Here is a 144,179-nt window from a genome sequence, read left to right on the forward strand (position 1 = left end):
TGACTATTTAAAATAAATAAATAAATAAAAAGAACAAAGTACAAGCACACAACACTTTTTTTTCCTGTCCTTGCTTTTGCCTTTCGACTAATGGTGTGGATCCACACGCACACACTCACACATAAATATATATGATATGAAATATATAATTCCTCGTCTCACCCCTCGGGTGGTGTCCGTCCTCCATTCAGCTCGGGTCCTCTACCAGAGGCCAGAAAGCTTGAGGGTTCTGCGCAGTATCCTTGCTGTTCCCAGCACTGCGCTTTTCCGGACTGAGATGTCTGATGTTGTTCCCGGGATCTGTTGCAACCACTCATCAAGTTTCGGGGTCACTGCCCCGAGTGCTCCGACCACCACAGGCACGACTGTCACCTTTACCTTCCAGGCTCTCTCCAGTTCTTCTCTGAGCCCTTGGTATTTCTCTAGTTTCTTGTGTTCCTTCTTTCTGATGTTTCCATCACTTGGGATCGCTACATCCACTACAACGGCTTTCGTCTGCCCTTTATCTACATCACGATATCTGGTTGGTTCCCCATTACCATCTTGTCAGTCTGTATGTGGAAGTCCCACAGGATCTTCGCTCGGTCATTTCCCACCACCTTTGGAGGTGTTTCCCATTTTGACCTTGGGGTTTCTAATCCATACTACAGATGTTTCGGGAGACTATATAAGCTTTCCCTGCCAGCATCTTACACCCTGCAGTTATGTGTTGGATCGTCTCAGGTGCCTCTTTGCACAACCTACACCTTGGGTCTTGTCTGGTGTGGTATATCTGGGCCTCGACAGCGCTGGTGCTCAGGGCCTGCTCCTGAGAAGCCAGGATGAGTGCCTCTGTGCTGTCCTTCAGGCCAGCTCTCTCTAGCCACTGAGAGGACTTCTTGAGATCAACCACTTCAGTTATGGTCCGGTGGTACATCCCGTGTCGAGGCTTGTCCTCCCATGATGGTCCCTCTTCCAGCCCCTCATCCTCTGACACATTCTCTGAGAAGCAAGCGAGGATATAACAAAATTAATTCTATTCCCGCCCCCTACAGAATTTATATTGTGATTTCATCATTTGTGAATACACAACAAAGGAATAAATAACTATGACTGACGTCTTGTTGTGTTATTTTGACTTCAAGATGGCGCCGCAAGAGTGGCTGCCTTTCCAGCAGCTCCTATTTATTTTGTTCTTCAACTTCTTCCTCTCATAACTTTGCTGCTGTGAAGTGGGAATTTCTCCATTGTGAGACGATTAAAGGTTTTCTTATTTTATCTTCTCTGATTGGACTCTTGGAGCTACGATAAAGGAAATGCCAATGGGTTTTTCGGAGGCGGTCATGAACGTTGAAAGTTGACCGGAAGAAAAGAAGGGAAGGAGACGGACAAAGACACACCTGAATTTGTTGAAAAAATAAGAGCTGTGGTTGTGGTTTTATTATTTTTTTAAACGCAGACTTTATTCATGGCTTTCACAGTCTCAGCAAGTCCAGGTACTGTACGTCTTTGTCCGTCTCCGTGCTTTCTTTCGTTCCACTCGAGAGGTGTTCAAGGCCGCCTATGAAAACGTAAATTAATTCTTACTTCAATGAAACCACGAAGAAAATCAAGCGAGGAAATCACAAAATAAATTCTGTCAGTGGGGATGTAGAATTTATTTTGTGATTTCCTCGCTTGATTTTCTGTTTTGATGCATTATTTTCAATTTTCGTAGTTTCATTTAAGTACAGTAATAGTTAATTTACATGTTTCAGAGGCGGTCGGTCATGAACGCCTCTCAAGTTGAACGGACGCCTCTTGAGTTGAATGGAGGGAGCGTAACACCATCTAGTGGACGCATTGTAGATTGCGCCTTTTAGTCCGAGGCGTCTAATATATGAAAAAAATGTACAAAATTGCCATTCATTGAAGGTGCGCCTCATAATCCAGTGCGTCTTTTCGTGCGGAAAATACGGTAAGTCTTAGTTCACTATTCACATATTTTATTGCAGGTGAAACGTGTACTACAACTCAATCTATGACAAGAAAGGCGCTGTGGTGAATTGTGGCCAAATTTGGCCAAATTCTGGAACTCAAAGACTTTGAAAGGTAGTGCATTAAGGGTGTTTTGAGAGGATCGGGCACTATTTTTCGTCCATTAAATCAGGGGTCCGTTAAATCAAAGTTGCACTGTACTAACTCGTTGGCCACCATGCTGCCTAATTCAATTTAGGAAAATAAAAAGAAACAAGTTCCACATTGACATGCTTTTCATCGGTTTAGTCACAGTTCTCATGTGACTGGGGGCTAATGTCTCCTTTTTTGGTATTTGTCGGTACATGCATTTCATATTACCTGCCATTGTTCTGATATGAAACGGGCTTTGGAATTCTCTGTTTTTGTTGACTTCCTGTTGCAACGTTACAGCACAGTTTCAGGGCTGGTATATACACTACATAATTTGTGTTTTTTGTGGCTTTCTTGAATTGATTCAGTGTGCATGGTAAGATCTTTAGAACCAAAAAAGTACTGTACACAGACTCGATTTCTGTGTGGACATGGCCTCAGAAAGCAGTTAAAAACCAACCAACCCTCTCAACTGTAAACCACTCGGTCATTGTGCTGCCAGCAGATGAATAATTCCTGAAAATTTGAAACCTAGTGAAAATGTGTACAGTTTCCATGTACAGATTTGACCTCACCTATATCACCACAATGTGTTCATCATCAATCATGTTCCTGCTTCAAGTCAGGGGATACGTTAAAAACGGTGAGCATCATTTTGACATTTAACCTCCAGGACCTCAGTCCTCTTCTGTCGAAAAGGATTCAAAATCAATACCGTTCTTGCTTTACATATAATTCAATAATTCCAAGTAGGTAGAGAATGATGAGAAAATAACAGATGTTGGTGGGGTGAGAGCACACCTGAACACATTCGTCTAGGACCGCCACTACCTCAGCCATCTAGTTTTGGATGTCAAACGCAGCAGTGTACGTGAGGGCTGGTTGATCCTCTGCGCAGCACAGGACTGTCTTTGTAGGATTCTGTACATGCAGTACATCATTTCGTATCCATGTAGCGCAGGCGTTCCGTTCAATCATCACACAATATAATTGAAGCCTTGTTTCAATTAGCTAGCAAGTGCCCTGTGATGTGCTAATGACTAATCAATGGCTCTGGAGTGCTGTGTGCAAAGGATCAAATTCCATCCTCACAGGACAAAGGACTAAAATCCTTTAGATTACTTTCCACATGAGCATTGTTTAAAGATCAATGCACTCTTGTAAACATACATAAACGCTCCACTCAAGGCTCAATACCTCATTAAAATCCCTCTTTTTAACTTTTTTTTTTTTGTCAGTGCTGAAGGTACTCCACATTTAGTCAAACCTATTTCAAGTCAAGAACGCTTTTCATTTTGGATCCATTTAGACTCATAGTTAAATAGGTGCATATGGCAAGCTTGCAAGGTTAAGCGTCCTTTGTGAGAGCAAGAATACACCTTGTTTTGTCGTAGACAGCTGAGAGTAGCTTGCGCTGATTTCAAATCCAGAACACTTCATTTGGGAAACAACAGGAACTGACCGTCGTGCATTCAATGTCAAAGTTATTTAAAAGAGACATGTAGTTTTGTGCACTTTTTTTGTCAACAATTTCAGAGGTCCCAGGTGTCTTTAAAAGGTTTTATCATGTTTGGTCAAAATACACAAAGCATAACAACTTCCAGCTCAATAACGGCAAATCTCCTCGGTGCTTGAGTGACAAATGTTTGGAGCAATGAAACAGTTGCTCATATATATCATTTTTATGAAAGTGTCAAATAAAGATGATGCGATGTCACTGACGTGTCGCAAATCAATCGTCTTCGTGACTGAATTATTATCAAAAGCACATGTTCACTTTGTCCTCTAGATTTCAAGTGGGATTAAACAGAAATATGATCAACACTGTTACTCTTTACAATTCTACATTTGCAGAGGTGATCGAAATGAATTGTGGTTCCCTATCCAAGACCAAGTCCAAGGAGATGCCATGGATATTTTTCAAAGTGGATGAATAGTTTGTGGGCCCTGTGGATTTATCATTGGCTTCATTTGATGCCTGAGTCAAAGGGTGCGAGTCAACCCGTTATTAAAATATTGAGGGGGAAAAAAAAATTAACTTTACTACCGTGTGGCTTTTCACTCGATGGAAATGTATATGCATAAAAGCAAAAAATGCATAAGGGGAGTTTGTTTACCTGTCAATTAAGTAAAAGCACCTATGGTTAAAGGTCTTTCTGTTGAATATACATGAGGTTTATAAATTGAGATTTCATTCATGGGGTGACACAACTGGTATGGGAGCACAGGTGTTGAATGAGGCATTGGAATACCTCTACGTGCCTCCATTATTCTCGAAGTACAGTAATTTAATGAATCTGAGTGACAGATGATGGATATGGCAAAGCTGAGAACTCCCACGCAGAATCCATTTGAAAATATCCACAAAACATTTATGTTGTGCGGAGAGCCGACATGACGAGTGCAGCTGAAGACTTGGTGGTTCAGTCAGGGTCAAGCTCATCCTCTGCCTATTTTCCTGTAGGTGCAAAATGCAGCTCGCACATCTCTGGCATTTTGCACAATCCATCTAATTACATGGACTTTTAATTCTGAACAGACGGAGACATCGCTTCTGCCTTGGAGCGCTTTTTTTTTTCCTGGAACATCAACCTTTTAGCACTCAGGCAACAAGCTGAAGAACAGACTCCATCCTATCACGATGCTTCCAGAACATTTTCATGAATATCATACCTGAATATGAATATGATGTAGCTCTTTTGTTGTTTTCAAAATGATTGCTTACCACTGCTAATACCTTGTGTTTCTGAAGCTTGTGTTTCTGATGTATGGTGGGAGTGAACTCAACTCATGTCATAGTCAGCAGCACATTGGCAAATAATAAAATTCTTCAGAAAAAGTGGCTTCAAGTTGCTTCAAGCCATTCCCAAGTGAAGTTTACTGTCACACTAAAAATACAAATGAGAGAATAAGGTGGCGTATGATGTATTTAAAAGAACATATCTGAGCATTCTGGAGCCTTTCCCAGCTGTCTTCAGCAGATGGTGGGTTGCAACCAAAACTAGGGACAATTTAGAGTATTCAGTTAACCTGCCATGGAATGTGGGAGGAAATTGGAGTACCACGAGAAAACCCATGCAAGCACAAAGAGAACAATGCAAACTCCAGATGCGAACCCGCAACTTCTGCACTGTGCGGTGGACGTGTTAACTAGTGGGACACAGTGACACCCTGATTTATATTATAATAGAAATAATATGAAGATGTCCAAATCTCCATGAGCTGTTACTGGATTAGGTGCATTAGCAAAGCATGAGATAACTGGCTTTATTTTTCTTGAAGTGCCAGAATATCCTGATTTTCGTGCAGGCACAAGCCTATTCGCGCCTGGATGGGAAGACGCAAGCTGGGAGTTCTGGAAAACCGAGTTTGTGTCCTCTGACATGTGCCTGACACAGCTGACACTTTGGTGCTATGCTTTGCTTACAACCATTAGACTGACAAACATTTGTCGACTGAGGAGGGTGCTAATGAACACAGGTGGGCATTCTCTCAGTACTACAGCAAGGTCCGTTAGTCCATCACTGACGGGCGAACGTTTTGCGAACGAATGACGGACAAGACACTGACAGAAGAGGGTTTTTGTTCGTCACTATAATCGTCCATATACGGAAACTCATTACGCTTTCAGTGCAGTAGGTGGCAGAATGCACCAAAGAGTTGTAATCCGCCAATTAACTAGAATATGAGGGACCAAATGGACCGTCTGCTGGACCCGACCTAAATCCAGTTTAGAAGATAGACCGCTGTTGAAATGCGATTTTTGTGAATTTGATCAAGGCACAAGCAGATTCTAAGCTCCGTGGATGTGTGGTAGATGTCATCTCATCATATTTCATTCATAAATTTGACAACAGTGGACATTACACTCTCTGAAATATTGTAGAAATCAATTCATTGAACTCATTATTATTATCATTATTCCAGTTTTAAAATTGTGTGCCTGCTAGCCAGCATGCGACCATTGGGACACATGAACGATCAGTGGTAGGGTTAGATACATGAGGTCCACAAATTGCCACATTGTCAAATGCAGTGACTGTGGATGATGTATCACTGTGTTCTTTTCCACACAGAGATGTTTCCATGTGAGACTGTCATTGCGCAGCATTTAAAGGGACTGAGAGGATTCACTTTGATTTGATTGGTAGTTGTGTTCACACCCACATCGGCACAAACTACTCATTTTTTAATAAGCAGGCTTGCGTGCGTCTGAGAAATTACAAACACCCAATCCTCACTGCGTCACGCCAAGTACTGGAGTGATGCACAGTACTACTGCATAGTTTGATATTTAGTGATGGGTCCATGAGGCCTCATGAGGCGTGTCGACACAATGACACACTGTGTTGATACTGTACTGATACTGTGTCGCTGACCACTGCCACCTGCTGGACCTTCAAAATCCCTGCAGCCAACCCAATTGACAGACTGAACAAACTGATTTGATGATGACATGTATACAATGCACGACCTCACTCTACCCACAATAGCCACAAGCGCTGTTGTTTATGCTGTTTATATTGTTTATATTGTCTATACTGTTCAGATTACATGTCTTTTTTATACAGTATAGCTGCTATCCTTTCTTAGCTGTGTGTGTTTAATGCACAGCATGTTTGCATGCATATATGCACTGAGGATTGAGAGGAAGAAATTTCATCTATGCTGCATGTCATACATAAAGCATTGTTGACAATAAAGATGACATTGAACCTTGACAATATCATTCGCATCCATGCATTCATATTGTATCATTCAATGTGTTTCAATAATGTGAAAATCATGTGAATGAGGATGCTTGTGGGCTTTGTCTTCACAAATTTTGAATTAGAAAAATAAGATGCTCCAGTGTTTTAAATTTCAGTCTGTTGCGTTTAATGCATGCTATTTCCCCTGTTGTGGAGAACACACACACACACACAATGGAATAAGACATGTCAAAAATCCGAGAGGCACTTGGAGAGACAAGGAAATTTTAATAAATACCTTATTCTCCAAAAGGAGATCAAAATGGCTCTACATGGCGGACAATTTGTATTTGTCCGGAAGCTGCTCCATAATATGCACGTACTGTAGCAACGTCACTCGAGTGAAGCGTGTCTCAGCAGTCGATAGTCTGCTGCTCTCTGCTGTGAGCGCGAGCACGTACTCGCGGCGCCGACCCAACCCATGCCACATACAGTAAATATTCTCTAATACGGACTCGTGTTTGCGCTGTCCAATCTGTCCTGATAACAGAAATTCCTCATTTGGGAAATGAGCATTGTACATGTCCTTTATGAACCTGCAAGTATGTTGACAAAATGCACGTGTAACAACACAATCAATAAAATACAAAAATATACTGTCCAAAAACTGTTTATATAACAAAAACTGCAATCCAGGTGTATCCAAAAAAAATCACAACAGTAAAATACATACAGTATTTTAATGTTTATTTTTTTCTGTCTTGAGAAAAAAAATGTGTATTTTGGATTGTTTTGTTGGATGCATTCTTTGGTTTATGACAATGTTTGCCTGCGTGTCATACAGTTTTCTTGCTAGTTGCAAGTAACTGTCCCGTTGATCACCGATGTCTGGTAATTCTTGTGCATACTGAAGGATTTTTGTTGCCATTTGCATTGCTTCCTTGCTGGATGGTGGCTTGTCATCGGGAGTTGAATCGATGCCTTGTTTTTTAAAGTTTCGTAGATTTGCGTCTTTCCGACTCCAAGTGTCTGCTGGATCTTTTTAACTTTGTGTCCAGCCTCGCTCAAACGGATGCATTTCACTCGCTCCGCTCCAGTCATTACAGTTCTTCTACGTTTCGATGCGATGATCTACACGACGTAAGTGAATAAAGTTAAAATCTTTCGCAATTACAGGAAAACGCACGCCAATAAAAACTCGCTTACACGTCTTCGTTTCGAATCTGATGAATGAAAACGGCGAAGCGAACACGTTTCTTCGGTCATGTCGAGTGGGTGCTGCTTTTAAGCTAGTGCCGCATTCTCCAGGACGTAAGTGAATAAAGTTAAAATCATTCACAATTACAGTAAAACGCACGGCAATAAAAACTCACTTACACGTCGTCGTTTAGAATCTGATGATCGAAAAACGCGAAGTGAAAACTTGTTTCAGCGTTATGTATTTTCCGTCGCATCGGGTGGGCATTACGTCTATTTAAGCTCCCGCGGCATTACACCTCCATCTGGGTTACGGGTAGTGGAATTTCCGCTTACGCAAGTTCCAGTAACACGTAATATCGTAGTCAAAATGTTAATGCATAGGTTTTTATTCCGGGTGAAGGATATTCCTTTCCATAGAATTCCGGGGATGGGAATATTTACTGTATTAAGCTTTGAACTACGACAACAGCTAAACTAGCCTAGCCAATGTAATGATGGTCAGCAGACAAGGTTTACGTTTTATGTGACTTTTAATAGCAACGGGGCAGAGTCATCAAACATGCGGTGTGCTCACTCGCAGTCACTTTCTGGAATTCCCCCTTATAGGCGGGACCTCTCAATCAACTGGAGTATGACGTACAGTACAAACGTTCATAAAGCACTTCTCATATAATAATAGCCTATTATATGACAGCCGACATGACGCTCGAAGTCAGACGGACACATTTTTTCTGATAATCAGTGTGTTTTCCGTATTGCCCAAACATATATTTTTATTCGAGCGAGGGTGAGGTCTGGCTTGTTTCGGCAATCGACATCGTGTCGCCAGACGCACTTCCTTAGGATACACTGTGCGGGCTTTTGCTGCGTCAACGCCCCCTGCACTGAGTCGACTACCCCTGGACTAAGTGGCGCAGCTTGGACTGTGCCAAGCAGCCGATGCAGTCTAAACTGCACCGGTGCAGTTCACGTGTCAATTAGCAGCCTGGACTGTGTCAACGCAGCCGATGTGTCAATTAGCAGCCTGGACTGTGTCAACGCAGCCGATGCAGTCTAAACTGCGCCAGTGCAGTTCACGTGTCAATCACGTGACGTAATGAAGCAGCACATGCACCGACACGTGGTTTGCTCTGTGAGCCCGGCGCATGCGTCAACGCATCGGTGTCGCTGGACCCATCACTAATATATATATATATATATATACACACACACACACACACACAAAATACTGAATACAGGCCCACTATCCCCAAAACTGATACTTTATAATAATTAAGCTTGAAGCATCAATGAATTGCTAAATTGAAATACATTTTCATGACCTATAAGTCTTTTTTGTCACATTGCGCGGTGTTGGTGGACCCCAAAAAGCAGGCAGGAGAGAGGAGCACGGTGTATTTGAAGAAGTGTATTGATAAAACTCAGAAAACTAAATCCAAAACAAAGTCCAAAGTAGCAAACAAAAATCACAACTGAAGCTAAGACAAAACCGTGACCAAAACATGACCGAAACAAACCTGACAGCAGCAGACAAACGGCAACAAACAAACATGACAGTAGCCAAGAGCAAACAACAATGACCCGACAATGAGTGTTCGGGCGGGAGTCCTTTTATAGAACTGATTATCTAACGACCAACAGGTGTGCAGCTGCAGGGGAAGCCCTACAGTGCCACCTGTTGGTCCCAAGCCAAATCATAACATTTTTCTGATGTTTCCTTTTTATTATTTCACAGTTTCAAGTCAGGGCGTGATTATGGGGAAAAAAAAGAAGAAAAATAAAATTTTCCCACATACAATGCTGTCTAGATTAAAACAAATCTTGGATAAAGTGCACAAGGTGATAACCGGGGGGTGGGGGGGGGATGTGTGTGTGTGCGTGTGTGCGTGTGTGATGTGTGTTTGATGTGTCACACAAGTAGGCTCAATTGGTGGCGGAAAGCGAAGTGCCCATTAACATCGTCTTGCAGTTTGCTTTAAATGTATTTTCTGCACGGCAATCTGCTGGAGTCTGCTGCTTTCCCTCACACTTCGGCACACAATTGCGCAAATGCCCTCTTCTACCTGCGCTAGTCCAACAAAATGTCAAAAGAAAGAAAACTCCACCCATACGCGCTGTTAAACTGCGCTTTGAACTACACTTCCACCGGGCACGAAAATAGGGCCCCGCATTTTGATCAGAGATGGGTACCTCCATTTTCTCCATTAAATTTACTTGTGTGACGTTTTGGATAATTTGTACATGCCAGAGTATTTTTTTATGCAAACGCCATCTTTTGCCTACATATGCCCACTTTTTTACACACAGTCCGGCCGTTTTATAAATTGATGAACATTTTCGGCTTTGCTTTTCACAGGACTAATTAGCATGTGTTTAATATGACTGGCGTTATGTGTGACATTTTGCTGTTGTTTTCTGTAATGAGAGGCAGAATGCACTGTGCCTGGTGTGTGTGACGAAGAAAGTGGTGGGGGAGAATCCAAAAGAGAAGGCAGCAGCAGTTAAGGTAAGTGTGTGGAGCAGGTATGTTGAATCACAAGCGTGAGTGCCATCGAAACCCCTTTGCCGCTGAAATGGGATGAAATGTACCCCCAGTAAAAATAAGCAAAAATTACTTCATCGACTTCATCCGACTGTGTTTCACCGCTGTGGGTGTAGTCGCTGGACCAAGAGCTACGTTACGATTACGGGTAATAGCTGAGGACAGTGACCATTCACGTAAAAGGTAACAGTGTACAAAGCTCGCGCGTCAATATTTCAATGTCTAATAAAAAAGTGCCGATCGGATATCTCATAGCTCATACGTACATTGAAAAACCAAACACACACACACACAGACAAAGTGTATGATTAGAGTATCCTCAAAGTTGACTGGGTCCCTTAATTGTAAAACAGGGTGGAGAGGAAAACAATCATGAGGAAACAAATTAAAGATTGAAGTGACGATTTTTTTTCTGTTTGTTAAATTAATATCCTTAAGAAACTAGTTTTATTACTTACATAATAATATTGAAAAGAGAGAATATGCTGTTCAAGATGGATTTTCTACAGAAGAGGTATTATTTTGAACATTGTCAGATTTATATAAGACTTCAAATTAAATATACTGTTGTTTTTTTGTTATATTTTCTATCCATACAGAGGAGTCAAAATTTAAATCAAGGCTGCACAGGGGGTTACTTTTAATTTGGCTTGAGTCATATTATTCTAATGTAAGAGAGCATTTACGTGAGCACAATTTTTGGCTACTCTGCTCATCTCTGGTCTAGACAGTCGCTCAGTATCCTGTAGGAGGAAAAAGGAAGAGTCAGTGCGACACACAGGTTTGAGTTCCTTGGGAACGTTTTTGAGGTCCATCTAGTTTAACCAATAACAAATATTGGTGACTACAAGATTTGTTCATTTAGGGCATATTTGTCCAGCACTGTGCATCGCACGTTCCAGCTTCGTATTGCAAATGAAGTACAGTTCCTCCATGTTACGAGTGCTCATGCTTTTCAATGACAGCTGTTTTCAGAGCTTATGCTTGTAATGTGTTGTGCCTGTGCTATTTTTACCTCAACATTATTCCCAGTTCAATGTCTGATTGAGAATTTTTTTTCGGTTGATTGTGTGCACCTGTTTAATGAAGTGCACCAGTGAATGAAGAGCGGGGAGGTGATGGCTGCCGTTTGGCTTCAACCTCAGCGGCAATCGCAACGTGATGTTGATTTAGCCGAGCCCTCCGAGAGTCACGACTCATCTCATTAATTCCACGCGGCCTTTAAAGAGCGTCCTCTGGAGTCACTTGGCCGAGGCCAGGCGCCCCACAGTGGGGCCGTATCAGCGTGCACAGCTGGAGCCTATCTTTCGATAATATTTGGCCCATCCTTCCTGCTTCACTCTCAATTTCTGATTTGTCTAACTCCTCTTCCAGGGGACAAGACAAACATAGACTATTTGATAGTTTTTAACAGATGAGTGGCTTAATATTAGTTTCAATAGAGAACCTCAGACCTTTTGACTATTTAGCACCACACTACTTCTTATTCATATCCAGCAATGTGTAAGTGAGATAAACAAAGTTTGTGATCGCACCAAAAAAAAAACAACGGCAAAATGCAACATTGTCAACATGATAAGTACGGGTTGGCCAAGCAGAATGCTGTTTACGCGGTCATTAAGAGAGAAACTCAATGGAAGGAGTTCAGCGAGGCCATGATAAGGTCTGTTCAGGAGTGCTGCAGAAGAGTGTCTGTCGGCAAGCTGAATCACAGATTTCAAGAGGAACAGTGTGTTTTTTTGTCCCGGCCATTGAACAGTGGACAAGCTCTTCATGCTCGCTTGGGTACATGGCAGTTCATCCAACCAGTCGACACATGTTTTGTGGACTTGGAGAAGGTATTAAACCGTGTACCCCAGGGGATCTTGTGGGGACTGCTCCTGGAGTATGGGTTATCAGACCCCCTAATATGAGCTTTTCAATGCTTTGACGGTGTCAGAGTTTGGTCCTGATTGCCAGCAGTAAGTCGGATTCCTTTGCTAGTGTGATCTGTGATCAGCTTGGACTCCAATGTGCCAGTGTGTGTGGCGATGCTCCTGCTGCTTTGGATTTATTTTCTATTCACAGTGCTTGGTGCTATTCGAACTGAATCTCTCCTGGTTTATGCCACTGGATTTTCAACAATACGACAGCGGTCTGGTTTGAGCATGGTGGTGATGAGAAGACATTTTCTCCATTTCTGGCTGACTGACCTCTTACCCATTCACGCGCTCCCTTCAGGGAAGCCCCGTCTCAGAGGCGGCAGTAAACACAGAGGTCATCTGGTGAAGCTAAAATTGGAACTGATACACGCTTTGACCTCTGTTCATTCCCGAATGCACGGAATTACTCCGTTGTGGCACGCCCTGGACCCTGTCGACTCGTGCCTGGTACGAGTTGTAGGCTCTACCGTAGCGCCACAGCCTTACTGCCCTCCGCGCCTCTTTGGATGAGGGGTCCATCTTCAGTTTGTGAGGGAATTTCCCCAAGCTCAGCGATCTGAAGAGGCATGCGCTCCCAATGTTGAATGAATTTCAATGAAAAGAAGACAGAAGTGATGGTGTTTGGTTCTCGCGACTCTAGTACAGCCCGTCCTGGGGACTTGGGTTTCTGGCTCTTTATTTTAGGCCAGGGGTCGGCAACCCAAAATCTTGAAAGAGCCATATAGGACAAAATAAATAAATAAATAAATGTATGGAGCCGCAAAAAATAATTAAATAAATAAAAGCCTTCGACAAAACTTACAATGAAGGAAACACATGCTGTATGTATGTAGGAGACTGGACTGTCTCAGAATTGTTTATGTTATTCATTCCTTTGTTGTATGTTTACAAACGCCCCATATAATTTATTTAGTAATTTCCTTGCCTGATTTTTTTGTTTTGGTGCATTATTTTCGCTTTTCTTAGTTTCAGTGAAGTGATCATTAATTACCGTTTTGCTGAGGCTGTCTTTGAACGCCTCTCGAGTCGAACGAGAAGAGAGAAGGCACGGAGTCGGACACAGATGTGTCTGTTTGTTGCGACTGTTAAAAGCATAAATAAAGTGTACGTTTTAAAAAACCAACACCACAACTCCATTTTTCTATTTGAGCTATATTAGCCTACTATCAAAATCTTTTTCCATTTTCAAACATTTTTTATAAAGCTCCAGGGAGCCACTAGATGTCACTAAAGAGCCACATGCGGCTCTGGAGCCGCGTGTTGCCGACCACCGTTTTAGGCCAACAGTCTCGAATCTGAACAGTGATTTGAAATTGGACCGGCAAATCGGTGCTGTTGATAAATCCAGCTTCTTTTATCTTAGGCAGCTGACTAAAGTAAAGATTCTCCTTTCCCAAGAACACTTTGAAACAGTAATTCATGCCTTCGTTACATCTCGGCTGTATTACTGAAATGCACTTTACTTTGGAGCAATCTAATCCTCCAGTAAACGTCTCCAGTTCGTCCAGAATGCTGCTGCTCGCGTCCTGACTGGTACTCATAAGAAGGAGCACATAACTCCTACTTTGGCATCCCTTCACTTGTTTCCTATACATTTTTGAGTTCTTTTTAAGACTCTACTATTTGTTTTCAAATATTGAAATGGCCTCGTCCCACCTTACCTGTCTGAGCTCCTTCGCCACTTCCTCCAAAGGAGGAATACAGAAGGACAGTGGCTGACTTTGCTAAGAGTATGGAAATGGCTCTTGTGGATACGTTCTTTCAGAAGAGACAGGAACACAGGGTGAAGAAAATGTTTGAGTTATTTCGTCTTTAAATAAATAAATAATATAAATACAATCTTAATAGAGTATCTCATTTCAGATTTGTTGCTGTTCCAGCCATCCTTCCATTTTCCGCCGCTTATCAGGGGTCGGGTCGCGGGTGCAGCAGCTTTAGTAGGGAAGCCCAGACTTCCCTCTCCCTAGACACTTCTTCGAGCTCTTCCTGGCGGATCCCGAGGCGTTCCCAGGCCAGCTGGGTGACATAGTCTCTCCAGCGTGTCCTGGGTCGTCCTCGGGGTCTCCTGCCAGTGGGACATGCCCGGAACACCTCACCAGGGAGGCGTCCAGGAGGCATCCTAATCAGATGCCTGAGCCACCTCTTCTGGATCCTCTCGATGTGGAGGAGAAGCGGCTCTACTCTGAGCCCCTCCCGGGTGACCGAGCTTCTCACCTTATCTCCAAGGGAGAGCCCGGACACCCTGCGGAGAAAGCTCCTTACAACCCATAGCTCGTGACCATAGATGAGGGTTGGAACGTAGATCGACCGGTAAATTGAGAGATTCGCCCTTTGGCTCAGCTCCTTCTTTACCACGACAGACCGATACAAAGTCCGCAGCACAGCAGACGCTGCACCGATCCGCCTGTCTCTCTTGCTCCCTCCAGCCCTCACTTGTGAATAAGACCCAAAGATACTTAAACTCCTCCACTTTGGGCAAGATCTTCCCCGACCCGGAGAGAGCACTCCACCCTTTTCCGACTGAGGACCATTGTTTCATATTTAGAGGTGCTTATATCTTCATCCCAACCGCTTCACACTTGGCTGCGAAACGCTCCAGTGAGAGTTGGAGAGCCCTGCTTTAAGGAGCCAACAGGACCACATTATCTGCAAAAAGCAGAGATGCAATACTGAGGCCACCAAAACTGACCCCTCAACGCTTCGGCTGCGCATAGAAATTCTGTCCATAAAGGTGATTGTCACGTTACGCACAAAGCGGGAAAGGAACCGCTTCATACGTAACAGAAAAAACGAGAATAAGTGGATCCCCGAAATAGCAGACAATGACAACGATTCCGTCTCAAAATAATATTTATTATAAACAAAAAACTCAGTGTAATAGAAAACAGAAAATGCTGGTAAATAACGAGAACCAGGAAATGATATAAACGCAACAACGAAAAGCGCTTGCAAAAAATGGCAAGGAAAATGAGTAGGCAAATACTAGAATACGCACACACTTAGAATATTCACAAGGAGACGTCGAAAATGTAACAATGAGCAATAGTATACGAATAGCGTTTTCAATACATGGGCAACAGCAGTGGCACAGCATGGAATACTCCGGCAAGGAGAAGACAGCCGGAGCGCCTAGATATAGCAGGTGCAATCACAGACAAATAGGCAGCAGGTGTGCAGGCAGCAGAATGAACACCTGCCACCTGCTGCCAAATATGGAACATGACAGTGATGAACAGAATCGGGGACAAAAGGCAGCCAACCCTCACTGGAAACGAGTCCGACTTACTGGCGGCAATGAGAACCAAACTTTGACATCGGTAGTATAGGGACCAAACAGCCCGTATCAGGGGGTTCGGTACTCCATACTATCGAAGCACCTCCCACACAACTCCCCAAACGACATGGTCAAACGCCTTCTCCAAGTCCACCAAGCACATGTAGACTGGTTGGGCGAGTTCCCACGTACCCTGGAGGATCCTGCTAAGGGTGTAGAGCTGGTCCACAGTTCCACAGCCGGGATGAAAACCACACTGCTCCTCCTCAATCTGAGGCTCGACTTCCTGGCGGACCTTCCTCTCCAGCACCCCTGAATAGACCTTACCAGGGAGCCTGAGGAGTGTGATCCCTCTATAGTCGGAACACACCCTCCGGTGCTCCCTTTTTAAAAAGTGGGACCACCACCCCGGTCTGCCAATCCAAAGGTACTCTCCCCGAATACCAGGCGATGCTGCAGAGGCGTGTCAATCAGGTCAGCCCCACAGCATCCAGAGCCTTGAGGAACTCCGGGCGGATCTCATCCACCCCTGGGGCCTTACCACCGAGGAGGAGCTTTTTAACAACATTGGTGACTTCAACCACAGAGATAGGAGAGCCCAAGTCAGAGTCCTCAGACTCTGCTTCCTCCAAGGAAGGCGTGCTGGTGGAGTTGAAGTGCTCTGCCCACCGGCTCACAACGTGCTGAGTCGAAGTCAGCAGCGCCCCATCCCCACTGTACACATTGTTAGTGGTGCAGTGCTTCCCCCTCCTGAGACGTCGGATGGTGGACCAGAATTTCCTCGAAGCCGCCCGGGAGTCGGCTTCCATGGCCTCTCCGAACTCTTCCCACACTCGGGTTTTTGCCTCGGCGACCACCGAAGCTGCATTCCGCTTGGCCAGTCGATACCCATCAGCTGCCTCTGGGGTCCCACAGGCCATAAAGGCCCGATAGGACTCCTTCTTCAGCTTGACGGCATCCCTTACTGCTGGTGTCCACCAGCGAGTACGGGGGTTGCCGCCACGACAGGCACCAACCACCTTACAGCCACAACTCAGATTGGCCACCTCAACAATAGAGGCGCGGAACATGGTCCATTCGGACTCAATGTCCCCCTCATCCCCTGGTTCATGGGAAAAGCTCTGCCGGAGGTGGGAATTGAAACTCTTTCTGACAGGGCATTCCGCCAGACGCTCCCAACAAACCTTCACAATACGTTTGGGTCTGCCAGGTCAGACCGGCATCTTCCCCCACCATCCGAGCCTTCTCACCACGAGGTGGTGATCACTTGACAGCTCCGCCCTTCTCTTCACCCGAGTATCCAAAACATGCGGCCGCAAATCCGATGATACAACCACAAAGTCAATCATCGAACTGTGGCCAAGGGTGTCCTGGTGCCAAGTGCACATATGGACACCCTTGACACTTATGTTTGAACAAGGTGTTCGTTATGGACAATCCATGACGAGGACAGAAGTCCAATAACAAAACACCACTCGAGTTCTGTTCGGGTGGGCTGTTCCTCCCGATCACGCCCTTCCAGGTCTCACTGTAATTGCCCACGTGAGCATTGAAGTCCTCCAGCAGAACAAGGGAGTCCCCAGCAGGAGTACTCTCCAGCACACCCTCCAAGGACTCCAAAAAGGGTGGGTACTCTGAGTTGCTGTTGGGTGCATCTGCACAAACAAGAGTCAGGACCCGTCCTCCCACCCGAAGGCAGAGGGAGGCAACCCTCTCGTCTTTCGGTGTGAACCCCAATGTGCAGGCACTGAGCCGGGGGGCAATGAGTATGCCCACACCTGCTCTGTGCCTCTCACCGTGGGCAACTCCAGAGTGGAAGAGAGTCCAAACCCTCTCGAGAGAACTGGTACCAGAACCCAGGCTGTGTGTGGAGGCAAATCCGACTATATCCAGTCAGAACTTCTCCACCTCGCACACCAGCTCGGGCTCCTTCCCTGCTTGAAAGGTGACATTCCACGTCCCTAGAGCTCGCTTCTACAGCCAAGGATCAGACCGCCAGGGTCCCCGCCTTTGGCTGCTGCCCAGCTCACATTGCACCTTTGGCCCCTCCCATGGGTGGTGAGCCCATGAGAAGGGGGACCCATGTTGCCTCTTCGGGCTGAGCCCGGCCGGGCCACCAGGCACTCGCCAACGGGCCCCACCTCCAGGCCTGGCTCCAGAGGGGGGCCCCGGTGACTCACGTCCGGGCAAGGGAAACTGAGTACCATTTATTTTATTCATCATCAGGGGTTCTTGAGCCGTGCTTTGTCTGGTCCGTCACCTAGGACCTGTTTGCCATGGGTGACGCTGCCAGGGGCATAAAGCCCCAGACAATTTAGCTCATCGGATCATTGGGACACACAAACCCCTGCACCACGGTAAGGTGACGGCTCGCAGTGTCATGTTTCGGTTTATGACCAACAGGTGGCACTGTAGGGCTCTCCCTGCAGCTGCACACCTGTTGGTCGTTCTGTCATTAGCTCTTTAAAAGGACTCCCACCTGACCACTCATTGTCGGGTCATTGTTTGTGTTTGATACTGTCATGTTTGTTTGTTGCTGTTTGTGTGTGCGACTGTAATGTTTGTTCTCAGTCATGTTTCGGTCATGGTTAGTTTTTGTTTTAGTCATGGTTTTGTTTGCTACTTTGGATTCTTTTTGTTTTCAGGACTTTGTTTAGGTTTTAGTTTTCTGTGTTTTATCAATACACTTCTTCAAGCACAACCTGCTCCTCCCTCCTGCCTGCTTTTTGGGGTCCACCACCATCTTGCAACGTGACACACAGAGGGGTTGTTGGTGTTGTTGTTGTTAAATATCAACATGCCATCTGTTACGAAACAATGCCCAACTGCGAGTCCCAGTTTATAGTGTGAAAAATGCACACTGTGACCCGCTGGAGTTGACTTAAGACAGACAGTCAAGTCAGTCATTTAACCTTGTCATCAGGATCAATAAGTATTCCCAAATGGATGCCTTTTATTCATCTGCTTAAATTGGCTAGCTGTTCTGGGTATTTGCAACTAAAACAACAGCAGAAGGATTGTGAACAAGCTAGATGATGCTTTTGGGCAGTCTTTGCAATGGAGGGGAAACATCATGGTGCTGGGCTGTCAATTTGGATTTTGGGTGACAACCAAACTGCCACACACAACAAATACTGTATGCTAACTGCCCTGATGTTATGCTGAGACATGCGGTAAAGGAGGGGTAACGATGAGTGGGGTAAGTGACAGTAGAGGGCTCGAATTGGCACAGCATAGCTGACAGTGACAAAGAGCTGTGACTGAAGGTTCCCGCGGTCACTGCCATCAAAGGCCGCCATTCATCATGCCTCAAAATTAATCTCACCACAAAAAAGAAAAAGCAACAACACAATGACTGTTTTGATTTCCACATTTGCACGTCATTCTCATGAGGAATCCTCAGAGCAGTCAATTAAGATTCTGTAAGAGACTGCGAAAACTATTTTTCCCACTTGCATTGGGATCAATTTGATATTACCGCCAAACTAACTGGTGCATGCAGTGGATGTTTTTTTTTTTTTTTCCAGCCCACAAAAGCAGTACGATCCCTCAGGTTTCAATGCAAAGGACTTTTGTTATGTCCTTGCAAAGTGGGTAAAGATGTGTACACTCTCCGCTCAAATGGCATGAGAACATTCGAGGCGGTTGCAGATTTGAAAGAAGTATAATTTGTGGTTGAACTGAAAATCTTTTGGAAACATATTGCCTGAAAGTCAAAGAAAACTTGGGAGCTGTGGTACTCAAAAACAAATCTTAAAAGGGTCGTGTCCTTGAAGATTTTTTTAAAGAGGGAAAAGTCAATCCATTGAAGTTTGACACACTTTGTGCAATATTACTGTGACAATCAAAATGCTCACTAAAATATATTTTTCATTTTGACATAAATTCATTGAATAAAACAAAATATGGCCCCTGTTGTGAATCCAAAACAAAGGGGTTATCAGCTATATACTGTGTATGTGTGTGTGTGTGTGTGTGTGTGTGTGTGTGTGTGAGTGTGTGTGTGTGCGCGGATGCATGTGTGTCTGTACTGCTGTATGTATACACAGAAACAAGTGCGCAATCAATAATTTATCAATGATTGGCTGAGGTATTGACCTGCAGCAGCTCCTGACTGAACTGTGGGTACAAATGTTGCCAAGTACATGTATCCTCTACATTGTACACAGATTTAATATGCTCTAACTTCCTGAAAAGTGAATTTGTTCTGTTCGCGTTTCTCTTGTATGTGGTAAATGTCATGTCAACATGGAAAAAAAAACAATAACCACATAAAAAAACTAAACTAAACAAAAACAAACAAAAATGGTAGAAAAATGCAATCTCCGGGCCAAATAAAAGGGCAAAATACATTATAGTTGTTATAGCTGCTATTATTCATGGCGCGACTTCAGCTCCCCATTCTGTGTCATTATTTACACTGAACAAAGAATTGAAAAACAAAAAATTTGAAAAAGCACAAGACTATACTGTGTATACTCCTTTTAAAAAGCAATTGAGCAGTCGGGCCAACTTGTGTTTGGTTATGCCTTTGAATCCTACATTTACACATGTTAGAGGTGTAAGCAGCATAAAAACCAAAGAGATGTTTATGGGGGAAAAAAACCCAAGCAATTATGAAGATGTGAGAAGAATTAATCAGAGTAATTGAACAAACATCGGTCAAAACCAGTACATCCTTTTGGAATGTCCTGAAGAACTATAGCACTGGTGTACAAAGTCGAATAGGTTGACGAAGGCCAGCCATTAATGACAGAAAGTTTGAGATACAACCGCCAAAGGGCAGAGTAAAGGTCACGAACAAGAGCAAAAGCCAAATAAATGCTAAAGTTGAAGGATGTCTGTAGCAGCACTTTATGAAATAATAGTGCCTTGCCCAAGAATGCAATAACAATTGTTTTTTGTCATAACCGGCCATATTTACTGATGAGTTGCTGCATTTTGCATCAGTTACCACAAAATGTGTGTGCTGCACCTTATGATCATGAAAATGTAATTTGCTTGATGCAAATCGTATTCATCTATGAAGGCTTTGATAATCAGGATAAAAATGATGCATTTTTTCTACACATATGACTGAGGTCTTTGAAAGCATATTTTAAAATCAAATTTCCAAAATCTTTTTGTTGCACTGTACGTTATTTTAGTAATTTTAACACGGGACCTTTTATTTATGTACTTTGTTTTGAAATGTCTTGTTCTTTTGTTTGTAAATATACTTTTAATTCAATGAAGCACATTGTGTTACCTTGCATGTGAAATGTGCGACAAAAACGAAACAGCCTTGCCTGGCCTTACCATCATCTTAATATGAAAAACATTACACCTAGCGACATTGTTTTTAACCTACCGTTATGAATCAAAATCAGATACAACAGTGGTGATTAAAATGTGTTTAAAAGCTCTGATAGCCAAAACTACATTGTCACAAACATTACCAGTGTGTTCAAATGTTGTTTTCTGATGCAAGTAATCCAGATTTTGTTCTGAAAATATACGCGAACGACAGAAACTGTGTCAAATATATAGTGCGAGTGACCTGATGGGACAAGTCAAAAGTCAAAACCACAACAATATACTTGTAGATAGTAGATGAAATGAAAAACAAATATGGAACAGGAAAAACAAACTCAAATTCAAGCTGTTTTTTTTAATGTAACATGTCCTTTTTATTAATGGATACAAATAAATACCCATGACCTGTTAACCAACTAAAACCAACACAAATTATATTTCACGCGTCACATATATACTGTGGTACCTCTACTTACGAACTACTCTTCATACGAAATGGTCAAGTTACGAAACCTCTCAACAGGAAACTATTGCCTCTGGTTACAAAAGGCAAAAATACAGTATCGGCTGCTTATCGCAACTCCGAGTTTCCGAAACGCAACATACATATAGCTGATCTGCCATTGGCTATTACCGAGCACCATCCTGGCATCCCATGTGTCTGTGTGTCGATAGATAAATAGATGTGTGTCTTCGTCATTCGCCCCTCGGGCCATGAGGTGTTCCAATACTTTTACGTAAATGTGAATCACCCAGAAAAAGTGTTCACCAGTCGGGCGATTGCTTACTATGCTCATGTTTGTCTTGGACATTTTTGAAGGATTGTTAAAAGCCGAAAAAAGCAAACGCCCTTGGATTAGTTATTTACAAAACACCAGGCAAAAACCACTTCTGAGAGAGACCATGAATTAAAGAGGGCAAAAAAAACGATGAGGACACAGTCAAAATTCAAATGACCATCATTTGTATTCTTTACTCTATTGTTTTTTATATTTTGCATAACTCTCATTGATTGTGCAATAATCTAATTGTAACATGTATTTGTTGTTACATACTCTGAGGCATTTTTATGCTTTAGGAAACATTTATTGGAGGGTGGCTTGGAACAGATTAAGGCATTGACATGGAAAACACGAGGTACCACTGTCCATGGAATTAAAAAGGAAGGCGAAAGAAAGTTGTTGTAAAGTGTATGATAATTTGCAGCATAGTTTACAAAAACAATACTTGATGAAGCGCAAAAACCTCTCTATTAGAAACAGTAGAAATAACATCCCTGTAAAACAGGTATCATATGAAAATGTGAACCGTGTTAACATTATTGAACTAATGAATGACACTTTGGTACTTAATTACAGTGATTCTCAATGTGGAAAAAAAACATGAGTGGTACCTGGGCTCCCTCGAGTGGTCTGTAAATGAATCACTAAATAATTTAAAAACCATTCAAAACATTAAATGCAATCAAACATGTTTGAATGAAGGTCATAACTATGAATTCAGCTAGTTAAAAACTATTTTAAACCAGGACAGTATTTTTACACCCATGGCGCTTAGGCGGACTCAGCCCAAGTAGACAATGTGGGTCCCCCTTCCCGTGGGCTCGCCACTTATGGGAGGTGCAAAGTGAGCTTGGCAGTGGCCAAAGGTGGGGACCCTGGCGGTCCGATCCCCGGATCTAGGTACATGGAATGTCAGCTTTCCTGCAGGGAAGGAGCCCAAGCTGGTGTGCGAGGCAGATAACTTCTGACTGGACATAGTAGGACTTGCCTCCACACACAGCCTGGGCTCTGGTACCAGTTATCTTGAGAGGGGTTGGACTCACTTCCACTCTGGGGTTCCCCACGGTGAGAGGCGCAGAAGAGATGTGGGTTGATTCATTACTCTCCAGCTCAATCCTGTACATTGGGGTTCACACCAGTGGACAAGAGGGCAGCCTACCTCCGTCTTCCTGACAGTTGTTTGTGCCTATGCACCAAACAGCAGCTCAGAGTACCCAACCTTTATGGAGTCCTTGGAGGGTGTGCTGGAGAGTGCTCCTTCTGGGGACTAGCTCATTCCGCTGGGGGACTTCAATGCTCCCGTGTGCAAAGACAGTGAGACCTCTAAGGGTGTGATTGAGAGGAACGGCCCCCTCGATCAGAACTCAAGTGGTGTTTTGTTATTGGACTTCTGTGCTCGTCACGGATCGTCCATAACGAACACCATGCTCAAACTTAAGAGTGTCCATTTGTGGACTTGGCACCAGGACACCCTTGGCCATAGTTCGATGATTTACTCTGAATCATTAGATTTATGGTCACATGTTTTGGACACTTGAGTGAAGAGAGGGGCAGAGGTGTCAACTGATCACCACATGGTGGTGATTTGGCTCCGATGGTGGAGGAAGAAACCAGTCCGAGCTGGCAGACCCAAACGTTTTATGAGGTACTGTTGGGTGTGTCCCGCAGAATCCACTGTCAGAAGGAGTTTCAACTCCCACCTCCGCCAGAGCTTTTCCCACATCCCGGGGTATGCGGGGGACATGTGTCTGAGTGGATCATGTCCCACATCTTAGTTGTTTAGAGGGGCAATCAAAGTTGTGGTCGTAAGGTGCTCGGTGTCTGTCCTGGCGGTAACTCCCGAACTGGCTGGCGGACACCGGCAGTAAAGGATGCTGTCAATTTGAAGGAGTCCTATCAGGCCTCGATGGCCTGTGGGACTCCAAGGGTTGCTGATGGGTCCTGGCTGTCCAAGCGGAACACAGCTTCAGTGGTAACTGAGGCAAAAACTCAAGCATGGGAGGAGTTCTGTGAGATGATGGAAGACGACTTGTGGATGACTTCTAGGAAATTCTGGTCCACCATCCGACATCTCAGGAGGGGTAAAGCAGCGCACCGTTAACACTGTGTGCAGTTGGGATGGTGTGCTGCTGACTGTAATGGAATTTTTAATGGGAATTTGACATCTAACAGTGCTAAAATGCAATTGTTCGTACCATTGAATGCTGACCAGTGACTCGGGACATTGTGAGTCAGTGGACAGAATACCTCCTCAACTTCACCAACACACCTTCCTTAGAGGACGCAGAGTCTAAGGACTCTGTGGTGGGCTCTCTTATCTCTAAGTTTGAAGTCAACGAGTTAAAAAGCTCCTTGGAGGCAAAGCCCTGCGGGTGGATGATACCCGCCTGAGTTCCTCAAGGTTGACTGGTTGACACACCTCTACAACAAACGTGGTCATCGGGGAGAGTGCCTCTCTTTTGGCAGACCTGGGTGGTGTGTCTTCCTTTTAAGAAGTGAGACCGGAGGGTGTGGTCCAACTACAGAGGGATAACACTCTTCAGCCTCCCTGAAAGGTCTATTCAGGGGTGCTGGAGAGGAGAGCCTGTCGGGAAGTCGAGTCTCAGATTCAGGAGGAGCTGTGTGGTTTTCATATCGGCCATGGAACAGTGGACTAGCTCTACACACTTGCCAGGATCCACGGCATGGGAGTTCGCCCAACCAGTCGACATGTGCTTTGTGGACTTGGAGAGTTCTTTGCGGGCGCAGCTTTGGAAGGATGGGGTACCCTGATACAGGCTGTTCGGTCCCTACACCACCTATGTAAGATTTTGGTTCGCATTGCCGGCAGTAAGTCGGATTTGTTTCCATTGAGGTTTGGGCTCCGCCAAGGTTACTCTTTGTCACAGATTCTGTTCATAATCTTATGGACAGAATTCCTATGTGCACCGAAAGCTTTAGGGCAGGGGTGCCCAAACTTTTTGGACCTAAGATCGACTTTTCGTTCAACCAACCTCCCGGGATCGCCCCTTACCACGCACGCACACACACACACACACTGATTGTTATTGTTTAATGTTGTCATGACGGTGGTACAGGGAAAGCGAATCATTATTTGAGGTGGTACTTGGTGTAAATATTTAAGAACCACTGTGTTTATTTCCTTCCAGCCTTACCTTCATTCATTGTCACGAAAGTGGCATAAACAGTTTAGGCGATGCTTACGCCACCCACAAGCATTCTAGAATAATTGAAACATGTTATGATTATCTTGCCTTAGCTGCACAGAAGAAAAAGAAAAATTTTTGATGTGGTCACAAATATTACTTTGTGATCAGGCGTCATCAGGCGCCGACAGGTATGGCAGCCTCGGTTACATGCTCCCTAATATTATCCCCGTTTTTGTCATTTTCGTCCAGCGACCCTGAGCGGCTTACTTACACGAGGGAAAAGTTGCTTAGCATTGGGGAGTCTACGCTCGGACTTTTTTCACCAGCACACGAAAATCCACAAGGTTTTTCGGAGCTAATCGCAAGCGGAGCGGCTGCGCTGAACGGAACATGGAAACGCAGCCGGAGGAGGGGGAAGCGAGCCGGCGTGCAAGTCAAGCTCCGGCAGCGTGGATTTCGAACCCCGCTCCCATCGATCCATTTTGCTAATCTACGATCTCTGCCAAACAAGATGGATAAACTTCTCCACACAAAGACCAACAAAACCTTTGCACGTTCTGCTGCGCTCTGCTTCACTGAAACCTGGCTCAGTGACCACCACCCGGATTCCGCGCTACATCTACCCGGCTTCTGCCTTCTCCTTAGCCGACACGGAGCTATCAGGGAAAAGGTGGTGGGATTTGCTTCTATATCAACGAAGAATGGTGCACTGATGTCACGAAGCTCGATGCACACTGCAACCCGCACCTGGAGTCGCTGTGTTTAAACTGCAAGCCATTCTACTCACCACGTGAGTTCACCTCCTTTTTACTAGTTGTCACGTTTGTGAGGTGGTGGTGGACCCCAAAAAGCAGGCAGGAGGGAGGAACAGGTGGTACTAGACAAATTATATTTAATAAACCAGAGAAAACTGAATCCAAAACAAGTGCTAACAACCAAAACTAATCCAAAGTAGCAAAACAAAACCAAGACTGTGGCAAAAAACGAACAGGAACAGAACCATGACAGAAACAAACATGACAGTTGCAAGCAAACAAACAAAAAAGAACAAACAAACATGACAGTAGCCAAGAGCAACAGCAAACAAACGAACATGACAGAAGCAAGAGCAAACAATGACCCGACAATGAGTGGTCGGGCTGGGAGTCCTTTTAAAGCACTAATTACCTAATGACCAACAGGTGTGCAGCTGCAGGGGGAGCCCTACAGTGCCACCTGTTGGTCCCAAACCGAATCATGACACTAGTCGGTGTTTACATTGTGCCACAAGCTAACGCGGCGATACAAACGCTAGCTGAACAAGTAAACAAACTCAAACTAAAATACCCAGAGTCACCCCTGACCATTTTGGCCGATTTTAATAGAGCACATCTTAACCGTGAACTTCCCAGATATAAGCAGCACATCGACTGTTTCACCAGAAAAGGCAACATTCTAGACCACTGCTATACAATAATCAAAAATTCATATTGATTGCCCGCGCAGCATTGGGTCTTTCTGACCACAATTTAATACACTTAATACCTACATACAGACAGAAACTCAAATGTGTTAAACCGGTTGTTAAAACTGTGAAAAAATGGACAGATGAAACAAAGCTAGCTCGACAAGAATGCTTAGACTGCACTGATTGGGGCGTCTTTGAAACTTCAACGGGCACACTGGATGAATACACAGACACTGTAACATCATATATCAGTTTCTGTGAGGAGATGTGTGTACCAACAAAGTCCTTCCGCTCCTTCAACAATAACAAGCCATGGTTCACTCCGAAACTCAGGCAACTCAGGAAAGAGAAAGAGGCCGCATTTAGAAGTGGAGATCGATCTCTGTACAAACACGCCCGGAACCAACTGACAAAAGAAAATAACATCGCTAAGAGAAGCTATGCAGAGAGGCTGAAAAACCAGTTCTCTGCTAACGACTCTGCATCGGTGTGGAATGGCCTGAAAGCAACCACAAACTATAGAATGCCATCCCCCCAAACAGTGAACAATAAGGGTCTTGCTGATGAACTAAACACGTTTTTCTGCCGATTTGAAAAGGACACCCCCATTTCCCACACACACCCACCTCTACCAGAAACTACTCTATCTACCCCCCCCCCCACCCTCATTTTCTCCCCTACAGATCCACGAACAGGACGTGAGACGGCTCTTCAAGCAGCAGAAGATCAAGAAAGCTGCGGGGCCCAACAAAGTGTCCCCCTCCTGCCTGAAAGTCCGCGCCGACCAGCTGGCTCCGGTCTTCACACAAATCTTCAACAGATCCCTGGAGCTGTGTGAGGTCCCATCCTGCTTCAAACAGTCGACCATCATCCCAGTTCCCAAGAAATCGGCAACATCGGAACTGAACGACTATAGGCCTGTCACTCTGGCGTCTGTGGTCATGAAGTCCTTTGAACGCCTTGTGCTGAACGACCTAAAGAATGTCACTGGACCCCTGCTGGACCCTCTTCAGTTTGCCTACCGGTCAAACAGGTCTGTGGAGGACGCAGTCAACATAGGTCTGCACTACATCCTCGAGCACCTCGACAGCACAGGGACCTACGCAAGGATCCTGTTTGTGTATTTCAGCTCTGCATTCAACACCATCATCCCAGAACTCCTCACCCCCAAACTTCTCCAGCTCGGTGTGTCCCCTATGATCTGCCAGTGGATCCTCAGCTTCCTGACGGGACGGACACAACAGGTGAGACTGTGAAGAACAACATCAACAACACGCAGCACGAGCACTGGAGCCCACAGGGATGCGTTCTCTCTCCACTGCTCTTCTCCCTCTACACAAACGATTGCACCTCAACAAGTCCAGCTGTCAAACTCATAAAGTTCGCAGACGACACCACGGTCATCGGTCTCATCAAAGACGACGACGAGTCTGCGTACCGACAACAAGTGAAGCAGCTGGAGCTCTGGTGCAACCGACACAACCTCGGGCTGAACACACTCAAGACTGTAGAGATGATCGTGGACTTCAGGAAACATCCTTCACCACAGTTGCCCCTTACACGATCCAACTGCCCTGTGTCAACCCTCAGGCAGGCGCTACAGATCCAGAAACAGCTTCTTCCCTCTAGCCATTAACTCCCTAAACAGTCACTGACGTATACTCCACCGCACCAGACACTTTAAAGCGCTCAAGGACATCTGCACAATTGCACTCTTCTTGTACAACAAATACTGCTACTGGTCACTTTAAAATGGTTCAATGATTTTCTGCACCAACTGTACAACTGTCATAGTATTTATTGTATTCTACCACTGATCACTTTAGCTTTGCTTGATACTTTGCACATTATCTCACAGTTGTCACTGGGTCACCACCGCACTACTGTTCACTTACATTACGAAATGTCCTTCCATACTTATTTGTCATGTCCTTGTTTATGATGATACTAATGCAGCGTGTTGTACCGGAGACAAATTCCTTGTGTGTTCTACATACTTGGCCAATAAAGATGATTCTGATTCTGATGATTCTTATTCTGATTCTGATTTTGTTCCGAATCAGCTTCTTATTACTGGTTATGACGTGACTCTCTTCTCATTCATTCCTGCAGCTTCACTGTGCTTTAAAACTGTGTGGACGCTGAGCATCAACAGCACGGACGCTGGGTGTCGAGAGAGTTCAACGTAGGTTGTCCCAATGCATTGAAACGAGACGAGTCATTAGATAAATGTTGGTTTTGTCCCGCCCATCGGACGCTCTGCGTCTCTGGGTGTCTATGGAGAGTGGGCGTTTCTGGGCTGCCCCGGACACTGAGCTTTTCTGCATGATGATTGGATGATCTGTCTGAGGCGGAATCTATTTTTGATTGACAGCAAAATTAGCCAATCACCGATCTTTTGGTGTCGGCATCCATGGGAGCATTTTTCACTTCTCATTCTATTCTAAGTTGAACTGGAGGCTTCTTCAATCATTTTAGCGACACTCTCTTTGTTGAAAACGACTAGCGACACATTAATCTTTTATTTCTGGTGGGTTTTATTGTACACAGATCATTTTCTTGAAAAGGAACGGAGAGTAGAATTCACGTATAAATAAAAGGACACATTTTATGATGTAGGCCGAAATTGAGCTTCCCCTCCTTGATAGACCAGCATCCGCCACTGCTCTCAACACACACACACACACACACATATATATATATATATTTTTTTATAGTTTATTGGCAGCTCTCAGCATTTCCAGCAGTGATAGATGAGCCAGGTGGTGTGCTATTGTCCCGTGGAGGGAGGGGGGTAGCAGAATTGCTGTTCCATCATTTCTGGTGACCTTACATGCCTGATTATGCTGCCGCACTCCCTCGTGCCTTCTTTCTCCCACCTTCATTTGCATGAAAGGGCCTAATGATCACATTCTCTCAAGGTATGATTATTCTCTCAAGGTATGATTGCAAAGTGCAGATTTGGCCATATATGAGATTTTGAAGCGCTTTGTCCACAAATTCCCCAAACAGCATCTGTGTCATTTCAGAATTGGAAAACATTTTCTGTCTCCCCTTTATTTTAAAGGCCAAGTGTGAAGTAAAATTGGCCAACCATGTTTTTGAGTAATATCAATGGCTGAACAATTCTAAGCATATTTCCGTTGTTTTTTTTTTCACGCAACCCTTCCAGATTCTTTGTGTAACCCTTAGCAACACCCTTGACAACGCAAATGCTTTTCTTCGTCAATCTTCGGAAATTACGTCACATGGAGAATTGCGAGGGAAGTCCGCCGTTGATCAGCATTGTTGCATTGCTTGTTGGTAAGATCCCACGGCGGTGTGTGGCTCTGTATTGTTCGCAATCGACAGAAAAGTTGCACCAGTGGCCGAAGGTAAGCAGGGCACTGAAATAGACATCTTTTATTCGCACGAAGCGAATGAATTTCACGCCATCATCGACGAGCAGAGAACACTCGTCTCCACTTCAAAGATGACTGCTTTCTCAACCGGTCTGCTTATGGTCAAGGATTTGCAAAAAAGTAAGTGTGATTTTTGGATAGATGATGATGATTTTGTCAAAGCATAGCTGCCAACTCTTGTGAAATGAACAGTAGCATAGCTGCTAACTCTTGTGGAATGAACAGTCGAAGGTCATGACGTTAGCCGAAAGCTAACTCGAGAAGCTAGCAACGTTGAACAGAAGCTAGCGATGTTAGTTTTCGGCTCGAGGCAGACCCCGATCGATGCTATTCATATCAGCGATGAGTAATAATGGCAGTCAGACAAATTGTTCTGGAAGTACATTTCAAGGCAGTGCTGCTTTGTCGACGAATGAACATGACACGTCCTCTTGGAAAACTGTGTGATTAGCCCATAGGCAGTGAACTGTTTTGTAGATTATGTGCAAGGATGAGATTTTTCCGCTTTTTGACGGAATTCCGATCTTTTTTTTCCCAGTCAAAATGGACCTATTTTATATTGTTCCAAATCCGTAAAAAATTCTGGGGGGGGGGGGTGTCCGGACTGTCTTCGGCAGATTCGGGGCTCGTAATGTTTGCAAGTAACGTTTGCAAGCATCCATTTTGAATCCCGTTTTTTATCGCGAAACGTTAGTTTGTCGGTACTTCCTATATGGGCTAAAACCAATGTCATACTTGTGGTGATTGGTCGCTATCTCGGCAAATGCAAATCACAACCAATCCGTGTTCGCACTCCTAAACCCCTTTCTCGCGAATGCTGAATGTTATCGAGACTCGCGATGAAGCTAAAGTGCGTCAGATAGATGCGGATCTGAAAAACACGTTTCGATGGGACTGGTTGAACAGAAAGCTGACGGTGTCCCCAGTAGGAAACGGTAAAGAGGAACCATTGTGCTTGTTTTGGATTTCGTGAAAAAGCTCGATGTTGCCGGTAAAGCTCTGTGTACAGTGTGTGACGATGTCATTCTATACGGATCGAGAGGATGGAAAGCTTTACAGAGTCACGCAACCTCGGTGAAACACCGAAAACAGACATTTCTACTGAAAAGTAGCTACTCGATCTCAAGCGCTTTTCAACAGCCTGGAGCATGTGTAAAAACAAGAGGAGTTGGCTAAAAAGACAGTGGAAAAAGACGGAGAGGACCAATAAGCTTTTAGCGCTTGCTAAAAAGCTTAAAATGAACAGAAAATAAAGTATTCTACCTCATGAAACTGTATATTGTATGCACTGTAAATATACATCCACTTTATATAATAAAATACATTCATAACCCATATATAGTAAACAGTGTGGGACTTCACTATCACTGTATGAGATAAGAATAAACAGCTTTTTCTCACATTTACACAACACTTTATGAATACAAGTCATGAACAAATCTTAAATATGGCAGGGAATGTGTTTCCTTTTTTAGTTTTGATTTTGAGCAGCGCATTTAAAGTTACATGTTGGTGCTCACCAGGAATGCATAAGCAAAATTGCACAAATTTTCACTTGAAAGAATAGTGAACGATCTTGGGATTTTTTTTCTGTTAAAGTTTCAAATAGTGTGTAAATTGAATACACTTTATCTTCATTTGGTGCCACTTTTGTAATTGGCCCCGCCCTCGTACCGGCCACGCCCCCTTCTGCTCTTTTCATCACTAGCCACTCTCATCTCTGTATGTGGCATAATTACATGCCTATTATTTTAGTCTTATGACGCGTCAGGTGCTGGGGAACCAGAGCACCTTGATGAAAAATGGGCTACTGGAACAAAGCGGAGATGGGCGAGATGCGAGATCATGAATCTGTTGGAATGCTACAGCTCAAGCAACCCTAGTCAGAGGGGTTACATGCAGAGAATGTGGGCTAAATGGCTACTCCACTTCCTGGACGAGCTGGTAATCCACCGAGAGCCCGGTGGTCTCGCTATGTCAACCGGGATGTTCAATTTGTGATGAAAACCACCGGAAACGGACAGATTGCACCTCAGACCGAGGTCAATAAGTTTCTGGCGACTATAGGTAAGAGCAGTTGCTCAAAACTCAAAAAACTAACCACGAAATAAATAGATAAAATAAGCACCGGACTGGAGAGCAAAGAGCCACTGCACCCGTGTGCGCCGCCATATCAATACCGATTGATCTAGAACTTGCACATCTGTGAAGGCATCATTAATGCTGAAAGATACATATCGGTTTTGGAACAACATATGCTGCTACCGACACAACTTCTATTTCAGGGACATCTCTACTTATTTCAGCCACACAGAGCCAAGACACATTCTGCATGTGTCACAATAGTGTGGCTTCATTGTCAAAGAGTGCTTGTACTTTTCTGCTTGGCTCTCGACAAAGGAGGACACTTTTTGCACAGCTCCTGCCCTCACCCCCACCCTCTCCTTGCTCGCCACTTAGTCTTTGTGCTGTCTTTGTCTAACTTTTCCTAGCCTCCTACCGTATTTTCATCCGAAGAACTAACCATGGAATTAGTTGGCTGGTCTCTCGATGCAATCGACAAAAATTTTTCGACGAAAAGAGCAGGCAGTGGGGAGCCTGCTTGCCCCCGGGGACATTTGCTGCCGGATACGCCCTTGATCCATGGAGAAAGTGGAGAATGGCGTGCCCGTCAATACTGTCCGTTGAGGATGTGGAAGACATCTACATTATCGGCCTTTTGATAACAGGTATGCTGCCGTTTGGTGTTGGCAGCTTTCTGTTCTATCGCAAAATTCAACCGACGGGAGCGGCTTTATTGGAAGGGAAGAAGCTGCCGGTCATTCTGGATGGTTTGGCGCGAGTGTCCAACACTCAGACTCAAGCGGTGACTGAGCTCAACCGCAATTTGATGCGGTTTTGGAGCGACTCCGTACGATCGACAACAACATGGAGAAGTTGGTATCCGCGCTGCGGAAAGAGATTGCGGATTTGGCTGATCGGCGCCATTGAAGAGATACAGGCCACGGACTCAAGGCTGTCTGAAATTGTTGGCGGCCGTCCCTCCAAAACAAACAACGCTATCTGGCCCTTTCCCCTGGATGGAAGTATGCATGGAATCTAGGGCCCCCACCATCACCCCCCTCCTTCTCGGCCATGGACTGATAAGCCGGGACTGTCTTCATGAGCAGACCTCGACGAAGCAGCTATGACCTGTACACGCATACACATACACAACTGGACAACCACACGCGCATACACATCCTTATTATCACCGTCTTCATCGCTCTGATTCTTTTTCCCCCGTGTCGTGGTTCGATCTGCAGAGCGCTCGTGTTGTCCGTGCAGCTGGTCAGGACGGCCGCGTCGCGGTCACCCCCCTCCCCATCCCCCCCTTCCCATTCATCCTCCCCCTTATTACATGTTATAATAATAGATTTTATTTATAAGCGCCTTTCAAGACACCCAAGGACACTTTACAATAACAAAAAACACAAAACAATACGTTATGTCTTGTGACTTGCTGTAACTGTCATATGCTTATTTATGTGCTAGGGTCTTTTTTATCCTGGACTTAAATTATCCTCAGAAGAGCGTGTTTTTTTTTTTTCCCCTCTCCCTACCCAGCGTTTTCCTTTCTGAATTCTGACTGTAATTTCCCCATTGCGGGACAAATAAAGGGATATCTTATCTTATCTTATCTTAATTTACTGGCCTGCCAGCATTCCAGACTTGCCTTTGTGTATGTAGTTCGCTTGTTCTCCCCGTGTCTGCATGGATTTTCTCTGGGTCCTCTGGTTTCCTCCCACATAGTAAAAACATGCATGGTCGGTTAATTGGACACTCCATATCAGGGGTTCCCAACCGTTATTGACCGAAGATCTACTTTCCAATCTAACCAACCTTCACGATTGACCGTTAGGACGCATGCATGCACATGTCCGAATGTCATGATGATCAGCAGCCATAATGTGCCCTAAAATGAACGAAACAGAATGAAGTACATGTAAGAGTTTGTGAAAAGAAAATCACTGCCTACCTTTGTGGGAGACCTGACGCGGAGGCATGGGACACACTTTTGCAGCATGCCAAGTGCTCAAACATGACTATCATAGCTCAGCTGTACCCATTTGAAATGCTACTCCTGGCGCTCCATGTTCCCTTTATTTGCCAGTGCCATCGGTGAATTACAGATGAAACAAACTGAATGAAAACGATAATTTAAAAAAATATCTACACACATTTTATATACATATATATATATATATATATATATATATATATATATATATATATATATATATATAGCAGCTGGATAGCTCAGTTGGTAAGGCATCGGTTTGGCGTACTATCCCGCTTGGGGCAAAAAAATTAGCACATAACACCATCCAGTGTGGGTCCTTGGGCAAGATCCTTCACGCTAATGCCTACCCCATACAATGATGAGAGACAATAAAACGAATGACATGCCGGCTCAGACGTCACCCAAGGTCTGCGTCAGGTGCTGGGGAACCAGAGCACCTTGATGAAAAATGGGCTACTGGAACAAAGCGGAGATGGGCGAGATGCGATAACATGGCTCTGTTGGAATGCTACGGCTCAAGCAACCCGAGTCAGAGGGGTTGCATGCAGAGAATGTGGGCTAAATGGCTACTTCGAAACCCACAGTCACGGTTGACCACGAAACAACTAGTAGCTCAGTGTTCCAACATCCACAAACGGCAACTGCTGTCACAACTTGAGATTGATGAGGTACAACGCAGGTTCCATGGTGAAGGGCCCCAGGCTGCCAGATCAGAGGAGGAGGTCATACCAGAGATTGGGAGGCAAGCCCCAATGAATGCAGATGATGAGATTGGGAGGCCAGCCCCAATTAATGAAATGCTGAGCGAGGCAGCAACTGACCTGAAAGCTAAGATCATGGCGAGAATGAAAGCTGGGCAACCTAGAAACCGATTACAACGGCTATGTGAAGTACCACCTGAAAGTCTCATGGAAAGTGTGAATGCAGCACTGAGGGCGATCCCGACCGTAACGATCACGGAAACCAATGAGCTGATATACGCTTCAGCATCAGTGATCCTTGAGATGCTTGGCTATAAGAGCAACCATGGAAGCCATGAGATACGTTAGCCACCATGGAAAAGACGGTTGGTGGCTAAGATCAAGGCGGCTCGGAAAGATGTGAGTCAATTGACAGAGGCCCAGAGAGGTGTGATGAAAAGGCCGATACCCGAGAGGTACATCCAGATGATCATCCCTGAAGCACTCGAAACTGCCAAACAAAGGCTCCAAGCCTTGTCCAGCCGCCTAAAGCCGTACACGAAAGAGAATGAGGCCAGACGAATAAACAGGCTGTTCGCAACACAGCCTGCGAAAGTGTACGCTCAGTGGCAGGGTCCTAACAACAGAGCTGACCCACCAATACTGGAAACTGAAAGGTACTGGAAAGGCATTTGGGAGAAGGAGGTTGCACATAACAGCAGTGCACAATGGCTGGTGACCCTGAGAGAGGAGCACAGCAACCTCCCTGAACAGAACCCAGTTACCAAAACAGTGGCAGACATACAGGAAAGAGTCTCAGATATGAAGAACTGGACAGCACCAGGCCCGGACATGGTCCACACCTACTGGCTAAAGAAACTCGCACTCCATGAGTGCCTAGCAGCACAAATGAACCACATACATGGATCACTGAATGCTTGGAGTTGTATAAGGTGAACAGGACCCTAAGAGCCTTCGTTGCAAACTCGATGAGGATGTGGCAAACCACACTTGAAGCCAATGGCAAGCCACTTACCCAATTGTCCGTCAAATGTGGCATATACCAAGGTGATGCACTCTCCCCACTGCTGTTCTGCATAGGACTGAACCCCCAAAGCCAAGTAATCACCAAGACAGGCTATCGATACCGCCTCAGAAATGGAGCTACGATCAGTCACCTCCTCTACATGGATGACATAAAGCTGTATGCTAAGAGCGAAAGGGACATAGACTCCCTGATCCACACAACCAGGATCTACAGCAGCGACATCGGGATGTCATTCGTGCTTGAGAAATGTAGTCGGATGGTGACTAAGAGAGAAAAGGTAGTCCGCACTGAAGGGGTCTCACTCCCTGAAGGAACAATAGCAGACATTGAGGACAGCTACAAGTACCTCGGTATACCACAAGCCAATGGCAACCTTGAGGTGGCAACAAGGAAAGCGGCTACGGCCAAATACCTCCAGCGAGTGAGGCAAGTCCTAAGAAGCCAGCTCAATGGCAAGAATAAGACCCGGGCAATAAACAGCTATGCCCTGCCAGTGATCAGATACCCTGCAGGAATAATGAGGTGGCCAAAGGAAGAGATTCAGACCACGGACGTTAAGACCCGAAAGCTCCTAACCCTAACCATGCATGGAGGGTTCCATCCCAAATCCAGCACCCTGAGACTGTACGCAAGCCGAAAGGAAGGAGGCCGGGGACTAGTGAGTGTAAGAGCCACTGTCCAGGATGAAATATCCAAGCTCCATGAATACATCAATGAGAAGGCTCCAACGTATGACGTACTCAGAGAATGTCTCAGACAATGGGGAAACAGAGGATGAGGCGCTGGAAGAGGGACCATCATGGGAGGACAAGCCACTACACGGGATGTACCACCGGACCATAACTGAAGTGGCTGATCTCAAGAAGTCCTATCAGTGGCTAGAGAGGGCTGGCCTGAAGGACAGCACAGAGGCACTCATCCTGGCTGCTCAGGAGCAGGCCCTGAGCACCAGAGCCATTGAGGCCCAGATATACCACACCAGACAAGACCCAAGGTGTAGGTTGTGCAAAGAGGCACCTGAGACGATCCAACACATAATTGCAGGGTGTAAGATGCTGGCAGGGAAAGCCTGCATGGAACGTCATAACCAGGTGCCTGGCATAGTCTACCGAAACATCTGTGCGGAGTATGGCCTGGAAACCCCAAGGTCAAAATGGGAAACACCTCCGAAGGTGGTGGAGAATGACAGAGCGAAGATCCTGTGGGACTTCCAGATCCAGACTGACAAGATGGTAATGGCGAACCAAACAGATATCGTGATAAAGGGCAAAGGAAAGCCGTTGTAGTGGATGTCGCGGTCCCAAGTGATGGAAACATCAGAAAGAAGGAACATGAGAAACTCGAGAAATACCAAGGGCTCAGAGAGGAGCTGGAGAGAGCCTGTAAGGTAAAGGTGACAGTCGTGCCTGTGGTGGTCGGAGCACTCGGGGCAGTGACCCCCAAACTCGATGAGTGGTTGCAACAGATCCCGGGAACAACATCGGACATCTCAGTCCAGAAATGTGCAGTGCTGGGAACAGCAAGGATACTGCGCAGAACCCTCAAGCTTCCTGGCCTCTGGTAGAGGACCCGAGCTGAATGCGGGATGGACACCACCCGAGGGGTGAGATGAGGATTTTTTTTTTTAAATATATATACGTACTCAACAGGCTACCTGCTCTTTATTCACCAGAGGCTCATCAACCTAGTCTCTTATTTCTCTCCCGAAACAGTGTCTTCTCCGCTACGTATAATTTCTGTACATAGCTTGTCATGGAGGGGTGAGATGAGGATTTATTATATATATATATATATAGTGTTGACTATCATATTTTTCGCACACTGAAAAGTCTTCTATTTTCTTAAAAGCTCACAGCGCGCCTTAAAATCCAGTGCGCCTTGTTTATGGTCTTTACGGTAATATGTCGACCTAAGATGGCTCCTTGATAGAGACATGCTTACAATGTTATAAGTTGCTGTTGGTTCAGTGAACTGTGTCGCTGCTTTTTTAAATAAGTGTTTGTTGCAGCTCTGAAAAAATGAGAGCTGTGGTTGTTGTTGTTGTTGTTTTTTTAAACACACTTTATTCATGGTTTTCACAGTCTCAACACATACAAGTACGTCTTTGTCCGTCTCAGTGCCTTCTCTTCTTCCGTTCGACTCGAGAGGCGTTCATGACCGTCTCCGAAAAACAAAAATTAACGATTCCTTCAATGAAACTACGAAAATTGAAAATAATGCATAAAAACAGAAAATCAAGCGAGGAAATCACAAAATAAATTCGCTAGACCCCCTACAGAATTTATTTTGTGATATCCTCATTTGTGAATACACAACAAAGGCATAAATAACAAACACTTCTGAGACAGTCCAGTCTCCTACATTTTAATGACATCTGATCGTTCTGTTGTATGTATAGAATTTGGTGCCCCCCCCACCCCAGAGGAAGGGGGTCCCCCACCAAATTGCGAGGAAATCACAAAATAAATTCTATAGCCAAAGGGGGCTATAGAATTTATTTAGTGATTTCCTCGCTTGATTTTCTGTTTTAAGATTAAGATATCCTTTATTTGTCCCGCAATGGGGAAATTACAGTCAGAATTCAGAAATGAAAACACTGGGTAGGGAGAGGGAAAAAAAACACGCTCGAACTATCCTCTTCTGAGGAAAATTTAAGTCCAGGATAAAAAAAGACCCTAGCACATAAATAAGCATATGACAGTCACAACAAGTCACAAGACAAAACATGTAATAAGGGGGAGGATGAATGGGAAGGGGGGGATGGGGAGGGGGGGTGACCGCGACGCGGCAGCTCTGGCCAGCTGCACGGACCACCTTGCGCTCCGCAGATCGTACCACGTCACGGGGGAAAAGAATCGGAGCGATGAAGACGGTTATAATAAGGATGTGTATGCGTGTGTGATTGTCTAGTTGTGTATGTGTATGCGTGTACAGGTCATTGCTGCTGCGTCGAGGTCTGCTCATGAAGACAGTCCTGGCTTATCAGTCCATGGCCGAGAAGGAGGGGGGTGATGGTGGGGGGCACTAGCTTCCATGCATACTTCCATCCAGGGGAAAGGGTCCAGATAGCGTTGTTTGTTTTGGAGGGATGGCCGCCAACAATTTCAGACAGCCTTGAGTCCGTGGCCTGTATCTCTTCACTGGCGCCGATCAGCCAAATCCGCAATCTCTTTCCGCAGCACGGATTCCAACTTCTCCATGTTGTTGTCGATCGTACGGAGTCGCTCCAAAACCGCATCTATATTGCGGTTGAGCTCAGTCACCGCTTGAGTCTGAGTGTTGGACATTCACGCCAAACCATCCAGAATGACCGGCAACTTCTTCACTTCCAATAAAGCCGCTCCCGTCGGTTGAATTTTGCGATCGAACAGGAATCTGCTAAACCAAACAGCAGCATACCTGCTATCAGAAGGACGATAATGTAGATGTCTTCCACATCCTCAACGGACAGTATTGACAGGCACACCATTCTCTACTTTCTCCATGGATCAAGGGCGTATCCGGCAGCAAATGTCCCCGAGGGGCAAGCAGGCTCCCCACTGCCTGCTCTTTTCGTCGAAAACATTTTGTCGATTGCATCAAGAGACCAGCCAACTAATTCCATGGTTAGTTCTTCGGATTAAAATACGGTAGGAGGCTCGGAAAAGTTAGACAAAGACAGCACAAAAGACTAAGTGGCGAGCAAGGAGAGGGTGGGGGTGGAGGGCAGGAGCTGAGCAAAAAGCGTCCGCCTTCGTCGAGAGCCAAGCAGGAAAATTTTGATGATTTATTTTCAATTTTTATAGTTTCATTGGAGTAATCATTAATTTACTTTTATCGGTGGCAGTCATGAACAGCTCTCGAGTCGAACGGAAGGAGCATAGCTAGGTTTTGTCTTATAATCCAGTGTGTCCAATATATGAAAAAAAAATAGCCCATTCATTGAAAGTGCGCCTCATAATGCAGTGCGCCTTTTACTGCGGAAAATATGGTAATTAGCACGTCGACCTCACAGTGTAGAGGTCATGGGTTGGATCCTCCTTCCTGTTTGGAGTTTGCATGTTCACCCAGCCTTGTTCTAAAGGCCTGTCCTCAGGTGTGATTTTGCGTGAATGTTTTTTTGTCTATGTGTGGCATGTGTTTGGCGGGCAACCAATTCGGGGTGTACCCCGCCTGCTGCCAAAAAATAGGCTCCAGCATTCCTGCAACCCTTGTGAGGAACAAACGGTTCAGACAATGGATGGATGGATATATAGCTAATAACTGCAATAATGACTGTAATTTACTAAATAAGTGCATGCTCCTGTAGTTTGTGCATGGCTTACCTAAAGGCCAAGTGTGAAGTAATTTCATGAAATGCCAAACAGGGTCACAATCAAGTCAACTCAAGTCAAGTCAACTGTATTTATAGAGCACTTTCAAACAGCCATCTCTGCATACGAAGTGCTGTACATGGAGCAATTTAACATGCACAATAAACAGTAAAACAAATCGGTAATAAAGGCGGTAGAAAGCACCAAACAGTAAAACCAAGAACAAATCTAAGTCATGCTGACTCGAATGCCAAAGAATACAAGTGAGTTTTGAGGAGGGTTTTGAAGATGGGCAGCGAGGAGGCTTGCCGAATGTTCAGTGGGAGGTCATTCCAGAGAGAGGGACCAGCAAGAGAAAAGGCTCGATCCCCTCTGAGCTGCGTTTAGTTCTTGGTACTTCTAATAATGTCTGGTCCACAGACCTGAGGCGCCGGGCAGGTGTGTAGGGGCGGATGAGCTCAGAGAGGTAAGGTGGCGCGAGATTATTCAGAGATTTGAAAACAAAGAAGAGGATCTTGAAAATAACTCTAAAATGTATGGGGAGCCAGTGAAGGGATGTCAGAGTAGGAGTTATGTGCTCCCTCTTACGAGTACCAGTCAAGAGGCGAGCAGCGGCATTCTGGACCAGCTGAAGGCGCTTAATGGAGGACTGGCGGACTCCAAAGTAAAGGGCATTGCAGTAATCGAGCCGGGATGTGACAAAGGCATGAATTACTGTCTCAAAGTGTTCATGTGAGAGGAGAGGTTTTATTTTGGCCAGCTGTCTAAGGTGAAAGAAGCTGGATTTGACAACGGCACCAATTTGCCGATTAAGTTTGAAATCACTGTCCAGTTTAAGGCCCAGGTTTGAGACTGTTGACTTAAGATAAGGAGACAGGGGGCCCAAGTCTACAGGATGGGATGTACAAGGGCCACTGGGACCAAACAATAACACCTCTGTCTTCTTTTCATTGAATTTCAAGAAATTTTGTGCCATCCAGGTTTTGATTTCTTCCAGACAGGATAGGAGTGGCCTTAATGAGAAGGCGTCTTTCTTGCTCAGTGGGACATAGATCTGGCAGTCATCTGCATAGCAGTGGAAGGGAAAGTACTTAAACATTGTCCACCAAATAAAGCATGAAAAAATAATTTTCAGTCAAACCTCGGTTTTCGAACATCTCGGTTCTCGACCAATTCGGTTTACGACCAGAAATTTCGAGTCCTCCTATCGAGCTTGTTGATGAGCTGATCATTTGAATCGGGTGTGTTGCAACAGGGGGAGTTGAAAAACATGCAGGACCCTCCAAGACCTTAGTTTGACACCTAAACCCATAACATAAGAATCTCAACGTCGCCTTATGTGCCAAAACAGTGATTAATGGTCACCAAAGTCCATGTAGACATCTTTACTTATGCTCACATCAACCTCTTAGATTCAGAATGATCGCCCAAATACTTGGGATTTTAGGGTGCTTTCCTCTTCATAGAAGTGCTCACTACAAAGCGTATGTTTTGCGAACCACGGTCTCTTGTGGCCAAAACTATTCACGGCCTCGAAAGAAAAAACAAAAAAAACAGCGAGAGAGAAGCCCGACCCGAATTCCAGCTCGGGCTCGGGCGGTCCGATCTTACCTCTAGTCCGTAGTCATCCTGTGGGGGGTGGGGGAGGGTGTAATTAATACCCTTCAGAAATCATTTACTTTCTTCCTCCATATAGTTGTGGAGCACTGCAAATCCCATCTTGAATGGCGTCTTTTGCGACAACCGTGAGCAAGTATGATCATAGACAACATTTACGTGACAGATACAAAGACGCCTTCTTCAGAATCAGAATCAGAATCATCTTTATTGGCCAAGTATGTAGAACACACAAGGAATTTGTCTCCGGTATAACACGCTGCATTAGTATCATCGTAAACAACAAATCATTGAACCATTTTAGAGTAACCAGTAGCAGTATTTGTAGTACAAGAAGAGTGACTACGTCAGTGACTGTTTAAGGAGTTAATGGCTAGAGGGAAGAAGCTGTTTAAGTGTCTACTGGATTTGGTGCGCATGGATCTGTAGCGTCTGCCTGAGGGGAGTAGCTCGAAAAGGTGGTGGGCAGGGTGCGGGGGATCCAGGAGGATTTTCCGTGCCCTTGTCTTGATTCTTGCAGTGCGCAAGTCCTCAAGAGTGGGTAGGGCGGTGCCAACGATTTTTTCCGCCGTCCTAACTGTCCGTTGAAGTCGGATTTTGTCCTTTTTTGTGGCGGCCCCAAACCAAACCGTGATGGAAGAACACAGGATTGATTCGATGACTGCCGTGTAGAACTGTCGTAGCACCTCCTGTGGCAGGCCATGCTTCCTCAGCAGCCTCAGGAAGTACATCCTCTGCCGGGCCCTTTTCAGGATGGAGATGGTGTTGACTTCCCACTTCATGTCCTGGGAGACTGTGATTCCCAGGAACTTGAAGGTCTCGACGGTTGACACAGGGCAGTTGGATAGTGTGAGGGGCAACTGTGGAGAAGAGTGTTTCCTGAAGTCCACGATCATCTCTACAGTCTTGAGCGTGTTCAGCCCGAGGTTGTGTCGGCTGCACCAGAGCTCCAGCTGCTCCACTTGTTGTCGGTACGCAGACTCGTCGCCGTCTTTGATGAGACCGATGACCGTGGTGTCGTCTGCGAACTTTATGAGTTTGACAGCTGGATCTGTTGAGGTGCAATCGTTTGTGTAGAGAGAGAAGAGCAGTGGAGAGAGGACACATCCCTGTGGGGCTCCAGTGCTGGTGGTGCATATTGATGATGTTGTTGCTCCCAGTCTCACCTGTTGTGTCCGTCCCGTCAGGAAGCTGAGGATCCACTGACAGATCGTAGGGGACACACCGAGGTGGAGAAGTTTGGGGGTGAGGAGTTCCGGGATGATGGTGTTGAACGCAGAGCTGAAATCCACAAACAGAATCCTTGCGTAGGTCCCTGTGCTGTCGAGGTGCTCGAGGATGTAGTGCAGACCTATGTTGACTGCGTCTTCCACAGACCTGTTTGCCCGGTAGGCAAACTGGAGAGGGTCCAGCAGGGGTCCGGTGACGTTCTTCAGGTGGTTCAGCACAAGGCGTTCAAAGGACTTCATGACCACAGACGTCAGGGCGACAGGCCTATAGTCGTTCAGTTCCGATGTTGCCGATTTCCTGGGAACTGGGATGATGGTAGACTGTTTGAAGCAGGATGGGACCTCACACAGCTCCAGAGATCTGTTGAAGATTTGTGTGAAGACCGGAGCCAGCTGGTCAGCGCAGACTTTCAGGCAGGAGGGGGACACTTTGTCGGGCCCCGCAGCTTTCTTGATCTTCTGCTGCTTGAAGAGCCGTCTCACATCCTGTTCGTGGATCTGTAGTGGAGAAAAAGAGGGTGTGGGGGTAGGTAGAGTGGTTTCTGGTAGAGGTGGGTGTGTGTGGGAAATGGGGGTGACCTTTTCAAATCGGCAGAAAAACATGTTTAGTTCATTAGCAAGACCCTTATTGTTCACTGTTTGGGGGGGGGTGGCATTCTATAGTTAGTGATTGCTTTCAGGCCATTCCATACAGATGCAGAGTCGTTAGCAGAGAACAGTTTTTTCAGCCTCTCTGCATAGCTTCTCTTAGCGATGTTAATTTCCTTTGTCAATTGGTTTCGGGCGTGTTTGTACAGTGCCCGATCTCCACTTCTATATGCGGCCTCTTTCTCTTTCCTGAGTTGCCTGAGTTTGGGAGTAAACCATGGCTTGTTATTGTTGAAGGACCGGAAGGACTTCGTTGGTACACACATGTCCTCACAGAAACTGATGTATGATGTTACAGTGTCGGTGTATTCATCCAGTGTGCCCGTTGAAGTTTCAAAGACGCCCCAATCAGTGCAGTCTAAGCATTCTTGTAGCGCTAGCTTTGCTTCATCTGTCCATTTTTTCACAGTCTTAACAACCGGTTTAGCACATTTGAGTTTCTGTCTGTATGTAGGTATTAAGTGGATTAAATTGTGGTCAGAAAGACCCAATGCTGCACGGGCGACCGATCGGTATGAATTTTTGATTGTTGTATAGCAGTGGTCTAGAATGTTGCCTTCTCTGGTGAAACAGTCGATGTGCTGCTTATATCTGGGAAGTTCACGGTTAAGATGTGCTCTATTAAAATCGCCCAAAATTATCAGGGGTGACTCTGGGTATTTTAGTTCGAGTTTGTTTACTTGTTCGGCTAGCGTTTGTATCGCCGTGTTAGCGTTAGCTTGTGGCGCAATGTAAACACCGACTAGTAAAAAGGAGGTGAACTCACGTGGCGATTAGAATGGCTTGCAGTTTAAAGACAGCGACTCCAGGTCCGGGCTGCAGTGTGCGTCGAGCTTTGTGACATCAGTGCACCATTCTTTGTTGATATAGAAGCAAATCCCGCCACCTTTCGATTTCCCTGATAGCTCCGTGTCGCGGTCGGCTCGGAGAAGGCGGAAGCCGGGTAGATGTAGCGCGGAATCCGGGTGGCGGTCACTGAGCCAGGTTTCAGTGAAGCAGAGCGCAGCAGAACTTGCAAAGGTTTTGTTGGTCTTTGTGAGGAGAAGAAGTTCATCCATCTTGTTTGGCAGAGATCGTAGATTAGCAAGATGGAGTATGTCGACACAGCCGTATTGGACGTGGACCAGATTGTGAGCAAAATGTGAAGTAAATTGCAAAGATGCTTCTTCCTTGGACATGTATCATTTAAGCAAAAACTCACTGGATTATTTTCTTAATGTTATGTGCCAAATTCATGGGTATTAAGCCACATGCAAGATGGCGGATGGACTGACTTATCACTTTGCTCCAGTTCAAAAATTGTCTGCTACAGAATTGACAAGAAAATGAAAATAATGTATATATATATTTATGTGTACCTGTATTTGTATATTCATTTTATTTTTCCAAAGATTTTGTAGCTCCCATGGAATCTTGTATTGAACAGTTCAAATGCTTCTTTCGTTGCCGACACTCATGCAATATGTCCCTTCTCATTTACCATACACTGATGCACCATGACAGTCTAACCACAGGTGTCAAAGTTCGGTCCTCGAGGGCCAGTGTCCTGCATGTTTTCCATGTCTCCCTGCTGCAACACACCCGAATGAAATGATCAGGATCACTATCAAGCTCCTATAGAGCTTGTTGATGAGCATCAATCAAATAAAAAATGACATCACTGATTCTTTGTATTTTTGATGTCTTCGTGACATGCGCCTCAACATTAGTATTTCCATCCATCCATCCATTTTCCACCGCTTATCCAGGGTTGGGTCGCGGGGGCAGTAGCGTTAGGAGGGAAGCCCAGACTTCCCTCTCCCCAGCCACTTCTTCTAGCTCTTCCTGGCGGATCCCGAGGCGTTCCCAGGCCAGCTGGGTGACATAGCCTCTCCAGCGTGTCCTGGGTCGTCCCCGGGGTCTCCTGCCAGTGGGACATTAGATGCCCGAGCCACCTCTTGCTCCTCTCGATGTGGAGGAGAAGCGGCTCTACTCTGAGCCCCTCCCGGATGACAGAGCTTCTCACCTTATCCCTAAGAGAGCGCCCGGACACCCCGTGGAGAAAACTCATTTCGGCCGCTTGTATCCGGGATCTCGTTCTTTCGGTCACGACCCATAGCTTGTGACCATATATGAGGGTTGGGACGTAGATCGACCGGTAAATTGAGAGCTTCGCCCTTTCGCTCAGCTCCTTCTTTACCACAACAGACCGATATAGCGTCTGCATCACAGCAGACGCTGCACCGATCCGCCTGTCGATCTCTCGCTCCCTCCTGCCCTCACTCGTGAACAAGACCCCAAGGTACTTAAACACCTCCACTTGGGGCAAGATCTCCTCCCCGACCCAGAGAGGGCACTCCACCCTTTTCCGACTGAGGACCATGGTTTCAGATTTGGAGGTGCTGATCCTCATCCCAACCGCTTCACACTCGGCTGCGAAACGCTCCAGTGACAGTTGGAGAGCCCTGCTTGAAGGAGCTAACAGTACCACATCATCTGCAAAAAGCAGAGATGCAATACTGAGGCCACCAAAACGGACCCCCTCAACGCTTCGGCTGCGCCTAGAAATTTGGTCCATAAAGGTGATAACAGAATCGGCGACAAAAGGCAGCCTTGGCGGAGTCCAACCCTCACTGGAAACGATTCTGACTTATTTCCGGCAATGCGAACCAAACTCTGACATCGGCAGTATAGGGACCGAACAGCCCGTATCAGGGGGCTCGGAACCCCATACTCCCTAAGCACCTCCCACAGAACTCCCCGAGGGACACGGTCAAACGCCTTCTCCAAGTCCACAAAACACATGTAGACTGGTTGGGCGAGTTCCCACGTACCCTGCTCAGGGTGTAGAGCTGGTCCACAGTTCCACGGCCGGGACGAAAACCACACTGTTCCTCCTCAATCTGAGGCTCGACTTCCTGATGGACCCTCCTCTCTAACACCCCTGAATAGACCTTACCAGAGAGGCTGAGGAGTGTGATCCCTATGTAGTTGGAACACACCCTCCGGTCCCCCTTTTTAAAAAGAGGGACCACCACCCCGGTCTGCCAATCCAGAGGCACTCTCCCCAATGACCCCGCGATGTTGCAGAGGCGTGTCAACCAGGAGAGCCCCACAACATCCAGAGCCTTGAGGAACTGCGGGCGGATCTCATCCACCCCTGGGGCCTTGCCACCGAGGAGCTTTTTAACCACATCGGTGACTTCAACCACAGAAATAGGAGAGCCCACCTCAGGGTCCTCAGACTCTGCTTCCTCCAAGGAAGGCATGTACTTCGAAGTACTCTGCCCACCGGCTCACAACGTCCCAAGTCGAAGTCAGCAGCGTCCCATCCCCACTGTACACAGTGTTAGTGGTGCACTGCTTCCCCCTCTTGAGACGTCGGATGGTGGACCAGAATTTCCTCGAAGCCGTCCGGAAGTCGGCTTCCATGGCCTCACCGAACTCTTCCCATGCCCGGGTTTTTGCCTCAGTGATCACCGAAGCTGCGTTCCGCTTTGCCAGTCGATACCCGTCAGCTGCCTCTGGGGTCCCACCGGCCATAAAGGCCCGATAGGACTCCTTCTTCAGCTTGACGGCATCCCTTACTGCTGGTGTCCACCAGCGAGTACGGGGGTTGCCGCCACAACAGGCACCGACCACCTTACGTCCACAACTCAGATTGGCCGCTTCAACAAGAGAGGCACGGAACATGGTCCATTCGGACTCAATGTCCCCTGCATCCCCCGGGACATGGGAAAAGCTCTGCCGGAGGTGGGAGTTGAAACTCTTTCTGACAGGGGATTCCGCCAGACGCTCCCAACAACCCCTCACAATACGTTTGGGTCTGCCAGGACGGACCGGCATCTTCCCCCACCATCGGAGCCTACTCACCACCAGGTGGTGATCAGTTGACAGCTCCGCCCCTCTCTTCACCCGAGTGTCCAAAACATGGAGTGTCCAATCCGATGATACAACCACAAAGTCAATCATCGAACTGCGGCCTAGGTGTCCTGGTGCCAAGTGCACATATGGACACCATTATGTTTGAACAAGGTGTTCGTTATGGACAATTCGTGACGAGCACAGAAGTCCAACAACAAAACACCACTCGAGTTCTGATCGGAGGGGCCGTTCCTCCCAATCACGCCCTTCCAGGTCTCACTGTCATTGCCCACGTGAGCATTTAAGTCCCCCAGCAGAACAACGGAGTCCCCAGCTGGAATACTCTCCAGCACACCCTCCAAGGACTCCAAAAAGGGTGGGTATGCTGAGCTGCTGTTTGGTGCATATGCACAAACAATGGTCAGGACCCGTCCCCCCACCCGAAGGCGGAGGGAGGCAACCCTCTCGTCGACCGGTGTGAACCCCAATATACACGCACTGAGCCGGGGGGCAATGAGTATGCCCACACCTGCTCTGCGCCTCTCACCGTGAGCAACTCCACAGTGGAAGAGAGTCCAACCCCTCTCGAGAGAACTGGTACCAGAACCCAGGCTGTGTGTGGAGGCAAGTCCGACTATATCCAGTCGGAACTTCTCTGCCTCACACACCAGCTCGGGCTCCTTCCCTGCCAGAGAGGTGACGTTCCATGTCCCTAGAGCTAGCTTCTGCAGCCGAGGGTCGGACCGCCAGGGTCCCCGCCTTTGGCTGCTGCCCAGCTCACATTGCATCCGACCCCTTTGGCCCCTCCCATGGGTGGTGAGCCAATGAGAAGGGGGACCCACGTTGCCTCTTCGGGCTGAGTCCTGCCGGGCCCCACAGGTGTAGGCCCGGCCCCAGGCGCTCGCCAACGAGCCCCACCTCCAGGCCTGGCTCCAGAGGGGGGCCCCGGTGACCCGCGTCCGGGCAAGGGAAACCTAGATCCATTAATTTCAATCATCATAAGGGGTCTTTGAGCCGTGCTTTGTCTGGTCCCTCACCTAGAACCGGTTTGCTATGGGTGACCCTGCCAGGGGCATAAAGCCCCAGACAACTTAGCTCCTAAGATCATTGGGACACAGAAACCCCTCCACCACGGTAAGGTTCATGGAAGGGACATTAGTATTTCACAACACAAAAATAGCTACTTTGATAAAATTAAACAGTAATAATAAAAAGTTTACTTTTACAAATCCATGCCTAAAATGGGTTCAGGGTGCATAAGCATCTTGGTGGGCGGACCCCGAGAAACATACTAAAACGCTTTCTTTCCCAGCCCCGCCACAGATGCACCTCGCTTTGAGGGACAGGGGGCGCGGTGTGCAATCAAAGGGAAGAAAAACTTCGGAATCAAACCGCGCAAAGGTCCGGGACCGAACTGATGCCACCCGCTTGGCCCTGCCGGAGTTGCGCGGGGCAGATTGAGTTGTTTACAACTGTTTATGTGTCAATCATTTTTTGCTGCCAACACAACACACCAGACTCACTGGTGTAATGAAAACTTTTTTGGACAGAGGACGAGCGCTCCTTCTCTTGTCTGCTTGAAGCAAAGTGAAGTCACTCCCTCCTGCATCCAAACACGGTGAACACACACGAGACCAGTGGCGCGTTGCAATTGCTCTGAAGTAGTGCATTAGCTGATAACACACGTAACAGGCTGGGCATGTTTTAGTGAAACAAGCATCCGTAGGTACTTGACCCGGTTAGGGACGATTAAAGGGATGGACGAAAACCCATGTCTGTCCTTGCTTAGTCCGTCCTTTTTCAAAAACTTCTCATCCTTCATCCCCAAAATGGGTGTACATCCGGGACGGCCAAATGGACCGTTCTGTCCCAGGGACGGAATGTCCATCTCTGCATCCATCCATTCATCTATGCATGATCTGAACTGCTTTATTCTCATGAGGGTCACAGGTGTGCTGCAGCCTATCCCAGATGTCTTTGTGCAGTAGGCAAGGTACATCCTGAATTGTTTGCCAGCCAATAAGAAGGCACATATAGACAAACAACAACCAGTCACACTCACACACACACCCAGGGACAATTTGGAGTGATCAATTAACCTACCGTGCATGTTTTTGGAGGGTAGGAGGTAACTGGAGGACTTGGAGAAAATCCATGCAGGCACGGGGAGAACATGCAAACTCCACACAGGAACCCATGACCTCTGCGCTGTGGGGAGGACGTGTTAACAAGTTAACCACCGTGCCGCACGAATAAAGTACTTCATAAAAAAAAGTATCCTATTCGCCGTTGAGCTGGACAAATCAAACTGTATGATGGTTTCTTGATAAGAAAAACTTACTCTAAGAGCAATACTTTATTCTGCAGGATGAGTCGCTGCCATCACACAAAGTGATTTTCACTCCATGAATCCAAAGTTTAAAAAGAAGACCGGTCTTCACATCAGTGATGACACAAACCACAGGCACTCCAATAGGCTTAAGATGTGCTTAAATTTCACACTGCATCATTATCAGTGCTCTAAATGCTAACTCACACAAATGCATCGCAGCGTCTGCGCCCTCCTGAAGTGGGGGCATGATTGAGTTTAAATCCGCTGAGTGATGTGAGGGCTTAAAAGAAGCTGCAGAATAATAATACGAGGAGAAATTAATATTTTGGACACACGTTAGAATTTTAGTGAGGCCTTTTCTTTCGGCTATGCACAATAATATAAGTGTAAATGTGCTGTCACATGCTGATGGAGCAATGACAATTTGCCTTGCTAATACACTTTTTGAAATGCTGTATTAAGAAAGGTAACCTGCACTGTGAGATTTTCCAATGTTAGGAAATTTAGGCAACAAAGTATTTTTTTAAATTCTCTATAATGAATATTCTGTGGGGGGCCTGCTTGTGCAGCTAAGTGGTCATCTTTCAACAATAGCTGCTGGGCAACAATAGGGAAATAGTACTAAGAAATAACAGTAGTATCATAGTAAGTATCATTGTGTTTACAGTGTACTCTTGCATATCGTAAAAGTTTTTGCTTATCTTTAGTTTCACTATTCAGGAATTGTCCCTGGGCTGTTGTTTTGGGGTTTTTTTTTTTTGCTTTTGTTTTTTGTTTTTTTAACGGAATCTGCATCCTCCATTATTTGTTGAAAATGTCACCTTCTGTGCTGTGTAGAGCTCTGTCCAAATGAAAAGTAATGTTTTTCCAGCATTTCTTGGCATTGTTAAATCATTAGAAACCTTATGAGGGATGACAATTGCTTGCAGATTTTCAGTTTGTTGCAGGGATATTGCAGGGATATTAACCACAAAAACAGTGGATTGACACCGCAATACTTAATTCTTTTATTTTTCAGGATACATTTACCAAAATTTGATGATTTCAAAAATACCTCCTGTCTGACATAAGACCAGAGGTAGTCATTCAGTCAGCACTAACGGGAGGTCCGTCAGTCTGTCACTTACAGAAACCCAGTTTGCTGGTAAAAGATGAATGATGGCAAACTTAAAAAAAAGAAACGATGACACTGAAGGAAGCTGGCTTTCATCCGTCATGAGAATCATCACGAACTGGGTCAAGACAATGGATTTTCTCAGTCCATCACGAACGGACTCCCTTTTCAACTGACAGAAACAGAGTGTTTAATTGCGGGGGTGAATATAGACCCGAGTTGCTTCGAGAGGACTGCATTGACTATATATGGAAATGTGTCACCGGAAATGCTCAGCATTGACTTATAGTGGATAACATAGCCTGCCAACTTTCTTCGCGGTTCCTGCACAGTAGGTGGCAGTATGCAACAAAGAGCTGTAATCTGCCAATTAAGTAAAAGAAGAAGAAAGAGAAGAAGTAGAAAAAGAAAGCTAACTTTGGTCTGACCGCACCATGATAGATCATGGACAGATACAGCTGAGACAGGAAAAGGAGAGACAGGCATGGTTAAAATAATCAGAATCAGAATCATCTTTACTGGCTATGTAAAACAAACAAGGAATTTGTCTCCGGTAGAATAGGCTACACACGTATTGCAATAACAAGGAACTGCAATAAATCAAGCCGTGACATATAAAGTATCAAAAGACTTTGTTATATCAGGGTATCATTGTGCAATTGTACCACCCGATGACAGCTGTGCTACAATGTGCAGAGTCGTCGAGCAGAGATTAAATGATCACTGGTGCAATACAATACCATGTCGGTTCAGCAGTTGGTGCAGATAATCGTTGCACTATTTTTAAGTGACCAGTAGCATTCATTGTTAAACAATTTTGGGTGTGTATGCAGAAAGTCCTTGAGTGCTTTAAAGTCTCTGATGCTGTGGAATATTGATCAACGACAATTGTTCAAGTATGTAAAGAGCTGGAGCTACAATGATCAGTGTGGTAATACTGTCCGCTAGGGGTGTGTAAAAAATGTGATATGATAATGAGCTACTGTTTCGGGAGTTAATGGCGAGAGCTAAAAAGCTGTTTGAATGTCTGTTGTTTTTGGTGCAAATGGTTCATTAGAGTTCACTTAAAGGGAGTAGCTGGAAGAGGTGGTGGGCAGGGTGTGGAGGGTCCAGTGTCATGGTTCTGTTTGGAGCCAACAGGTGGCACTGTAGGGCTCCACCTGTAGCTGCACACCTGTTTGTCATTATGTCATTAGTTGTTGAAAAGAACTCCCGGCACGACCGCTCAGTGTCGGGTCATTGATTGTCTGTCATGTTTGTCATGTTTCGGTCACTAATAGTTTTTTTAGCTTCAGCCATGGTTTTTGTTCGATACTTTGGATTATTTTTGTTCTTTGGACTTTGTTTGTTTTGGATTTAGTTTTCTGTGTTTTTATCAATACAATTTGTCAAGTACACCCTGCTCCTCGTTCCTGCTTGCTTTTTGGGGTCCTTCACCACCTACGGTACGTGACTGTGCAGAAGGATTTTCCGTGCCCTTGTCTTGGTTCTTGCAGTGTGCAAGTCCTTGAGAGTGGGTAAGGTGGTACCAATTTTTTTTTTTTATCCGCCGTCCTAAATGTCCGTTGCAGTCGGATTTTGTCCTTTTTTGGGGCGGCCCGAAGCCAGACCGTGATGGAGGAACACAGGACCGATTCATTGACTGTGTAGAACGGTCTCAGCAACCATGATCTGTGCAGTAATACTGTCCCCCGGAGGTGTGCAAAATGCAAACAGCCACTATAGATTTGAGTTTCTGTTTAGGGAGTTAATGGCAAGAGGGAAGAAGCTGTTTGAATGTCTGGTGGTTTTGGTGCCCATGGTTCGATAGTGCTTACCAAAAGGGAGTAGCTGGAAGAGGTGGTGGGCAAGGTGTGGGGTGTCCAGTAGAATTTCCTGTCTCCTTGTCTTGATTCTTGCAGTGTGTGTTGAGGTGTAGTCGCTCGTGTAGAGGGAGAAGAGCAGTGGAGAGAGGACGCAACCTTGGGGTGGGTGGGGGGGGGGGGGGGCAGTGCTGATGGTGCGTGTTGATGTTGATCTTCCCAGCCTCACCTGTTGTGTCCTGCCCATCAGGAAGTTGAGAATCCACTGGCAAATTATATATTGTATTGAAAATGCTCTCTCATTTCCCAAAAGTATACCTTGAAATCCTTACACAACTGGGTAGTGCGGCAAAGCTGGCAACTTGTGTGCTCAACCTGCTTCCTGGGAAAATAATTGCTTATGTCCTTAGGACCTTCCATCTTAAATATTATTCATTTATTAGTCTCCTCTGGCACTGTACCATAAGCTTTTAAGACTGCAGTTATTTGACGCCTACTTAAGCAAGCAAACCTGAAACAGAGTCTTTGTAATTATAATCCAGTTTCACATTTCCTGTTACGAAAATTCTTGAAAAAGTCAAAGTGCAACAGCTCAATGATTACATGGCCACTGACAATCAAACTAAACCTCTTCAGTCAGGATTTAGGGCCGACCACTCGACTTATACCGCCTGTGCTGAAGTGACGAATGATCTTCTCCTAGCTATGGACTCCAAAACCTCATCAATACGATTATTACTCGATCTTAGCGCTGCTTTTAAAACCATGGATCATATCATACTATTAGAACACTTCAAAACATGTGTTGATATTTTGGCCTCAGCACTTGGTTTAGTTCTTACCTCTCAGTTAGCACACACTGTCTAATCCATGGCAATGTGAATTGTGAATTAGTTACATGTGGAATCCCCCAGGGATTGGTAGTTCATCCTTTGTTTCCCCTCTACATTAAGATTAAGATTAAGATATCCTTTATTTGTCCCGCAATGGGGAAATTACAATCAGAATTCAGAAAGGAAAACGCTGGGTAGGGAGAGGGAAAAAAAAAAGAAAAACACGCTCGAACTATCCTCTTCTGAGGATAATTTAAGTCCAGGATAAAAAAGACCCTAGCACATAAATAAGCATATGACAGTTACAACAAGTCACAAGACATAACATGTAATAAGGGGGAGGATGAATGGGAAGGGGGGGGGGGGGGTGACCGCGACGTGGCCGAAATGACCAGCTGCACGGATTCACACGAGCGCTCTGCATGTCGAACCACGTCACGGGGGAAAAAGAATCAGAGCGATGAAGACGGTGATAACAAGGATGTGTATGTGCGTGTGGTTGTCCAGATGTGTATGTGTATGCGTGTACAGGTCATAGCTGCTTCGTCGAGGTCTGCTCATCATGAAGACAGTCCCGGCTTATATATATATATATATATACACACACACACACACAAAATGTATAATATTAATGACCTTATTTGGTCATGTGACACCAGCAGTCTGGCCATTCTTATCCTTTGCAATTATTGTTGACATCGCTGGCAAGTGAATCAGAACTATCTCCATGACTGCTCCAACCCTCTGGAAATCTGTTCCAATATATCAGTGACTGCACAGATTGTCACCTAACTAAAATCACACCTCAGCGGTCAGGTCACCAACCTTTGTAAAACTGACGGCTACTTTTGGCTACTGATTTATGCCAAGGGCTAGCAGTTTGACTTCTGAAATAACAAATTTGCTCAAAATACCTTTATACAATTCCTGTTAAGATTATGTGCCATTTTTAATAATATATTAATGTGAAGTCACTGATAATGTTAATGATTTCTGTTGGGGAGGCGATAGGACTGATTCGTTTTAACACTTATAATGTAGACTTGATTGTGTGCCGGTCAGAGCACAGGTAGGAAGAGACAGGAACTCCAGGGGGTGTTTCAATATTCTTTACTGTGGTCTTAAAGTGAATACAAAGAAATAAAAACAATACAGGGTGATGTTGGTTGAGGAGGGACGCTTAGGAGGGCTGAAGAGGGAAGATGAAGGATGAGTAGGAATGAAGGGGATGAATGAGTTTGGATTGAGGTTGGATTGAAGGCTTGAGGGGGAAGGATTGATCGAGGGATCGAGTAGGGAGATTGATGTTGAAGGATCGAAGGAGGGAGATTGATCGAAGATGAGGGATCGAGTCTACAAATGTGAGAAAGGAAACTTCAATGTTATAAAATAACATTCGTCATACTCCTGGATGCAACCAAGGAATAACAAATCAAATGCAGGGTAATGGCACCATCGAGGGGCTACATGAATTAACTACATTTACATTTAATGAAACGAAGGCCGACACACATTTGTAAACAAAATACACACGGCCGTCTTCAGAACAGGAAGGAGCTACAGACGTTGCACCATTAACACAACTTAACATAAAATTACGAACATGCCTCTGTATTAACAGGTAATCGCCGCAAAACGTGGCGGCCCGATGCTAACGTGGCGGCCCGATGCTAACGTCACCTTTCTGCTTGGCTCTCGACGAAGGCGGATGCTTTTTGCACAGCTCCTGCCCTCACCCCCACCCTCTCCTTGCTCGCCACTTAGTCTTTGTGCTGTCTTTGTCTAACTTTTCCTAGCCTCCTACCGTATTTTTCCTCCGAAGAACTAACCATGGAATTAGTTGGCTGGTCTCGCGATACAATCGACAAAATTTTTTTGACGAAAAGAGCAGGCAGTGGGGAGCCTGCTTGCCCTCCGGGGACATTTGCTGCCGGATACGCCCTGGATCCATGGAGAAAGTGGAGACCGGTGTGCCTGGCAATACTGTCCGTGGAGGATGTGGAAGACATCTACATTATTGGCCCTTTGATAACAGGTATGCTGCTGTTTGGTGTTGGCAGCTTTCTGTTCTATCGCAAAATTCAACCGACGGGAGCGGCTTTATTGGAAGTGAAGAAGCTGCCGGTCATTCTGGATGGTTTGGCGCGAGTGTCCAACACTCAGACTCAAGCGGTGACTGAGCTCAACCGCAATATTGATGCGGTTTTGGAGCGACTCCGCGCGATCGACAACATCATGGAGAAGTTGGAATCCGCGCTGCGGAAAGAGTTTTCGGATTCAGCTGATCGGCGCCAGTGAAGAGATACAGACCACGGACTCAAGGCTGTCTGAAATTGTTGGCGGCCGTCCCTCCAAAACAAACAACGCTTTCCCCTGGATGGAAGTACGCATGGAATCTAGGGCCCCCACCATCACCCCCCTCCTTCTCGGCCATGGACTGATAAGCCGGGACTGTCTTCATGAGCAGACCTCGACGAAGCAGCTATGACCTGTACACGCATACATATACACAACTGGACAATCACACGCGCATACACATTCTTATTATCACCGTCTTCATCGCTCCGATTCTTTTTCCCCCATGACGTGGTTTGATCTGCAGAGCGCACGTGTGTCCGTGCAGCTGGTCAGGACGGCTGCGTCGCGGTCACCCCCCCCCCCCCCTTCCCATTCATCCTCCCCCTTATTACATGTTATGTCTTGTGACTTGTTTTAACTGTCATATGCTTATTTATGTGCTAGGGTCTTTTTTTTTTATCCTGGACTTAAATTATCCTCAGAAGAGGATAGTTCGAGCGTGGGTTTTTTTTCCCTCTCCCTACCCAGCGTTTTCCTTTCTGAATTCTGATTGTAATTTCCCCATTGCGGGACAAATAAAGGATATTTTAATCTTAACACTCGCGAACACCAGTCACATCTAATTAAACAGGAGAAATACACCTCATTGTACTTTTGGTCATGTACTCGAGGGCTTAGGGAATCACCGATGAGGTAAACGGCACAAAGGAGTTGAAGGATAAAGGCTGAAATCGATAGGAATGGTCAGGACGCAAACCCGGAACTGGCAGATGCTGAAATAATGCGATGCTTAAATGCGTCAACACGAACGTCTTGCGATAAATAAAGGAACGAGCTGAGCCTTTTCTACAATTTCTCACAATAGTTGAGAAACATAAAAATATCAATATGCAACACTTTATTACTATAAATCTTTAATTTTGCTTAAATTTCCAAGTGATCACTTCTACAGCATTCTTCAATGGAAGAATTTTGTCACTCAGCACCACACACTATTGACTACTAGATTATAAAGAAACGGCTGGGGGTGGACGATAACGGAAAAAGTTCCTCACAATTCTTAAAAACATTACTCATGGATATCAAAACTTTACATTTGAAACACTTTAACACGCTGATGTTGGCGGCCTCATTGGTAGCATGACTTTTTCAATGTTCAGTGCTGAATGTTGATATTGTTTTTTTGGGGAATGTACATTCAAATAACCACCAATATTGCTAATTCCGCGTTGGCTCTGAATTCTCTCAGCTACCGACTTCTGATAGGCAGCTATGTTCACCATTGTTTTGTTTGGCGATCAGTCAAATTATTGCAAAATAGAGGTGGATTTTTCACCATAGTTTCAGCAAAGCTCCGAAATCGCAAGAGGACAAATTAGCACGAGGCAGCATGGGTGCCCGCAAGTGCACTGCAAATGATTGACACTTCATCACTCACAGGTTTTGATTGTTTGGTCCTTAAAATCCAAATCAGATGTACAGGATGAGTTCTGAGATGACTGTTTCTTTCACATATTAAAGGTACAACTGACAGTTTTAAGTGTTATTTTTTTTCCATTTATACTGCCCAAAGACAGCTGGGATAGGCTCCAGCATGCCCCCCTTGTGAGGATAAAGCGGATCAGAAAATGGATGGATGGATGGATGTTCTTTAAATTTCTCCCTTAACAAAAACTAGTAGCCCATCTTCAATATCATCTTCAATGGGCCGCCAGAAACTCAGCATACTTTGCAAAGGTCATTTTAACACCTTCAGGCATCCTCGAGGGCCCTTCCATCCCGGCCCCATTATTCAAACAAAATAATTAATAAAATGAAGTAATCACTCCATTCCTTTCTTGCCCAGGTCATACTCCTGTTAGCACCTGGTGGCCATCTTCTAACTGTCCAAAGTTCCATCCGTTTGGATCCGTCAAAGTAAGACAACACTCGATCGTGGAAAAAAAAAAAGTCCTAAAAATCTACTCATCTGTGACCTCTAAACATGATGCATTTGCCTGACAGACACCTTCCTGAAGACACACACTCTCTGAATCACAAAAGGATTTTATTTAACAGTTCAATCATTGTCTTGAAGTATCTCGTGACTCAATGCCTTTCATAAGGCCAGACCAGTGTTTTCATCAGCAAAGAGATCCTCTTTCCTACCTGTGATTTATCTGAGTGACATGAAACAAGCTCCATCAGTAAACATTCCTTTGATTTAATCATTATCACATTAATTATATGGGACACTAATTATGAAATGTGTATAAGATGTATTCATTTATTCAACAAATTTATTTATTTATTTTTAAATTTTTTATTAAACTTAAAGCCCATGTGGAACTTCAGTTGTCTTTCCTCCTTGTGAGGCTAAATTTGCCTGTGGGCGACTTCTTTCAATGCATCAATTCCACATAATATAATAATCACCCCCACATAATACCTTCCGGGTTGAGTGAACGCTGGTGCTGTGTTCACTCAACCCGGCAGCTGCCACTGCTCATCCGCAATTATTCTTCATTAGCGTTTTTTTTCTACGGTTTACTGTCATTTTTACGGTTTACTCTCGTCATGGGAGAAACCCTACACTCCTATTTGTTGACGTTTTGGACTGTCGGTCGTCGCACGGTTGTCCTCAGTCGCGCTTCTGTCCTGTCTGTTCGGCTGTCGGACGGGGCCCCGTGCCTTCTCGGCCCCTCTGCCTCCGTGGTGTGGGTCGACGGGGCCTGTGTCTGGGCTGTGCTGCTGTGGGCTGTCGCTCCTCCATCTGCCCGTGGGGGGACTGCTGCGGTGCTCAGTGGCGGGGCTTCTTGGGCTCCGCTTCCGGTAGTCGGGCTCCCCGCCTGCGTTGCGCCGCTTCCCAAGCGTCGCTCCTCGTCCTTCCCGGAGGTGCATCCGCTGCGGATCTTGTCGGGGCTTCCACCTTGATGGCTCCAGGGGCATCACCTCCTTTTGGTCGTCCTCCCGCCGGCCACGCAGAGACAACGGCAGAAACGGCGGCCGATCCGCGGACCACGGCGTGTTGGCCGGCCTGGCTGGGTCAGCTAGTGTTCCTCGCAACGGCGATGTTGCCTGTGTCAACTTTTTAAAATCGCATATTCAGTTTAAATTCATCTCTCATTTTATTATTTATAATTTTATCTGTGGTTTTATTGTTCTTGTTTTGGTTGTAAAGTGTCCTTGAGTGTCTTGAAAGGCGTTTATAAATTAAATGTATTATTATTATTATTATTATTATTGTTATTATTATTTTGTGTATCACCACCACGCCAAATGCACAGCCACCTTTATTCGAAGACAATATTTCATAGAAATGTGAGGAATCTCTACAGCCTTGTCAGACAAGTACATTAATTCTTTCTGTCTACAAAGATCCATACTGTTTACATGGTGCCCTTTAAAGTTGACATTGTATTTATATTCCATGTACTGTCAACAAATGTGTCCCCTCTCCCTTTTATTGTTTTGTTTTTCGTCTCTGTCTTTATTTCTTGGTTTTGTCCCTGCGCTGCCTTGCTTTATGGAAGATGCCATCATGTCTTTGGCTGGCGTGGCTGAAATGTAAATAGAGCGCTGTTGACAAGCACGTTGGTGTGCCATTGGCACATAAACGTTCGGCGCAGTGTGGTCGATGAACAAACGCAACATTGTCTGTCTTCCCATTTGGTTGCCTTTCAAGCTAACAAGCCAATTATTTTATCGGCATCCCGCTTTCATCAACCCACAGAATGTTCGGCAGGCTTTTTTAATGTACGTGAGCATTCGTCAAGATGTAAGGCGCAAATGCAGCATTTCATCAAAATCCAATATTATTTGTGACAAATGGTGGTTAGCATTTTCATTATGTGGGGGCTACACTAAGCTCATCTACTGGGATCAGAGCGCACAAATTGCTTTTGCTTCACACATCCATTTTATTGTGTTTGTTAATCACTGCGACATCAGTGCTTGCCGGCGAGTTGGGTTGTTTTGACTAGCATATAATAGAAATGGTATACATGTTGTCGATTTTCCTGGGCATGCCCACTTTTTGATGGCAAGTCAACAAAAACATTTGGCCGGTATTGGGTGACCCTGCCAGGGGAGGGGCATAAAGCTCCAGACAACTACGGTAAGCTCCTCAGATCATTTGGACACACTAAACCAGGGGTGGGCAATTATTTTCCCGCGGGGGCCAAATGAGAAGCAGAAAATATTGTGGAGGGCTGGGCCAAAAGTTAGAAATCTACTCCTGATTTCGATTTTATTTCTACGTTGAAATAAGTTAATGACATTGTTTACAGAAGCTGATAAGAGTATGTATTATTTCTAGATAATGAAAGTGCAGTTATTTTACAGAAAAATTATTTCTTCAGTGAAATTATGCAAAACAATTCTAATTGTGCAACACTTGTAACTCTTTTTCAGTAAGACGAACACTACAATGCTTACTGATTTTAAATTTCCCATGATGAAAGCACAATGTCTTTGTATGCCAGTAACAATGTAACAGAACTCACATTTTTTTGTCCCAACTGCCAAACAATGTAGAAGAAATATACAGTAAGCAAGCATGTTTCAGTGTTTTGATTTTTTTTCTTGTTCAGGAGAGATCAATCTAGCCCAGGGGTGGGCAAACCTTTTGGCTTGGGTGCCACATTGATTTCTAAATTTGACAGGTGGACCGGGTCAGCACAAGATACGGTACATATAAAAAATGTATATGTTGACAGTCCATACCAAACATCAACAGAACAAAAGTATTAAAGTATTACCATACTTTTTTTTAAATGAGAACAGTGAAACAACTGTGATGAACGTCCAAGTATGTTAAAAACATACTGTACATATGTGACAACACAAGCAACAAAGTGCAACAATATATTGCCCATAAACTGCAGCATACATTACAGGTATATGACAAAATATAACAAAATTAGGACTATTTTCTCCAAAATGAGACAGGTAAAAGACCCGGTGGCTTTCTTTCCACTCACTGTCTCGAACTTGACCTCCCCTCGATCACCACACAAGACAGCGTTGCTCAGCTGATGTCGTGCATCGAACTTTTGAAGCCACCCACGGGATGCTTCGAAGTCTTCGATGCCCATACCGCTATGGAAATCGATTGCTCTCTTATTAGCGGTCCAGTTTGCGGAAAGTTTTTAGCACGATAACAGTCAAACCATTTCAGGAAACCTTTATTTACTCGACTGTCCGTCAAGCCGCATACAATTCACCCTGAGCATGGAAACACCCGGAATCGGACTGAGCAAGAATCGCTTCGTTGTTATTCAAAGTCTTGTAGATTTGAGTCTTTCAGACTCCAAGCGTCTCTTGAATGTTTCGTACTTTGTAACCGGCTTCGTTTAATCAGATGCACTTCACTTACTGCTCCTCTTTGTTTGGATGCCATGATCTACAGGACGTAAAAATGTTCGCAATTCCAGTAAAACTCACTGCATTAAAGAGTCACTTGCATGTCATCGTTTTGGAATCAATGATTGAAAATAGCGGTGCGGACACACTTATTCCGTCGTATCGAGCGGAGTTACTTGATTTAGCGCTACTACTGCGGGCTTCCGTATCGTCTCCCCCTCCCTCCCTGTGCTCTGCAACCTCAAGTAACTGCACCACCTGGCGTTGAAATGCCTGTCATTACAAGTCCAAATAAGATAAGAAAAGATAAGAAAACCTTTATTAGTCTCACAATGGAGAAATTCCCAATTCACAGCAGCAAAGTTACGAAAGGGAAAGAAGTAGAACAACAAAATATAGGAGCTGCTGGAAAGGCAGCCACTCTCGCGGCGCCATTTTGAAGTCAAAATAACAAAAATAACACAACACAACACATAGGGCACAGACAGTCGTGCAATCTTCACCACCTTTCTGCATACACTTTGTTTTCTGAAGCAGTTCTAGATGAAAGAGGAGAGGATCAAAGTGTCCTTTCACCAGTGGATCAGAGACGTCATGCTGAAAATGTGCACACGTCTGCTACAAGCTAAGTTTTGAAAGCAAACACGAAGCTGTAGCGTCCATTGACGAAAAAAATGAGTTCACTTCTCCTGTCCCACGTAATCCGCTTCAAACTCCAAGCCGCGACTCCCAGTTCCAAATCCGCATCGGCGCTCCGCGCTCACGCTCTTTTCTTCTCATCGTCGGCTCCTCAAGACTTACATGCATCCAGCCACAGACCGTTCAACAGCACCGATCTCCAAATGAAATGAATACAATCATTTACATCGAACCTTAATTGTGTACTGTGCCAACCATCGGCGGGGTGGATTAAAAAGACCAGCGGGCCATAATTTGCCCAGGTTTGCACTAACCCCTCCACCACGGAAGGGTAATGGCTCACGGAGGAGCAAATAAAATGATAAAAACAAAAAAGGCATTGCACAGGCATTTATGAAATGTACTAAAATACGACCCTGCAAATTTGACGGAATAAGTCACGTCAACATTTCAAAATATTCCGAGTTACACACACACACACACACACACACACACACACACACACACACATGGTGGTATAGCTACAACTAGTTAATCATATAAAAGAGGACATGCAGACAGTTAAGTGCATATTGTTAATTACGACTGTAATTACTTTCTTTCATTCTCTCTCTCTCTCTCTATCTTTGTGTCTCTCTGTCTTGCAAAATATGTAAAACATGTTCAAGTACTGTATATTATACCTCACCATCGTTACATTTATTTTGTGTTTGTGTTTACAGCTGTAAGCATGTCTACCTTCCACTTCTAAGATTTGTGATTTATGATCAGTTTCCATGTTCTCGGAGTGCTTGCATGGGGTTTTTTCTTGGCACTCTGGCTTCCTCCTACATTCAGGAATGTCAAACACTCAAAACTGTCAATAGGTGTGAAAGTGAGTGAATTTCTACTGTATATTAGGGATTTTTCAAAAAAGAGGACACTCGGTCGGGCCTAGAGATACTAAATTGATACGCAAAGATCTTGTACGTTATAACTCCAATAATTAATAAAGTGAGACTGTATTATATTCGAAAAACATGCAAACCCCCCCCCCCCCCCCCAACCCTAAAACATCCATCCATCTTCCATGTCGCTTAAATAATTAAACAGTCGTCTCATAATTTAACACAGAATAACACATCCCTTCAGTCTTTAGTTTTCTTTCTCATGATTGTTTTCTTCTCCTTCATGTGTTCCCGGGTCCAACAATTAAGGAACTCTGTCAACACTATTTGAAGTCTCTCCTCATCCAGCTTGTTGGGTGTTTTTCTGTGTCGATAGGGGCTTTAAGCTCTCTGACCAGCACCTTTATTGGCCAAAGAAACATGTTTCTGTAAGTTTTGCACACTGTTATCTTTATCGTGTATTGCCACTGTCCTCGACCCCGAACCATTAGTCAGGGGCGGACTGACTTCAGTTGCATTTGGCTTTTTCAACCAGTAAATCGAATCAGTCCAGTAACTTCAACCACAGCAGTGAAACACAGACGAATTAACAAGATTTAGTTCCATCCCATTTCAGCAGCAAACAGTTGGCATTTACACTTGTAACTGAGCGCACCTGCACCACACGCTTTTCCTGACCGCCGCTGCTTGTCTTCTGTTTTGGGTTCTCCCCGACCCCGCCAGTATCCGTATCACACAAGCCGGGAACGGAGTACTCGCCTCTCATTAAAGTAGGAAAAAAAACACAAAAAATTAAACACATGTTAATTGGTCCTATGAGAACCAATTAAAGATGGATATTTTCATGAATTTATAAAACCCTCCCGGACGGTAAAAGAGGACATTTGGTCCACTTACTGTATATGTGGCTTGCGATTGGTGACCCTAACGAGGACATGCATTTTATAAAATGGATGGATGGATGATTGTGGCAATAGTTCTCCAAAAGTGTATTTCCTCTCATGGGCCCAAAGAAGGCAACATGCCTCCTCGAACATTACAATTAAAGGAAAGTATAAAGTACAATATTATTAAGTCTATTAGTATTGTGATTTGTTTTGCTTCAATGTCACCAGATACATGTAAACTACATTCAATCTGTGAAAAGCTTTGCAAAAAGAATGACTTGTCCCAGAAACGGCCTTAAAACCTAAATCCAGCAGGAATGTTGCATTAATGGCTGTATTGAAAAGGCTGTTGGATGCTCCTTTTTTTATGGCCACAGCTGGCTGTGGCTTTTTTAAGGTTGAATATGACTTGTGCCAGAGAGGTCTGGGAAAGCATAAAAACAAGAAACTGAGCGATATGTTGTTTTTCATCCATTCAGGCAAGGGTGGCTAGTCTTTAATTGTGATGCTAGCCGCCCCATTTTCAGCAGGGTGCTATTTTGGGAAAATTTGTGTATTCTGGCACCTTTTCTATTCTCTTTTTTTTTTAATTGGACAGGCTGCTTAAATGGATGAATCTTAGGTTGAAATACGTGACATGCACGTCAAACAAACCATCATAAAAAATCATTTCTGTGAGCTGCAATTCTCTGCCATTTTGTGGGTTTCCAGCCAATGCAAGTGGCCAATAAAGCCTATAAAAAAAGGAGGGGAAAAAAATTCTGGCTTTGAGGGCATTTGGCAGCTAACAGCCTATGATTTCTTTGGCCATTTTGCAATGGCTGGCAGTGCAGATTTTTTTGGTGGCTTTTCATTTTCTTGTCTTTTGTCTATTTTAGCTAGCGAGGCTACAATGCGAGCATTCCTCACTGTTTTGAACACTTTCACTTCACGTTTTTGCCAAACATGCTAACTTTCATTTATAATTATTATTTTTTAATACTTGCCTTTTTTGTTGCAAGACTGGATTTAAACTGCATAGCGGTGACACACAACTCAGTTTTTTTTTGTTTTGTCCCAAGAGGTCCAATTTGGATATGCATCAAAGGAATGTCAAACTTAACATAAATCGGATTTTGTCAGACAGGCTTCTTCCCAATGTGGCTCAAAATTGGATATGAATGGTCGGCTATAACTGCCATTGCTACTGACGGGTCAGAGCTCCCCTGCAGTAAATCAGAACTATAAGTGTGTACATTAAAACATTACCTATGATGTAATTATGATGACTGAGTGTTCATCATTTATTAAATATGGTATAAATGGTACATTAGGTCAAGGTCATATTTATCGTCAAATATGCTTTATGTATGACATGCAGCATAGATGAAATTTCTTCCTCTCCAGCCTCAGTGCAAACATGCATGCAAACATGCTGTACATTAAACACACAGCTAAGACAAGATAGCAGCTACACTGTATAAAAGACATAATATGTAATCTGAACAGTATAAACCAGGGGTGCCCAAACTTTTTGGATCGAAGATCTACTTTTCGATGAGAAACAGCCTGAAACTGAGGCATGCAACGCACTTTTGCAGCCTTTTAACTATCGTAGCTCACACGTACCATTTTAAAGTGCTTCCCTGGGCCCTCCTCTGTTCCTATTCTTTGCTCGTGCCCTCGGTGAATTGTACACGAAGCAAACTCTGAATGAGAATCATGACGATAAAAGATAGAGCGCAACAGCTCTGATCACAAGCTGCAATTGCAAACTGCTGAGCGCTAACAACTTCCGGTGACGTAATCACGCCACCGTAAATTTAAGATTTACCTGCTTTATTTTATTTTTTAAATATTTTTTGGGTGAAAATGAGACTGATAAGATGATTAGGGTGCAGTGTATATTAACACAAAAAATATATTACTAACATGTACAAAGACACACAAATGTTTTTTTTTTTTTCTCCTCGACACTCCTCGGATCTACTTGGGACCTGTCTTAGATCTACGGGTAGATCAGGATCAACCTAATGGGCACCCCTGGTATAAACAGTATAGACAATATAAACAGCATAAACAATGGCACTTGTGGCTATTATGGGTAAAGTGAGGTAGTGCATTGTGCAATACGCAGATGTCGGATGATGAGGGGAGGGTCATAGTCTGTGACAGGAGGCAGGGGTCGGGCAGAGGCAGAGGGCGGGGAGTGCGGGCAGAGCAGGGAGGGAGTTGAGTCTCCTGACCGCCTGGTGGAAGAAACTGTTTTTGAGCCTGCTGGTTCTGGCACGGAGACTTCGCAATCTCCTTCGCGACGGCAGTAGGCCGAAGGGGCTGTAGGATGGATGGGTGGGGTCACCTGCGATCCGGATGGCTTGGCGGGTCAGACGGGAGGAGTAAATGTCCACAAGTGGGGGGAGAGAGACACCAATGATCCTCTCAGCTGCTCTCATGGTGCGCTGCAAAGTCTTTTGGCAGGACACCGTGCAAGCACCATACCACACAGTGATGCAGCTGGACAGGATGCTCTCAATGGTGCCTGTATAAAATGTCTGCATGATGGGGGGGCGGGGCTCTTGCTCTCCTCAGTTTGCGGAGGAAGTACAGGCGCTGGTTGGCTTTTTTGGCCAGTGATGAGGTATTGTGGCTCCAGGACAGGTCTTCAGAGATGTGCACTCCCAGGAACTTGTATATAGACGCATATAGAACATCAAATGTGAGGTAAATGGTACATTAGAGGTGTATAAACAGGGCAGATCATTAACTGTGACAGGGCCCCATCATTTGTGGGAAGGGGCTTATTTTGCGTGAAGGGATGCATTGCTGCAATGACAAGCATTGACATCTGAACAATTTGAAGGAATGCTCTGACATATACCCAGCATGCCATTCAAATTCCGTCCGCTTCCCTTACCTTCAAAAAGGGTGTTGAACTGTAGTAGCTAGCGCTTGGACTTTTAGCTCATCAGTCAGCGCTTTGTGCTCTCAACCCGGAGACTTGTGTTCAGTCAGGACACCACAAGAATGAAAAGTCACAAGGCCATGCTCAGTATCCATGCTAGGGACCCCAGTTTGGTCAGGGGTGGCAGTGAATATAGAAGATTAAATCTGATGTTTTACCTTCAATTTGTATAGTGCAGCACAATGAACTCAGCTTCACAGTTCTGATGTCTTCTATTAAAATCTAGGCCCCACCATTTTGAATGTTCATCCCATTCTTATGTGTTTTTTTTGGCGTTGTTTTTTTCCCCCTGGCACTCTATCTTCTTCCCACAATTGAACGCTCTCAAATGCCCATCATGGTTAATGCTAATGTGAGTGGTTGCTTGTCTATATGTGGCCTACAATTGAAAGGTGACCAGTCTCCCACATACCCTACCTCTCACCCAGATAGCTCACCTGCAACCCATATGAGGATACAAAAAAAAAAGGAATAGACACATTTAAATACCACATGTACACAAGCTTGAATACATATTTCCCTTCTTGGATGTTTCTCTAATGTCAGTGATAATATGTTTCAACGGCGATAAGCATCATTTGTTTCAAGACAAATGGCTTACCTGTGTGCTATCTGATGATGACTTGTGAACAGTAATGCGGCATCTGGAGCCGAGATTTGGCAGTCCTTTTCCATCTTGAAAAGGAAAGTAATGTTAAGCAGGGTGATGTATCACCGCTAATCTTGATGTGCTCGTCAGCTCACACTGATAAGACGGCCATGTGCCAGATGATCACAAGACAACCACGCCTTGAGGCTTGAACTCCTTTTAAAAACATCACCAGAACGATTCCTGCGATAATGTCATCACACTAACACAAATGACTCTGTATTATTGAAAGCACTTCAACACTCTCATGTAGTCTGATCAACGTTAATTCAAAACAAAATTGAGAAATCCAAAATGAAATTACCAACCAATGCAACCCCAAAAAACAAATAAATAAAATATGAAGATGAAGAAGCTCAAGTTTTTCACTTACCAACTAATAGAAATCAATTAATATAAATCAAGCACTGGCACTGTTAATATTTAAAAACAATAAAACGTCAAAGTCTTAATGAGGAATGACATTGCAAATAAGCGTCACACATCTCAAAACATTCTTAACTGGAGATAATTTCTCACCCTAAAAAGAAGCAAGCTATCCATCAATATTCTGTATTGATGGTCGTCATTGAAGGTGGGGTTAGAGGTGCATCAATTAATCGATTAATCGGCAACAAATCGATTATCAAATTAATCTACCACTATTTTGATGATCAATTCATCATTTAGAGAATTTGTTTAAATGAAGATTGTCAAATTTCTTGGGATTTCAGCATAGCAACAATGAATATTTCTGTTGTCCTCCATGAAATCACAGTGATTATATTTGTGTTTCATCAAACTAAGATGTTTGCAAAAATCTGCTACTTTAGCAAACAATGATCACCATTTTTGCCAATTTTCTGACAGCTTAATTATTCAAATAATTATTAGGTGCAGCTCTAGGAGGGGTACACCCAGGAATGGTCGCGAGTCAATAGCAAAGAAGTCACCTATTGATGTTAAAATATAAATAAAACACTACGTGCAGTAGTATTGACTTCAATAGTATGCCCATTGGGATAGGCAACAAGTCACACAAGTCAATGTTATCATGTCTATCTTCCATGTGTACTAATGGTTTTGGTTGTCTTCCCTCAGTCATGACTCCGCCCACCTATTTTGTTCCTTCTTTCCACCTGATGTTTCGTTTACCACGTTGACTTTTTGTCGTTGTTTTGTTTCATCATCCCTCTTACTTGTGTTCTCCTTTTGTTTTCCTACATTTTGTTAAATTGCTCAACTGTGTCTGTCTGTTCTTGGATCCACAATTCAGCTTTTCGCCACCCTAATGTGTCAGCCTCTGGTTTTGTTGCCATTTTAAATTAGAATCACAGGTGAACCGTGTCACAAAGGTTGCAGATGTAACTTCAAAAAAACAAACAAACAAAATAAACTAACAAAAAACGCTGTATCGTATCATTTGAGTTTCCACGATGAAATCATGTTTGCTGGTATGAAGCGAAATCCAGAACATACGAGTATCGACAGATAGATATACATTAATACTTATTTATAAAATCTGCTTAATTTATGGTTAAAAATCAAGAGTCTATGTTGCTGAAACACATGAATGTAGTCAATAAATGGGATGATCATCGACAATATCCAAACTCTCTCCTTTGTCTTGCAACCATTTGCTCTATTTGTATTATGATATGGCTTCATCAGGGCAGGGCAAGCCACTTCTTCTTTGACAATTGTGGAATGTGGTTTGTGTTAATTTAAAAACAAACAAAAAAACAAACAAGCAAACTTCTAAACATTGGTTCCAGATAAGAACACTGAGGGTTAAATTTTTTCCGCTGCAGTATATTATATGTGCAATGGTCAGTTAGCTGGTGAATGGATGTTATTTGCCAACTGTATTTTTTCTTTTTTCTTTTGGGGTTGGTGGGGGGGAATTCTCGTTTGGCCCAGTCACCAAGTGTGCTCCAAGCCTTCGTCACCAAAAGTGCGGGCATGCACAAAGAAACAGATTTACTGACTTGGGAAAAAACCTCATTGCAGATAATTGGGTGCATATCTGCTCTATGTGTGACTCAAACATACAGTACATACTGTGCAAGTTTTAACTGCTTCCATTATCTCACTCAAATGGATATTCGTGTTGGCTAATAAGCTTCCCTTGGTTTGACAAAGCCAGGCCCAATTGCTCAGAGTCCATGGAATTGGCATATTGGCCAGACTATTATGAAATGAGACTGAACTGCCAATTTCAAACCCCAAAGCAGACTACAAATGTTAGGCAATTAAAAAGGGTGAGTGTGTGTGTGTGTGTTTGTGTGTGTGTGTGCGCGCGTGTATGTATGAGTGGCTCTTCTGTTTACTAGGAAAAAAATAAACCAAATGTAACACGGTGTAGGTAATATTAATCATTTCCACTCCATTTGAAATTTCTAGCTTTGGATTTTTTGGCTTATTTTGTGACCTACAAAATGTCAGAAAATGAATTTTAAAAATGCCCCCCCCCCCTCTGATCAGCTGAAAACCATGATCAGATCTGAATTACAATCACGTGATTGGATCAGGACATACGTAGTGCACTAAATAGAAACTTGACATATTGCATTAACGATCCAACCTTGTCTATCAGCAAATGTACTCGTGAATCTGAGTGCTGATGGTCATTTTTGACATTTGAGGTCTGATTTATGTCACTGAGTACACTTGTTTTCTTGACTACAGTTGAAAACAGAATCACTAAAGGTTAATTAATCCATGGGCACCATCATTTGAATGAACATACAATAGAATCTTAACTGAAAGCCAGTTGTCGCGCTCTCATTTAAAACATCCATCCATTTTTCAATCCACTTATCCTCACAAGGGTCGCGGGGCGTTGCTGGAGCCTATCCCAGCCGTCTTCGGGCAGTAGGCAGGGCACACTCTGAACTGGTGGCCAGCCAATTGCAGGCCATACATAGACAAACAACCATCCGCGCTCATACTTACACCTAGGGACAATTTAGAGTGTTCCATTAACATGCCACGCATGTTTTTGGAATGTGGGAGGAAACCGGGGTACCCAGAGAAAACCCACACAGGCAGTGGAAGAACATGCAAACTCCACACAGGAAGGCCAGAGCCGGAATCTAACCCTGCACCGCTGCACTGTGAGGCGGATGTGCGAACCAGTCGATTACCATACACCCTTTTGATTTTTCAATGTTCATTCATTAAAAATAAATAAATAAATAAATAATACTTTGGTTAATGTGCAAAAAAATATGATCACATCACCATTCATTTAAAAATATATACTGTATATATATATATATCCCCGGGAAGATCCCGGGAACAACATCGGACATCTCAGTCCAGAAATGTGCAGTGCTGGGAACAGCAAGGATACTGCGCAGAACCCTCAAGCTTCCTGGCCTCTGGTAGAGGACCCGAGCTGAATGAGGGACGGACACCACCCAAGGGGGGGTGAGACGAGGAATTGAGTTTTTTGCCTCACTCAAATTATCCTCAAATGAGGGTAGTTCGAGCGTGGGTTTTTTTTCTCCCCCTCTCCCTCCCTTGTTTCTTTCTGACTTTCGGGTTGAGTGAACGCTGGCGCGTTTTGGCTGCCGCTGCTCAACCCGTATTGTTTTGTGTTTTTTGTTATTGTAAAGTGTCCTTGGGTGTCTTGAAAGGCGCTTATAAATAAAATCTATTATTATTATTATTATTATTATATATAATCGTCGGTCTAGTAATCACTGATTACATTCCATGGGTTGCGACTCACCTTACAGGAGGCTGACATGTTTTGCCAGCATCTTTCGGCAACGGGTATTGAAGGAGACAAACGTAGCGAACTAATTTAGGATGATTACATCATGTTCACTTCATCACTTGAGAGAATACAAGAAGTTGTTTGTGATGATATTTTGTTTGCACCTCTGTTGAAGAAATTGGTGGTAGGCTTGCGAAGTGTGGTCTCTCTGAGTGTGCTAGCTTCAAAATGCACATGCTTCAAACTTTGGCTCGCCAGCCTTATAAAACACTGGGAGAAACCCTGCTTTTAATATTTTGTTGGTACAATGTAATTTTCTGTCATTGTTCTAAATGTTCATGATGTCATAAATATTGCACTGAAACTTAATTTGAAGAAAATCATGAATTGAATCGAAATCGCAATGTCTGTCAGGAAAATTGCAGTTCAGTCTTTTCCTGAAATGGTTCAGCCCTAGCAGAGTAACAAAATTAAGAAAAACAGAAACAAGCTCCATGAAAGAAATACAATCTTATCTATCGTGAATTATCTATTGCGAACACATCACATGTATCACTCAGGGAACATTTCTGCCTTGTGTGATTCTGATTCCTTCTCATTGGGATACTCTTTCATCACCACGACACCAATTGTCATTTTTATATATGGTATCATATACATTACATCTGTGATGGTTTTTCATTGTTTAATAGCAATAGCAATCATAATAGCAACACTAATCACAATAATAATAACACATCATACATTATTTAGTGCTTTTCCAAGACTGAGTGGGAATAGGAGGTCGAGCAGGATCCACCACAGCGGAGCAGAGGTTAAGAGCTAGCTAGCCGAGCTATTTAAATTTCCCCACCTTTCCTAACTTACAACATTTGGCAAACTCTGAAAAAAAATAAATAAATATTTATATATATATAAACCAACCAGCCGAACGCCAGCGAACGTGAGGGAGCCGGCAAACCCACTTGCCACGTTAGAAACACCCAGCAGCAAGCCCACTGGACACGTCACAAACTAGCATACAACCGGCTAGCAACGAGACCCGACAAAATGCCACCCAAACAGAAGCAAGACACAAAGCAGGATGAGGACTTCCTGACCCTCACTCAAATAAACGAATTACTCCAGCAACAAAAAGAGCTTTTTACGGCGCTCTTGCAGCAACAACAGGAAAATTTCAAAGGATTTGTCAAGATGATAATAGACTCAACACACTCACGACTTGACACTTTTACCAGGGAAGTCCAAGAAATAAAAACCAGCATCAACTTTACCCAAAAAGAGGTAGACGATATTAAAAAAAAATCTGTCAAACTGGCCATTCCAAAGACATGCAAACAGAATTCTACAAAATATGTGACGGCATGCTAGTATTAACAGACAAGATGGACTACTTGGAAGGACAGTCACGAAGAAACAACTTGGTAATTGATGGAATTGAGGAAACACCGGGAGAAACGTGGACTGAAACAGAGGAAAAAGTTCAAAAAATCCTCAAGGAGAAGCTGCTGATACAGGGGCAAATTGAGGTGGAGAGAGCTCACCGCACAGGAAGACAAGAACCTGGAAGACCTCGACCGAGGCTAGTTGTGGTGAAATTTCTAAAATACAAGGACAGAACAAGGATCCTACAAAAAGCAAAATACTTAAAAGGCTCCAACATCTACATCAACGAAGACTTTACAGATGCCGTACGACAAAAAAGAAAAGAGCTCCTCCCAAAATTAAAAGCTGCACGTGACAGAGGGGAAACTGCCTACTTAAGACATACTTATCGTCCACCCCCGCACCAGTACTCCAACACAACAGGCTTGAGTTCAACACCATCAAGCAGCATACTGATAACTGTTCACCACCCGACGACAAAAACTTTGACCCTACTGAAGCAGGAAATTCACATACCAAAAAACATGGACTTGGAACCCTTTGATGACTTCCAACCCTACTGACCACAAGACATTTGACCCTGAGAACAACTTGGACCCGGACAATAACTTTTTCAAGACCGACCAACCGCAAGGGAGCCAGCGACGACCGACCGTGAGGGAGCCAGTGACGACCGCGAGGAAGCCAGCGAAGACTGCAGGGAAGCCAGCGACCGCGAGGAAGCCAGGAGACAACCAGCCAGCGACCACCGCGAGGGAGCCAGCGACGACCGCAAGGGAGCCAGAGACGACCGAGAGGAAACCAGCGACGACTGCAGGGGAGCCAGCGACCGCGAGGGAGCCGGGAGACAACCAGCCAGCGACGACCGCGAGGGAGCCAGAGACGACCGAGAGGAAGCCAGCGACAACTGCAAGGGAGCCAGTGACCGCGAGGGAGCTGGGAGACAACCAGCCAGCAGCCGCGAAGGAGCCAGCGATGACCGCAAGGGAGCCAGCGAGCGTGAGGGAGTCGGTGACGACCGCAAGGGAGTCAGCGACCACGAGGGACCCAGGAGACGTCCAGCCGGCAACCGCGAGGGAGCCAGCGATGACGGCGAGAGAGAGAGCGACGACAGCGAGGGAACCAACGACGACCGCGAGGGAGCCAGCGACGACCGCATGGGAGCGGGAAATTCACATCCCAAAAACATGGACTTCCAACCCTTTGAAGATACTGACTATAAGCCATTCGATCCCGAGAACAATTTGGACCCAGACAATAACTTCTTCAAGAACAAACAAAGGGTAACAAACTCTGACTATTACCTGGATGAACAATTCAACACTAATATAAAATTGGAAATTGCACTTTCAGTAATACACTTAAAGAGTAGAAGTCTCTATAAAAACTCAATCAAAGAATACCTGACTAAATTCAATAAATTTAAAATAATTGCCATATCAGAAACTTGGCTTTATGAAGATAAAACAAGTGAAATGGAAATAGAAGGTTATGGAATGTTTGCAACTAATAGGGAAAACAAAAAAGGAGGGGGGGGGGGGGGGGTTGCAATATATGTAAACAAAGCACTTAAATGCAGTAAAATCGAGAGATTGACAAACACAATAGAAAACCTAATGGAATGTCTAACCATTGAAATGCATAACAAAAAGGCATCAAATATCATCATAAGTTGCATCTATAGGACACCAGGATCATGTATTGACACATTCAATAAAAAACTAACAGATATGCTCAGTTACTACAACGATAAGAAAACACGAATAATATGTGGTGACTTTAACATTGACTTATTAAACCCAAATGGACACAAAAAATCAACTGACTTCATAAATACTATGTTCAGCAACAGCCTTTTCCCAGTAATCCTGAAACCTAGCAGAATAACAGTTGACACGGCCACATTAATAGATAACATATTTATAAATAAGATTGATCATAAAATGGAAAGTGGACTTCTCATTAATGACATAAGTGACCACCTACCTGTCTTTGCAGTTTTTCATAATTATTTTGATAGAAAAGCTAAGTCAACAACTCACATAACAGAAATAAGACTAAGAACCCAACGCTCCATCGATGCTTTTAAGCAAGACCTAGAAAAACAAAACTGGACCGAGGTCTACTCAAACGAAGACCCAAATACAACGTTTGAAGTATTTCAGTCTACCATAATCTCCTTATATGATAAACATTTTCCATTAACTAAAGTCTCCAAAAAGTATAAAGACCCAAGTAAGCCATGGATAACGAAAGGCATAGAAAACGCATGTAAAAAGAAAAACAATTTCTATAAATTGTTTTTAAAATTGAGATCTGAAGAAGCAGAAAAAAAATAGAAGACCTATAAAAACCATTTGCGAAAAAAATAAATAAATAAAAGACGATTGGCAACATACTGGAGTCTCATTGCTTTCAATGTGAGTGCGCTGATGTCATGTAAATTCAATTGCCTACTACAAGTATTTCAAAAAGCAAAACCGAAAGCAAACATGGTGGAGAATTAACACTGTGATAATGCATGGTCACGGATCCAACTCCAAAGTTTTGGGTGATTTTGGATATTTTTGAAGGAACTTTGGTCCAATTCCAAAAATGCACAACGTCAGCGGTCTGACAACTTTCGGAAGTATCCCAAAGCATCCATTCATCCATCCATCCATTTTCCGATCTGCTTATCCTGACAAGGGTCGCAGTGCATGCTGGAGCCTATCCCAGGTGTTTTGGAGTAGTCGGCGGAATCAGTTGCCAGCCAATCGCAGGGCACACGGATGAACAACCACCCACGCTCACACTCATACCTAAGGGCAATTAATTCAGGGTGTTCCATTAACCTGCCATGCATGTTTTTGGAATGAGGGATGAAATCGGAGTACCCGGAGAAAACTCATGCAGGCACGGGGAGAAGATACAAATTCCACACAGGAAGGCCGGAGCCAGAATCGAACCCAGCACCATTGCACTGTGAGGCCGACACACTAACCAGTCGACTACTGGGTCATGATCCCAAAACATGAATGGAAAATATTAGTCGATATCAACTGCGAGAGGGTTCTCATGAAGAGATGTAAGAGAGTAAGCATTTCCAATTAATCTTGAATAAATGTGACTTCATCCCACCCCTCTGTTTACCCTTGTATGTACTGCTTTACAAAAAGGACACATCCACAATCTTTGATTTATAATACGCAAAATGAGAATAAATATGTGGTGTCATATTTCCTGCTAACTTTACTGAGAGGGGAGGAAACAAACGTGTCTTCACGCTGCAGAGAATTTCCTTGTTGTTCAGGTCAAGGCTGAATGGATCTCCATGAATCTCAATTATAAGAGTGACACTTGTCAGCTTCTCTTTCATCCGCCATGTTTAACGCTGGATGTGCGGAGGGCACCGGGGAAGGTTAGCCGCAGCTCAGTGCTGTCACGCGCTATTTCTGTCAATGTGAAAGCCGCAATTACTGATCCAATTAAGTAGAAAAGGACATCATCCCCCCATTATTTATTTATAGAAGGCCCAAAACCTTTTCTTTATATGCATGTTAATCTAAAACTTCCTGACTATTCTCGTCATAACATTTCATATGGTGGAAAGGCTTTGGCCTTTAAGTTTGACCATTAAATCAAACTGGGTATTTCGCTAAAATATGGTACAGAGCATCTGTCATGTTCCGTTTGTAGTTAGATTCGAGGGGACTTTATTTTTGGCAAAACAAACCGGAAGTACCTTGTCATGTTCCGTTTTTAGTTATATTCTACGGCACTTTAATTTTGGCAACACAAACTGGAAGTACCTAGTCCAGTGAAGACCGCATGGTTTCGTGCTAGCTGTTGTCGTCATTTTTCATTTTCTTCTTGAGTATATGCCTTGGAAAGCATCGTCTGTAAGTTGAACCCTGTTTAGACTGCACTTTCATGATGTCTACCAAACCGTTGCTTCAGTTCTAGTATTGGAAATATGCAATATTAAGAACGAGTTTCCGTCCGTTTTTGCTATGCCACATTAGCGCTTGGGCTATCCATATTAGCATATGGGCTACTGCATGCTAGTTGCGGCTATTTTCAATGCTAAGCGTGCATATTTTGGTTATTTCTGTTCCAAGCTTATATTGCGTTTTGACAAGTGAACATGACAATGTACAGTGATGACAGATACATTTAATTTGAACGGCTATTTCTCTGTACAGTTTTACAAACATAAGGAAAAAGAAACTAAAGCTCCATCTCAACATTGTGGATTCTTGGTCTTTTTTCATTGTTCGCTATCTGTCTATCTGTTCACGTCTCGGACACGGACAAGTAGGACAGAATAGCATCAAAAAGCACAGTGAATTGAGAAAGTAGTGTTTTTCATCCAAAACAAATTTTTGAATCAACGCTGTTTAACACATAGGCAAAGCAAAAAACTAAATTAAAAAAAAATGAAACGATGAGAAAGGTAAAAGTTCATAAGAATTTTCAGGCAAATCCCAATTCTAATGAAGGTGGGATGATATGTCAACAAAAACGGAAAACAATGAATTGCAACTCCTTTTCAAGCTAACCGTCACAACCCACGCGCACTATTTAAAACAATAGATTCTGTACTCAAACCCCCTCTGCCTACTTGCTCGGATTCTTCGGAGGTTCTTCCAGTCAGGTTTCAAGACGATGCTGGGAATACCATGTTTCCTTAAGATGGAACCCAATGGGAGCAGATACAGCGAGAACAGCAGAGGCCCCAGAATTGAGCCCTGTGGAACACCACATGACAGGGGAGCAGTGCGTGACTCAGAGCAGCCAAGGCTGACACAGAAGGTTCTGTCAGCTAAATAGGACCTAAACCACTCAAGAGCACTGCCGCCAATGCCCACCAAGTGCTGCAAACGAGACAGCAGAATACTGTGATCCACTGTATCAAATGCTGCAGTTAAGTCCAATAAAACTAGACACACGTGGTCTCCAGAGTCATTTGCCAGGAGGATGTCATTAGAAACGCGTAACAGGTAGACTTGGGCCCCCTGTCTCCTTATCTTAAGTCAACAGTCTCAAACTTGGGCCTTAAACTGGACAGTGATTTCAAACTCGATCGGCAAATTGGTGCCGTTGTTAAATCCAGCTTCTTTCACCTTAGACAGCTGGCCAAAATAAAACCTCTCCTCTCTCATGAACACTTTGAGACGGTAATTCATGCCTTTGTCACATCCCGGCTCGATTACTGCAATGCCCTTTACTTTGGAGTCAGCCAGTCCTCCATTAAGCGCCTTCAGCTGGTCCAGAATGCCGCCGCTCGCCTCTTGACTGGTACTCGTAAGAGGGAGCACATAACTCCTACTCTGGCATCCCTTCACTGGCTCCCCATTCATTTTAGAGTTATTTTCAAGATCCTCTTATTTGTTTTCAAATCTCTGAATAATCTCGCGCCACCTTACCTCTCTGAGCTCATCCGCCCCTACACACCTGCCCGCTGCCTCAGGTCTGTCTACCAGACATTATTAGAAGTACCAAGAACTAAACTGAGGCTCAGAGGGGATCGAGCCTTGTCTGTTGCTGGTCCCTCTCTCTGGAATGACCTCCCACTGACCATTTGGCAAGCCTCCTCGCTGCCCATCTTCAAATCCCTCCTCAAAACTCACTTGTATTCTTTGGCATTCGACTCAGCATGACTTAGATTTGTTCTTGGTTTTACTGTTTGGTGCTTTCTACCGCCTTTATTACCGATTTGTCTTACTGTTTATTGTGCATGTTAAATTGCTCCATGTACAGCACTTTGTATGCAGCGATGGCTGTTTGAAAGTGCTCTATAAATACTGTTGACTTGACTTGACTTGACTTGACCTGTACATTCAATTGAATCCAGTACCACACAGACAAGATATTTTATTTTTAACAGATGAACTTCATTGATGTCGTTTTCAAATACATCATTCACCCATTTTGAATTTAATACCTGTAATACACTCTAAAAATGGTAGGATGTGGCAAAACAAAACAAAAACTGGAAAGGTTGGAAAATCCTCCAAAAACACAGATGCATAAAATTTGAAACAGGTGAGTACTGTCATGACTGAGTATAAAAGGAACATCTCTGAAGGGCTCAGCATTTGAGTGTATCATCAGTTTTCCTTTTGAGCCTTTCATCCACACGGAGACAACAATTAACTTGCATTTCAGTGTGGACGGCACATAGGCACATTTCCCTGCAATGTTGAATATTTGTCGCAAATAAATAAATGAATAAATAAATAAATAGCTGTTGCAGTTCAATGACAATTAGGGATGAGGCGAACGTCACTGCTGTGTGAACAAATACATGTGCAAATAGTCCCACAGTTTTAAAAGAACGTTTCTCAAGACAATTGCAAGGCATTTATAGATTTCATCATTGACAATCCATAACTACCTCAAAAGTTTCAGAGAATCTGGATAAATCTCTACACATTAGCGGGAAGGCATAAAACCAACATTGTGAATGCTGGTGACATTCGATACCTCGGGTAGCACTGCATAAAAAATTGGTGTCACTGTATAAAGGATACTGCCTTGTGGGCTCAGGAATACTTCAGAAAGCCATTGTCAGGAAACACAGTTCATCGCTATGTCAACAAATGCAAGTTAAAACTCTACCATTCAAAGCAAAAGCCATGTACCAACAAAACCCAGAAACGCCACCTGCTTCTCTGGGTCAGAACTCATCTGAGGTGAATTGCGTGTGAAATGTTCGGTGTTCTTGGCGTGGTTAACTTGAATCAGAATCAGAATCACCTTTATTGTCATTGTATAGCATACAACGAAATTTGGGTGCCACTCCTTAGTGCATTTCGAAAAAAAATTAAATAAAATAGAATAAAATAAATACAAAACTCAACAACACACAACAACAGCAGCTTAAGTGGTAGTGTGGACTGAGGCTTATATTGTATATTATATATTGCACACAGGACACATATTGCACATGAAATCAAATGGCTCAGATATTGCTCATTATTGCACAAGTGAGGTAGTGAGTTTAGGTTTAAAATGCAGTAGCTTTGATTATTTTCGGTGGTTATTTATTGCATTAATGGCTCTAGGAAAAAAAACAACTGTCCCTGAATCTGCTTGTTTTGTGTGATCTGTAACGCCGGCCCGAGGGTAACTTGACAAACAGGTGGTTGCTGGGGTGGGATGCATCCTTGATGATGTTGGCAGCCCTGCTGAGGTAACATGAGTTGGCAATGTCCTCCAGGCTGGGCAGAGAGCAGCCAGTGACCTTGTGGGCCAGATTTATCACCCTCTGCAGCGCTTTTCTGTCTGCTGATGAGCACCTTGCGTACCACGCTGTGATGCAGTACACCAGGGTGCTCTCGATGGTAGCTCTGTAGAACATCACCAGCAGCTTCTCCTCCAAGTTGTTCCTCCTGAGCACCCTCAGGAAGTGGAGTCGCTGCTGGGCTTTTCTCACCACCGCCGTGGTGTTGGCTGTACAGGAGAGGTCCGCAGAGAGCTGCACACCCAGGAACCTAGTGGAGCTCACCTTTTCCACAAATTCCCCATGAATGTAAAGCGGCGCTGGGTCTGCTCGTCCCTTCCTGAAGTCCAGGATCATCTCCTTTGTTTTTGTGGTGTTCAGTGGCAGATTGTTTGCTGAGCACCACGCTGTCAGTCGGTTGACCTCGTCGCTGTAGTTAGACTCATTCCCCCCTGAGATGAGTCAGACCACGGTCGTATCATCCGCAAACTTGATTGTGGTGTTTGAGAGATGGGTCGTAGAGCAGTCAAATGTGTCGAGAGTGAACAACAGGGGGCTCACTTTTCTGCTTGGCTCTCGACGAAGGCGGACGTTTTTTTGCTCTGCTCCTGCCCCCCCCCCCCCCCTTGCTCGCCACTCAGTCTATGTGCTGTCTTTGTCTGACTTTCCAAGCCACCTGCCGTATTTTCAGCCAAAAAACAAACTGTGGAATTGGTTGGCTGGTCTCTCGATGCCATCGACTAAATTTTCTCGACGAGAAGAGCAGGCAGTGGGGAGCCTATTTGCCCCTCGGGGACATTTGCTGCTGGGTACACCCTAGATCCCTGGAGGAAGTGGAGAATGGTGTGCCTGTCAATACTGTCCGTTGAGGATGTGGAAGACATCGACATTATCGGCCTTCTGATAACAGGTATGCTGCTGTTTGGTGTGAGCAGTTTCCTGAGCTATCGAAAAATTCAACCGACGGGAACAGCTTCGACGGGTAGATAAAGTAGTTTCTGGTAGAGGTGTGTGTGTGTGGGAAATGGGGGTGTCCTTTTCAAATTGGCAGAAAAACATGTTTCGTTGATCAGCAAGACCCTTATTGTTCACTGTTTGGGGGGATGGCATTCTATAGTTAGTGATTGCTTTCAGGCCATTTCATACAGATGCAGAGTCGTTAGCAGAGAACAGTTTTTTCAGCTTCTCTGCATAGCTTCTCTTAGCGATGTTAATTTCCTTTGTCAATTGGTTTCGGGCGTGTTTGTACAGTGCCCGATCTCCACTTCTATATGCGGCCTCTTTCTCTTTCCTGAGTTGCCTGAGTTTGGGAGTAAATCATGGCTTGTTATTGTTGAAGGAGCGGAAGGACTTCGTTGGTACACACATGTCCTCACAGAAACTGATGTATGATGTTACAGTGTCTGTGTATTCATCCGGTGTGCACGTTGAAGTTTCAAAGACGCCCCAATCAGTGCAGTCTAAGCATTCTTGTAGAGCTAGCTTTGCTTCATCTGTCCATTTTTTCACAGTCTTAACAACCGGTCTAACACATTTGAGTTTCTATCTGTTTGTAGGTATTAAGTGGATTAAATTGTGGTCAGAAAGACCCAATGCTGCATGGGCGATTGATCTGTATGAAGTTTTGATTGTTGTATAGCAGTGGTCTAGAATGTGGCCTTCTCTGGTGAAACAGTCGATGTGCTGCTAATGGTCACTGAGCCAGGTTTCAGTGAAGCAGAGCGCAGCAGAACGTGCAAAGGTTTTGTTGGTCTTTGTGAGGAGAAGAAGTTCATCCATCTTGTTTGGCAGAGATCGTAGATTCACAAGATGGATCGATGGGAGCGGGGTTCGAAATCCATGTTTCCATGCTCCGTACAGCGCAGCCGCTCCGCTCGCGATTAGCTCCGAAAAAACCTTGTGTATTTTCGTGTGCTGGTGAAAAAAGACCGAGCGTAGACTCCCCAATGCTAAGCAACTTTTCCCTCGTGTAAGTAAGCCGCTCAGGGTCGCCAAAAACTAATGAAAATGACAAAAACAGGGATAATACTAGGGAGCGTGCAACCGAGGCTGCCATACCTGTCGGCGCCTGATGACATGTCCATCATATGTAATGAAAATAACGCTGCAGTTCCGCACAAAGCGGTTTGTGGCCAACTGTAATTCCAGTTCGTCGATTTTGTGAGTGATGGATCTGGCGTTGGAAAGGAAGAGACTCGGTTATGCTGGCCTGTGAGGTTGTTTCCGTAGCCTAGCATCTGAGCCCGACCGGCAGCCTCGCTTTTGCTTGCTCTCTCTCCGCCGCCTTCTCCACTTCCTGGACGAGCTGGTAATCCACCGAGAGCCCGGTGGTCTCGCTATGTCAACCGGGATGTTCAATTTGTGATGAAAACCACCGGAAACGGACAGATTGCACCTCAGACCGAGGTCAATAAGTTTCTGGCGACTATAGGTAAGAGCAGTTGCTCAAAACTCAAAAAACTAACCACGAAATAAATAGATAAAATAAGCACCGGACTGGAGAGCAAAGAGCCACTGCACCCGTGTGCGCCGCCATATCAATACCGATTGATCTAGAACTTGCACATCTGTGAAGGCATCATTAATGCTGAAAGATACATATCGGTTTTGGAACAACATATGCTGCTACCGACACAACTTCTATTTCAGGGACATCTCTACTTATTTCAGCCACACAGAGCCAAGACACATTCTGCATGTGTCACAATAGTGTGGCTTCATTGTCAAAGAGTGCTTGTACTTTTCTGCTTGGCTCTCGACAAAGGAGGACACTTTTTGCACAGCTCCTGCCCTCACCCCCACCCTCTCCTTGCTCGCCACTTAGTCTTTGTGCTGTCTTTGTCTAACTTTTCCTAGCCTCCTACCGTATTTTCATCCGAAGAACTAACCATGGAATTAGTTGGCTGGTCTCTCGATGCAATCGACAAAGATTTTTCGACGAAAAGAGCAGGCAGTGGGGAGCCTGCTTGCCCCCGGGGACATTTGCTGCCGGATACGCCCTTGATCCATGGAGAAAGTGGAGAATGGCGTGCCCGTCAATACTGTCCGTTGAGGATGTGGAAGACATCTACATTATCGGCCTTTTGATAACAGGTATGCTGCCGTTTGGTGTTGGCAGCTTTCTGTTCTATCGCAAAATTCAACCGACGGGAGCGGCTTTATTGGAAGGGAAGAAGCTGCCGGTCATTCTGGATGGTTTGGCGCGAGTGTCCAACACTCAGACTCAAGCGGTGACTGAGCTCAACCGCAATTTGATGCGGTTTTGGAGCGACTCCGTACGATCGACAACAACATGGAGAAGTTGGTATCCGCGCTGCGGAAAGAGATTGCGGATTTGGCTGATCGGCGCCATTGAAGAGATACAGGCCACGGACTCAAGGCTGTCTGAAATTGTTGGCGGCCGTCCCTCCAAAACAAACAACGCTATCTGGCCCTTTCCCCTGGATGGAAGTATGCATGGAATCTAGGGCCCCCACCATCACCCCCCTCCTTCTCGGCCATGGACTGATAAGCCGGGACTGTCTTCATGAGCAGACCTCGACGAAGCAGCTATGACCTGTACACGCATACACATACACAACTGGACAACCACACGCGCATACACATCCTTATTATCACCGTCTTCATCGCTCTGATTCTTTTTCCCCCGTGTCGTGGTTCGATCTGCAGAGCGCTCGTGTTGTCCGTGCAGCTGGTCAGGACGGCCGCGTCGCGGTCACCCCCCTCCCCATCCCCCCCTTCCCATTCATCCTCCCCCTTATTACATGTTATAATAATAGATTTTATTTATAAGCGCCTTTCAAGACACCCAAGGACACTTTACAATAACAAAAAACACAAAACAATACGTTATGTCTTGTGACTTGCTGTAACTGTCATATGCTTATTTATGTGCTAGGGTCTTTTTTATCCTGGACTTAAATTATCCTCAGAAGAGCGTGTTTTTTTTTTTCCCCCTCTCCCTACCCAGCGTTTTCCTTTCTGAATTCTGACTGTAATTTCCCCATTGCGGGACAAATAAAGGGATATATTATCTTATCTTATCTTAATTTACTGGCCTGCCAGCATTCCAGACTTGCCTTTGTGTATGTAGTTCGCTTGTTCTCCCCGTGTCTGCATGGATTTTCTCTGGGTCCTCTGGTTTCCTCCCACATAGTAAAAACATGCATGGTCGGTTAATTGGACACTCCATATCAGGGGTTCCCAACCGTTATTGACCGAAGATCTACTTTCCAATCTAACCAACCTTCACGATTGACCGTTAGGACGCATGCATGCACATGTCTGAATGTCATGATGATCAGCAGCCATAATGTGCCCTAAAATGAACGAAACAGAATGAAGTACATGTAAGAGTTTGTGAAAAGAAAATCACTGCCTACCTTTGTGGGAGACCTGACGCGGAGGCATGGGACACACTTTTGCAGCATGCCAAGTGCTCAAACATGACTATCATAGCTCAGCTGTACCCATTTGAAATGCTACTCCTGGCGCTCCATGTTCCCTTTATTTGCCAGTGCCATCGGTGAATTACAGATGAAACAAACTGAATGAAAACGATAATTTAAAAAAATATCTACACACATTTTATATACATATATATATATATATATATATATATATATATAGCAGCTGGATAGCTCAGTTGGTAAGGCATCGGTTTGGCGTACTATCCCGCTTGGGGCAAAAAAATTAGCACATAACACCATCCAGTGTGGGTCCTTGGGCAAGATCCTTCACGCTAATGCCTACCCCATACAATGATGAGAGACAATAAAACGAATGACATGCCGGCTCAGACGTCACCCAAGGTCTGCGTCAGGTGCTGGGGAACCAGAGCACCTTGATGAAAAATGGGCTACTGGAACAAAGCGGAGATGGGCGAGATGCGATAACATGGCTCTGTTGGAATGCTACGGCTCAAGCAACCCGAGTCAGAGGGGTTGCATGCAGAGAATGTGGGCTAAATGGCTACTTCGAAACCCACAGTCACGGTTGACCACGAAACAACTAGTAGCTCAGTGTTCCAACATCCACAAACGGCAACTGCTGTCACAACTTGAGATTGATGAGGTACAACGCAGGTTCCATGGTGAAGGGCCCCAGGCTGCCAGATCAGAGGAGGAGGTCATACCAGAGATTGGGAGGCAAGCCCCAATGAATGCAGATGATGAGATTGGGAGGCCAGCCCCAATGAATGAAATGCTGAGCGAGGCAGCAACTGACCTGAACGCAAGATCATGGCGAGAATGAAAGCTGGGCAACCTAGAAACCGATTACAACGGCTATGTGAAGGACCACCTGAAAGTCTCATGGAAAGTGTGAATGCAGCACTGAGGGCGATCCCTACCGCAACGATCACGGAAACCAATGAGCTGATATTCGCTTCAGCATCAGTGATCCTAGAGATGCTTGGCTATAAGAGCAACCATGGGAGCCATGAGGTACGTTATCCACCATGGAAAAGACGGTTGGAGGCTAAGATCAAGGCGGCTCGAAAAGATGTGAGTCAATTGACGGAGGCCCAGAGAGGTGTGATGAAAAGGCCAATACCCGAGAGGTACATCCAGATGACCATACCTGAAGCACTCGAAACTGCCAAACAAAGGCTCCAAGCCTTGTCCAGCCGGCTAAAGCGGTACACAAAAGAGAATGAGACCAGACGGATAAACAGGCTGTTCGCAACACAACCTGCGAAAGTGTACGCTCAGTGGCAGGGTCCTAACAACAGAGCTGACCCACCTAGACTGGAAACTGAAAGGTACTGGAAAGGCATATGGGAGAAGGAGGTTGCACATAACAGCAGTGCACAATGGTTGGTGACCCTGAGAGAGGAGCACAGCAACCTCCCTGAACAGAAACCAGTCACCATAACAGTGGCAGACATACAGGAAAGAGTCTTAGATATGAAAAACTGGACAACACCAGGCGTGGACATGGTCCACACCTACTGGCTAAAGAAACTCACAGCACTCCATGAGCGCCTAGCAGCACAAATGAACCAGCTGCTGAGGGATGGGACTCACCCAGGATGGCTAACCGAAGGGCGAACGATCCTGATCATGAAGGATCCCTCAAAGGGTGCAGTCCCATCCAACTATTGGCCAACAACCTGTCTCTCCACAACATGGAAGCTCATGTCAGGCATCAAGAAATCACAAGACCCGAAAGCTCCTAACCATGCATGGAGGCTTCCATCCCAAATCCAGCACCCTGGGACTGTACGCAAGCCGAAAGGAAGGAGGCCGGGGGCGAGTGAGTGTGAGAGCCACTGTCCAGGATGAAACATTCAAGCTCCATGAATACATCAAGGAGAAGGCTCCAACGGATGACGTACTCAGAGAATGTCTCCAACAATGGGGAACAGAGGATGAGGCGCTGGAAGAGGGACCATCATGGGAGGACAAGCCCCTACACGGGATGCACCACTGGACCATCACTGAAGTGTCTGATCTCAAGAAGTCCTATCAGTGGCTAGAGAGGGCTGGCCTGAAGGACAGCACAGAGGCACTCATCCTGGCTGCTCAGGAGCAGGCCCTGAGCACCAGAGCCATTAAGGCCCAGATATACCACACCAGACAAGACCCAAGGTTGTGCAAAGAGGCACCTGAGACGATCCAACACATAACTGCAGGGTGTAAGATGCTGGCAGGGAAAGCCGACATGGAACGCCATAACCAGGTGGCTGGCATAGTCTACCGAAACATCTGTGTGGAGTATGGACTGGAAACCCCAAGGTCAAAATGGGAAACACCTCCGAAGGTGGTGGAGAATGACAGAGCGAAGATCCTGTGGGACTTCCAGATCCAGACTGACAAGATGGTAATGGAGAACCAACCAGATATCGTGATCATAGATAAAGGGCAGAGGAAAGTCGTTGTAGTGGATGTAGCGGTCCCAAATGATGGAAACATCAGAAAGAAGTAACACGAGAAACTCGAGAAATACCAAGGGCTCAGAGAGGAGCTGGAGAGAGCATGGAAGGTAAAGGTGACAGTCGTGCCTGTGGTGGTCGGAGCACTTGGGGCAGTGACCCCCAAACTAGATGAGTGGTTGCAGCAGATCCCGGGAACAACATCGGACATCTCAGTCCAGAAATGTGCAGTGCTGGGAACAGCAAGGATACTGCGCAGAACCCTCAAGCTTCCTGACCCGAGCTGATGAGGGACGGACACCACCCAAGGGGTGAGACGAGGATTTTTTTTTTATTCCAACCAAGACAATGATGCACTTAATGGAGCTGCTATACGACTATGTTCAATATTTTTTTAAGTGAAAACCAACCATTTTGATGAATACCAAAGAGTCACAGAAAATCCAGTGAACAATTAGTTTTTTACTCATTCATAATAATGGGGTTGAGTGAACGCTGGCGCGTTTGGCTGCCGCTGCTCACTCCCAATTTTTTTGCGTTTTAGAGTTTTTTACGGTTTACTGTCGCTGCTCGTCCTTCCCGGAGGTGCATCCGCTGCGGATCTCGTCGGGGCTTCCACCTTGATGGCTCCATGGGCATCACCTCTTTTTGGTCGTCCTCCTGCTGGCCACGCAGAGACAACGGCAGAAACAGCGGCCGACCCGCGGACCACGACGAGTTGGCCGGCCTGGCTGGGTCGGCTAATGCTCCTCGCGAGGGCGATGTTGCCGCCGTCAACTTCGGACTGCTCGGCATCCATTCGCTTGCCGGGAAGGGTTGTCTTGTCCGGGATATCCTCAAAGACCATCTTCATCATCCCTCCACCTCTTTGTACCCTCTGCCCGTCTCAACACGATGGGGTGCAGAGCTTTCAGCCGCTCTGCCCCCAAACTCTAGAACTCACTCCCACTCAACATCTGAAATATTGATTCTCTTCCCACATTCATATCACATCTCAAAACCCACTCATTTAAAATCGCATACTCAGTTCAAATTCATCTCTCCTTTTATTATTTATCATTTTATTTGTGGTATTATTGTTCTTGTTTTGATTGTAAAGACCATGAGTGTTTTGAAAGGCGCTTATAAATGAAATGTACCGTATTTTCACGACCATTCGGCGCACCGTATTGTTGGGCGCAGTCTCATTAACGGGTGCTATTTCTGTATTTGACACATAGACAAAACGCACTGTATTAATGGCCGCAGTTTTACAGTGGTAAAACATACGCCAGTTTAAACATACGGCATGCATGCGCGCACGCTAACACGTTAGCTTGAAGCATACGGTAGCATGCCAAGACATACGGATACACGCTAAAAACACGTTTTTAAAAAGGCAACGGAAGCAAAACTGAGTTCGGTTGTATTTTATTTAGCCATCGTACAATGTACTCACGTTTTTCGATCAATCATCACCCAGAAATCCATCAAAGTCCTCATCTTCTGTATCAGAATTGAACAATTGTGCAAGTACTGGTAATCCATCAAAAACGCCGGGTTCCCTCTCGTTGTCAGAGTCACTCTCATTGCCATGTGGCTCCACAGAAATGATGCCGGCTTTGCCAAAAGCTCGAACAACAGTGCAAGCAGACACGTTCGTCCAAGCAGCCACAATCCATTCGCAAATTGTGGCGTAACTCGCCCGGCGCTGCCTCTCACTCTTTGTAAAGTTGTGTTTGCCATCGATCATCAATTGTTCCCATGCCGCTCGCAACTTTACTTTGAACGCCCGGTCACAACTTTACTTTGAACGCCCGGTTGATGCCGATGTCCAGCGGTTGAAGTTCTTTAGTCAAGCCTCCGGGAATGACGGCAAGCTCAGAGTTCATTTGCTTGACTTGGTTTTATGCCAAAAGCATAACCGATGGCTTGAAGTTTGAACTGAGCTTCGTAGGCGTGTCTCTTTGTAGAATTTATTTTCGGGGGTTCTTAGAAACCAAAACCGAAGTTGTTTTGCAATAATGCACATAGCCACACTTTATACAGGTGTTGGTACCTGCTAGGGGCGTCCCTTTAGCGTCCACTTACACGCCCACCCTTCACTCATTGGCGGACTTCTTCGCCGCATGCCTGTCCTCACTCACGTCCGCCGTTTCTCTCTCTCTCTCTCTCTCTCTCTCTCTCTCTCTCTCTCTCTCTCTCTCGCTCTCTCCATATATGTATATATACACGCCCACCCTTCACTGATTGGCCGACTTCTTTGCCGCATGCCTGTCCACACTCACTTCCGCCTTTTCTCTATATAAACAGCGTGTCGGCTGTCAGTCAGGTTTTGGAACTCAGCGCATACAAAAGACGCTCCGCATTATAAGGCGTCCTGTCCATTTTGGAGAAAATTTAAGACTTTTAATGGTGCCTTATAGTCGTGAAAATATGGTATTATTATTATTGTTATAATATCTTGCTTTTCCTTTTTTTTTTTTTTTTTGTGAGGTTCATAAATCTTGCATATGGCTACAAGAAGATTGAACAATCAAGGAGGGTCCGAATAATGTTAATTCACTGTCTCTACTTTGACTGACTGAAATCCATCAAGGGAAACATATAACTGATTCAGGTAATCCACCCAAAAACCTACTTCTCATTCTTCTTCTCCTTTCGGCTTGTCCCTTTTCAGGGGTTGCCACAGCGACTCATTAATTTCCATCTTTCCCCGTTCTCTGCATCCTCTACTCTGACTCCAACTACCTGCATGTCTTCCCTCACGGCATCCATGAATCTCCTCTCTGTCTCCTACCTGGTAGCTCCATCTCTAACATTCTCCTACCAATGTATCCACTGTCCCTCCTCTGTACATGTCCAAACCATCTCAGTCTGGCCTCTCCAACTTTTTCTCCAAACTTTCCTGTCTGGGTTGTCCCTCTGATGACCTCATTTCTGATCCTGTCCATCCTTGTCACTCCTAAGGAGAATCTCAGCGTCTTTAACTCAGCCACCTCTAACTCTGCCTCCTGTCTTTTGCCAATTGCTAGTGTCTCTAGTCTAGACTGTACATCATGGCTGGTCTCACAACTGTTCTGTAAACTTTTCCCTTCACCTTAGCTGACACCCTTCTATCACAAATCACTCCTGACACTTTTCTCCAGCTGTTAAATATTAAACATACAAAAACATACTTCACATTGTTTCTTGTCGATGTACAAATACAATAAAATTATAAAACAGGCTATTCCGCCTATTAAGGATATGAAAATGTTGTCATGCTATGGTGACCACTGTCCCTTACCGTTGTTTAGCATGCATACGCTGGAGGATCCTGAGGGAGTTTTTCAGAGGAGTTTAATTAAAGCGAGAGTTATCGCTGGTCGGGTGAAAGGTTTTACGCGTAACGGTATGTGCAAATCACAGTGTTCCAAACACTTTCTGAATAATTAGAATTGGTGCTTTAAAAAAGCTAGTGTCGGTTAAACTACATTGCAGCCATGTGAAACCTCGTTCCAATTACAGCCAGCTCATTAAGTGTTCTCACACATCGCAGCAAAAAAGAATCACCTTTGTTCGCAGTAGAACACAGATGTTTAATCATACAACAATTTAAATTGAGTTTGACGGGTATCACAGCTGAGTCAATGATGAGGCAATGAAGTGGGGCGCAACAATCATATATTAAGTAAATAATGACAAACGTTTATGAAATAAATATATTCAGAAGAAAATTAGTCTTTTTTTAAAAAATCAGAAATGCAAGCAAACTTTTCTTGATTGATTCTGAACCTGCGCTTGTTTTTTACTCTTGCACATCAGGTTTTAATCATAATAATAATAATAATACAGTCATAGTCACAGGTTTTCCACCATAATCCGTTCTAGAAGGCTGTTCGAAAACCAAAACCACGCTCTTTTAAAAAAAAAAAAAAACGTTATTGAACACGTCCGTTCACAATGGAACGCTATAGGAGGAAGCATCACTTCCTCATGTAAGGAAGGCGAGAGGAGTCAAGTGACGCATTCAAGTGCGCTCAGTTTGTTCGAGAACCGAAATTCAGTCGTCATCCGAGGCATAAAAAACTCGAAATTTTTGGTCGAGAACCGAGATGTTCGAAAACCGAGGTTTGACTGTATGTAATCAATCCATCAATCCATCCATTCATTTTCTGAACCGCTTTATCCTCACAAGGGGGACGGGGGGTGCTGGAGCCTATCCCAGCTGTTTTTGAGCAGTAGGCAGGGTACACCCTGAGCTGGTTGCCAGCCAATCGCAGGGCACACATAGACGAACAACCATCCGCGCTAACACTCACACCTAGGGACAATTTAGGGAAGGGGCAGGGAACCTATGGCTCGCAAGCCAGGTGTGGCTCTTTTGATGATTGTATCGGGCTCACAGATAAAACAAAATATTCTCGCATGTTTCATCCATCCATTGATTTTTCACTGCTAATGTCCTGTTCGGGGCTGCAGTTGGCAGCAGGATCACTTTTAATTGGATGATACTGGGCTACGTTGGCTGTTGCTGGGGAAACAGGTAAACAACCCTATTTGAATAAGCCCGCTCGTTCATTACCTCAAAGCTAATCCTTCGACGAATAAGACGGCGAGAAAAAAAAATGTCGATGAGTATGGTACACTTCAGGACGAATGGACCGAAAGATTCGCATTTGTGGAGAGAACAGGTTCTGCGGTGTTTCTAATTTGCAATGACAAAATACCATCAATGAAACGGTCGAATGTAAAGCGACACTTTGACACGCATCATGCTACGTTCGCATCAAAATACACAGCGGGAGACAGCAGAAATTCATTCAGAATTTCATTGTCTGACTGGCTTTGTACACACATAATAATGCTTCAGACCACGATGTAAATATCTAACTGAAATTGTGATGGTGAAGATAAAGCTGCAAGTGTGCAGTATTTATCATTTTAAATGCAATTTTTGTGAATCACTGTTATGCCTGATTAACGTTCAGACTTCTCAGAAATGCTCTGCGTTTAAGTTAAATTTTACAAAGTAAATTCGGTTTGAAATTCCTCATGGCTCTTCAATACGTAAATGGCCGACAGCTTGCTGGAATGGAAAGAATCAACATTAAAGGTCATTGTGATGCGAGATGCCATTTTTATATTATTATGCTATTTTATTTTGTCTCCTGTGGTAAGGGAACAATGTAGTCAATGTACTTCAATAATACGAAAAAAAACTGATAACACAGTTTGATTGTACAGAGGGTGAATAGAAAGTATGGCATATTCACAATTATATGGAACTGGAAAGAGTCAACGAGTGCATACAATAATCACGCAGTGTCTTTGTGTGGGAGGTAGCTCTTATTAGGAGATACGATTGGGTAATCGAGCATGTCGAAAAAGCGAACGCATGCACAATTTCACGTGGTTTGAAACCCCCGCTGTCACCGGCAGAGTCCCCTGTGACACTGCATCAAGGATTTAATATTCAGTTGGCATAATGGCAAGAGCATATTTTTGTATTTGTGCAAAGATTGCCTCTCTTTTTAAATATATGTAAGATGTACTGGCTCTTGAGAGTGAAAAGACTGATTGACTGCTGCCGTTTCAGCTGGATAGCTTCGATCATTGTAAATGGATTTTCTTAATGCCCAAGTAGCTACTTCATAGATGTGGCTTCCGAGGAGGCGCAGCAAACCCATTTAGTCGAAATGTTGCTGACTTCCCAGACACCTCCATGCATTAACACGCAATTTTTCCCACATCCCCGGCCATGAGCCGGCCATTTTCTTTGACATATTATTTCAGAGCCGTGTTGACGGTATACTGTTTTTTTTGTTTTTTGTTTCTGAATTTCAACACGCCACCTTTCTCCTGTGGAGAGTCCCACAGAGGGAAGGCTAATTGTTCATGCGCCACTTGTTGCTCTTTGATTTCATTCAACTGACCAGTGGGCACAGATTATCACATATTTTTTGACCTGTTCCTTTGTTATCCATCAATTCAGATGCCTATTCGTTTCTGTGTCTATCAATGGATTCAATTATCCACCCAATCATACATCATCTGTCAGCTACTCATTCGAACATCTGACTAGGTCACGATCATGAGTAGAACCCAAATGCAGTACATCAGACTATGGTGATTGTTGGGGATGAGTTTTAGGACTCTGTTTTTATTCGTTTTTTTTGTTTTAAATATCGGCACATGCAAAGTGCTGGTGTATCCTGATTTTTGGGGAGGCACTAAGCTTTGCAGCGCACATTTGGACACATGAATGATCAAGGGTGGGTAGAAATACATGAGGAGGTCCGCTGACACATAAGTCGCCAGCAGTTGTCAGCACCTCATTTAATTTGAGCACCTACTTGCCACACCGGCCAAGCATGGTAGCAAAGTTCTGGTCGCGCACGGATTCCTGCATCCTTTTACACATAAAGATGCTCCTATCTTGTTATGCTGATAATACCCAATTATAAATGCTGTTAGAAATAACTAATCCACACAGGAGCTGTAATCTAGAGACGCGCATTGCTGAAATTAAACAATTGATTTCATTCATTTTTTTGGTTCCCAACCCCGATAAAACCAAGATGTTGATCCTGCTTGTCATCGGCGCCTATTTAAGGACACAACAATCAACCCTTTCTTTTCAAATGCACATTAAGGATATGAGTAGAATTGCGTTTTTTTTCACCTTTGCAATATTGCTAAAATCTGTCCCGTTTCATCTATAGAAGTCCAAGATGGCGCCCGAGTAGGCAGCCGTCGGCAAGTGCACTCATGAGCCTTGCTCTTTTTTGTTGTTCTTGTGTTTGTTTTGTCACTTTGTGTTTGTTGTTGCGTCGTGAAAAACATGTAGATTGTTTTTCAGCATTTTTTGGCCACGACATTCATCAACTCAACTCAACTGTAGTTATAGAGCACTTTCAAACAACCATCGCTGCATACAAAGTGCTGAACATGGAGCAATTAACATATACAACAAACAGTACAGCAAATCGGTAACAAAGACAGTAGAAAGCACCGAACAGCAAAACCATGAACAAATCTAAGTCATGCTGAGTCAAATGCCAAAGAATACAAGTGAGTTTTGAGGTATGTTTAGTTAAAGATGGGCAGCGAGGAGGCTTGCCGAATGTTCAGTGGGAGGTCATTCCAGAGAGAGGGACCAGCAACAGAAAAGGCTCGATCCCCTCTGAGCCTCAGTTTAGTTCTTGGTACTTCTAATAATGTCTAGTCCGCAGACCTGAGGCGCCGGGCAGGTGCGACTGTGCTCATCTACTCATCAAGGAGGAGACCTGGTGCTTGGTGGTTGCGCCTTCTCGGCAGCAAGGGTATACTAGCACTGTTTTTGATTGGGAGGAATGTCGGTGCCATTTGACTGTCATTGCTGGACAGCTCTGGGGCGCTTGTGTTTTTTTGCGCCTGTAATGGGCAGCAATTTACACAGCCCCGCTTCGTTCAGCGGAGACATCGGTGCTGTTGGACGGTCTGCGGCTGGATGGATGCAAGGCTTGAGGAGTCGACGATGAGAAGAAAGGAGTGTCAACGCAAAGAGCCGATGCGGATGTGGAACTGGGAGTCGTGGCTTGGAGTTGAAGCGGATTACGTGGGACAGGAGATGTGAGCCAAACTCTTTTCGTCAATGGACGTTACAGCTTCGTGTTTGCTTTCAAAACTTAGCTTGTAGCAGACGTGTGCACATTTTCAGCATGACGTCTCTGATCCACTGGTGAAAGGACACTTTGATCCTCTCCTCTTTCATCGAAAACTGCTTCAAACAACAAAGTGTATGCAGGAAAAGTGATTAAGATTGCACGACTGTCTGTGTCTTGTGTGTTGTGTTATTTTGTTATTTTGACTTCAAGATGGCGCCGCAAGAGTGGCTGCCTTTCCAGCAGCTCCTATATTTTGTTCTTCTACTTCTTCCTTTCATGACTTTGCTGCTGTGAATTGCGAATTTCTCCATTGAGAGACTAATAAAGGATTTCTTCTTATCTGCTGCTGACACAGAAACCATAATTCATGCGTTTGTTACATCTCGTGTTGGCTATTGTTACATATTGCTCTGTGGTATTTCAATGTCTAGTGTTAAAAGTCCACAATTAATACAAAATGCTAAAGCTAGACTCCTGACAAGGACGAGAAAGTTCAATCATATTTCCCCAATTCTAGCCAATTTGCATGGGCTTCCGGTCCACTTGAGCTATGACTTCAAGGTTTTGCTTCTTCTAAAATATGAGATGGCTTACCGTCTTCCTATCTCGCTGACTTAGTTGTACTCTATGTTCATGCACGCTGGTCGTTTGGTGATCCTGGCAGCCCAAAAAGAAGTCAGTGTTTTCTATTCGGGCTCCAGTGCCCTACCCATGGAAATTAGAGCCACTGTCTCAGGAAAAATCTTTAAGACTCATTTGTACATTTACTTGACTTGCATGTTGGCCTGTTTGACTGATTCTTCTGTTTGTCCTTTCCCTTCCTCCCTGGTCTGGAGAGAGGGCTAGGTGATGATGACACAAGTGGTGTCCAGATTCTGCTCCAACTGATCTGGACAAGACCCACAACAACAGAGCTGGAGTGGACCACCTACTCGGAGGCGCTGCTATGAAGATTTCTTTCATTAACCCATAGGAACGGGTTTTGAGGAGGACCCACCTCTCCGGAGGCATCTTCCTGCAGCATCACATTTTGGTAAATTGAATTTTATACTATTCTAACTACTGATGTGCCCGACTGTGCCGAGGTTCCGATGCGTGTGCCGAGTAAACCGGAAGAAAATCTGCGAAGCGCGCATCGAGGCGTGTGTCGATTACGCTTGTGGCCACGCCCGATGCCTCGGAACGTGCGTTGCTCCGCCCGAAGCCAACAAATAATTTCGCGGGTGAATCAAAATAAATTCGGCGCACCGGGACGATAATGAGCTCACAGGTGACGCTGACACTCAACTCGCATCTCCAAACCTCAACTCATTCCGATTCGTTTTGCAATGGACGGCTTTGGACGCACCCCACCATCCACAACGAATAAGAAGAGAACATCCCCTGTCTGGGATCATTTTGAGCAGATCTCTCCTAAAAAGGTACAAATTGTAACCAGTGTGAATATATATTGTAAATTATTATGACAGCACAGTGCATCCCTGATTTTAATGTCTTTCTTCTACTTGCTGATATTTCAAAAGGTGAAATGTAAACTTTGTTCCAAAGAACTTGGGTACCAAGAGAGCACGTCACCTATGTTGAGGCATTATAGGGCGCTGCATGATAATAAGGAGACATCTCAAACAGAACCACCCCCAGGTAAGGCATTTTAACATGCAATGAAAGAACAGCATAGCCTACCATGTGAATTTCAAATGTGACAGATGAAATGAATGGCATCTATCATTAACTCTGTTTCTGTCAAACTGCAGTGAATAAGAATGCAGTGGAAGAGGCATTAATCAATATGGTGATTGAAGATCGCCAGTCCTTCAGTTTTGTGGAGGACACAGGGTTCAGGAAGCTTTTCCAAGCTTTCGACCCTACATATGTTCTCCCCACCAGGCGGGTGTGTGAGAGCACATGAATCATTATTCCCCATTCCCCCATAAGTGCTCTTCCAATAGTGTTCTTTCTCATTTCCTTTAGACTTTGAAAGCAATGGTGGAGGAGAGGTACCAGCAGGAAAAGGAGAAGGCCCAAGAGCTCATAGCAAAGTCCTCTTCTGTGAGCATAACAGCAGATATGTGGACCAGCATCAACACAGATGCATATCTGGCAGTCACTTGTCATTTCATTGATGAGTACACCTCTCTGCACTCAGCTGTGTTAGGTGTGCTCCATTTCCCTGACCGCCATGCAGCTGAGAACATGGCTGCCGTTCAATCTGCACTCATGGCACAATGGGGCATTTCCACCAAGGTAACTTGCCTTGTGACAGATGGTGCAGCCAACATGGCTGCATGTGCCAGAGACCTTCATCAGTGCCACACAATTTGTGTGGCGCACACATTAAATCTGATCGTGAAGAAGGCTCTGGCAGAAAACACTGAGCTGTCTGGCAGAAAACACTGAGCTGTCTGAGATCCGTCTTTAGTGTAGAAGGATAGTTGGCTACTTCAAAAACAGTACCACTGCAAAGGTGAATTCCTTTTTCCACAGCAGTATTCAAATTAATGCTAAATGACTTGAATGATGTTTTGTTTCAAATTTAATTTTTATTGACAAGGCTGACACAGGTGCAGGAGCAAATGATGCCTACAGAGCCTGTGCTGAAGCTGATTCAAGAGGTAAGTTGACATCCATAACTGCTTCCACTCCCCTTTCAAACAATAATGACATTTTATTTTCAGGTGGAGACACGCTGGAACAGCACCTTCCACATGTTGCAATGGATGTACAACCTCAGGGAAGCCGTAGGAGCAGCCCTGGCAGGCCTCCACACTGACATTACCCCACTCACATCCCACCAGTTGAGGCTCATTTCTGAGAGTCTGCAGGTGCTGTCCCCATTTAATTATGCCTCGGTAGAGCTCTCAGAGGAGAAGAGAGTGTCTGGATCCAAGGTCATACCACTTTTGGCCATGCTGCACCACACCTTGGAGGATGACATGGGAACCATAAAAATGGAGGAGAGCAAAGCAATGGCTGGGGGTCTTAAAAAACAACTGAGGGACAAGCTCTACAACTTCCAAGCCATGAGAATCATGTCACTGGCAACACTGCTGGATCCCAGGTTTCAGTGGCGGGCCGTGTATTTCAACCTTGGGCCTTCAGTGACGTAACATACATTAACACAATATAGGCTCGTCAGGCAGCACATAATTTCAGGAGCATTTAAAACATCAAGTATGCATTCACAATTAAGAGCAGGAAACTAAATTTACAGATATTGTCAAAAATAAAAAGATTTAAAAAATACTAAATAAAATGCCACCCAAATTACGCTGTGTGATCATAAACAAGTCTGTCCAATAAATTGCCCAATGTCGCACTTTCATATAAGACACCAACCACACAATAACAAAACAAACTATTCTTTGAAGATAAAATTAACAGATCATTTGCATTTTGAGAATAGGCTATACAACAGCAAATAACTGAAAATGTTGAGCAGCTGAGATTGAACGAATTTTAGTGCACAAAGCTGACGACAATGCACCATTATAAATAGCAGGTGAGCTGATTTATTTGATACATTTTTGTATCTTTGTCATTTTATTTCGTTACCATTAATACTAACGAAATAAAATAACAAGAAGAAATGTAAAATAAAATTCATTTACTCACCAATGTAGTGCCTGTTCACTGAGCTGCAGATCTACGCGAGTGTCCCCAAACGTTTTTAAACGCACCGTAGCTTGTAAGTGCCCAGCCGTGCTCTGATGTTTCCTTGCTGCCTTGGTAAAACAACTTAAATTGGTAAATCCAGTGGAAGGTCCGTCTTGAAAATTGTGTGGAAAGTAGTCCTGCAACCAGATCAACGTCTTCTCCATCGGCCATTTTGGGTCAAAATGCAGCAACAGCTCCCTCTAGCAGGCGCGAATCCAATCATCGAACGTGCACGTCCAGTGTCGACGTAAGCCCTTCTAGCTGGCCCTGGTACGCAGACTCGTGATCTGATTGGCTATTGCAAGCTGACTGTGCCCGTTCATTTACAGCGCACAGGGGCCTGCTCTGTTTAATCTGATGGCCCCGAGCAAGTTTAGTTTACCTGGCAACACAAGCTATCTGAAAGATGATTGGTTAAAAACTCTACCATAATAAAGAAGTTATTTATCGAGTGGCTTTCAGTGTTATTTAAAATAACATTGAAAGCCACTCGACTAAGTGGAAATAATATGACGTAAAGAATACAGAGAATAATTTTGTTTACATATTTATGAAAATAAAATAAATTAAATTTGTTATTCTCAGAAAAGTAAATTTATTAAATTTACTTTTCTGAGAATGTTTAGGCCAGCAGAGAAGGCCTTGCTGGCCCTGACAGAACGCCACTGCCAGGTTTGTATCAGTTGTCTGTTTTTCTCATCTGTCTACTAGCATCAACAAATGAGCAAATGCCTCTTGTTGAACATTTCACAACTGCAATGAGTCTCATTGTCATTTGCAGGTTCAAAAAGATAGGCTTCTTTAGCCCAAATAAAGCACAAGAGGCTGAGAGGAGGCTCACAGCTGAATGTGCAACAGTGATCCGGCATAGGGCATCTTCCTCCTCCTCCTCCAACGCATCATCTTCAACACAACCGGACACATCAGAAGCTTCCCAGCCTGTTGCGCAAGGTAATATTCGATACATTCTAATGGTGTTAATTAAGCAATAGGAAATGAGCGGCAGTGCATTATTGCGGGATTATTTTGCTCCCATCTCTACGATGGGCAGCCGGAACTGCCTGTTGGCTATTAGTCTGTTTGTTGTGTCTTCGGTGACAAACTGTGGCGGCGACTGGACCACACAGTCATGCAGAGGAGGACCCAGAATGAGACCGCAGATGCGACTGTGGAGGTCCACGCTTACCTGGGCGAACCCAACATCAGCAGGATGTCAAACCCCCTGGACTACTGGGAGCTGCACGAACATGTCTACCCAAACCTCTACAAATTAACGATAACCTTTCTCTGTACCCCAGCCTCATCCGTCCCTTGTGAAAGAGTATTTTCAAAAGCAGGAGAAATCCTATCGAAAAAAAGAAACCGTTTAAAGCCAAACACTTTGGAAATTCTTGTTTTCCTCAATAAAAATGAATGAAAGGTGTATCTTGTTCCTTGTTTACGTCAATGTCTAAAATAAAGCAATCATTCTTTCAAGTAACACACGCACATTCATTCACATCACAACTCCCTGTCCTTTTGACTCCATCAAATCCATGGTATTTTAATCACTGTGTGTCATGACATTTATTTTCCACATGATGGCGCAATAGAACAAATGAAGCCTCATGATGCTTTGGCCCAGGAACGAACCAGTTGGATGGAAAGCCTCATTGCTTCATGAGGCTTCAGTTTCCCATCACTAATTCTAACTAACATTGCAGAACACAATATTCTGTCAAATGCTCAGTCAGCATCCATTGCAGCCTGGTCATCCTGGATGCAAAGTGGTTGTAGCACAAAATGACAGGCAAAGAGGAAGCAGAGATGGCCAAGTCAGAACTCGTAGATGGGGACAGAAGGCTGAGGTGATTACCAGGAAAATGATAAAACAAGGTGAGTCGTATCAGGAGATCAATTGAAACTAAAGCGGTGTAGTGTCTTGCATGAGACCAAAACAATAATCTGGCAACAACTGAGTGAGCAGAAGAGCCTTAAATAGTGGCTGATTGTTAATTTGAAGCACCTGTGCACCCAGGTGAGCAGAGTAGCTAATGAGGAGGGTGTGGCTAACTGGAAGAGTGGAACAGTCGGAGCTCAATGGGAAATCTGCGACAGGCCATCATCCATTTCTGATCCGCTTATCCTCACAAGGGTCGCGGGGAGCCTATCCCAGCCATCTTCCGGCAGTAGGTGGGGGACACTCTGAACCCGTTGCCAGCTAATCGCAAGGTGCAATTAGATGAACAACCATCCACGCTCACACTCACACCTAGGGACAATTTAGAGTGTGCCATTGACCTGCCATGCATGTTTTTGGAATGTTGGAGGAAACCAGAGTACCCGGAGAAAACCCACGCAGGCCGGGGGAGAACATGCAAACTCCACACAGGGAGGCCGGAGCTGGAATTGAACCTGATACCTCTGTGCTGTGAGGTCGACACGCGAACAACTGGAACACCGGGCCGCCGAACAGACCATCAATTCATTATATTATTCATTCACAGATATGCATGGCTGTCAACTGCTCACTCCATTCTTCCATTCATCAATCCGTTTTATTCATCGATGTCCATTCATCCACAAATCGCTTATCTATCCAGTTGTCTGTTAATCCATTCAGCAGTGCATGAGTTCATCCATTTATGTGATCTTTTCATGTATCTACCTGAATGTCAATTTGTCCGACCATTCTTCCATTCATTGATCCATTTGTTGCCCAACATTGCATCTATTCATCCCTCATTCGATCATCTAGCCCAGATGTGGGCAACTCCTGTCCTAGAGAGCCACAGTCCTGCTTGTTTAATAAGTTTCCCTCTTCCAAAACACCTGATTCAAATGATCAGCTCTATAAAAGCCTGATAATGATCCTGATCACTTAAATGTGTGTTGGAAGAGGGAAACCTCAAAAACAAGGTGGATTGCAGGTCTCTAGGATTGAATTTGTCTACCCCAATCAAGCCCAAGGGTCTTCAGTTGAAATTCAAAGGTGTCCTGTTGCAAGGAATTTCTAATGGCTATGGTCTGGATTTCAGCTGACCTATTCATTCATTCTCTGCACCGCATATCCTCACAAGGGTTGTGGATGTGTTGGAGCCTGCCTCAGCTTTTTCGCTTTGAGGCAAAAGGCAGGGTGTGGTGTGCCCTGGACTGGTTTTCAGTCAATTGCAAGGCACAAATATGTAAACATTCACACTCACATCGACAGCTAGGTACAATTTGGGGTAGTCAATTGACCGTGAACAGTACACAAGTATTTATTTTTTAAATAAATACTTGTGTACTGTTCAAATTTTACCGAGCTGTCGATGTGAGTGTGAATGTTTGCATATGTGTGCCCTGCAATTGGCTGGCAACCGGTTCAGGGTGTCCCCCGCCTACTGCCCGGAGACAACTGAGATAGGCTCCAGCACCCCCCGCAACCCTAGTGAGGATGAAGCGGTTCGGAAAATGAATGAATGAATGTTATTTAAATAGACAATTTGCGACATTTTGTGATCAGGTTCACCTGTTGCTTCTTTCCTTTTGAGCACAGCCATCACCAAAGCTTCACTGGAAAAGGTCTTTTCACTGATGACGGGATGCTGGATGGACACAAGGAACAGGTGTTCGGGTGACCTCATCAAGTCAGAAATCCAAGTGGAGAGCAATTTCACATTCAGTTGCAAGGATTTATCCACTTCTGTAGTCAAAGAGAATACCCTCCTCAATGCTGCATGTTCCAAGAAAAAGTTCAAAAAGAAACCCGAAGGTAAGAAACCTAGTGATGTTGCCATTTGTCTAAGATGAAATTTGATGGATTTGAAACATTGGTAGACTGTCTATTGGGGTGCAAATTTGCAGGTGACTGAAACTTTTGGAAGATTATCATAAAAAGTAGTGTTGCTTTAATTCCGTCTTTTATCTTTCTTCCTATAGATGCTGATGAAAAGGTGTGAGTCCTGAAGGTATCCTCAGAACACATTTTTTTTTCTTGTCCTAGCTTTCACCAAAATGCAAGTTCACATATTGCGACCCCCTTACCGTTCTGTGAACTTCTGAATGGAGACTGGTGACTGTTCTTGCCTTCTGAATTTCCTTGGACTTGTGATTATATTTTCCGATTTCAATTGATTTATTTTACCTCCCAGCTGTTCCAGTTGAGTAGTGAATACACTCATTTTTATATTGGAAGCTATTCAATTCAATTTAACTTATTTTCCCTGGCCTATTCATGAACATATGTTTAGGGGAATAGGGCATTGTTAATATCCCATGTAAATAGGTATGTGTAAACAACTATCAGTGAATCTGTCCATGGGGTGGAGATGCCGCGTCTCCACTTTGCCGAACAGCGTCCCACATTGTCCCTCAGAAACATATCCCTTGTGCCCCTTTGGGCTTATTCACCTGTGGTCACCCTAAACATGGGCAGTTCATCTTCCTGTGACCAGCTACATAGTTTGCACCATTTATCTTGCACACATTAAATAAATAGAATGAATCTTGAGCGATGCTGAAGTGCTTGTTGCTCAATTGTCATGTATGATTTGACTATTATGCATGCTTGAGTTGCAGTCGTTGCAGCTTCAAAGTGAAAATAATGCTTGTGTAAGGTTAATAAACCTTCTTTATTGTTCACTCCAGACCACCCACCACCACCACATTGTGTTATTTATTGTTTTGGATTGCAATTGGTATGTTTTCCTTTTGATGTTCTCTTTTATTGTTGGCACTATTAGTTTCATTGCTCAAAAAGCAGGCAGCATCACTTTTTTTTTTCAGACACAGGTCAAATGCACAATCGTACCCTGGACCATGAATAATAAAAAAAGTATTTTCTGAAGCAGCTTTACTATATTCATTACTGCATTTTACCTTTCCAAACAATCATCTGACTTTGTTAGCATTATTCCCTTCATTGATTGAAATGTTATCGACTTTCTACCTTTCCTGCTCTCGCCAGCTTGGTGACAAACTAGCTGCACACATGAATTCATCAGCCCATTTTCTTCATCCATTAAGAATGATACTGGCGCATGTTTGCACAATACGTTTGAGCCAGAAACAACAAACCTGGTGCGACTCTCAGGAAGCACTCACACGCAGCCATCTCTCAAATGCAATTTCCTCTTAATAGCGTCAGCCTCTCTGATATCTAGGGAGAGGCAAACATCATTTTAGGGCAGCTCAGTTACACTTGATTAATTGTTATGGGAAGGGGTAGTGATATGACAATCTCCCAGTGCGGGAACAGGCGAGTTTTATTTTTAGAGCTGGCAGCTGCCAGGAGTCACATTTTACAGAGACTCTGCAACTGTGTGGCAGATGTTGCCAATGATATATTTTCATCCAGCACACCACCAAAGCTGCACAAGCCTGTTGAGGAAGGGTCAGTAGATGCCGTGGGTTCTCATGAATGCACAATTACAAGCATTTCGTTGTAATGACAGTGTCCAGATTATTATCTTCCAATATGGTAAGCGCCAATAAGAGACGGAGATTTATAATATTATGCAAATAAGCCCGCAAGGTTGAAAGTCTTTCCTGCAGGTTGGCTTCTAAAGTCCTGCATTAAATGAGTCCGGGGACACAATTTCAGGTCACAGTGAATGCAGACATAAGTACCTCTGCTCAGCATTAAAGGCAAGCATACCGATTTTTTTCTGCACTTTTGACAGATATTAACTGTCGTAGATTAAATACTGGACCTAAAACAGCGAATACATCATTGGACACGCATTGATGAGATACAAGAGCACCGGTATATCCTTCCATAATGAAGGTGGGCCTGAACAGGCAAAACATTTTCTCACGGGTGCGTCGCTTTAGACTGGTATCATTCGACATGTGCTGTTATCAAAACCATGGAAACTTAACACAACATCTGTTCCAAGATCGGAACAAAATCAAGTGAAGCAAAAGCACAGTTTTTTTTGTTTGTTTGTTTTTTACAAACAGAGGAAACTACAACTGCGAGCAGCTACAGCATAAAAGGCCTTCATAAACCTGGCTAGGTTGGGATCCTGGCATTGGGGTGCTATGACATTTAAAAATAAAAGTCTTGCTTCTAACGCCTCAATTCATGTTCAAAATAGGGACTTTTTTTGCCAGAACTGATGTGTGCACACACTTTAAAATGTTTTCACACATTTTATACCCTCATCTGTGGTCCCTTCTCAAGTTTTTCCTTGCCCAGTTTGGGTTTTTGGATTGGGGGACGTCACCAATCTTTGTCAACTGTGGGCCTGTAAAGCCCTTTGAGAATTTCTTTTTTGAATATGGGCGATATGAATAAAATTAATTGACTTAACTTTACTCTTGTATTTGCTGTAGGTTTGAACTCCAATATAGCTTTGGATGGTAACAGACACAAACCCATGGGAATTAATCCCTCATACACAAGAGCTAAGGCTGCACATATAGTATGCATAAATTAAAACAAAATGATACGCTCCATTCACTGCTAGTGAAGAAACGGCACACCTTTCTCTCTTTTTTGAAGAGGAAACACCTCATGAGTTTCATGAGTTATTTATTTATCCATCCATCCATCCATTTTCTGATCCGCTTTATCCTCACAAGGGTCGTGGGGCATGTTGGAGGCTATCCTGGCCGTCCTCGGGCAGTAGGCGGGGAACACCCTGAACCGGTTGACAGCCAATCGCCAGCACACTTCGACGAACAACCATCCGTGCTCACACTCACACGAGGGACAATTTAGAGTGTTCCATCAGCCCGCCATGCATGTTTTTGGAATGTGGGACGAAACTGGAGTACCTGGAGAAAACCCATGCAGGCATGGGGAGAACATGCACACTCCACACAGGATGGTCAAACCCACGATCTCTGCACTGTGAGGTTGATGCACTAACCACTTGGCCAATTCCAGCTCCGGCCTACCTGTGTGGCGTTTGCATGTTCTCCCCGGGCCTGCGTGAGTTTTCGCCGACATTTTCGAGAGGCTCATAGGCCAAGAGCGACATCTATTGGTGGAATTGAAATTTGGGGAAAAAATAATAATCTGAAAGCTGTGTGGATTCCTCCCTTTCATATTCACTGTTTCCACATTAAGTTCAGAATATTTATACAGTGCCCTATCAGTCCATGTCTATAAAGGTAGAATACTGTAATGTACCTATGTTTTAAATACAGCCTACATAATTAACATAATTTAGAAAATGTTTGTACCATGGTTGAAAACTATATTTCACCATAGAATCCCTGGATATTTTGTCTTGTCTTGTTGGCGGCCGTCTCTCCAAAACAAACAACGCTATCTGGCCTTTCCCCTGGATGGAAATACGCACGGAGTCTAGGGCCCCCACCACCCCCTCCTTCTCGGCCATGAACTGATAAGCCGGGACTGTCTTCATGATGAGCAGACCTCGACGATGCAGCTTTGACCTGCACACGCATACACATACACAACTGGACAACCACATGCGCATACACATCCTTGTTATCACCGTCTTCATCGCTCCGATTCTTTTTCCCCCGTGACGTGGTTCGATAGTGCGGAGCGCAACGGTGGACCGTGCGGCTGGTCATGACGGCTGCGTCGCGGTTACCCCCCCCCCCCCCGCCCCCCTCCCATTCATCCTCCCCCTTATTACATGTTATGTCTTGTGACTTGTTGTAACTGTCATATGCTTTTTTTATGTGCTAGGGTCTTTTTTATCCTGGAGTTAAATTATCCTCGGAAGAGGATAGTTCGAGCGTGGTTTTTTTTTCCCTCTCCCTACCCAGCGTTTTTTCCTTTCTGAATTCTGATTGTAATTTCCCCATTGCGGGACAAATAAAGGATATCTTATCTTATCTTATCTTATCTTATGTGACTTGCTGTTGTTTTGCAGCTTCTCGCGGACCGTTTGCGGACTTTAAAAAAAACAAAACATTTTTTATCTGTTTATGTTAATTGGACGCTACTTCACAGATTTTTGTTTCTCGCGGGTGGTTTTGGTCCCCATTAACCGCGATAAACGAGGGATTACTGTATTTCTGTGATTATCGGTTTAGTTACATACATATTTATTCATCTCTGTCCATTGAAAAGCATATTTACATGTATGATGTAAACCCGTTTAAAGCTGCAGCTATTGTGAAAGCGCAACATAAATAAAGATGTTTGAAACACACACGCACTCTGTCCATTCACATACTCATTGTAAATGAAATAACAACATCCACACTAGGGGTGTCATGATACGTTTTTTGACCGATACGATATATCTCGATACAAGGCAAAGCAATGCATCACTTTTTTGATCAATAAAATTCAACATGACAAAAGCGATTTCCATGCAAAATGTTGATACAGAACAATGATTTTCTGTAAGTTAAATGTCGCTCCAAATAAGCACAATCAAAGAAAAGAGAGGATACCATTTCATTGGATTTTATTTCAAAACCACCTCCGCTTTACTGATTCCAAAGTGTAAAGAAACAACAACAACGATATCGAAATAATCTGTTTTCTCAATATTCTAGTGTACATAAATTACAACAGAACAAACTATAATTCTCTTTTTATACACTAACTTACCTCATGATCAGAATAAACTCACTCTTTAAAGCGGGGGTGTAAAACTCATTTTAGTAGCGGGCCATTTTGGAGTTACATCTTCCCTCGGAGGGCCATTATGACAGTATAACCACAAAATTATTACTTGTACACAACAAATTAATAGATTACTAGTTTTGAAATTAGTCAAGTCAATTATAATAGTTTTTCAATTATTGTTCAAGTGAGTGTCAACAGAATTATTGCAAAATCTCAACATTATTTATTACACATGACAATTTGACATTTCGGTACAGATTTTAGCAATTTGACACACATGATTTCCTTTCGCGGGCCGCATAAAATGACCTGGCAGGCCGGATCTGGCCCCTGGGCCTTGAGTTTTACACCTGTGCTTAAAAGCATCAATGGACAAAACCTTTTGATAAAGTGCTACAGATACCTGTCCATCTATCCATCCATTATCTGAACTGCTTCATCATCAAGGCTCGCTGGCATGCTGGGCCCTATTCAGATTTAGATTCAGAAAACATTATTTATCCCCGTGGGGCAATTAGAGTTGTGCGAGAGCGGCTTATTATAAAGACAGTCAGAGCAAAGGAAAAACATAGGATGAGAGTAGGGCTGTAGGCTTTGCACTTGAGGTCATGAGGGAGTGGTTCCAGCGACAAAACAGTCTTGCACGTCGAGCAGTATTGCACAGTAAGGACACAGTAAAGACAGTATTGCACAGTGAAAACAGTATTGCACGTCAAAAGTATTGCACCGTAAAACTATATTGCACAATGGGGTGTGCGAGTCTGTGTGGTGGGGGCGAGGGGGTGTCAGGGTTCCTTGGAATAAGAGTTTAAGAGGAGACCAGCCTGGGGGACGAAGGTGGATCTCCTCCTCACTGTCCTGCAAGCTGGGAACTGCAGCCTGCGGCCGGAAGGCAGCCATTCGAACGCGGGGAAGAGAGCATGTGAGGGGTCCTTCATGATCTGAGCAGCCAGACCACGGATCTGCTGCTCACACACTGCAGACAGAGGGCGAGTGGGAAGTCCAATGATCTTGGAGCACACTCTGCTGATGCTGTCCAGGCGGTTCTTCTCCTGCAGACTTTGGGAGTGGAACCAGCAGGCCAGAGAGAATGAGAGGACGGCCTCTATGAATGCCTGGTAGAAAGTCAGGAGGATTTTCCTGCTGACGGAGAAGGAGTTCAGTTTCCTGAGCAGGTACATCTTCTGGTGGCATTTTTTCAGGATCACCTCGGTGTTGGAGGAGAACCTCAGGTTATTGTCCAGAATGGTCCCCAGGTACTTGTATTCAGATACAGTTTCCACTCGAGTCCCCTGGATGATGGTGGGGATTGTCAAGGCCAGCTCTCTGTTTTCTGGAGAAGGTCACCAGCATGTCCTTGGTCTTGCTGACGTTCAGTTCCAGCAGGGAGGCGTCACACCACTCGATGAACTGCTGCAGGGCGGGACCATGGTGTTGCGTGGAGCCGGAGAGCAGAGACGCTAGGACAGTGTCGTCAGCGAACTTCACCAGGTGGCTGTTGGGGTGTGAGGACCTGCATTCATCCGTGTACAGGATGAAGAGCAGTGGCGAGAGCACGCAGCCCTGTGGGGAGCCTGTGGAGGTGGCGAGGAGGTCAGACAGGTTGTTGTTGATCCTGACTCTCTGTGTTCTATGTGTGAAGAATTCCAGGATGCAGAGGATGAGTTGGTTGTTCAGGGAGAAGTTCTGCTTGAGCCTCTGTGCCAGGATGTGAGGCTGCAGAGTGTTGAAGGCAGAGGAGAAGTCAGCAAACAGAAGCCTGGCCAGGGTGTTGGGGAATTCCAGATGTTTGTGGATGGTGTCGATGATGAAGGCTTTGGCATCGTTGACACCTCTGCCTGCCTGGTATGCAAATTAGGGGTCAAGGCTGGTCTTTGTGAGGATGTGCTGCTTGACGATCCTCTCCATGGCTTTCATCACGTGGGAAGTGAGGGCCACAGGGCGGAGGTCGTTCAGGGTCTTGTGATTATTGTTCTTGGGAATGGGGGTGGTGGTGGAGTGGTTCCACAGTTCAGGGACGGTGGCGGTGTTCATGGAGGACTGGAATAAGAGCTGGAAAATGCACCCGAGCTGGTCAGCGCAGTACTTGAGGACCCGGCCACTGACTTTGTCGGCTCCTGGTGCACTGTTGATCTTGGTCCTCTTGAGGGCCCTCACAACGTCCTCTGTGTGGAATGTGATTGAAGAGTTGCCGGGCCGGAGGTGGGACCTGATGTTGGTGAGCTGCGTGGAGTTATCAGTCTCGAACCTGGTGTAGAAGGAGTTGAGGTTATTGGCGAGGGAGGCTTGGCTGCTCCCAGGGATGAGGATGGGGGCAGTGCTGGTGGTGGTGTTCACAGCTGCCATTTTCTTCAGGCCCTGCCAGGCTGCACGGAGGTTACCGCCATTAAGTTTCTCCTCCACCTTTCGCTTGTATTGCAGCTTGGCGATCTTGCTGGCTCTCTTGACCTCCCTGTTGATCTCCTTTTTCGGTTCTTCCTGTTGATGATCTCCTTCAGCTCCTTGGTGATCCAGGGTTTGTTGTTGGGGAAGATGGTGACAATCTTGGAGCGGATGATGGTTTCCTCACAGAAGCGGATGTATGAGGAGACTACATCCACCTGGACATTGATATCGTCGGAGGGGGAAAGAAGGTTGCACCAATCCGTGAACTCTAGGCAACCCTGGAGGGCAGTGATGCTCTCCTGCGTCCACTGTTTGATGGTTTTGGTTACCTTCTCTACTCTCCTGATGGCCGGCCTGTAGGCAGGGAGGAGCAGGATAGTGTGGTGATCAGCAGAGCCAAGGGGGTGGGGGGGAGAATGGGAGGATTTCTTTTCCTTGTTTTTTTCATTAGTTTTTATTAAATGTAATAATCTTGCTCCATACTACTTGGTCATGAGGTCATTGAGCATAAAAGACAAGCCCCTGCGGAGCCATTGTCTGTGCCACGAGTTGGTGCTCTGCCGCCTGGGCTGTCTGTCGAGGGAGTCAAACAAAACTCTTACCAAGACGATGACGTCCGCGGAAGGAGCGAAGGAGGCGTCTAAAAGTCGAGCCCAAGGAGATGCACTGATGTCAGAGGCAACGCCGCAATTAAAGCAGGAAACAAGCCATTGCTCTGGAGGGGGACCGCCACCTTTGGTTCCCAAAACGTTCTGGGAAAGTTAGCTGGAAATGTTAATAAAGGTTCGTAACTTTTGTTACGATTTGGCGGGACAGTCTAACAACAAAGGGTTAACTTCCATCCATCCATTTTCCGAACCGCTTGATCCTCACTAGGGTCGCGGGGGGTGCTGGAGCCTATCCCAGCCGTCTTCGGGCAGTAGGCGGGGGACACCCTGAATCAGTTGCCAGCCAATCGCAGGGCACACAGAGACGAACAACCATCCACGCCCACACTCACACCGAGGGACAATTTAGAGCGCCCAATCAGCCTGCCATACATGATTTTGGAATGTGGGAGGAAACCGGAGCACCCGGAGAAAACCCACGCAGGCCCGGGGAGAACATGCAAACTCCACACAGGGAGGCCGGAGGTGGAATCGACCCCGGTACCTCTGCACTGTGAAGCCGACGTGCTAACCACTGGATACCGGGCCGCGGGTTTCCTTTAAAACTACAATCAATCATGTTCTGCGCCACCAAACTGTAAAGCCAGTACAAAATATTACTATTTCAATTTAAACCTCTTTTTATACCTCAATTTAAAATGTACTCTTAAACCTAGTTTAAATAGTTAATTCTGATGCAGCAGAACTTCAAAGTCTAGTTTAAACTACCGTATTTTCACGACTATAAGGCGCCATTAAAAGTCTCAAATTTTCTCCAAAATGGACAGGACGCCTTATGATGCGGAGCGTGTTGTGTATGCGCTGAGTTCCAAAACCTGACTGACAGCCGACACGCTGTTTATATAGAGAAAAGGCGGAAGTGACTGTGGACAGGCATGCGGCAAAGAAGTCGGCCAATCAGTGAAGGGTGGGCGTGTATATATACATATATGGAGAGAGAGAGAGAGAGAAAAGGCAGACGTGAGTGATGACAGGCATGCGGGGAAGAAGTCCGCCAATGAGTGAAGGGTGGGCGTGTAAGTGGACGCTAAAGGGACGCCCCAAGCAGGTACCAACACCTGTATAGAGTGTGGTTATGTGCATTGTTGCAAAAGAACTTCGGTTTTGGTTTCTAAGAACCCCCGAAAATAAATTCTACAAAGAGACACGCCTACGAAGCTCAGTTCAAACTTCAAGCCATCGGTTATGCTTTTGGCATGCGTGCCCATCTCACAGCAGCGGTGAAAAACCAAGTCAAGCAAATGAACTCTGAGCCGTTATTCCCGGAGGCTTGACTAAAGAACTCCAACCGCTGGACATCGGCATCAATCGGGCGTTCAAAGCAAAGTTGCGACCGGGCGTTCAAAGTAAAGTTGCGAGCGGCATGGGAACAATGGATGATCGATGGCAAACACAACTTTACAAAGAGTGAGAGGCAGCGCTGGGCGAGTTACGCCACAATTTGCGAATGGATTGTGGCTGCTTGGACGAACGTGTCTGCTTGCACTGTTGTTCAAGTTTTTGGCAAAGCTGGCATCATTTCTGTGGAGCCACATGGCAATGAGAGTGACTCTGACAACGAGAGGGAACACGGCGTTTTTGATGGATTACCGGTACTTGCACAATTGTTCAATTCTGATACAGAGAATGAGGACTTTGATGGATTTCTGGGTGATGATTGACCGAAAAACGTGAGTACATTGTACGATGGCTAAATAAAATAAGACGGAATTCAGTTTTGCTTCCGTTGCCTTTTTAAAAACGTGTTTTTAGCTTGTATCTGTATGTCTTGGCATGCTACCGTATGCTACAAGCTAACGTGTTTTTAGCGTGCGCGCATGCATGCCGTATGTTTAAGCTGGCGTATGTTTTACCACTGTAAAAATGCGCCCAATAATACAGTGCGTTTTGTCTATGTGTCAAATACAGAAATAGCACCCATTAATGAGACTGCGCCCAACCATACGGTGCGCCGAATGGTCGTGAAAATACGGTAATCAAGAATTAATTGTAATCTGACAGTTTGGATGGTTTAACAATGGCTGCATTTTTTTAAGCGTGTTGAGCAAAAACAATGAAGATTTTCAAAGAAAATTTATTGTTGGCTCAATCCTCTTGATTTTTATGATGGAGAGGAATTCTTGTTGTTAGAGCCATAAGGAAAATTTGGTTACATTATATATTTTGCTTTTTGAATAATTTGAATTGAATAGATGCAAGCAGTTTGGTTTATATTTGATATTTTATTGCTATTTTACTGAGAACAAATTTGTTGGGTTTATCGAAGTATCTGGGCTCCATTCGTTGTCCTGTCAATAGCCTGTTAAAAGGCCAGGTTTATGTAAGCTTCATTAGGAAGACAGTAGAGCATGGAGCAACACCATTTTTTTGACCGTATTTCGTATCGTATTTCGAATTTCGTTTACGTGTATTGTAGAAGTCCTGTTTTTTCACTTTTGGTAAAGCCTTAATTTGTGTTCAAGAGAAAATAAAACAAATCCTTTTTTTTTTTGGATCAACGATGGCAACCTTGTGGTTTCCTTGTCGTCGTCTTTGAAAGGCCCGTCAAAGAAAAGCACGAGTCGGAAACCTACATGCCCTGCTGACGTAGCGACGAAAGGACACTAAGTTGCCGCTACATTTAAGTAAAAAAAGAAATTGCTCCGTAAGAGCATCGAAAGACGACCCGCGACGCACGGTGGCAATTCGTGCTCGCTAGTGTACCGCTATTGGAGGAGCAAGTGGAAGAATGGCCATTGGCTTGTTGTTTCGAACGCCATCAAGACTGCTTGGTTTTCCTCGGCACCCTTGGATCTGCTACGGCGCGATATTTTGGAAATACTTCATTTCGTGGACTTTGGAAGACAACATTTGTGGCGTGCTTCATGTGAACAAGCACATCGCGTGACGTCATCCAGCGACCTGCAAAGCAAAAGTAAGTGGTTTCATCGTGTTGAAAGTATCGAGGCAACTCAATTAATATGCAGCAAATGGAAATCGAATCATCCACTAAGAGAGTACCTACACTAACAGCAAAAGCTCAAGAGGACAAGCTTCAACAGCAAGAAAAGCTAAGTTAATGTACCTTACAAGGAAGGTGAAGGAAATTGAGGCTCTTATGGACGATGCTAACAATGCTGGAAATGTGAATGCCATAATATCTGGTGACTTTGCAGCCACGTACATTGAGTTTTGTGCAGCCAATGACACAGTTAAAACTCTGATGAGTGATGCACAAGTTTTGGATGACCAAGCCCAGTGGTTTGAGCCCAAAGCCAAGTATTTGAAAGCCTTTGTGGAAAAGAGTGAAAGTTGGCTACAAGAAGTTAATAAGCAAGAAAATGAGGCAAAAAGACTTGACGCAGAGATCAATCCTGCAGATAGTGTTTCATTGATACACTCTCAGAACAGTAAAAGGCAAAATGCTAGCCAACCGTCTTCTGTTGTATCTTCTGCCATATCTTCTACTGTGTCCGCAACAAGGATGATGGCAGAAGCTGAAAAGGCGGCTCTGTTAGCATGTGTAGTAACATTACAAGGCAAGAAAAGAGGAGTTGGAGTTGCAAACCGCTATTGCTGCCGTTAATGCAAAGCCAGAGGTGCTAACTGTCAAAGAATCAGATTGTCCCGCTAACGTTGCATTCAGAGAAGATTTGACTGTAAAGCAGAGAGGTGCAGACCAAGGTAGTGAGTGTAGCTTCAGTACTGTGCTGTCAGAACATGACGATTTTGGCCAAAGGTGTCATTGTAATCGGGCACAGAGCACCTTGCGCTATAGTGACTCGGGAAGGAGTGATGGACCTCACCTGTCGAGGGACATGTTTTGCAATCAGTTTAGCACACATCACGGTAGCACTGCTGGCGTTCAAGATTTGTTGACTGTTATGCAGCGACAGAATGAGATCACTAAACTTTTGGTGAAGCAACAAAAGGTGTCTACATTACCACCAATTAATATTCCAGTATTTAGTGGCAATCCGCTGGAATTTTGTTTCTTTTTGAAAGCTTTTGAGCACGGGATTGTAGAAAGGACAGAGAGTAACAAGGATAGGCTACATTTCCTTGAGCAATTCACACAAGGGAGGCTTAAAGTTGTAGTACACAGTTGTGCATATATGAACCCAGATAAAGGCTATGTAGAGGCTAAAAGGCTTTTGTGCAAGAATTTTGGAAATTAATATACAATTGCCTCCGCCTACATTCATAAGGCATTGCAATGGCCTGTCATTAGGTCAGAAGATGGAGATGCACTGACAGAATTTGCTGTTTTCCTCACAAGCTGCTGCAACACAGTGGATAGTGTGGATTACATGAATGAGATGGACAGCACGACCAACATGCATATAAATGTATCTAAACTCGCATTTAAGATAAATGAAAAATGGAGAGGAGTCGCATGTGACATTCAGGAAAGAAAGTCAGGTTCACAGATGTGGTAAATTTTGTGGACAAACAGGCAAAAATTGCTTTCCATCCGTTCTTTGGCAACATACAAGAACCTGCCTCACCAAAACAAAAGCATGAAAAGGAAAAAAGGGAAAATGCTAAAAGACACAAGGAAAAGAAATGTGTTTTTGCTACAGATGTCACATCTGTTTTTTTGTTTTTTTTCCAAGATGGCGCCCGAGTAGGCAGCCTTTGGCAAGTGCTCTTCAAGAGCCTTGCTTTTTTGTTCTTTTTTGGTATTTTTGTCTTTTGTTTTGTCACATGTTGTTTGTTGTTTCATCGTGTGGACCTGATATGGACTGTTTTCAGCGCTTTTTGGCCACGACATTCGTCAAAGGAGAAGTATCTGTGCTTAGTGGTTGCGCCTTCTCGGCAGCACGCCTGTACCAGCACAGATGTTGATTGGGAGGAATGTCGGCACCATTGACTGTCGGTGCTGGACAGACCTGGGGTGCTTGTGTTTTTTGCGCCTGTAATGGGCAGCATTTTTCACAACCCCGTTTTGTTCAGTGGCTATGTCGGCGCTGTTGGACAGTCGGCGTTGGTGCGGCTGGATGGATGGCTGCTGAAGTTGAGGATGAGGAGAGAGGAGCATTGGCGCAGAGCGCCGATGCGTATTTGGAACTGAGAGTCGCCGCTTGGAATTGAAATGGATTTCCATGGGACAGGAGAAGTGAACCAATCTCTTTTTTCGTCAATGGATGCTACAGCTTCTTGTTGACTTTGAAACTTAGCTTGTAGCCGACGTGTGCACATTTTGAGCATGACGTCTCTGATCCACTGGTTAAAGGACACTTTGATTCTCTCCTCTTTCATCTCAAACTGCTTCAAACAACAAAGCGTGTGATGGAAAAGTGGTTAGGACTGCACGACTGTCCGTGTTTTATGTTATGTGTTGTGTTTATTATTTTACTTTATGTTAACTGTTTTGTGAAGCGCTTTGTTACAGCTGTCGCTGTTGTGAAAGCGCTATATAAATCAGCATGTATTGTATTGTATTGTATCTGTCACGAACTCAGGCAAAAAGGGAACACATCCGCCGATGGAATTGAAAGGCAATGTGTATTTTGCCAAAAGAAAGGACACACCTTGGATTGTTGTAGAATAAACAAGCACAAGCCTCACAAAGAAAGGCTTAATTTTCTGAAGTCTAAAGGCCTGTGCTTTGGATGCTTAAAACAGGGACATTTAAGTAAGGCTGTAAGCAAAAACAGATCTGTCAAACATGTTCTCAAAAGCGTCCCTCCATCCTGCATTTTGACCGAGAGGAGTCTGCAATCTCTGCGGATGAGAGCCAGATAACCCAACAAACTGTCCAAAGTTCAGCTCCCACTGACAATGAAATTTGTGGTTGTACTGGGGCTGGAGAAGCAGCCTGTGCCCTGTCAATCGTTCCAGTGAGAGTCAGGTGTTTGAGGAGCAACAAAACAGTTGAAGGATATGCGTTTCTCGACCCAGAAATCACTGGAACCTTCTGTACAGAGGAGCTAATGAGGAACTTTATGACAACAGGAAAAAAGACAAATATCTTGCTTCGAACCATGTGAAAAGAAGGGATTGTCAGTACCAATGTCGTCATTGGACTTGAAGTCAGTGCTGTGGATGAAGATAACTTTATCAAGCTTCCAAAGGTTTTTACACAGTCTAAAATCCCAGTTACAAAAGAGAACATCCCACAACAAAGTGATGTGGATCGATGGCCATACTTAAGAGATGTTCAACTAAAAAGAATTGATGGAAAAATAGGTTTGTTAATAGGAACAAACGTACCAAAGGCACTTGAGCCGTGGAAAGTCATAAACAGTGATGGGAATGGGCCATATGCAGTAAAGACTCTCCTAGGCTGGACTACCAATGGTCTTCTGAAGGAAGAAAATGCCAGTGGGGGGAGTTTTGAGTGGCCACGAGTAACAGTAAACAGAATCTCAGTGGCGACATTAGAGGAGCTCACTGAGCGACAAGTAAAGTTGGACTTCCCAGAACATGATATGGCTGAAAAATTGGAAATGTCATTTGAAGACAAACAGTTCATGGACTCTGTATCAAATTCAATGAAGATGGTTGATGGCCATTACAGCATTGGCCTGCCTTTTAAGAACAAAGACATAGTTTTCCCAGATAATCGTGTCTTTGCAGTACAGAGAGCAGAATGTTTGAAACGGAAACTTATGAAGAACCCGCAGCTTCATCAGGATTACTCTAAATTCATGGCGCAAACGCTGATGAATGGCTATGCTCAGGAGGTTCCTACAGAAGGTAAAGGTGACAAGAGGACGTGGTACATCCCACATCATGGGGTTTACCGCCCAACAAAGCATAAATTACGGGTGGAAGTGAAGTAAAAAGATGCATTAAAACAGCCAACTTTGGAGAAATTACTTCAGCATGGCTTCACCATTTTGCAGACACCAGCGAGAAAGGGTATGGTGTAGCCACCTACCTGGTCTCAAGAAACTGTCAGAACCAGACTCACTGCACCTTCATCATGGGAAAGGCCAGAGTTACACCTTTCAAGCCATAGACTATTCCCCGACTTGAACTGACTGCTGCAGTTGTAGCATCAAGAATGGATAAGAGGATAAGAGGCGAGTTGGACATTAACTTGACGGACTCTATCTTTTGGACGGACAGCACATCAGTCCACCAGTACCTTAAAAATGAAACTATGAGATATCGTACATTTGTCGCCAATCGAGTAGCTGCAATTAGAGACAGAACAGAAACATCACAGTGGAGATATGTGAACACATCTGCCAAACCAGCAGACTATGCTTCGAGAGGGCTAACTATTGTTGCCTTTCTCAAGGCAGAGACATGGATCATGGGTCCAGACTTCATATCAAAGCCAGAGTCTGAGTGTTCAGCAGTGCCAGACAGTGTTCACCAAACTATCAGTAACGATCCTGAGGTGAAAGAAGTGTCAGTTTATGCATCTGCTGCAGAGGAAAGCATGAACGCGACACATCAACTCATTCAACATTACTCAAGCTGGTATCGACTAAAGCGAGTAGTTGCATGGATCCTTAGATTGAAACAGATACTGAAGCTCTTCTCTTCAAAAAGAATTGACATCTGCCGAAGATGGAAATGTAGACAGTCAAAGGCTCGAAAAACAAATGAGAGACTTCAAGGCAAAGTTTCACACAAAACCCCTCTCTGTAGGTGACATGGAAGAAGCAGAAAGGGCAGTTGTACGCTTCAGTCAAGCAGCCAGGTTCCCTAAAGAAATTGCTATGCTTGGAGAGGGAAAGGTTGTTTCAAAGGATAGCTCTCTCTACCGGCTGTCACCAGTTTTCCAAGATGGCGTTCTTAGAGTGGGTGGCAGATTGAACAAAGCATCGATGCAAGAGCAATCAAAGCATCCTGTAATTTTGGCCAGTGATTTGCACATCGCCACTCTTATCCTTAAATCCGTTCATGAAGCGCTTGGACACAGTGGTAAAAATCATGTTTTGGCAGAGGTTCAGCAGAAGTACTGGATATTGAAATCTCATGCAGCTGTCCGGAAAGTACTCTACCGGTGTGTATCCTGCAGACGTCACCATAGAAAACCAGAAAGTCAGCTCCTGACGTGACTGGAAGAGTCACTTGTACAATGGGCATTGTTGAACAATTCATTGTTGTTATTTGTTTTCAGCTCATGGCTCTGATTTGCTAATTGTTTATGTTCACAAAGACAATTAGGGGCCGGAATGTTAGAGCCATAAGAAAAGTTTGGTTAAATTATATATTTAGCTTTTTGAATAATTTGAATTGAATAAATGCAAGCAGTTTGGTTTATATTTGATATTTTATTGCTATTTTACTGAGAACAATTTTTTTGGGATTATAAAAGTATCTGAGCTCCATTAGTTGTCCTGTCGATAGCCTGTTAAAAGGCCAGGTTTATGTAAGCTTCATTAGGAAGACAGTAGGGCATGGAGCAACACCTTTTTTTTTTTACCATATTTCGTATCGTATTTCGAATTTCGTTTAAGTGTATTGTAGAAGTCCTGTTTTTTCATTTTTGGTCAAGCCTTAATTTGTGTTCAAGAGAAAATAAAATAAATACTTTTTTTTTTGGATCAACGATGGCGGCCTTGTGTTTTCCTTGTCGTCGAAGTTGAAAGGAAAGGCCCGTCGAAGAAAAGCATGAGTCGGAAACCTACATGCCCTGCTGATGTAGCGAGGAAAGGACACTAAGTTGCGGCTACAGTCGTTGAGATTCCGGTTTATTAAACCGTCTTGGAGCTGAACAGGAAAACTGGAACTGTCATACATGGCAGTGACAGAAATGCAGATGTGCCACCGATGCAACAACTGCGGCTTTTGAAGTGAAGTTTTTTTTCCAGCTAGCTTTAATTGAGTCACTCTCTTTTTGCTTCTACTCTAGTGGAACTGTTAGCCAGTTTCTGCCAAACAGTATCTTTATTTTTCACCGTGCTCTTATCTGTTTTCTTGTTTTCTCTTTGCTCCATTAATTCGGACAGCAAGTTGTTGTCAAAGGAGGGAAAGTTTAAGCTTCTCGGCTGAGCCATTATAACATAACCGATCAGGTTAATAAACAACGTTAAGCTAATATATATATATTTTTTTCCAAGCTAGCAACAATGCAAACCCATAACCTCACTGAGCAACAAAGGTCCGTGTGTGTGTGTGTGTGTGTGCGTGCGCGCGTGCACGTGGAGAACGCTACTCACCGATCACAGAAGAACTTTTTTCTGTCAAATGTGTTTGCAACCTTGAATGAACAACATTCCCTACGTGCGCACCCACTTAAAACAAACCAACGCCGCTCAGTGACATAAGGGCTATGACAGAATTTTTTTTTTAAAACAACATCAACAAAAAAACACAAATGTTGACATATTGGGATCGACAATGATTTGATTGAAATTCCAATTAATCATTAATTATGCAGATGAATGTATAGGTTCATTCATCTGCACAATTAATGATTAATTGGAATTTCAATCGCCACAATCATCCCTATAAATTGTGTTGAACTCAGTTAAAATTAGTTTTACTAAACTGAGATTAATTCTAAAGGTTGCTGTGTGGTTTTGCTTAATTTTAAATCTGGATTAATTCAGATTGGTTGGCCACCAGTTCAGGGTGTTACCCCGCCTACTGCCCGAAGACAGCTGGGATAGGCTCCAGCATGCCCACCACCCCTGTGAGGATAAACAGATTTGAAAATGGATGGATGGAATAACTCATTTTAAACATAGTTTGACAAATCTCTCATTCGAGCTAATCTTAGATTAAATTAAACCCTGTTGTTCCAATCCAGCCCTACAGTACATTTTGATTTATCTTACAAGGCCAATAGAATATTTTGTGTGGCGACAATGCAAACACTAGTGTATCATACTTTATTCCATTCTTTAGTAAATTTAAGAAAATAGCTTTGCTTCATTCAAATCTCCAATCTCAGACAAAATAAGGAGGAGACAAGTCTTTGTAAAAAGATGTATTTTCCGGCTATTTGCATGACTGTCTGCGTGTGTGTGTGTGTGTGTGTGTGTGTGTGTGTGTGCGCGCGCACATCTGTTTTTGGTTGTTTTTTTCTTTTCTTCTCCCCAATAGTTTTTGGGGTGTTTAATAAAGGGGGAGGTACTGACAACCATATGCAGTGGTCTCATCCATGATGGGTCCTGGGGTTGAACTACATGGTAATATTCAGTACTGTATTTGGTTTTCAGCCTACTTCATTCCACCCAGAGTCTTTCTCACACTGAAACAGAGAACAACGGTAGCTGGCCTGTGATCACACTTAAGAGTTCCTTGTCCTCCAGTCTGACTTTTATTGTTTGTATATGCAAAATACAAGAAAAACACTGCCCCCGATATTTGCATACCATGCCCCCGGTCCGGCCCCTCGGTAGTGATCTAATTACCTTCGTTTAAGCTTTGAACCACAGATGCGTTGACACCTTCCAGTCTGGTCTACGACGAATCAGCAAGTTGCAGACTTCGCAGATGACAAATGTCTGCCTGGGCGCGACAGCCGTTCCCAAGCAGTCTTTTGATGTTCAACAACGCTTCGGTCCCAAATTGTTTATTCCCACTTTGTGACCGAGTCTAGCCTTCTTCCAATTGTTCGCCCCCTTGCTTCGACGTGATAACTGTGGACTTCAAAAGCCCTCCGCCCAAACGGCCGACACCTTTGCACACAGGCATTTGGGGGCGCTGAATACGCACCCAAACGTCTGGACGTTCCCAAATTAAATGAAACTTTAAACATGATACAATTTTGCTCGTAGATTTCTCCATCACTCTCTTTGCTATTCTTTTGTCGTTGCTGGCAATAAAAGAGTCAATAAGGTGCTCTGAAAAGCACTTTGAACATGTAGCCTGAGCATATGTAATTTCAAATGTGAGATCCAAACGCTCTTTTTAAAGAGCACATTTTCTTAGTTGCTCTTAACGTCGATTAAAGTGACTCAGCTACAGTAGCAAACTGCGGGTCCCCGTGTTCCAACAGTTGAGAATCAATGATTTACAGTATAACCATGAATTATGGACCCTCTCTCACATGGACCCATCAGCATTGCGATAAAACCGCCCCTCAAGGGCATACATCCATGATGACAGATGAAAGCTCATCGTGATTATGCGTGTGTTGTTTCAAGGCCGTCGGAGTTGCCAGCAGGCCGTCAAGATGTGAACTGCGTCTCGCCTGGTGCCAGCCACATGCAGCCCATCGGCCATCAGGCCCGTCTTTTTTATGAGGACTCCTCCTTTTCCTCTCCTTTTCATCCTCCTCAGGCTCATGAAGGAGGAGTACATTCATGCTGCAGTCAATGTTGTTTGATCATTCAATTGAATGTAGAGGCTGACATTCATTAGCTCTTAGGCTTCTTTCGCAAAGGAAGAGCAGCATATATTTGAAACAATCGCTGACTCAAGACAGCCACATTCAAAAGTCAAACGTGGCAAGGTATATTACTGACAATATTACTAAAACTGCATGGTTGTAGTTTTTTTCCCCCTCAATGGCTCAAAGCAATCAATTGTATGCTTGCTTTCAAACTCATGGTTCATAGGTGAATGATCAGAGGTTTCTTAAACACAATCAGAAACTCTGCCCTACATTTAGCACGTAAATTCTAATATTTGTAATGTGAAATTGTATGAATTCACTCCCAGCAGCCCATTTTCTTCATTTCATGTACTGCTTCCAGTTCGGCAATGTTAGATTTTGTTTCTCCAATCAGATTTCAGTCTCTTATGTGCTGCCATGTCAATCTAATCTGCCCCAGATCGACACGTCCGATTAAGTACAACATAAATGCTGGCAACAAAATTACCAGGATAAGAACAAGGCCAATGAAAAGCGCTTGCAAACGGCAAGGGAAAATCGCTAAAGCAAAATCACTTATCACAAAAAGACAAGGAAAAGCCAATCAACAAGAAAAAACAAAAAACGTCCGAGAATAACACTACAAACAAGAACAAGGGAAACACGGAACAAACAAGAAAATACAAACTCAGACTATGATTGTGTTCAACAACGACGGATGTCAAAAATAAGCACTTGGACATGGGATGTGAGCAAGGCAAATATTTTGACAGTAGGAGACTGCTTGAATAGTCCCTTATAAAAGGTGAGAGCAGATGACAAGATTAGGAACAGGTGCGGAACAGAAGGGGCCGACCCTCCAATGCCGCCTGCTGGAGACAGACAGAACAGAGTCATGACAGGTTTGATTATGGAGTCCACCTTAAACGGCTCAATGAAGAGCGGTCCCAGCTTGCGTGACGAACCAGCTAGATGCAAATCCTGAGTCGACAGCCATACCATCTGCCCATGCTGGTAGTTAGGAGCGGGGCATCAACGTTGGTCTGCCAGTTCTGTGAACCAGTGCGAGCCAGGGCAGCTCTGGTCCCCCTCTGGAGCTGTACAGAGGGAATCTCCACCTAAAATACCCTCCTGCGATGGAAATAACGGAGGCTGATAGCCATATGCTAATATGAAGGGAGATCGATGAGACAAGTGTGTTGTGTGCCCACTCCACCCAGGACAGGTGAGCAGACCAAGACGCCTGGAGGTAGAGACATACACATCGCAGAGCAGCTTCAAGGTCCTGATTCACCCTCTCACACTGTCCGTTGCTCTGAGAGTGATAACCAGACGACAGGCTGGCCATAGCTCCCAACGCCAAGCAGAATCGCTTCCAGGCCTTGGATATGAATTGCAGACCCCGGTTGGACACAATGTCCAATGGGACAAGCAATTGAGCAGTTTCAAGAGCTGACGGAAGCTTAGCCATGGCCACAAACTGTGCCAACTTGGAGAACTGATCCACAATAGCCAGAATGACGGTCTTGCCACAAGATGCAGGGAGACCTGGGATGAAATCCAAAGAGATGTGGGGAACTGTTCCTTCGCTCCTTTAAGCCAGTGCCTCCACTCTTGTAAAGAAAGTACGATGGCTAGCAGCTCCCGGTTTCCCACATCATAGTTGGCTTTAGCTGAACTGAGATGAGAGAAAAAGGCGCATGTGTGCGGTCTCTGGTCGACCAGGCATCACTGGCATGGTAAGTACCCCCCTCTCCAGAATCCAACGGATCCACTTCAACAATGAAGGCAAGTTCAGGATTTGGGTAATGCAAAATGGGAGGATTGGTGAATGACTTCTTTAGATCAGAAAAAGCTGCCTCTGCACCAGAGGTCCGGTTATTTTGAGTCTTAATTGACGTCAGTCGAGAGAGAGGTGCAGCCCTGATACTAGAATTACAAATAGATCTCCTGAAGAAATTAGCAATTCCTAGAAATCTTTGTAGCTGTTTAAGTTGGTGGGGTCAGCCCTAAATTGACCCTGGCCTACAATAAAACCTAAAAGCTGCACAGTCTCAACATGGAATTCATACTTTTCTGCTTTAACAAAGTCTATTTTCCAGTAATCTCTGGAGGACTATGCGACCATGTCTCTGCTGTGCCTGTGAATCCCTTGAAAAAAATAATTAAAATGTCAAGATAAACAAAACACATCGAGATTATCCCTGAGAACATTGGAACACTGCTGGTGCGTTCGTGAGGCCGAAAGGCATAACTCAGTACTCGAAATGACCTAATGGAGTCTTGAATGCAGTTTTCCACTCATACCCCTCCCAGTTTCTCACTAAGTGGCATGCGCCGGAGGTTAAGTTTAGAAAAAACAGTTGCAGACTGAAGCGGTGCAAAGGCAGAGTCTAACAACTGAAGTGGGTATTTGTTCGTGACTGTGATCTAATTTAATCCTCTATATTCCATGTATGGTTGCAAGTACTTGTCTTTCTTCTCAATCAAGAGGAAACCGGAGAAGTGGAAGGATGGATTAAGTCATCAGTGAGTGAACTAGAAATGTATTCCCAGTTTAAGGCCTCTTGTTCTGGTTGAGATACTTTATTATCGAGAACTAGGTAGTGTAGAGTTTGACTGGAGGTCAATGGCACAGTCATATTGTCTTGTGGAGGTAACTATTGTGCACAATCCTTAGTGAAGACCTTACTCAAGTCATGGTACTCTTTAGGTGTTTTATTCAGGCAAATGACTTCTGATGTGGTGCTGGTTACTGGTGTGCAACCTCTAACAGTAAGCAATTTGCATGACAAAACTGACTCCAGTGTTCAATGGAAGGACAGTCCCATGCTGTGTCGAGGTTGTGTACCCTCAACCATGACAATCCTAAAACTACCGCAGCCTTATGAGATGGCATGATCAAAAAATCTTCTCCGCTCCACATGATTACCCGACAGAGACAAGAGTCGCCAGTCGAGAGAACAAGCTTTCCTACTTTCATTGAGTCTCTCAGTGGGGCAACCCAGGGCGACAACAACACCTGGATCTACAAAACAATCGTCTGTGTCAGAGTCTATAGGGGTGTTCACACGGCAAGATTTGGTCCGGTGGTACGCCAGGGCTGCCCCAGTAGAGCGTTCACACGTGCAAATTAGCTCCGGCGTAGCCCCGGAAAACAGCTTACACCGGAGCAAATTTGATCCACCTCAGGGAGGTGGTTTAAAAATATGCTCCAGAGCAAATGCTCGTTTGCGAAGTAGCACCGATGTAAATTTGCACATGTGAACGCAACTGCATTAAATTTGCTCCAGAGCAAATGCTTTTGAAGAGTTGATTACATATGGCGAGAATGCGTTGCTTTCGTGCTCTGTCGGACTTCCGTCATGTGTTTGTTTAATAACCACACAAGACTTGGCTGGTAACATCTTTCCTTTTGTAGCAGACTGGACTGTCTCTGAGTTGTTTGTGTAGTTTGTTCCTTTGTTGTGTGTTCACAACCCCCCGCCCCCCATATAATTTATTTTGTGATTTCCTCTCTTGATTTTCTGTTTGGCGCATTACGTGTTTGCTTTTCTGAGTGTCATTGAAGTCATCGTTGATTTACGTTTTCGGGGGCGATCACTCTCGAGCAGAAGGCACGGAGACCGAGAAGGACGTGCCTGTCCAGTAGTCGCTTGAGTTGTGTATACGTTTTAAAAAGAACCAACACTACAGCTCATTTGTTTTCTGTCGTTTTGCTCCGCTGCAGAAACTGCCGTGTGAACGCAAGTGGGGCTGCACTGACGCTGTGCCGGTGCTGACACGCTCAGCGGCTCTGTATGTGTGAACGCTCCAAAAAATTTTGCTGCGGTGTAAAATATATCGCTACAAAATACATCGGTGCAGCGCTGGAGCAAATGTGTGCCGTGTGAACACCCCTTATGAGAACTCTGACACTAAGTGTGCTCTCACTTATCGATATCTCCCCCATCCGCTCCAGTCTGTTCTGGTGACTAGTTCTGCTGGTGTCTTGGCAAGAGGTGGACTGAGGACAGGTGTACTCACGATTGCCTTTGAATACATCACTCGTGGCTTTAGCGTCTGACTTGCAGTCGCCCGGTCCATTGGACTGGCGTGTGGAAGAGGATGGTCGAGGTGGGCAGGCAGATACAAGATGTCCCTGCTGGCCAAGTAGAAACACTGCTCCAATCTGTGGTCGCCGCAGTCTCTCCACCGGAGGTAGACGACCTCCTCCCAGGTGCATAAGTTCCTCCGCTTGGAGGAGTGGTGCCAAGTGCGGTCTCTCTTTTGGATTCTCGGAACCTCGGTTATGGGTGGAGGGTCTCAGACGTGACTCGCCGATGATAAGTGGCCCGTTCACAATGTCTCTCTCGTGGTCGATTGTCCAGGCGAATGGCCAAGCTAATTTGCTCTTCTCAGTGGTTGGTATCATCACGAACCGCCAGTTCGTCCTTGACAGATGAGCTTAATCCATGGTCGAATATGCTATGTAATGCACAGTCATCAAACCCGCTTTCAGCGGCTAGAATATGAAAATGAATTGAGTAATCAGCCACCGACTGGTTACCCTGAGCAAAGACCAATATTTGGCCTCCGGCCTCTCTTCCCCCGAACTGGGTGGTGGAAATGCGACAAAATCCAGCAAGAAAGTCTGGAAAAGAAGACTCGAGTTCCGGCCGGGCATTGCTCACAGCCATTGCCCAACAATGAGACTGGCCAGTCAACAGGCTCATAATGAATGCAACCTTGGAATTATCATTGGTATAAATAGATAGTTGCTGATCGAAAATTAGTGTGCAATTGTGAATGAACTGGCCATGAAGTCCGGGTTCACCACCATAGCGTGACAGTATATTTGGTTCATGAAAACTAGTTGGAGAAGAAGGTACTCCAACAACAGCAGTTTGAGAAGCCGAGGCAAGCGTCCCTCGGGTGCCACACTGCTCCACACATGAGCCTAATTCTACTAACCGGTGAGCCAACAGTGCAACTGTGTCACAGAATTCCATTAGTGCTTCCCCCTGCTGTCTCACCAGTTGTCCTTGGCTGGCCAGAACAGAAGGGGACGACGCTTCAATGCCACTTGCTGGAGACAGACAGAATATAGTCATGACACATAAAATTTATTTTAACTGGCTGAGTTGATTTCAAATGTTCCGGGTTTTTTTTTTGGGGGGGGGGGTTGTTTGTTCTATTTTGTCTACAAATTAATAAAAAAATGTAAATACCATACTTAATCAATTGTTGGTATAAAGCAGTGGTTCTCAATTATTTTCTGTCATGCCCCCCCAAGGAAGAGGAAAACATCTCGCGTGCCCCCCCTGCATGACTTCAAATAGTATAATTTGTCTATAAAATTGTTATAAGTACACCTTTGCATAAGACTGTATCCTTTTTAACGTATAAGAGAATAAAAAAAGAAAGAAATATGGACCAACTTTATAGACCAACTTACAAAAAAGAATAGCTTTAGTAACTAACAGAAAAGATTTAAAGTGCATCTGAAATTCAAAATAACATCCTTAATTTAACAATAAATATGTTTTGACTGACCATGTTAAACCATACAATACTGAAAAATAAAATTACATAAAATCAATAACTAATAATGCATTCAAACTTATCACAAGCATTATCTCAGGAGAACAACATTAAAAAAACCTTAACCAGCAAAACATCCATCCATCCATCTTCTACCGCTTATTCGCGGGGGCAGCAGCTTTAGCAGGGAAGCCCAGACTTCCCTCTCCCTAGCTACTTCTTCCAGCCCTCCCCGGGGGATCCCGAGGTGTTCCCAGGCCACCTAGGTGACATAGTCTCTCCAGCGTGTCCTGGGTCGTCCTCGGGGTCTCCTCCCGGTGGGACATGCCCGGAACACCTCACCAGGGAGGCATTCAGGGGGCATCCGAATCAGATGCCCAAGCCACCTCATCTGGCTCCTCTCGATGTGGAGGAGAAGCGGCTCGACTCTGAGCCTCTCCCGGATGACCGAGCTTCTCACCTTATCTCTAAGGGAGAGCCCGGACACCCTGCAGAGAAAACTAATTTCGGCTGCTTGTATCCGGGATCTCGTTCTTTCGGTCACGACCGATAGCTCGTGACCATAGATGAGGGTTGGAACATAGGTCGACTGGTAAATTGAAAGCTTTGCCCTTTGGATCAGCTCCTTCTTTACCACTACAGACCGATACAACGTCCGCATCACATCAGACGCTGCACCGATCCGCCTGTCGATCTCTCGCTCCCTCCTGCCCTCACTCGTGAACAAGACCCCAAGATACTTAAACTCCTCCACTTGGGGCAAGATCTCCTCCCCGACCCAGAGGGGGCACACCATCCTTTTCTGACTCAGGACCATTGTTTCAGATTTGGAGGTGCTGATTTTTATCTCAACCGCTTCACACTTGGCTGCCAAACGCTTTAGTGACAGTTGGAGAGCCCTGCTTGAAGGAGCTAACAGTACCACATCATCTGCAAAAAGCAGAGATGCAATACTGAGGCCACCAAAACAGACCCCCTCAACACTTCGGCTGCGCCTAAAAATTCTGTCCATAAACGTTACAAACAGAATCGGTGACAAAGGGCAGCCTTGGCGGAGTCCCACTCCATGCCCCACTATTTGAGAAACACTGGTCGAAAGCAACCTCTTTTGGTTGTAAAGTGTCCTTGATTATTTTGTAAGGCACTTATAAATGAAATGTACTGTTATTGTTATTATTATTAAATGACACATTTCTTAAGGGTTTGTACGGGTCCTTAAAGTACATAAAAATCAATAAAAAAAGAAGTTGTAAAATGACGTTCTTAATTGTCTATAATTTTCAGGGAAATCCATAAAAATCCATAAAAATTAACCTTCTGTGTTCATTTCATTTGTGTATGTCATTTTCCCCACCCTTCCAAGTCATAGTTTTGTCGGAACATGCAGGACCTGGTACCTGCTCTGCTTTTCCTGCCGTCGCCGATTAGTTCCGATGATGATCACGTGATCACTTCGGGTCATTCCGGGAAACAACAATAGATTGATGCCATCCTGGGGAAGTGAATGGATGGTTTGGTTGCCGGCTCGGCAAACAATTACCCTATTTTCTGGAAAAATCTAATCATCAAATTTATCGATCTTAACAAGTGACAGACAAATCTGTAGCGACGCCACTCGAGTGAAGCACGCCTCAGCAGTCGATAGTCCGCTGCTCTCTGCTGTGTGTGCGTCAGCTAAGCTTAGCTGTTGTCTCGGCTAGGCTAGCTTTTTGTTGTCGTAGATCAAAGCATATTTGATTTGTGACGTCGGTTGCTTGGTTGAAACCAAAAGACGTGCGCATGCATACATGTTCTCGCGGACGCACACACAGCAGACAGCAGCGGACTTTCGACTGCTGAGGCGCGCTTCGCTCGAGTGGCGTCGCTACAAATATTCCGGAACAATTCTATTTTCAAGTGGCGTGGCTGGAGAAGCCGGAGTTCGGAAAAATTTGGGTCGGAAAAATTGCTGGCGATTATACGTCGGCCTTCTGCCGAGTGTGCAAGTAGGGCATCCCCGTGAGAGTTAAAGCTTGTCATAGCCTCCTGGTCAAGTCAAATGCATTGAGGCACACAACAAAAGAGAAGAAAATTGACCGCCAAGAACTTGCAAAAGAGATTGAGGAGAAAACTAAATCACTGTCTGCTATTCCCTAATTGTTATACCGGTTTCATATTTGTCATTATAAAACATGTCTGATCATTGAAGGTGATATGAGGGAAAAAAATAGGGTTGGACCATTTGGGATTTAGACTTCTGACATGCATTTCAGCTGTTCAGGTATACTAGATACTGCTAAGCTAGGCAATCAGTACTACTGTTCGTGAAACCAGATTTTTCTTAACCCTGTCCAGGTGACCCATATGACCATTAGCTCTGTTCTTAGTGTTATGTTTATTCGAAAATAAATTGAAGTTTTATATTTTCTCAATTTAAATTTTTCTTTGTGTGTTTTATTAGAGAATTAATTTTTTTTTTCATTTTCCTACCTGTGAAAATTTGACATAGAGTATGTCAAATAAAGGGTTAAGTGTTGCCCCTAAAAATAGGCAGCAATGATTTGAACACCAGCTCAGTGATATGTGGCTTTCTGTTCAACCCGTGTATTGCTGAGTGGGCATTAAATCCACCGTGAATCCCACGCTGAATGGAGAAAAAGTCATTCAAAATGGCAAAATTGGTCCTCAAAAGTCATTAAAAGGTCCATAAATAAAAAGCAAGTGGAAGAGTGGGAACCCTGTTCTTTTTGAGTAACAGGCTAATATTCGGGGGCAGAAGCTCCCTAAAAACCTGAGTTAAAAAACGATAGGTTGTTGTTGCTGCCATGGTGATTGTAGTGACAGCTAATGATGTCACAAAGAGACCAAAGAGATGAAAGTATTGTCTAGTGTCATTTATAGACAAATTATACTATTTATAGTCACGTGGGGGTGGGAGGCGCGAGATGTTTTCCTCTTCCTTGGGGGCGGGGCATGACAGAAAATAATTGAGAACCACTGCTTCAGACTTTATTACAATAACAATAATGACGATATTCAGCTTGGCACAAACAATCATTCAGAACATCTCCAGATATTCACCAGCAAAACAAAAATATATAAAAGTATTTGTGTGTGTGTGTGTTTTTTTTTTTTTTATCAAAGATGATGTCTGGATTAACGGCTACAATGAGCACGTTTTGCAATGCATTGCTTTTCGAAGCGAGGTTTGAAGCAGGACACAGCAACTCTCGGCTCCTGCTCAATGTGTCGCAGAGACCTGTATTTTAGTTTACTGAAGTATCAGTCACAAAGTGGCATGATTGTTGGCAATATTCAGTACATTTTTGCTGAAAAAAACTCAAGCAGCTTATCAGCGTGATTGGGGTGTAATTTCTTTAAGTGACGCCTTAATTTATTTGGCTTCATATTATACAGTATGTCATTTGGTAGCGGACAGCCGCTGTCAGGCTGCTGAATAAAAAATAAAATGATGTGGAAAACACTTGTAATTAGTTGTAATTACTTGTAATTTATATTGCACTTAATATATAAGTATATATTAATATATTGCAAAGACTTTCTTTTTCTTCTTTCGACCCAATCTTGCTGCTGTAGACTGTAAATTTCCCCAATGTGGGACAAATAAAGGATATCTTATCTTATCTTTCTTTTGACAAGTTCAGGCACGATCTATAAGTACATTTACACAGTTGTATATGTTACTGTTTGTTGTGCAAGTTATTTTATCGGCATATATTAATATTTTACCATGGACTTCGAACCCTTTGATGACCCTTCCAACCCTTTGATGACTTCCAACCCTACTGACCACAAGACATTTGACCCTGAGAACAACTTGGACCCGGACAATAACTTTTTCAAGACCGACCGACCGCGAGGGAGCCAGCGACGACCGACTGTGAGGGAGCCAGTGATGACCGCGAGGAATCCAGCGACGACTGCAGGGAAGCCAGCGACCGCGAGGAAGCCGGGAGACAACTAGCCAGCGACCACCGCGAGGGAGCCAGCGACGACCGCAAGGGAGCCAGAGACGACCGAGAGGAAACCAGCGACGACTGCAGGGGAGCCAGTGACCGCGAGGGAGCCGGGAGACAGCGAGCCTGAGGGAGCCGGGAGACAACCAGCCAGCGCACATGAGAGAGCCGGGAGGCAGCTAGCCAGCGAGCGTGAGGGAGTCGGCGACGACCGCAAGGGAGCCAGCGACCACGAGGGACCCAGGAGACGTCCAGCCAGCAACCGCGAGGGAGCCAGTGATGACGGCGAGAGAGCGAGCGACGACAGCGAGGGAACCAACGACGACCGCGAGGGAGCCAGCGACGACCGCGTGGGAGCGGGAAATTCACATCCCAAAAACATGGACTTCAAACCCTTTGAAGATATTGACTATAAGCCATTCGATCCCGAGAACAATTTGGACCCAGACAACAACTTCTTCCAGAACAAACAAAGGGTAACAAACTCTGACTATTACCTGGATGAACAATTCAACACTAATATAAAATTGGAAAATGCACTTTCCGTAATACACTTAAACAGTAGAAGTCTCTATAAAAACTTCACAAAAATCAAAGAATACCTGACTAAATTCAGTAAATTTAAAATAATTGCCATATCAGAAACTTGGCTTGATGAAGATAAAACAACTGAAATGGAAATAGAAGGTTATGAAATGTTTGCAACTAATAGGGAAAACAAAAAAGGAGGGGGGGTTGCAATATATGTAGACAAAGCACTTAAATGCAGTAAAATGCATTAAAAGAGATTGACAAACACAATAGAAAACCTAATGGAATGTCTAACCATTGAAATACATAATAAAAAGGCATCAAATATCATCATAAGTTGCATCTATAGGACACCAGGATCATGTATTGACACATTCAATAAAAAACTAACAGATATGCTCAGTTACAACAACGATAAGAAAACACGAATAATATGTGGTGACTTTAACATTGACTTATTAAACCCAAATGGACACAAAAAAACAACCGACTTCATAAATACTATGTACAGCAACAGCTTTTTCCCAGTAATCCTGAAACCTAGCAGAATAACAGTTGACACGGCCACATTAATAGATAACATATTTATAAATAAGATTGACCATAAAATGGAAAGTGGACTTCTCATTAATGACATAAGTGACCACCTACCTGTTTTTGCAGTTTTTCATAATTATTTTGATAGAAAAGCTAAGTCAACAACTCACATAACAGAAATAAGACTAAGAACCCAACGCTCCACCGACGCCTTTAAGCAAGACCTAGAAAAACAAAACTGGACCGAGGTCTACTCAAACGAAGACCCAAATACAGCGTTTGAAGTATTTCAGTCTACCATAATCTCCTTATATGATAAACATTTTCCATTAACTAAAGTCTCCAAAAAGTATAAAGACCCAAGTAAGCCATGGATAACGAAAGGCATAGAAAACGCATGTAAAAAGAAAAACAATTTATATAAATTGTTTTTAAAATTGAGAACTGAAGAAGCAGAAAAAAAATATAAGACCTATAAAAATAAACTAGTAAATATTATAAGAACCAGTAAAAGAGATCATTATCATGCACTATTAGAGCAGAATAAAAGTAACACACAAGAAATATGGAAGATACTTAACCAAGTAATCAGAAATAGTCCTAATAAAATGGATTATCCAGAGTATTTTATCAAAGGCAAAAATACTATTTTGGAAAAAACTGCAGAAATAGCAACTGAATTTAATGAGTATTTTGTCAACATCGGCAGTAACCTAGCAAAACAAATTCCTGATCCAACAAACTTATTTGAAATAGATAGATATGTAGAAAAAAAATTCCTCCACGATGTTCCTTACTGCTGTAAAACAAGAAGTATCAAATATTATAAAAACTTTTAAAAATAAAAAGTCAACTGATTGCTTTAATATTGATATGACAATAATAAAGCAGATTATAGAATATGTAGTGCGACCTTTCACGCACATATGCAACCTGTCATTCAAAGCTGGTATCTTTCCATCAAAAATGAAAATTGCTAAAGTTATTCCAATCTATAAAAGTGGAGAAAGACATCGGTTTACAAATTATAGACCAATATCACTACTACCACAATTTTCAAAAATATTAGAAAAACTATTTTCTCGCAGACTTGATAGCTTTATACAAAAGCATGCATTGTTAAGTGAGAATCAATATGGCTTCAGGGAAAAACGGACCACCTCAATGGCAGTTATGGAGTTTGTGGAAGCAATAGCCACTAATATAGACAACAAAGAATTTACTGTTGGGGTAGATCTAAAAAAGCTTTTGACACAATAGATCACAGTATATTATTGAAAAAACTAGAAAGATATGGCATTAGAGGTGTAGCTTATAAATGGATAAAAAGTTATTTAGAAAACAGATATCAGTACGTGCAACTCAACAATAAAAAAACGAATCAACTGAAAATCACTCACGGAGTTCCTCAGGGGTCAGTGCTTGGTCCAAAACTATTCATCTTATATATAAATGATATCTGCAAGGTCTCAAAACAATTTAAATGTGTCCTATTTGCTGATGATACAACTTTCTACTGTTCTGGAATAAATCTGAAACAGCTCCTGACAACCGTAGAAAACGAATTAAACAAATTAAAAAACTGGTTCGACAGAAATAAATTGTCACTTAACCTGAAAAAATCGAAGTTAATTGTTTTTGGCACAAGACCAATCAAACACCAAGCTAAAATTATGGTAAACTCAATTGAGATAGAAAGAGCGTATGAAACCAAGTTTCTCGGATTAGTAATAGACTCAAAACTATGTTGGAAGCCACATATCGATAACGTAAAAAGAAAAATAGCCAAAACCGTAGGGATCCTCTACAAAACCAAGGAAGTGCTAAATAAGAGATCTTTGTACACATTATACACTTCATTATTATTACCATATATGACCTACTGTGTGGAAATATGGGGAAATGCCTGCAAAACAAACACACTCCCTATTCTCAACCTACAAAAAAAAGCAATTCGAATTATTAATAGATCAAAATATACGGAACCCACAAATCCACTATTTATCAAATTAAATACGATGAAATTTTATGACCTGGTTGACTTTAAAATCGCCCAATTAGTGTACAAAGCACACAATAACCTGCTCTGCCAAAACATTCAGAAGTTTTTCGAAATTCGAGAAAGCAGCTATGATTTAAGAGGTACCAACTTATTCAAAAAACTCAAAACAAGAACAAACATCAAGCAAAGAAATGTATCTATCAAAGGTGTTAATCTGTGGAATAATCTCGAAACGGACCTGAAAATGAGTAAATCGCTTGCTGAGTTCAAAAACAAATTCAAAAAAATAGTACAAACAACCTACATCAATTAGAGTTAAAATGATAAATTCAAAACATTAAATATAATGATAAATCAGAACTAAGTTGATAAATAGAGAAAGGTACCGTATTTTCACGACCATTCGACGCACCGTATGGTTGGGCGCAGTCTCATTAATGGGTGCTATTTCTGTATTTTACACATAGACAAAACGCACTGTATTATTGGGCGCAATTTTAAAGTGGTAAAACATACGCCAGCTTAAACATACGGCATGCATGCGCGCACGCTAAAAACACGTTAGCTTGTAGCATACGGTAGCATGCCAAGACATACAGATACAAGCTAAAAACACGTTTTTAAAAAGGCAACGAAGCAAAACGGAGTTCCGTTGTATTTTATTTAGCCATCGTACAATGTACTCACGTTTTTCGATCAATCATCACCCAGAAATCCATCAAAGTCCTCATCCTCTGCATCAGAATTGAACAATTGTGCAAGTACCGGTAATCCATCAAAAACGCCGTGTTCCCTCTTGTTGTCAGTCACTCTCATTGCCATGTGGCTCCACAGAAATGATGCCGGCTTTGCCAAAAACTCGAACAACAGTGCAAGCAGACACGTTCGTCCAAGCAGACACAATCCATTCGCAAATTGTGGCGTAACTCGCCCGGCGCTGCCTCTCACTCTTTGTAAAGTTGTGTTTGCCATCGATCATTCATTGTTCCCATGCCGCTCGCAACTTTACTTTGAACGCCCGGTTGATGCCGATGTCCAGCGGTTGGAGTTCTTTAGTTAAGCCTCCGGGAATAACGGCAAGCTCAGAGTTCATTTGCTTGACTTGGTTTTTCACCGCTGCTGTGAGATGGGCACGCATGCCAAAAGCATAACCGATGGCTTGAAGTTTGAACTGAGCTTCGTTGGCGTGTCTCTTTGTAGAATTTATTTTCGGGGGTTCTTAGAAACCAAAACCGAAGTTGTTTTGCAACAATGCACATAGCCACACTCTATACAGGTGTTGGTACCTGCTTGTAGCGTCCCTTTAGCGTCCACTTACACGCCCACCCTTCACTGATTGGCGGACTGCTTCCCCGCATGCCTGTCACTCACGTCTGCCTTTTCTCTCTCTTTCTCTCCATATATGTATATATACACGCCCACCCTTCACTGATTGGCCGACTTCTTTGCCGCATGCCTGTCCACAGTCACTTCCGCCTTTTCTCTATATAAACAGCGTGTCTGCTGTCAGTCAGGCTTTGGAACTCAGCGCATAGACAAGACGCTCCGCATCATAAGGCGTCCTGTCCATTTTGGAGAAAATTTTAGACTTTTAATGGCGCCTTATAGTCGTGAAAATACGGTATATAAATATCCATTATGAATACAAGAGAAAATTGACACAAGAGTGTCAGAGTGTGGAAGTATATAATCCCGATACAAACCAAAAGTTGTAAAAATATCACGGTTAAGGGTAAAGTATGAGCCTTAATGGAGACTTCTTTCTTCTTACTTTTTTCTTTTCTGATTGATATAAAAATGATTTATTAGATACAATCACATAACGGGGTAGGACTAGATAAGTTTTTTACTTCTTCCTACTCCCTTGAACATAATAACTGTGTTGAATGAAGATTGATTTCTTTCTTTTTACTTTTTTTATCTACCTTATTTTCTGTCAAATTATTACTGTATATATGTTTTATGTTCAATAAACAAACAAACAAAAACAAACAATTTCACCAGTTAATCTCCTTAAATACTTATCATGGAATTGTAGAATAAGATAGAGCAGGGGTGGCCAACCCGCGGCTCGCAAGCCGCATGCGGCTCTTTGGCTGGTTCAATGCGGCTCCCGGGCTTTCACAGGACAAGCGTCGAAAACGCCTCAGCAGTGGCGATGCCATTCAAAAAAGGCGCTAACTACACAGAACGGACAACGTCAGCCTATCATCGCACCGTTACTTGATTGACATAGAGGGCAACCAATCAGATGACTGCATCACTGCTCATGCGCAAACAATGGCGCTAAGCGCTAAGCTAGTCAGCCTATCATCAATCCCGTTACTTGATTGACATAGAGGGCAAACAATCAGATGACTGCATCACCGCTCATGCGCAAACAACGGCGCTAAGCGCTCAGCTAGTCAGTGAATTACCTCTGATTTTAAGGCAGGGGTACCCAATACATCGATCAGAATCGACCAGGAGCCAGCGAACGGGTCCCAAGTCGACCGCAAGGGGTGGGAGGAGGAAATGGGTGGGGGAAAAAAAGATTTGTTTGTTTGTATCTTTAGCTTTCATTCATTTTCGGCCCGTTCCGACTGTTGCTCATCATGGTGTGCGTGCATATGTGCGCGAGTGCACTGGTGGGCACCCGCGTGAGTGCGTGCGTGCGAGCGCGCGCGCGTGTGTGTGTGTCTGCGTGCGTGCGTGTGTGTGCGTATGCATATGCTTACACGTGCGCGATCGAGTCGCTCGTGAGAAGTTGGTCGATTCAAAAGTCGATCTTTGGCCAAAAAAGTGTGTGTTTGTGTGTGTGTGTGTGTGTGTGTGCGCACGCGTGTGCGAGAGGAAGGGTATGATGTGGCTCTTTGCAGTAACACAGTAAAAAAATTGGCTCTTCGTCTCCGACTGGTTGGCCACCCCTGAGCTCGAGAATAGAGATCCAGCATGTGGCTGTGGAGGTCCCAAAACATGAGACCAAGTTTGAAAGTAGGTAGCCTCACAGTGCATAGGTTCAATTTCAGGCCACGTGCTTCCTGTGTGGAGTTTGCATCTTCTCTGTGTATTCCAGTTCCCGCTCACATTCCAAAAACATGCATGGGAGTGGAACACTCTAAATTGACCCTAGGTGTGAGTGTGAGCATGGATGGTAGTTCGTCTCGGTGTCCCCTCCGACTGGCTGGCCACTGGTTCAGGGTGTACACCGCCTGCTGGCTGAAAACAGCTGGGATAGGCTCCAACACACCCACCATCTTTGTGAGGATAAGCGGATGAATGGATGGATGGTAGCAGATGTCGACTTACTTAACACTTGGCATGGCCATCACATGCATACAGCACTTTGACAGAGAGTCAATAGTAAGATATCCTTTATTTATTCCGCAATGGGGAAATTTACAGTCAGAGTTCAGAAAGGAAACCACAAGGTAGGGAGAGGGAAAAAAAACACGCTCGAACTATCCTCTTCTGAGGATAATTTAAGTCCAGGATAAAAAAAGACCCTAGCACATAAATAAGCATATCCGACCAGCTGCACGGTCCGCCGTGCGCTCCGCAGATCATTCCGCGTCGCGGGGGAAAAGAAGAGGAGCGATGAAGACGGTGAGGATGAGGATGTGTATGCGCGTGTAATTGTCTGGTTGTGTATGTGTATGCGTGAACAGGCCACAGCTGCTTCGTCAAGGTCTGCTCATGAAGACAGTCCTGGCTTATCAGTCCATGGCCGAGAAGGAGGGGGTGGTGGTGGGGGCACTAGCTTCCATGCATACCTTCCATCCAGGGGAAAGGGGTCCAAATAGTGTTGTTTGTTTTGGAGGGACGGCCGCCAACAATTTCAGGTGGCCTTGAGTCCGTGGCTGTATCCCTTCACTGGCGCCGATCAGCCAAATCCTCAATTTCTTTTTGAAGAGAGAATTCCACTTCTCCCTGTTGTTGTCGATCGTACGGAGACGCTCCAGAACCGCATTTGCAGTTGAGCTCAGTCACCGCTTGAGTCTGAGTGTTGGACATTCGCACTAGACGATCGAGAATGACCGGCAGCTTCTTCACTTCCAATACAGCTGCTCCCGTCGGTTGGATTTTGCGATAGAACTGGAAACTGCTAACACCAAACTGCAGCATACCTGCCATCAGAAGGCCGATAATGTAGATGTCTTCCTCTTCCTCAACGGACAGTATTGACAGGCACACCATTCTCCGCTTCCTCCATGGATCTCGGGTGTGCCCAGCAGCAAATGTCCCGAGGGGCAAGCAGGCTCCCCACTGCCTGCTCTTCTCGTCGAAAAAATCTGGTCGATTGCATCAAGAGACCAGCCAACCAATTCCATGGTTTGTTTTTTAGGATGAAAAATACGGCGGAGGCTAGGAGAAGACAGCACAAGGACAGCACATAGACTGAGTGGCGAGCAAGGAAGGGGGGGGGGGACAGGAGCAGAGCAAAAAAGCGTCCGCCTTCGTCGAGAGCCAAGCAGAAAGTTTTATTATTGTTATTTAGTTTAAAGCAATATGGAAATGATCAAAACCATAGTTTGTGCTTTTATTTTGTCTTGATATTTTTTTTTCCGGATCTCACTGTTAGTGACTGAAATAAATACATCCATCCATCCATTTTCCGAACCGCTTGATCCTCACTAGGGTCGCGGGGGGAGCTGGAGCCTATCCCAGCCGTATTCGGGCAGTAGGCGGGGGACACCCTGAATCAGTTGCCAGCCAATCGCAGGGCACACAGAGACGAACAACCATCCACGCCCACACTCACACCTAGGGACAATTTAGAGCGTCCAATCAGCCTGCCATGCATGTTTTTGGAATGTGGGAGGAAACCGGAGCACCCGGAGAAAACCCACGCAGGCCCGGGGAGAACATGCAAACTCCACACAGGGAGGCCGGAGCTGGAATCGAACACTGTGAAGCCGACGTGCTAACCACTGGACTACCGGGCCGCCCATAAATACATTCACCCTTTCTTAAAACATATATGTTAGGCATTAAAAGGTTACATCGCCGAGGGTGGCAACATGGAGGCACAGTAACTCAACTAAGGCTGAAACGAGGCCTTAAATAATTCGGGTCACTCGATTAAAAAAAAAAATACTCGAGACATTTTTTTTCTGCCTCAATTACCTCCTTATTTAAATTTGTTTGTTTTGTTTGTTTGTTTGTTTGTTTATTGAACATAAAACATATATACAGTAATAATTTGACAGAAAATAAGGTAGATAAAAAAAGTAAAAAGAAAGAAATCAATCTTCATTCAACACAGTTATTATGTTCAAGGGAGTAGGAAGAAGTAAAAAACTTATCTAGTCCTACCCCGTTATGTGATTGTATCTAATAAATCATTTTTATATCAATCAGAAAAGAAAAAAGTAAGAAGAAAGAAGTCTCCATTAAGGCTCATACTTTACCCTTAACCGTGATATTTTTACAACTTTTGGTTTGTATCGGGATTATATACTTCCACACCCTGACACTCTTGTGTCAATTTTCTCTTAAATTCATAATGGATATTTATATACCTTTCTCTATTTATCAACTTAGTTCTGATTTATCATTATATATAATGTTTTGAATTTATCATTTTAACTCTGATTGATGTAGGTTGTTTGTACTATTTTTTTGAATTTGTTTTTTAACTCAGCAAGCGATTTACTCATTTTCAGGTCAGTTTCGAGATTATTCCACAGATTAACACCTTTGATAGATACACTTCTTTGCTTGATGTTTGTTCTTGTTTTGAGTTTTTTGAATAAGTTGGTACCTCTTAAATCATAGCTGCTTTCTCGAATTTCGAAAAACTTCTGAATGTTTTGGCAGAGCAGGTTATTGTGTGCTTTGTACATTAATTGGGCGATTTTAAAGTCAACCAGGTCATAAAATTTCATCGTATTTAATTTGATAAATAGTGGATTTGTGGGTTCCGTATATTTTGATCTATTAATAATTCGAATTGCTTTTTTTTGTAGGTTGAGAATAGGGAGTGTGTTTGTTTTGCAGGCATTTCCCCATATTTCCACACAGTAGGTCATATATGGTAATAATAGTGAAGTGTACAATGTGTACAAAGATCTCTTATTTAGCACTTCCTTGGTTTTGTTTTACACTCTCAGAAAAAAACAACCTAAGAGCAGCAACAATTGTTGTAGAAAATGCTTCCTACAACAATTGTTATGTCTAACTTTGTATTGTATGTGACTATTATGTTCCCATACAGTGTCCTTAAAATATATAATATATCCATCCATTTTCCGAACCGCTTGATCCCCACTAGGGTCGCGGGGGGTGCTGGAACCTATCCCAGCCGTCTTCGGGCAGTAGGCGGGGGACACCCTGAATCAGTTGCCAGCCAATCGCAGGGCACACAGAGACGAACAACCATCCACGCCCACACTCACGCCTAGGGACAATTTAGAGCTTCCAATCAACCTGCCACGCATGTTTTTGGAATGTGGGAGGAAACCGGAGCACCCGGAGAAAACCCACGCAGGCCCGGGGAGAACATGCAAACTCCACACAGGGAGGCCGGAGCTGGAATCGAACCCGGTACCTCTGCACTGTGAAGCCGACGTGCTAACCACTGGACTACCGGGCCGCCAAAATATATATAATATATATAAAATAAAATATATATAATAAAAAATATATATAACTATACAGTTGTATGCAGCTTTACACCATTTCATCATGGTTTCAGAGCCACCATCTCGTTACCTCTGCATCCCAGGACGCACAATTTTCCCGCGGGACGCACAGTTGCAAATATTGTGCGTTTTTGGGACGCAAGGAAATTTCTCAGTCAAAACAACAACAAAAAAACTACGAGAGACATACACGCACACGCACGCACGCAGGCCAGCAATCCCGCGGCCGTGCAGCATACGTGTTTATGATTCGTCAATTAAGGATGAATAGACTATTAAGGATAGAAGAGACCTGCTTTTGTTCTTATAAGCCTCCTCTCTCTCTCTCTCTCTCTCTCTCTCTCTCTCTCTCTGCCACACGCACACGCGCGCGCACACACACACACACACACTAGCACGCATCGTAAACAACAGTTACACACCGATCAAAGATCAAAGAGTAACCCACGTGATAAGACAGAAAGATGCACAGCCTGATTTTGTGGTATGCTGTATTCATGATGCCATATGAGTACATCATATTTTGATCCATTTATTTTTTGGAATAAACCTGGAGTACACAGCTACTGATATAATGTTCATTGTTCATGCATAGTTTTCAAACATTTACCCTTGAAACATTATACTTTTGAGTTTCAGAATTCTTGATTATGAATATCAGTCAAAATAGAAAAATGGGTTCCCAGGATGAACATTTATGGAACTCACAATTAGTTACCATGGTTTCCCATTGGCTAATCCGACGGAACCGAAAAACGGTTCCCGTGAATTTCCGAAATCCTCAGGCCTGCTACTGAATTCTTTAAATTTTTGCAGCATTTATTTATAATTGTATGTATATGTTGTTGTTGTTTGTGTTATTATCATATGCAATTGAATAAGTAGACCATTTCAGAATTCGAAATTTGGGACTCTCGAAATGCATAATGGGACTCGTACTTTTCTGATCAGCGAGTCCCTGGGACTCGCTGGTAGTAAACTGTAAAGTTATCACTGCAGAGCATTGTCGAAATTGCTTGACCAGAGAGCATTAAGGTTTTTGGCATCATTACCACACATACAGTTTTCGTATTATTATACTGAGTATCATGATCATGCCCATGCCCATGTTTAACTCATTCACAGTCAACAAGGCACTGCTTGCTGATAAGAGAAAAGACAACAGTATCAGTGGCATGCAGTCAGCCAGATAATTACATTTTACTTAAAAACTAGAATAAAAAGGCGGCACGGTGATCAACTGGTTAGAAATGTTTAGCACGTCGGCCTCACAGTGCAGAGGCCCTGGGTTCGATTCCGGCTCCGGCCTTCCTGTGTGGAGTTTGCATGTTCTCCCCATGTCTGCGTGGGCTTTCTTCAGGTACTCCAATTTCCTCCCACATTCCAATAAAAAACATACATGGCAGTTTAAGGGAAAAATCAAAATTTTCCCCTGGTGTGATTATAAGCAAGGATGATTGTGCATCTGTGTGCGCCCTGCGATCGGCTGGCAACCAGTTAAGGGTGTACCGCGCCTACTGCCCGAACACTCCTGGGATAGGGTCCAGCACACCCACCGACCACTGTGAAGATAAGCAGATTAGAAAATGGATGAACTAAATCAAAAATAAAAATAAAAAATCAATTTAATTAAAACAGCATCAGCATTTCCATGTGTCCTTTGTGTCTTCTAGAATCATGACTTTTTTTGCAAAGCATTGAATTTTGTGTGTAGTAAAATACTCGGTTTTAGTTTAAAAAGTAAAAAATAAATAAAAAAAGTAAGGCATTATTATCGTGGCATCATTAACAAGAATTGTACAAAGAATTGCTCCAGACCTTGACTTTCTTTAACCCAACTCCAAAATGGAAAAATATTGCATTTTTGCAGCGTCGCAAATCAGTCTGAATCTATTCATTCAACTCAACATTGCTTTTGTGGGGAAAAACTCGTTAAAGCCTCCAGTGAGACGTGGATGCACATTGTGACTTTTAGCTGCCACATTAAAGGCCAACACACATCCTTCATTAGCCTCTCTGCATGTGTTGGCACTTCTATCTATGAAGTCTGTGCTCATGCAGCCATACATAAAGTATAAAAAGCATTCCCTGTGTTATTCTTCACTTTTTGGGAGGGAAGCCACCTTTGCATTTTTCAGCCTATTTGTGTATTTGTCTTTAAAACACATTTTGCATTGTATGAACTTGTATTTTTTCTTGCTAGACAGAAGGCATTTACTGTATTTTTGTGGAGATAAAGCTCAAGTGCAAAGAGAATGACTACCGGTAATTCTATGTGGCTGCACAATAAATGCCCTCATAATAACACTCATCAGGTTTGTTTCCGCCATCAGCCTTAAAAAAACAAAACAAAACAAAAAAAACATTGACTTGCTCAAAAGTGCATTTTATATGCAAAAGCAAGTTTGACTTAAAATTGTTTTGGTTTTTTTGGGGGGTGAAAAATGACTTGAAGTGTGAAGTTTTTCTCATGCTGCTTAAAATATACAGTAAGGGGTTTTTTTTGTGGAAAAATACGATTATCATTGCCAAGATACAGTAGTTTTCTTTCTAAATATAGGATTTTTTGTGTCATAATATATCGTTTCATGACCAAATACTGACTGTGTTTTAGTCCAAAGCATGTGGTTTGAAAAGCATTGATATGACAGCAAACAGGTATTGGGTTTCCATGCAAAAAGACTGCCGGTATGTAGACATTTTGCGTTTCTGTGGCCAAATGCATTTTTTGGGGGGAGTGGGGGAGGGGTTTGAACTCTCCAAATGGAACATTTTGTTCTGTTTCTTTTCTGTCGGCATCTAGGATTTTCATGTTGGCTTTGAGTCACTGACGTAGAGGTTCACTCACCTGACTTGCATGCAGGCAACATGGGGTCTGTACCCACACAATAATGGTGTGAGTTGTTGACAGTCGCTACACTGTATGTGCTCTGTGATTGACAGGCAGCCAGTCATGGGTGCAGTCTGCCTTTGGCCCCAACTCAAGTGCGAAAAGTGGTAGAGAAACTGGATGGATGGATGAGGGTATGTTTTTCATGCAAAAATGTTTACTTTTCATTGCATGCCAAAAGTAGGACTTGAAAGCCAGATCTTGTGTTTTATGAACTGTTCAAAAGCATTTACACCACACAAATCTAGATCTTTTGCGTTATTTCTGTCACCACCCCGAAAATTTGCACCAATGCAAGTTTCCGTTCGTTAGTTAGTAACTTAGTTAGTCAGTTAATTAGTTAGTTAGTTAGAACCACCACTGTTCAACTACAGTAAAAGTGTTTATATTCACTTTTTAGACAAGAATCCCCAAAAATAACTTTTTGGACTTAACCCATCACAGTAAAGAGGATAATTTTCTCAAATTCACATTATTTAAATGATCATAAACACTGACATTCAAGATATTTTTCATTTTCGAGCCGCTTTATCCTCACAAGGGTCGCGCCGGGTGCTGGAGGCTATCCCAGCCGTCTTCGGGCAGTAGGTGGGGGACATACTGGTTGCCAGCCAATCGCAGGTCACACAGAGATGAACAACCATCCCCACTCACACTCACACCTGGGGACAATTTAGAGCAGTGGTGGACAAACTACGGCCCGCGGGCCGGATCCGGCCCATTGGTCTTTTTAATACGGCCCGCCGAAGATTGGTGTACAATTAAGGTTTGATTGCATTCATTTCGTTTGGACTTGTAATGACAGGTATTTCAACACCAGGTGGCGCAGTTACTTCAAGTTGCAGAGCACAGGGAGGGAGGGGAAGACGAAGAAAGAGGGAGAGAGTAATGATCATGGAAGGGAAAGTGATATGTATCTGATTAAACGAAGCGGGTAACAAAGTACGAATCATTCAGGAGACGCCTGGAGTCGGAAAGACTCAAATCTACGAGACTTTGAAAAACAAGGAAGCGATTCTTACTCAGTCCGATTCTGGCAATTTCCATGCTCAGAGTGAATTGCTTGTGGCTCGAGTAAATTAACATTGGCCCGGTAGTCCAGTGGTTAGCACGTCGGCTTCACAGTGCAGAGGTACCGGGTTCAAATCCAGCTCCGGCCTCCCTGTGTGGAGTTTGCATGTTCTCCCCGGGCCTGCGTGGGTTTTCTCCGGGTGCTCCGGTTTCCTCCTTTGCATGGCAGGCTGATTGGACGCTCTAAATTGTCCCTAGGTGTGAGTGTGGGCGTGAATGGTTGTTCGTCTCTGTGCGCCCTGCGATTGGCTGGCAACTGATTCAGGGTGTCCCCGCCTACTGCCCGAAGACGGCTGGGATAGGCTCCAGCACCCCCTGCGACCCTAGTGAGGATCAAGCGGTTCGGAAAATGGATGGATGGGTTTAATTGTTATCATGTTAAAAACTTTCCGCAAACTGGACCGCTAATAAGAGAGGAGGCGAGTTCCATAGCGCTAACTATGAGCATCGAAGACTTTGAAGCGTCCCTTCAAAAGTTCGTTGCGCGACATCAGCTGAGCAATGCTGTCATGTGTGGTGATCGAGACAAGGTAAAGTTAGAGACAGTGAGTGAGAGGAAAGAAAAGCCACAAGGTCTCTTACTCGTCTCATTTTGTAGCAAATAGTCCTATTTCTAACTTTTGGCCCGGCCCTCCACAATATTTTCTGCTTCTCATTTGGCCCCCCCGGGAAAATAATTGCCCACCCCTGATTTAGAGTGTTCACTCAGCCTGCCATGCATGTTTTTGGAATGTGGGAGGAAACCAGAGTACCCGGAGAAAACCCATGCAGGCCCAGGGAGAACATGCAAACTCCACACAGGAAGGCCACAGCCAGGATCTAACCCATGACCTCTGCACTGTGAGGTCGACGCGCGAAACACTGCCTCTGACTATTTGCTTCCAAATGAC

The 144,179-nt window shown here is 44.3% G+C and overlaps 1 protein-coding gene and 1 long non-coding RNA gene across 2 annotated transcripts; both read left to right on the forward strand.

Moving 5' to 3' along the window:
* Positions 1-34,432: 34,432 nt before the first annotated feature.
* LOC147197847 (uncharacterized) lies at positions 34,433-86,730 on the forward strand. The gene is made up of 3 exons (XM_086124162.1): positions 34,433-34,734; positions 84,553-85,376; positions 86,651-86,730. Exons 1-3 carry the CDS (start codon positions 34,607-34,609, stop codon positions 86,728-86,730), a joined length of 1,032 nt encoding a protein of 343 aa, XP_085980288.1. The 5' UTR covers positions 34,433-34,606.
* A 7,803-nt stretch (positions 86,731-94,533) lies between these two features.
* LOC147197848 (uncharacterized) lies at positions 94,534-98,676 on the forward strand. The gene is made up of 3 exons (XR_015102297.1): positions 94,534-94,749; positions 98,152-98,321; positions 98,498-98,676. It is a non-coding gene; the product is annotated as an uncharacterized LOC147197848 (long non-coding RNA).
* The last annotated feature ends 45,503 nt before the right edge of the window (positions 98,677-144,179 follow it).

This window comes from Hippocampus guttulatus, chromosome 11 (genome assembly GCF_054856545.1).
Source record: "Hippocampus guttulatus isolate MCC_2025c chromosome 11, RoL_Hgut_1.0, whole genome shotgun sequence".
Classification (NCBI taxonomy): Eukaryota; Metazoa; Chordata; class Actinopteri; order Syngnathiformes; family Syngnathidae; genus Hippocampus; species Hippocampus guttulatus.

Coding starts and splice junctions, on each gene's coding strand:
- LOC147197847 (XM_086124162.1), top strand. CDS start 34,607: ATGAATGCAGATGATGAGATTGGGAGGCCAGCCCCAATTAATGAAATG. Junction 34,735..84,552: donor CCTAGAAACCGATTACAACG/GCTATGTGAAGT, acceptor TCTCATGGAAAG/TGTGAATGCAGCACTGAGGG. Junction 85,377..86,650: donor AACATGGAAGCTCATGTCAG/GCATCAAGAAAT, acceptor TTTGCGTTTTAG/AGTTTTTTACGGTTTACTGT.